General features: G+C 42.1%; 1 protein-coding gene and 1 non-coding gene across 2 annotated transcripts; one reads left to right on the top strand and one right to left on the bottom strand.

Moving 5' to 3' along the window:
• Positions 1–1,410: 1,410 nt before the first annotated feature.
• LOC126194946 (uncharacterized) lies at positions 1,411–61,005 on the bottom strand. The gene is made up of 2 exons (XM_049933334.1): positions 60,898–61,005; positions 1,411–3,202 (listed from the first exon to the last, which is right to left on the bottom strand). The coding sequence occupies exon 2, from the start codon at positions 3,197–3,199 to the stop codon at positions 1,958–1,960; it is 1,242 nt and encodes a 413-aa protein (XP_049789291.1). The 5' UTR covers positions 3,200–3,202; positions 60,898–61,005; the 3' UTR covers positions 1,411–1,957.
• A 47,641-nt stretch (positions 61,006–108,646) lies between these two features.
• Positions 108,647–108,721, top strand: Trnat-ugu (transfer RNA threonine (anticodon UGU)). The gene has a single exon. It is a non-coding gene; the product is annotated as a tRNA-Thr (tRNA).
• Positions 108,722–121,896: the final 13,175 nt, after the last annotated feature.

Genomic DNA, 121,896 nt, shown 5'->3' with positions numbered 1-121,896 from the left:
GCTAGTTCTCCATTTTCTTTGCAGAAAGTAAAAAACTGGTGTTTTTCTCAAATCTGTTTTGGACTAATAGAGAGGTATCTATGAGGCGAGTAACCAGCTTACACAGAGACTTGCTTACCAATAGAGCGCATAGAATCTAAGTTGTACATCAGTACGGAGATGTACATTCATCTTTCACTGCAAGCCAGACGGCAGTAGTTAGATATTCGTATTACACTCCACTCGTGTATCTTGTTTCCTTACAAACTACGGGACAGTTTGCAGTTGCCATCAGCAGCATTCCATTTCCATATTATTTAATTAGATAGTAAGTATGTATATATATAAATGACCTAGTAGTGTCGGAAGTTCCATGCGGCTTTTTGCGGATGATGCTGTAGTATACAGAGAAGTTGCAGCATTAGAAAATTGTAGCGAAATGCAGGAAGATCTGCAGCGGATAGGCACTTGGTGCAGGGAGTGGCAACTGTCCCTTAACATAGACAAATGTAATGTATTGCGAATACATAGAAAGAAGGATCCTTTATTGTATGATTATATGATAGCGGAACAAACACTGGTAGCACTTACTTGTGTAAAATATCTGGGAGTATGTGTGCGGAACGATTTGAAGTGGAATGATCATATAAAATTAATTGTTGGTAAGGCGGGTACCAGGTTGAGATTCATTGGGATAGTGCTTAGAAAATGTAGTCCATCAACAAAGGAGGTGGCTTAAAAAACACTCGTTCGACCTATACTTGAGTATTGCTCATCAGTGTGGGATCCGTACCAGATCGGGTTGACGGAGGAGATAGAGAAGATCCAAAGAAGAGTGGCGCGTTTCATCACAGGGTTATTTGGTATCCGTGATAGCGTTACGGAGATGTTTAATAAACTCAAGTGGCAGATTCTGCAAGAGAGGCGCTCTGCATCGCGGTGTAGCTTGCTCGCCAGGTTTCGAGGGTGCGTTTCTGGATGAGGTATCGAATATATTGCTTCCCCCTACTTATACCTCCCGAGGAGATCACGAATGTAAAATTAGAGAGATTCGAGCGCGCACGGAGGCTTTCAGACAGTCGTTCTTCCCGCGAACCATACGCGACTGGAACAGGAAAGGGAGGTAATGACAGTGGCACGTAAAGTGCCCTCCGCCACACACCGTTGGGTGGCTTGCGGAGTATAAATGTAGATGTAGATGTTCTTCATTTTTTAAAGAATTGAATGGGTAGCTGGAAAGTCAAGTAGAGGACTGGCGAAACACAAGAACAAAGTTACAGAGCATTCCTTCTTTAAAGAAGATGATTAAACAATTATTTATCTGGTCGCTCATGCTTTACTGGTTATTACACTAGCTTACAACTAAGAGGTTAAGGAGACATGGTTTCTAATTCAGAGAAATATATCTGGTATAAGCATTTCAAATCTAAATTTATTGCGTCTCCACCAGACAGATTTATTTTCACGTTGATCAGTTACTGGCACAGAAAACTCAGACAAAAACATGGATGGTCCAGTAGTCGAACACTAGAAAGTACATACTTCCGCAACACTATCCACATCGAGTCTATCAAGTAAGCACACAAGTAGTCTGAAACAACTACACAGTGCATCCGAAATCGACAGGAGTTCAGAGTGTGAAAGTCTGTCATGTAATGGCACCGTGCTGACGCAAACAGTGGAACCCATCGTGGAGTGGGGCCTGACTGCAGTCGTGACGTAACAGGTACACATGTAGATTTCAACGAGCTGTCTGAAGCTGTTCAAGCTGTAAAGCACTCATAATACGCCTTGGGTGTAGAGTGCTACAATCAAGAACATTCTAGAGCGTCTTTCGTATTACATTGGCTAACTTACGTTTCTCCTCTTTCATAAGGAAATGAGTGTAGTGGACACAGTGGAGAAATTGGGAGAGTAAATCAAGATGGAGAAAATTCGTCCATCGTGAGTGAGTTGCTTCTGACACGCAACAGGGCGACTACAGCAGGCCTCTCTTTTCAAATTCTGGCAGCATTTGTTTCATAGCCTGCATATACTGAGCGCTCGCGAAGGTGTTTCTGTTGGCAGCACTGTCACTTCCGTTCAGAGACGCTTCCACATCGAATCTAGTTTCGTCTTGAGTGCGCACGATTGGCAGCACTGCCACTGCCGAAAAAACGGCGTACAGTGCTTGCGCGTCGAAATCCTCCAGTAGCTCCTCAAAGGATATCTGTTTGTCCGTACTGATACCAATATCGTTCATCACCTCGATTAAATGGCTGTGGTACTCCTTCAGAAGGTCTGTTAAATGATTAGCGTACACTTCTTCCGTAAGGCTTGTGTGAGTAAAATATTGCAAGTCAATCGAAGGTGAACTGTACGCAGACAACTGGAAATCGAGTAGGACCACGTCTTGGACGACTCCTGCAGCGTATTTGAACATGATGTTGTTGACCCAGGTATCTGCGTGGATTAGCACACGAAACTTTCCCTTCCGTTCCGTCAAGGCAGCTATCCGTGGAAATATGCTTTCTGCGAGAGTTCGTATTCTCGGCGCATACTCTGAGTAAGATCCGTGTAACGTGTCCAACTGATCCGCAAGTAATTTGCAGCCCTGTTTCAAGAAGGTCTCCACATGCTGCGCCGTAGGTCCGTGGAACGCATTGAAGACCAGGTAGTTGTGCAGAGCCGATGGGTCCTGCTCGAACAGCTTGACGGAGGCCGCGTGGAACTCTGCCAGTTTCCTGACCACGAGTTTGGAGTGCGCCAAATCGAGTCCGCTGCACCTCTTCGCCAGCGCGAACCCTCTGGCCTTCAAGTCCTCGAGAACCAGGTAGCTGACCGGCTGCCTCCCAGAGGCGAAACACTTGGCAGACAGCTGCGTGTATTTACCGGGTGCCGCCTTCTCCAGGATTTGTGACATCGCGGGAATGGTCTCGCAGAACATGCGAATCTCTTTCTCGAAGGCTTGCATATCCTGCGCCATCTTCCGCATCGCCTCTCGCGTCGGGAGGCACTTGATGATCAGCGACAGGGAGCTGCCATGGGGACTGGCGTTGCGCTCCAGCTCGACGGTCATGCGGTAGACGTCGCTGAGGTAGTTGTCGCCCGCAGCCGTCGCCCTCTGCACAGCCACCGAGGCGACCTTCAAGTCTCTGGACGCGTCGCTCTCCTTCAGCGAGGTCTCCGCGAACTGCTTGTCCAGCCAGGCAGGCAGCACGGTGGTGGCTTCCGCGGTCATCACCTGCAGTGCAACAGAAATGAAAGGAACGGTCTAGTAACGGTTGAGACTAATTGTCTTGAATCGTAAGTAAATGCTATTAGTGTAGCTAATAAATTATGCAGAATCATAATACGAGAGAACACTCAGAACCGCGACAATTAATATAAACTTTTGTCTTTTCTTAAATTTCAAGTTCCCACGAGCAGGCAGGGTCTCAGAGACTAAAATCATTCTCCATGTGGGAGCGTGACTTCTCCGTTTGGTCCCCTCCCTCTGACTAACAAACCAACGACTCTTCATGCAAAAGTTTTAGATGTTTAATAAAACTTTTAATCACATAAAACAGATAAAGCAATTCTGTTTCTCAAAGTACGCGATTTTAGATAACTTAAAAAACACAACTAAATTGGATACTATCAAACGGAAGGATGCGATCTACAAGAAATACATTGACCGAAAGAAATTGCAACACTAAAAAATTAATGTAGAGTAATGCAATTTGGGGATGTCTCCTTATAGGGAACATATTTAAGTGATTAACATTGGAAGTTCATAGCATGTAATAAACCATTGAAAATGTAAATTCGTGGTACATTAATAAGCTGAATGTTGAACGGGAACATGCAGACGGTCATGCATTGTGTCGTACAGACGCTGGACGTCAGTTTTTGGGACGGAGTTCCATGCCTGTTGCACTTCGTCTGCTAATACAGGGACTGTTAATGCTGATATGTGAATCACGCTGGTGTTGTCGTCCCATGGTATCCTATGTGCTCGATTGGAGTCAGATCTGATGTTCCAGCAGGCTAAGGGAACAAATGGTTCAAATGGCTCTGAGCACTATGCGACTTAACTTCTGAGGTCATCAGTCGCCTAGAACTTAGAACTAATTAAACCTAACTAAGCTAAGGACATCACACACATCCATGCCCGAGGCAGGATTCGAACCTGCGACCGTAGCGGTCACGCGGTTCCAGACTGAAGCGCCTTTAACCGCACGGCCACACCGGCCGGCCGCTAAGGGAACAGATCGACACTCTGTAGAGTATGTTGGGTTACAACAGCGGTACGTGGGCGAGTGTTATCCTATTGGAAAACACTTCCTGAAATTCCCTTCATGAATGGCAGCACAGCAGGTCGAATCACTGAATGACGTACAAATTTGCAGTCAGGGTGCGTAGGATAAAGACGAGAGTGCTCCTACTGGCATACAAAATCACAGTCCAAACCATAAATCGCGGTGTGGATCCAGTGTATCTTGCACAAAGACAGGTTGGCTGCAGTATCTCATCTGGCCTCTTTTCTAACAAACACGGCCTTCACTGGCACCGAGGGAGAACCAGCTTTTATCAGAGAAAACAACAGACCTCCGCCCTGCCCTCCAATGTGCTCTCGCTTAATACCACTGAAGTTGCAAATGGCAGTGGTTTGGGGTCACTGGAATGCACGGTACAGAGCGTCTGGTTTGGAGCTGCCATTGAAGTAACTGATTTGTAACAAATAGTTTTTGATGTTGCACAGCAACAGTCATACAATAATTTTTAAATGAACTTATCGTCATTAAACTGTATTGTTGTTTATGCAATTTCGACCCATGTTTCGGCCTGTTATGCCATTTTCAAGTGATTATGTTTTTGTCATTAACATATATTGCAGGACATCAGACTCAAAACTGACCATAAATTAAGAAAAATATTCGCTCCCATGGATATGCCAGATGCAAAATCATCATCTTGTAAAAAGATCACTGAATTTGTTAATAACATAATCAGCAAAATGGCATTAAAGGCCGAAACCTGGGTCACAATTAAAGAAACAACAATACAGTCAAATGGCGGTGTGTTGATTTAAAAATGATTTGTAACAGTTCGTTTTGACACTGTGGTGTCAACTGCTGCAGATGCAGTGTGATGTGCCACAGACACACACCCAACACGATAGTCTTCCCTCTCCATTGTGCCACGTGGCCGTCCGGAGCCGGGTTTTGTTGCGACCGTATGTTCTCGTGTCCACCGCTGCCAGCAGTCATGTATGTACAGTGGCTCTATTCCTCTCAAGTCTTTCTTCAATATAGCGGAAGGAACATCCAGCTACTCGTAGCTCTAGTACACGACCTTGATCAAACTAAGTGCGGCGTTGATATTGTCGCCTTAAAGGCATTATTGACTAAAATCAACTCTCCACGTCCAATCTCAAAAGTAACTAACGCTCACGACCTTTATAGCGTGGTATTTAAAGCAAATCTGTTTTGCAACCTCACTGGCACTTCTAGCGCGATTTCTATGCGACTGACGTGAAATATGGACAGACATGCGTATTCAAATATAGACATATGTAAACAGGCAGAATACGTCGCTGCGGTAGGCAACACCTATATAGTTGCTAGATGGGTTACTGCTGCTACAATGGCAGGTTATCCAGATTCAAATGAGTTTGAACATGGGGTTACAGAGGGCGCATGAGCGATGGGACATAGCATCTCCGAGGAAGCGATCAAGTGGGGATTTTCCTGTACGACCTTCTCAGGATGGTACCGTGGATATCAGGAATCCGGTAAAACATCAACATCGCTGCGGTCGAAGAAAGATCCTGCAAGAACGGGACCAACGACGACTGAAGAGAATCGTTCAAGGTGACAGAAGTGCAACCCTTCCGTACATTGCTGCATATTTAAACGCTGGCCCATGAACAAGCGAGAATGTTCAAGCCAGTCAACGATGCATCATCCATATGGGCTTTCAGAGCCGAAGGCCCACTCGTATACCCTTGATGACTTCATGACACAAAGCTTTACTCCTTTCCTGGGCTCGTCAACACCGACATTTGACTGTTGACGACTGGAAACTTGCTCCCTTCTCGGACCAGTCTCGTTTAAAATTATACAGAGCTGATGGACGTGTGGAGGTATGGAGATAATGAATCCATGGACCCTGCATGTCAGCAGGGGACTGTTCAAGCTGGTGGAGGCTCTGTAGTTGTGTGGGGTGTGTTCAGTTGGAGTGATACGGGACCCCTGATACGTCTAGATACTACTCTGACAGTTGTTACGCACGTAGACATCCTGTCTGATCACCTGCGTCCTTTCACGTCCATTGTGCATTTCGACGAACTTGGACAATTGAAGCAGGACAATGCGACATCCCATACGTCCTGGATACCTACAAGAGTTGCTCCAGGAATACTCTTCTGAGTTTAAACGCTCCCACTGGCCACCAAACTCCCCAGTCATGAACATGTTTGAGCACATCTGGAATGCCTTTCAGTGTGGTGTTCAGAAGAGATCTCCACCCCGTCCTAGTCTTACGGGTTTATGGACAGCCCTGCAGGATTCATTGTGTCAGTTCCCTCTAGCAATACGCCAGACATTAGTCGAGTCCATGCCAGGTCTTGTTGTGGCACTTCTGCGACTCGCGGAGCCCCTACTCGATATTAGGCAAGTGTACCAGTTTTTTTGGTTCTTCAGTGTAGAAATACGGCTACCAACTTTCACTTATGTCGCACGACTGCTTCTTGGTGTTATGATTTTTTTCCGTGAGTGTATATTCTTTTATTCAGAAATGTGCCTTAGATTGAGTTTTGACTCTGCAGAACAGAAACTGTGTGCCAGACTCGCAGTCGAACCAAGAACCTCTCTCTGCCTTTCTACCGACTGAGCCATTCGAGGGCGATTGACGACCCACGCAGAGTTCGAGTCCCGGTCTGGCACACAGTTTTCATAAGTTACGGTGTTTCAATCAGCGCCCCACTCCACTAGAAAGTGAAAACTCGTGTTGAAACAATCCCCTACTCTCTGGCTGTATCCTTTCTTCCAAGAGTCCTACTCCCTCAAGGTATGCAGGCGACTTGTGTGGTGCTTTGGAGCTAAGAGATGCGGCACTGCCAGAAGTAGGAGTCAGAGGGTGGGTCGTGATAGCTCAGTCGGCAGAGCATTTGTCCCCCAAAGGGAAAGCTCCCAGGTTCCAGTTTTTTGCCGGCACACTTTTAATCTTCCACAAAAAAGTTACAAATGTTTTGATCGCATATGGTTATTTGACAGTTAACCGGTTTCGACTCTAATGAAACATCATCAAAAACAAAAATTCTGAAAAGATAAAAAAAATGCAAATTTTACTGTTAAACATAAAATAACAACTGGATATGTTGCTTTTGACTTGATTTTCTTAATATTTTACGACTTCAGATTTAATACACACATCAAAAAAAGTTTTGCAACACCTTGGTTTCGAGAGTTCCGGAACCTACACAGAAAATTGGAATAGATATCAACATAAACTTCATTTCCGCCTTTTAATTGCTCATGAAAACCATACATTGCATGTTGTACCACCATACAGCGAGGCCGTCAGAGGTGATGGTCCACATTGCTGTAAATACCGGTACCTATAATACCCAGTAGCACGTCCTCTTGCTCTGATACATGCCTGTATTCATCATGGCATACTGTCAACAAGTTCATCAAGGCACTGTTGGTCCAGATTGTCCCACTCCTCAACGGTGATTCGGCGTAGATCCCTCAGAGTGGTTGGTGGGTCACGTCGTCCATAAACAGCCTTATCAATCTACCTGCATCCCAGGCATGTTCGATCGGGTTCACGTCTGGAGAACATGTCTCCCACTCTAATCGAGCGGTGTCGTTATCCTGAAGGAAGTCATTCATAAGATGTGCACGATGGGGGCGCGAATTGTCGTCCATGAAGATGAATGCCTCGCCAATATGCTGCCGATATGGTTGCACTATAGGTTGGAGGATGGCCTTCACGTATCGTACAGCCATTACGGCACCTTCCATGGCCACCAGCGGCGTAAGTCGGCCCCACATAATGCCACCCCAAAACAGCAGGGAACCTCCACCTTGCTGCACAGTGCGTCTGAGACGTTCAGCCTGACATATTGCCTCCAAAAATGTCTCCGACGATTGTTCGGTTGAACGCATATGCGTCACTCATCAGTGAAGGGAACGTGATGCCGATCCTGAGCGGTCCATTCGGCCTGTTGTTGGACTCATCTGTACCGTGCTGCATGGTGTCGTGGTTGCAAAGATGGGCCTCGCCAAGGACGTCGGGAGTGCAGTTGCGCATCATGCAGCCCATTGCGCACAGTTTGAGTTGTATCACGACGTCCTGTGGCTGCACGAAAAGCGTTATTCAACATGGTGGCGTTGCTGTCAGGGTTCCACCGAGACATAATCCGTAGGTAACGTTCGTCCAGTGCAGTAATAGCCCTTGGGCAGCCTGAGCGAGGCATGTCATCGACAGTTCCTGTCTCTCTGGATCTCCTTCATGTCCAAACAACATCGCTTTGTTTCACTCCGAGACTTCCCTTGTTGAGAGCCCTTCCTGGCACGAAGTAACAATGTGGACCCGATCGAATCGCGGTATTGACCGTCCAGGCATGGTTGAACTATAGACAACACGAGCCGTGTACCTCCTTCCTGGTAGAATGACTGGAACTGATCGGCTGTCGGACCCCCTCCGTCTAATAGGCGCTGCTCATGCATGGTTATTTACATCTTTGGGCGGATTTAGTGACATCTCTGAACAGTCAAAGGGACTGCGTCTGTGATACAATATCCACAGTTAACGTCTATCTTCAGAAGTTCTAGGAACTGGGGTGATGCAAAACTTTTTTTGATGCGTGTAGTAGTGTGGCATTTCTGTCTTTTCTGGATTTTCAGTTCTGATGATCACTCATTAGAGAAGAAACAGGTTAACAGTCAAGTCAACCAACAACTATCTACACATATGCGAAGAAAAGAATGCAGTTAAAATTTAATCAGAGATGATGGTTTGATATCGCTGGTGATGCTTATAAACGATCATGTTCATTGCGGGAATGAAATGCAGGATACTGTGGCCGATGCCGATGCGCAGTGACCAATTTTCAAACAAACTGCATTGCGAAATCGTTCGTTTGTTCGGGAGGGGATGCCGACGTTATTTCTCGACTTTCGTCCAATTAGCGACGCGCTGTACTGACAGAATCGATGCGAATGCCGTGCAATCTTCCTCAAACGATCTTACAGAAACCATCCGGTAAAATAAAAAATGTTTTTGTTTAACTTACAGCTTCACATGTCAGGTTCATGATGACGTGCCCATTATATCGTTAACGATCATAGTTATTGTGATATTTTCATTGAAGTAAGACACTGCGAAATTGGAGAAAGTTTGCAATGAAAAGTAGTGGTCCCTATGATTTTGCGCTGGTGCATGATACATAATATGTTGCTGGGTGAGCTGTGGCGACTGGCGGTAGAGTGTTCTACTTGCATCGCTGGTATCGATATTCGGCTGTCTCGCTATCTTTGACTGCTCTCCCCGGCGGATTTTCCGGGTGAACGTGTGACGAGAGTCTCCGGTCGGCGTTTAACGAGCCAACTTGTGTTGAAAACAAACCGACGTCTCTAACCGTGGTGCATGGGCCTCACCGTGCTCGCCGCCCTTGTCTTTTGTCGCGTCGGATGTACGGTGCCGATCATTGGGTGCCTTCACGTGCAAAATTGTGGTGCGTTCGTCGTCTCACGCTGAATAGCTCCCCAGCTCGTAATTTGCAAGCTCCTAGTTAGTCTGTGTTTAACTAAGAAGATTGTTGAAACTTATTGTGGCATGGGTAGCTGCCGAACATGGTTCTGAACTTGATTCCACAGTGGCTGTTTTAAGAAGGCTGATGTTCCTCATTTCGTTTCTCATCATCTGTGCAGTGTGTGTTTTAAGTGGTTTTCATGCAAATTTTAACTTGTTTTAGGACATATTGACCGCTTTGGGACTGGTTGCGGTTGTGTATGCGCCCGACAGCCGTAGAGTTAATGGTTTAATCATTTGTCACAGCAGGATTTGGTATGTTTATTGAATGCTGAAAGTGCCTTAAGGCAACTGGAAGTGATCTCTAAGTTTCCTGCTAATTTGCTGGGAGACGGGTAATGTTAGTGTATTGCTCCATAAGAATTTGGGGGCATGCTTATCGTATATTCCAGTGTGGCTGTGATTTGACCTTGTTTTCATTGCAATCTATTTGTGCTGCAGGCCATTTGTTAAATGTGCTCGTTTCCTGGCGTCGGTGCGGTTATGGATTCTTGTCAACACCGCGCATTGAGAGACCGGTCAGACTATATATAAATATATACTGCCTGCTTGTGAGCCTGTGCACAAGCCTGCCGGCCATCGCGTTATTGCTTCCAAATCCTGCTATGGGACTTAACGCTGTTCTCTAAAGTTAAGTGAAATTAGGGGAATCATTCTGAGTCATTACATCCGTTAGTTAAGTGAGGCCACTTTGTTAATATTAGCGTTTCTGTAAGTCACTTTAGTGGTTGAGTTATTAGTACCCATTCTTATTTAACACTTATGATAATTATTTGTGTATCTTTAATGAATGTGCAAATTCTTATTTTTCCTGTGTGCCAGTTTTGCGACCTTGGTTGGCCCACTATGCATTTTTAGTATAAGAATGTTTCACTGTGGACCTTAATGTGGGCAGTTCAGTTTTATTAAGCTTTAAGGTTTTTCTTTTTTAATGAAGTTGTGGTATTATGTGGCTGTGTAACTTTGGGTTGGAAGTGTATAGTGCTACTAGTCTTTTGAGATATGGTTAAATAAGAACGATTTTTTATGATTGATTATTTCACCGTGCCTACTATCTATGATTTTGTGTAATTCAATTAAAGTGAAGATTTGTATTTTGCATCAGTAAGAGGGCAAATGTCCGAATTGAAGTTTATAATAAAGTCTGTTTTGAGTCAAATTAAAATTGTAAAACAAACACAAGCTTGTCCATCACTAGTGATACCGGGCTTCCTATTTCCTTTAAATAACTGTGGTGAGATTATAATTTTTGACTTTCTTAAGAATTGAGTAGTACCACGGTTCACCGGGTATCATATTTAGCTAATATATTGAAATTGTCAACGTGTTTGATTAGTGATCGGGTTTGAATCCTGCCATAGCATAAATTTTGAATAAAAATCATCGACAACGTGACCGAAAACTTCTGTGATAAGAAGTCACTTTCATTCTGTCAAAGGCCTTGTCATACAGGGCAGGGTAGCGGATACAGGTTCAGTAAAGTCCATGCGCCTTGGGATTGGAATCTAAGGGCGGAAGAATCAGCAATGATCATCGGCATGAGGATGTAGAAAGCAATGGAAACTACTGCATTAAAGATACAATGTCTATCCACAGCACATGTGACCTGTAATTGAAAAAAGTGTCATCATGATCTTTACATTGACAAAATATTCTGGACCTTTCCACCACTCGGATCTCCAGAAAGGGAGTGCGAAGAGGAGGAGGGGGGGGGGGGATGACCATGAGACAAAGATGGAATAACCAACTAAAGGGTAACGTTCTAGGAGTAGGAGGGTGGAATGTCAGAAGTTTAAACGTGGTAGGGAAGCTAGAAAATTTGAAAAGGGGAACGGAAAGGCTCAAACTAGAAATAGTGGAGGTCAGTGAATTGAAGAGGAAAAGGAGAAAGGCGATTTCTGGTCAGATAAGGTAATATTAATAGCAGCAGAAAAGAGTATAACGAGAGTAGCATTCGTTATGAATATAAAGGTAGGGCAGAGGATGAGTTACTGTCAACAGTTCAGTGGCGTAGCTGTTCTCATCAGAACTGACAGCGAACCAATAGCGTCAACAATAATTACAGGGGTATTACAAATGATTGAAGCGATTTCACAGCTCTACAATAACTTTATTATTTGAAATATATTCACATTGCTTTGCACACACATACAAAAACTCAAAACGTTTTTTTAGGCATTCACAAATGCTCGATATGTGCCCCTTTAGTGATTTGGCAGACATCAAGCTGATAATCGAGTTCCTCCCACACTCAGCGCAGCATGTCCCCATCAATGAGTTCGAAAGCATCGTTGATGCGAGCTCGCAGTTCTGGCACGTTTCTTGGTAGAGGAGATTTAAACACTGAATCTTTCACATAACCCCACAGAAAGAAATCGCATGGGGTTAAGTCGGGAGAGCGTGGAGGCCATGACATGAATTGCTGATCATGATCTCCACCACGACCGATCCATCGGTTTTCCAATCTCCTGTTTAAGAAATGCCGATCATCATGATGGAAGTGCGGTGGAGCACCATCCTGTTGAAAGATGAAGTCGGCGCTGTCGGTCTCCAGTTGTGGCATGAGCCAATTTTCCAGCATGTCCAGATACACGTGTCCTGTAACGTTTTTTTCGCAGAAGAAAAAGGGGCCGTAAACTTTAAACCGTGAGATTGCACAAAACTTTTGGTGAATTGCGAATTTGCTGCACGAATGCGTGAGGATTCTCTACCGCCCAGATTCGCACATTGTGTCTGTTCACTTCACCATTAAGAAAAAATGTTGCTTCATCACTGAAAACAAGTTTCGCACTGAACGCATCCTCTTCCATGAGCTGTTGCAACCGCGCCGAAAATTCAAAGCGTTTGACTTTGTCATCGGGTGTCAGGGCTTGTAGCAATTGTAAACGGTAAGGCTTCTGCTTTAGCCTTTTCCGTAAGATTTTCCAAACCGTCGGCTGTGGTACGTTTAGCTCCCTGCTTGCTTTATTCGTCGACTTCCGCGGGCTACGTGTGAAACTTGCCCACATGCATTCAACCATTTCTTCACTCACTGCAGGCCGACCCGTTGATTTCCCCTTACAGAGGCATCCAGAAGCTTTGAACTGCGCATACCATCGCCGAATGGAGTTATCAGTTGGTGGATCTTTGTTGAACTTCGTCCTGAAGTGTCGTTGCACTGTTATGACTGACTGATGTGAGTGCATTTCAAGCACGACATACGCTTTCTCGGCTCCTGTCGCCATTTTGTCTCACTGCGCTCTCGAGCGCTCTGGCGGCAGAAACCTGAAGTGCGGCTTCAGCCGAACAAAACTTTATGACTTTTTCTACGTATCTGTAGTGTGTCGTGACCATATGTCAGTGAATTTATGAAATCGCTTCAATCATTTGTAATAGCCCTGTAAAGTATACATGCCGACGTCGCAAGTCGTAGATGAAAAGACAGAGAAAGTATATGAGGATACTGAGTGGATAATTCAGTACGTAAAGGGAGATGAAAATCTAATAGTCATGGGAGATTGGAAAGAGGTTGTAGGGTAAGGAGTACAAGAAAGACTTGTGGAAAAATAAAGGCTCTGTACTGGGAATGAGAGATGACAAAGACTAATTGAGTTCTGCAATAAAGTCCAGCTAGCAATAGCAAATACACTGTTCAAGAATCACAAGTGGAGGAGGGATACTTGGAAAAGGCCTCGTAATACGGTAACATTTCAGTGAGTCGGGGTCAGTCAGAGATTCCAACGTCAGATACTAGATTGTAACGTGTACCAAGCATCAGATATAGACTCAAACCACAATTTGGTAATGATGAAGAGAAGGCTGAAGCTCAAGAGTCAGGAAGAATTAATGTGCTGAGAAATGGGATACGGAAGTTCTAAGGAATGAAGAGATAAGCTTGAAGTTCTCCGAGGCTACAGGTATTGCGATAAGGAATAGCTCAGTTGGTAGAAGAGGAATGGACATATATAAAAAGGGCAATCACAGATTTTGGAAAGAAAAACATGGGTATAAATAAGGTAACTGCGAAGAAATCGTGGGTATCAGTAGAAATACCGCAGCTGATGTACGATAGAAGTACAAAAATGTTCAGGGGGACTCAGGAATACAGGAACACGAGTCACTTAGTAATGAAATAAACAGGAAGAGCAGGGAAGCTAAGGCGAAATGGCTGCAGGAAAAATGTGAGGAAATCGAGAAGAAATGTTTGTCGGAAGGACTGTCTCAGCATATGGGAAAGTCAAAACAACCTTCAGTGAAATTAACAGTAAGGGTGGTAGCATTAAGAGTGCAACATGAATTCCACTATTAAATGCAGAGGAGAGAGCGGATAGGTGGAAAGAATACGCTGAAGGCCTCTATGAGGGGGAATTCTTGTCTGATGACGTGACACAAAAAGAAACAAGAATCAATATAAAAGGCATAAGGGATCCAGTATTAAAATCAGAATTCAAAAGAGATCTGAAAGACTTGCGAGCGAATAAGGCAGAAGGGACAGATAAAATTCATCAGAATATCTGCCAACATTGGGGAAAGTGGCAACAAAACGACTATTTGCCTTGACGAGTAGAGTGTGTGAGTCTGGAGATATACCATCACACTTTCGGAAAAACATCATCCACACAATTTCTAAGATTGCTGGCAAGGGCGAGAATTATCGCACAACTGTCTTAGCCGCTAATGCATCCAAATTGCTGACAAGAATAACACACAGAAGAATGGAAAAGAAAACTGAGGATGTTTTAGATGACGATCGGTTTGGCTTTAGGCAAGGTAAAGGCACGAGAGAGGCAATTCTGATGTTGCGATTGGTAATGGAAGCAAGGCTGAAAAAAATCAAATCATTTCATAGGTTTTCTTCGGCCTGAAAAAAGCGTTCGACAATGTAAAATGGTGCAAGATGTTCGAAATTCTGAAAATATACGGATAACCTATGCGGGAAGATGGGTGATATACAGTATGTACAAGAGTCAAGAGGGAATAATAAGAGTGGACGACCAACAACGAAGTGCTCGGGTTAAAAACGGTGTAAGACAGGAACGCAATATTTCGCCTCTACCGTTCAGTCTATGCATCGAAGAAACCAATTACAGAAATATAAGAAAGGTCCAAGAGTGCAATAAATTGATGGTGAAAGGATATCAATAATGAGATTCGCTGATGAGACTGCTATCTTCAGTGTAAGTGAAGAAGAATTACATGATTTGCTGAATAGAATGAACAGTCTAATGCGTACAGAACATGGACTGAGAGTAAACCGAAGAGAGACGAAAGTAATGAGAAGTAGCAGAAATGAGAATAACCAGAAACTTAACGTGATTATTGGGGACACTAAATAGGTGAATTCTGCTACCTAGAGAGCAGGGTAACCTATGACGGACAGAGCAAGTAAGACATAAAGGCAGAGTAGCACTGGTGAAAAGGGCATTCCTGGCTAAGAAAATCCTACTGGTAACATAGGCCTTGAAATTTCTGAGAATATACGTTTGGATACAGCGTTATATGGTAGTGAAACAAGTATTGTGGGAAAACCAGAAAAGAAGAGAATCAAAGCATTTCAGATGTGGTGTTACAGAAGACTGTTGAAGATTACGGGAACTGAAAAGGTAATGAATGAGGATGTTCTCCACATAATCGACGAGGAAAGGAATATAGAGAAAACTCTGAGAAGAAGAAAGGACAGGATGATAGGACATCTGTTAAGACATCACGGAGTAACTTCCATGGTCCTAGCGGGAGCTATAGAGAGTAAAAACTGTAAAGGAAAACCGAGTTTGGAATACATCCAGCAAATAATTGAGAACAAAAGTTGCAAGTGCTGCTCTGCGATGAAGCGGGTGGCACAGAAGAGAAATTGGTGGTGTACTGCATTAAACCAATCAGAAGATTGATGACAAAAAAAAAGTAAAGACTCTACACGTTTATTTTTGTACCTAGGATGTGCTTTTTCATAAGCTATTGGTGGTACTTGTCCTTAGTTCCTCATGTAATAACCTTCATAAACCATTGTTTCAGAATTCTCTCGACAAAGCAACTGCACAATTATGTAATTGGGGTGACATTATGTAAACTCCGCTGTATTTTGACAGAAAAAGCAAATGTTAACATATCAGCAAAAGAAATGTAGGCTTTGCTCAAAATCCACCACTCATTGCTCTTCTCTGAAACTTAAAGATGGTTACCAAGTCAGACGAAAATAAATCACTGCTTTTATTATATTTTCAGCGGAATTATTTTTAGATACTAACCAAAGCGGAGGTGACAGTGGATGTTTTTTGATGGTCGCCACGAAACTGTGACCGTGGAGAGCCTCCACTTAATATTTGCAAAAAACGTGAGTGTAGGCTTTAGCTTAGAAGGACGCTTCCCCTCCAGCACTCGGCATCTTCCCTACGCTGCATGCCCGCAACTGCCACTACTACTGACCTCCCCACACTCGACCTGCCGACTGCGCAGCTGCTGGTCACTTTATTTTGGGCGCGCTCTACTACAATGGGTCTTCGTTGAACTGTATAGAGCAGCTAACAGTTGGGGGCGGGGGGGAGGGTACGGAAAAGGGATCAAACTATGCACTGAGTGGAGTGCAGTGTTGTTGACTAGGAACTCAAATAAGATGTATCTTAGAATGGGTTTCATGGTCATGTAATAAGAAGTGGTTGAAATTCTGGTGGTAGGTAGCTGAATTTCTGGTAGAAGATGACTGACTTTGTGCTGGAGGTGTTGGATAAGGCATGAAGCTGCGTGTAAGTGAGATGTGAGTCTAGTGGCAGAGCAGGGAATCTGGGTTGGCGATTAGTGGACAGTGTATTGGGTGCTGGGGCTCATATTTCCGATTAATATATTGGGTGTGAAGGTGCTCTGAGGAGTGACATAACTATGGAAAAATAATGAGTTGGTATAGAACCTAGACAGAGAAGTTTGGCAGATGTGGAACTGTGCCACTGTACATGTCTTTCAAGGTTTTCAAGCGATTGGTAGAATGAAGCAGATGTGGAGATCCAGGAAATACGAGGGGCGTTTGAAAAGTCTGTGCAAAAATAAAAACTACTTACGTGTTTGGGATACACCTTTTTTTATTTTTCACCATAGTCTCGTTTTAGACTTATACACTTCGTCCAGTGCTGTTGTAATTTTTTGATCCCTTCCGAATAATAGGAATTGTTGAAGTCTGCAAATAGCTATTATTTGCTACAATCACCTCCTCGTTTGAATAAAATCTTTGTCCTGCCAGCCATTTCTTCAAGTTGGGGAACAAACAGTATTCCGAGGGAGCCAAGTCTGGAGAACAGGGGGAATGTGAAACGAGTTGGAATCCTATTTCCATTAATTTTGCGACCACAACTGCTGAGGTGAGTGCTGGTGCATTGTCGTGATGGAAAAGGACATTTCTGCGGTCCAATCGCTGGCGTTTTTCTTGCAGCTCGGTTTTCAATCGGTCCAATAACAATGAATAATATTCACCTGTAATAGTTTTACTCTTGTCCAGATAGTCGTTGAGGATTTTTTATCCCTTGCGAGTCCCAAACGACAGTCGCCATAACCTTTCCAGCAGAAGGAAGGGTCTTCGCCTTTTTTGGTGCAGTTTCTCCCTTGGTAACCCACTGTTTAGATTGTTTGGTCTCAGGAGTACAGTAATGTATCCATGTTTCATCCAGAGTGACGTAACGACGGTTAAAGTCCTGCGGATTCTTCCTGAATAGCTGCAAACCATCCTTGCAACACTACACACCATTCCATTTTTGGTCAAGCATGAGCAGTTCCAGAACCCATCTTGCGGATAGCATTCTCTTGTCCAAACGTTTATGCAAAATATTATATGCCTGTACAATCGAGATGCCCACAGCACTAGCAATCCCACGCACCATAACTCTTCTCTCATCCAACACCATATCATGGATTTTATCAATGATTTCTGGAGTCGTAACCTCCACAGAGCGTCCAGAACGTTCAACATCACTTGTGTCATATGGCCACTCCGAAAATTTTCAAACTACATATAAACTGTTCTAATCGAAGGTGCAAAGCTACCGTAATGTTTATCAAGCTTCTCTTTAGTCTCCTCAGGCGTTTTGCCTTTCATAAAATAATGTTTTTATTTCCTCAGGCGTTTTGCCTTTCATAAAATAATGTTTAATCACCACACGAAACGTCCATTTTTTGACAATCACTCGATTTCCTTGATTCACACGAATGCCAAACAAAAAGAAATAGACCACTGTGGCTGAAACTTGGTGTGCTTTCTTTCCAAAGATGCTACTAACTAAACACGACCTCGATACGCGCCGATAGTGTCATCTCACGGACTTTTCAAACGCCCCTCTTACTAGTATAAGTCTGGGTGAGACTGACGTAGGAGTTATGGGTGAGGACAGTGGTGGAAGGTTGTAGATTACAAGTGTGCCGCCTTAGCACTTATTGTCGCTTCATCTACATCTACATCTACATAGATACTCTGCAAATCACATTTAAGTGCCTGGCAGAGGGTTCATCGAACCACCTTCACAATTTTCTATTACACTAATCTCGTAGAGGGCACGGAAAGACCGAACACCTATATCTAGTCCGTACGAGCTCTGCTTTACCATATTTTATCATGGTGATCGTTTCTCCCTATGTAGGTCGGTGTCAACAAAATCTTTTCGTAATCGGAGGAGAAAGCTGGTGATTAGAATTCCGTGAGAAGATCCCATCGAAACGAGAAACGCCTTTCTTTTAATGATGTCCTGCCCAAATCCTGTATCATTTCAGTGGCAATCTCTCCCATATTTCGCGATAATACAAAACTTGCTACCCTTCTTTGAACTTTTTCGATGTACTCTGTCAGTCCTACCTGGTAATGATCCCACACCGAGCAGCAATATTCTAAAAGAGGACGGACAAGCGTAGTGTAGGCAGTCTCCTTAGTAGATCTGTTACATTTTCAAAGTGTCCTGCCAATAAAACGCAATCGTTGGTTAGCCATCCCCACAACATTTTCTATGTGTTAATTCCAATTTAAGTTGTTCGTATTGTAATTCCTAGGTATTTAGTTGAATTTACGGGCTTTAGTTTAGACTTACGTATCGCGTAACCCAAGTTTAACGAATTCCTTTTAGCATTCATGTGGATGACCTCACATGTTACGTTGTTTAGGGTCAACTGCCAATTTTCTTACCGTTCAGATATCTTTTCTAAATCGTTTTGCAGTTTGTTTTGATCTTCTGATGATAAACGACAGTGTTATCTGCAAACAACCGAAGACGGCTGCTCTTATTGTCTCCAAATCGTTTATATAGATAAGGAACAGCAAAGGGCCTATAACACTACCTTGGGGAATGCCAGAAATCACTTCTGTTTTACTCGATGATTTTCCGTCAGTTACTACGAACTGTGAGCTCTCTACCGGCCGGAGTGGCCGAGCGGTTAAAGGCGCTACAGTCTGGAACCGCACGACCGCTACGGTCGCAGGTTCGAATCCTGCCTCGGGCATGGATGTGTGTGATGTCCTTAGGTTAGTTAGGTTTAAGTAGTTCTAAGTTCTAGGGGACTTATGACCACAGCAGTTGAGTCCCATAGTGCTCAGAGCCATTTGAACCATTTTTTTTTTTTTTTGTGAGCTCTCTGATAGGAAGTCACAAATCCAGTCACGTAACTGAGACGATATTCCATAAGCACGCAATTTCACTGCTAGCCGCTTGTGTGGTTCAGTGTCAGTAGCCTTCCGGAAATCCAGAAATACAGAATCCATCTGAATTTCCTTGTCAATAGCACTCAGCACTTCATGTGATAAATAGCTAGTTGTGTATCACAGGAAGGATGTTTTCGAAACCCATGTTGACTGTGTGTCAATAGACCGTATTCTTTGAGGTAATTCATAATGATTGAACACTATATATGTTCCAAAATCCTTCTGCAAATCGACGTTAGAGATATGGGCCTGTAATTTAGTGGATTACTCCTACTACCTTTCTTGAATATTGGTGTGACCTGTGCAACTTTCCAGTCCTTAGGTACGGCTCTTTCGTCGAGCGAAAGGTTGTATGTGATTGTTATGGAGCTAATGCTTCGATAGTATCTCCATTGCTATCGCGCAGAGAAGGCGTTGGTTGTTTCTTGGCGCTAACATACTTCACGTATGACCAAAATCTCTTTGGATTTTCTGCCAGGTTTCGAGACAAAGTTTCGTTGTGGAAACAGTTATAAGCATCTCGCATTGAAGTCCGTGCTGCATTTCGAGCTTTGTAAAAGATCTACTGACCCGTTTTGTGTACCAAGGAGGATCAGCTCCGTCGTTTGTTAATTTATTTGGTATAAATCTCTCAATTGCTGTTGATACTATTTCTTTGAATTCAAGCCACATCTGGTCTACACTTATATTGTTAATTTGCAAGGAGTGAAGATTGTCTCTCAGGAAGGCGTCAAGTTAATTTTTATCTGCATTTTTGAATGGGTATATTTTTCGTTTATTTTTGGAAGATTTGGGGGTTACAATATTCAATATGGCTACGACAACCCTGTGTTCACTAATCCCTGTATCCGTTTTGATGCTCTTTATTAACTCAGGATTATTTGTTGCTAAGAGGTCAAGTGTGTTTTCACAACCGTTTACTTTTCATGAATTAACTGTTCAAAATAATTTTCATAGAATGCACAAATTCGGATGACATTTTATCCGAACCTCGGGAATTAAACATGTATTTTCGCCAACATATCGACGGTAAATTAAGGTCACCATCAACTATAACCGTTGAGTCGGGTACGTGTTTGGACTCAAACTCAACTTTTCTTTGAAACTTTCAGCAACTGTATCATCTGAAATGGGAGGTCGGTAAAAGGATCCAATTATCATTTTATTCCGGTTGCCAAGAATGACCTCTGCCCACACTAACTCACTGGAAGAATCTACTTTAATTTCGAAACAAGTTAAACTACTTCTAACAGCAACAAACAAGCCACCGACAACCGTGTTTAGCCTAACCTTTAGGAACACCGTTAGGTTCTTCGCAAAAATTTCGTCTGAGCTTACATCCGGCTTTAGCCAGCTCTCAGTGCCGATAATGATTTGAGCATCAGTACTTTCTATTAGAGCTTGGAGCTCTGGTATTTTTCCAACACAGCTACGACAATTTACATCTGTTATACCGATGGTTCCTGATGTACATTCTTCCTGTGTTTGGCCTGCATCCTTTGTGACTGAAGCCTTCTTGTGTTTTCTCGAGACCCACTAACCTAAAAAACGTCCAGTCTACGCCACACAGCCTGTGCTACCCGTGTAGCCGCCTCCTGCGTGCAGTGGACACCTGACCTATTCAGCGGAACCCGAAACCCAACCACCCTTTGGCGCAAGTCGAGGAATCTGCAGCCTACACGGTCGCAGAACCGCCTGAGCCTCTGATTCAGACCCTCCACTCTGCTCTGTACCAGAGGTCCTCAGTAGTCCTGTCGGCTATGCTGCAAATGGTGAGCTCTGCTTTCATCTTGCAACCAAGACTGGCAGCCTTTACCACTGCTGTTAGCCATTCGAAACCAGAGAGAATCTCTTCTGATCCAAAGTGACACACGTCATTGGTATCGACGTGAGCTACCACCTGCAGTTGGCTGCATCCTGTGCTCTTCATGGCATCCGTGAGGACCTGTCCCACGTCTGGAATGAATCCACCCGCTATGCACACGGAGTGCACATTGGTTTTCTTTCCCTTCTTGGCAGCCATGTCCCTAAGAGGCCCCATAACGCGCCTAACGTTGGAGCTCCCAACTATCACTAATCCCACCCTCTGTGATATTGCAGGATAAGAGGTTTCCTCTGAAATAGGACAGGCGACAGCATCTGGCTCAGCGACAGTGTCAGCCACAGACAGCACCTGGAACCTGTTTGTCAGGCAAACCGGGGAGGCCTTACGTGCGGCCGCCTGGGAAGTCTTTCGCCGCCTGCTTCGCCCCAGGGCGACCTCCCACTCGACCACAGGTGAGGGGTCAGCCTCAGTGCGAGCAGTAACTGGGTTGGCCACTGGTGAGGACCGATCGGAGGACTCGGACGTGCTGGACATCCGTTGGATCCCCACGGCCGGCCCACAACAGTGGTGCCCATCCACTGCAGCCTCCAGCTGTGTAACTGAAGCCATCACAGCCTGAAACTGAGAGCGAAGTGTCACCAACTCGGCTCGCATCCGCACACAACAATCGCAGTCCCTGTCCATACTAAAGACCTGCGAATCTCTACTGTAGACCCTAACGAAACCGCAGGAACTGTGTCTAATAAGTTAGATTAATACGCAGAGATTCAAAAACCTAACTACCGAAGCAGTCAAGTGAAACTAAATAACTCGCCACTGATTAGGAACTTGTAATACCTCGCAAAATCGGTTTCCTTTCCGACGCAAACGAAAACGCGAGAACTATGGCTATTAGATATTACATAAACACGCAGAAACTCAATAAATTAAACTATTTATGCACACAGATGATATTATAAAATTCGCTCCTGTTTAGGAACTCGCAAAAGTCAGAAAATCGGTTACTTCCCTGTTGCTGCGTCTGTCTCGGTCGGCTGCTGCTGCCGTACTTAAGTTAGTTTCAAGCTTTGTATTGGACGGTAAGGAGATCTGCATTCCATGTTCGTTTTCTGTCAAGAGCCAATCATAAACACTTTACTGTGTTTTTTGTAGCTGGGGAGGCAGAAATCTGGACGATGGAATTGCCGAGTGGCGCGTACAGAGATGGTGGTTTCGACTGTCTGTGCAGTTACTTGAAACTTCCACGTATTACATCACTCGTCCAGGACATTCATGTGGCTTTCAAGCGAGGCGTGGGACAGCTGGAGGATGGAGTGGTTACCTAGGTACGAGCTGCCACCATAATATTATAGTAGATAAGCGGAAGGTTGGGAATGTGTGTAGCGTAAGTGTACTGTGTTCATCTACATTGAAGAGCCAAAGAAACTGGTACACCTGCCTATCGTGTAGGGCCCCCGCGAACACGCAGAAGTGCCGCAACACGATATGGCATGGACACGGCTAATGTATGAAGTAGTGCTGGAGGGAAATAACACTGTGAATCTTGCAGTGATGTCCATAAGTCCGTAAGAGCACGAGGGGGTTTGTGATCCCTTCTGAACAGCACGTTCCTAGGCATCGCTGAAATGCTCAATAATGTTCATGTCTGGGGAGTTTGCTGGACAGCGGAAGTGTTTAAACGCAGAGGAGAGCTCCTGGAGCCACTCTGTAGCATTTCTGGATGTGTATGGTGTCGCATTGTCGTGCTGGAGTTGCCCAAATCCGTCGGAATGCACAATGGACATGAATGGTTGCAGGTGATCACACAGGATGCTTACTTACGTGTCACCTGTCCACTACTGACATGCAGGGTCCATGGATTCGTGAGGTTGTCTCCATACCTATACACGTCCATCCGCTCGCTACGATTTGAAACGAGACTCATCCGCCCAGACAATATGTTTCCATTCATCAAGGGTCTAATGTCAGTGTTGACGGGCCCTGGCGAGGCATAAAGCTTTGTTCCGTGCAGTCATCCAGGGTATAGGAGTGGGCCTTCGCCTCCGAAAGCCCATATCGATGATGTTTCGTTGAATGGTTCGCACGCTGACACTTGTTGATGGCCCAGCATTGAAATCTGCAGCAATTTACGGAAGGGTTCCACTTCTGTCACGTTGAACGATTCTCTTAAGTCGTCGTTGGTCCCGTTCTTGGAGGCTCTTTTTCCGGCCGCAGCGATCTCGGAGATTTGATGTTTCATAGGATTCCTGACGTTCATCGTACACTCGTGTAATGGTCGTACGGGAAAATCCCCATTTCATTGCTACCTTAGAGATGCTGTGTCCCATCGCTCGTGCGCCGACTATAACACCACGTTCATACTCACTTAAATGTGGATAACCTGCCATTGTAGCAGCAATAACCGATGTAACAACTGCGCCAGACACTTGTCTTATAAAGGCGTTGCCGACCGCTGCGCCATATTCTCCTTGTTTACGTATCTCTGTATCTGAATACGCATCTACATGGATACTACGCAAATGACATTTAAGTGCCTGGCAGAGGGTTCATCGAATCTTCTTTTTACTTACGTATCTTACGAGTATACAACTTCCTCATCACTCACAACTTTGCTCGGCACGTAAATGTATAATGTATAATGAACAACGCTGCTAAATTTTATCCGTTGACAACATGCATTTCGTCCCCAAAGATGAGAATTTGATATCGACTGCTCAAATAATCTTCTGTTAGTTTCCTGTCACATTTGTTAAAAATAATATTGTCCTGTCTTTGTTAACATTCTATTTAACATTAATGCTCATTGACGGTATAATAGGCTTATGGTTACTGCCTCCCTCCTCAGCGGAAACTGAACCGAAAATAAGTGGATATTTATTAATGAACAGAAAACCGAATTGGGACGTTCAGGACGTATTGGAAGTGGTACACCTATCTAAGACACGATGTTTGGGTTGCCGAGCAGGTAAAGTGAAATTATAGGGAGACCAAAACAGTTTCTTGAAACTTAATGATGATTTCAAGCAAGCTACAAATGCTTAAAAAATTTTAAAAACTGCATAATCATGCGTAAACAAATATTAGATCATGCGGCAAACAAGGCAACACTGCAAATTCATCCAGCACTCAAAACACATTTTGCCGACTCTCAATTGTTTCAGGGATGATTTATTTAAACCGTCAAAAGCTGATATACACACGTCAAAAAAAGTTTTGCATTACCCCGGTTCGCAGAACTCCTGAGGACAGACGTTGACTGTGGATATTGTATCACAGACACAGTCCCTTTGACTGTTCAGAGATGTCACTAAACCCGCCCGAAGATGTAAATAACCATGCAAGAGCAGCGTCTATTAGACAGAGGGGTCCGACAGCCGATCAGTTCCAGTCACGGCTAGTGTTGTCTGTAGTTCAACCATGCCTAGACGGTTAATACCGCGATTCGATCGGGTCCACATTGTTACTTTATACCAGGAAGGGCTCTCAACAAGGAAAGTGTCCAGGCGTCTCGGAGTGAACCAAGGCGATGTTGTTCGGACATGGAGGAGATGCAGAGAGACAGGAACTGTCGGTGGCATGCCTCACCCAGGCCGCCCAAGGGCTACTACTGCAGTGGACGACCGATTATGTCTCGGTGGAACCCTGACAGCAACACCACCATGTTGAATAATGCTTTTCGTACAGCCACAGGACGTCGTGTTACGACTCAAATTGTGCGCAATAGGCTGCATGAAGCGCAACTTCACTCCCGACGTCCATGGCGAGATCCACCTTTGCAACCACAGCAACCGTGCAGCGCGGTACAGATGGGCTCAAAAACATGCCGAATGGACCACTCAGGACTGGCATGACGTTCTCTTCACCGATGAGTGTCGCATACGCCTTCAATCAGACAATCGTCGGAGACTTGTTTACAGGCATCCCGGTCAGGCTGAACGCCTTAGGCACACTGTCCAGCGAGTGCAGCAAGGTGGAGGTTCCCTGCTGTTTTGGGGTGGCATTATGTGGGCCTGGCGTATGCCGCTGGTGGTCATGGAATGCGCCGTAACGGCTGTATGATACGTGAATGTCATTCTCCGACCGATAGTGCAACCATATAATTTTTATTTCCGTCTACATTCAATCGTAGGTTTTCGTCAGGCCGATATAGTACTAAAAATTTAACATGGTAATGCGTTTCATTGACATTAGACAATGAGTGACGTATAATAGCCGACTCTACTGAATATCATGTCTGCACGTCAGTTCAGTCTGTTGTCGACTAATATATTTACAACACTATACCAAGGTTTCTATGAGTGCAGGTAATTACAAATATAAAAAATTATAGCACCTTCTTGCTGTGTGAAGATGTCATTCCAGACCAGAGTTTAATGCTGGATCCTAAGTTTAACGTAACATTATTATTGTTATGTTAACAAAAAATATTCCAAATGATATAGATTTATATATTAGATGCCGGAAGTAGAGTAGAACTGTTCTTTTACGGACAATGGAAGTTCACTTTCTCATTACTCCAGTTGCCCCAGCTTCAATATTATCATAATAACAACAATGTCACATGAGGCGGCTACGTGCCCGACGCTCCGCCGTGACGTCACACTAATGACCCAACGGCGCTGAGTCCTGAGATCTATGGATTCCCAGATGTGTTGGTTCGGTTCCCTGCATGTTTAATTACCAAATTATGTAATTATCCTGATGCTGTCCCCTGGATCTTGAGATGTATGTCGTAATATCATCAAATAATACCGTATGATTTGATCAGACAATTTTTCTGTTCCCTGGATGCTGGTACCCGGATCCTGAGATGTATATCTTCATTTTATCAGATAATTACGCTCCCCAATGCATCTGAACCCAGGACTCTGTGCTATGCTTCAACATGCTTTAGATGCATGTCATAATTTCATCAAATAATTATTCTTCAGGTGTATGTACTACAGATTTTCGGTTTGATCTGTTACGCAGTTGTGATTTTACCAGACGATTACGCTTACGAGGGTATGTCTTCACTGCTTTGCACATGTTAAGTTCACCCGTATAGCACGTGTATGAGACGCTTCTATCTCACTTATTAAGATTTCCCCTAGGTGAACACATTATTAATTACGTATGACGTTATCAGACAATTACGCTACTCTTTAGACCTGAAACTCGGATGCCGAGGTGTGTGCAATATGCTTTAGACATATGCCACGCAGTTACGTTATTGCATTAACCCTATAGTGAGGTGTAATTTAATGAGAGAATTAGGATTCAGTAATAAATTCAAAACTAGGTACAGACGCTTTCATTTTCAAACGGAATCGTTGTAGTGTCATGAACTTTGTTCCACATTAGTAGCGACCGTCCTCAGTGAAGAATCGGCTATAACTATTTTTGGCGCCTCACCATGTTTCTTTTGGTATTTTGCATTTGTCTGTCTTCTTTTCATTTTTTTTTTCCATGATACCCGCCACAACAAAATAAAAATAAGGAATTGTAACAACTTCTCTCATATATAGGTATTTTATATTAGGGTATAGATAACCGTCAGACAAAATTGTAACATGGTCCCTTCCTAATCTTTAATATTGTAACAATTTACCCCATGTTATAGCAAGATACAGTTCTGATGAATAACTGAACATTGTTCCGAAAACCGTACTTTCTTAACAGTATGTGAAGTCATGATGAACGCGGTATTGTTTGACGATGGGAGTCGCTCTACCGCATCAGTTTCATGATGTCTTCAGTGCTCTTAATAATATATGAAGCCATGAAGAAGTTAATATTGTTTTAAAACTGTAGCGCAGTACAATCGCCAAGTGTTACAGAAAGATGTGCAGTGAGAATGATTTGCCGGCCGGGGTGGCCGAGCGGTTCTAGGCGCTACAGTCTGGAACCGCGCGACCACTACGGTCGCAGGTTCGAATCCTGCCTCGGACATGGATGTGTGTGATGTCTTTAGGTTAGTTAGATTTAAGTAGTTCTAAGTTCTAGGGGACTGTTGACCTCAGAAGTTAAATCCCATAGTGCTCAGAGCCATTTGAACCATTTCTTTGAGAATGTTTTCCTTATACTGTTGTTATTTACTGCGTCCTGCAAGGTTTCATGATATACGGGAAACCTACCCACTAATATGAAATTAGATAAGACGAACTAGGTCGATGTCTACGACGTGTCCACGATGAACTCAATATTGTTTTAAGACTGCAGCACATCACAATAGCTAAGTGTTAAAAAAATGTGCAACGAGAATATTATTTATAACCTGTCGCTAGCTACCACTTTGTTAAAACATTCATCGTAAATGGAAAAACTACTCACAAATGTGAAGTTCGGCTAAGATGTTCTAACTAAATGTTTACGAAGTATCCTGAAATCCATCGATCGCGGAAGTGGCAATTTAAGGGGGCGTGTGGAATCGCTGAGGTCCTGTTCGCTAGATGTCCCGCAATGATTTCAACTCACCCGCTGGTAGCGGTAACATCCGCAGATCCTTTGAAGGTCTTCTACTGTACACCATTACGTATAATTTGAATAATTATGAATCGTGTAAGTAACACATGTAAAAAAGTTATTGTCAAACGTGACAGCACTTGCACGCTGCGAATTTCAGCCATGTGGAAAATAATTTCTAAATATATTAGAATTCTTTTTGTGCATTCATATGTACCACCAGAAATGTGCAGTACGTACATCTATCCTACCAGATGTCAAAAGACTTCGAAATAAATGGATTTGTGAAGCGTGTTTATATTTCACTAGAAAACCTCGTACCAAATAATATAAACGTCTATTCTGCTAAATGTCAAAGTGAAATAAACACCCTCTCCGAATTTACTTATGACTTAACGCAACCCCGAGCGGTTCTAGGAGCTACAGTCTGGACGCGCGCGGCCGCTACGGTCGCAGGTTCCAATCCTGCCTCGGGCATGGATGTGTGTGATGTCCTTAGGTTAGTTAGGTTTAAGTAGTTCTAAGTTCAAGGGGACTGATGACCTCAGAAGTTAAGTCCCATAGTGCTCAGAGCCATTTGAACCATTTTCGTAAAAATGAAATGCATTTAACCCATCATCAATACACATTATTCTCTATTCTTTACCGGTTTCGATCACAGGGATCATCAACACACAATATAAAATTGGTATCTATGTGGATTTTCAAGTGTTTGTTTGCAATTCTTACGAAGGATAAAGATTTCGCAGAAGAGGAAATCCATGTTACTGAACTAAAGTGTTCCCGATTACACTGTAGTGTTTGCTTCTAGTGCAGCCGTCACTCATCAAAGCGAATGACTTACTGGATGAAGTTTGTTAGAAGAACTTGTAAAGGGACACCCACCTCTAGCGTTACTTTTCCTCAACAGAAGTATTCGATACCAGAACTAATTTTCGAATTTTGGTCAGGTCAATATTATTTCAACTGTTTATCTGAAAAATCTCATATAATTTGATACACGATATATTATATTTCAAGCTAAAAACTATTCAACTGAATTACTTTATTTTCGTTGTTTCAAATAATATGTACTAGCTCTGTATGAACAGCGAAAATTATTTTTTTAAAAACATTTGAAATTACGAAATATTTGGCAGACTTAAAATTTCTATTATTAATTACGCAATATGGTACTGTTTATTACGTTTATTTCTGGATTCATTTACAAATTAGTAGAAATTCATTTGTCAAGAAAATTTGTAAATTCTCTGGAGTATTGTTATTACCGCAGAGTGAGGAAGTAATAGTGGGCACGACTCTGACATGATCGGACGTGATTTTGTATTTTGGAAGAACGATGTAATTGCACCTTTGCTAATGTGAAAATTCAGAAGACAGTGTGGTATAGTAAAATGTGAAGCAAATAAACTAAAAAAAAATCTACACAGAGATTAATCAAATCTATTTACGTCTATTGTGACATGAGAACCTTAAATGTGAAAATGTCAGCTTCAAAAATGAGACTCCTAGACATGAAGAACTGGAGCCAACTGCGAAAAAAGAAGTATTTTTGTGAAAAGGCTTTACCACCGACAATAGTAGTGACAACAACAAAGGAGGGAGGGGTGGATTACAAACTGCGAACCAGTTATAATAAAGCTTAAGGTGAGTATATGGTCAACACACCGAAAGAAAAAAAGTAGAAAGTATCAGGTCAGTTTGAGAGGTTTTTTTTTTTCAGTTACGGTAGATTGACAGAAAGAAGGAATTCACAGAAGAGTAAAAATAGCCTGATATGATGATAGTAAACTAAATAAAGATACTAAACTAAGCTTCCAATGTCATTGAAAAAGAATTGAGTTTTCACTAATCGCTGTGAGTAATAGACTTTGAATATGAAAGCCATAAAAATTGTGAGCTGCTCAGTGCTAAAGACTAAACACTCAATACGGTGCAACTGCGTTGTTGGAGCATGACAATTTTAAAGTGTTCCTACCTCGTCACCTTATAACAATGATCGACGACGATGTAGGTGTCCGACAGCGACAAAGACAATCTGACCGACGTTGGAATTTTCACTGAATGAAGTTTATTATAACTCTGCTCTATTTTTTTAACTGAATACGTGCGTATTAAAATATATCTACTCTTATTTCTCCCACATTCTTTTCCTACGTGTAACTAAAAATAACCGTATTGTACTCATCGAACGCCGGCCAGTGTGGCCACGCGGTTAAAGGCGCTTCAGTCTGGAACCGCGCGACCGCTACGGTCGCAGGTTCGAATCCTGCCTCGAGTATGGATGTGTGTGATGTCCTTAGGTTAGTTAGGTTTAAGTAGTTCTAAGTTCTAGGGGACTGATGACCTCAGATGTTAATTCCCATAGTGCTCAGAGCCATTTGAACCATTTTGAACTCATCGAACGCCCCTCCCCCCGCTGTGCCATTCTGCTACCGACTGAAGGAGAAACGTTAGACGGATGCTGTCACCGTTAACAGCTTTATAAAGACTACGATGCAGGCCCTCAACGGTATTCCTATTATCCCATAGGTGGCAAGCTTTCGTTGAATATCTTGTAAATAGAATTTTGACAATGAAATTAGAAATTTATTTACGGTGAGAGCAGTGAAGCTTCATGGATCCGTCCAGCGAAGTGCAGTTCTATGGTACTACAATCAAATTTTCCCGGAGACATTTAAGTCTCGTCTTTATCTACGATAATGCTCGAAGCTAAAGAAACGAATTAAAATGTGCAATACAGCCAGGAATCGATCCTTGGTCCTTTTAGTTATCCGGCAGAAATGCTGACCATTACGCGACTGCATCACTATGGACAACACTGCTGCACTAGCTACCCAACTTAAAGAGTCCCAGCCGTGGCACAAATTTTAATTCATTTCTCCAGCTTCCAACATTATCTACGTTATTAATACGCTTCTTGAAACTGTTTTTCACTTGTTCGATTTACCGCTATCCTACTATGCTCAGTGCCAGTTAGCAAGGAGTTTTAAATTTGAAAAGTTTACTAACGCTATGGTGAGGACGAGACTGCCTCAGAAGGTCTTTCTTACATTCAGTCCATATCTACCGAACATTGCAACCATTTGCAGTACAGGTAACAAAGTTAGGGCGTAGAATGAGCTGGATTGCTGTTTTAATGTTAAAATCTCGAGTTAGCTGCCCATCGAGGACAATGCTTACTACGTGAATAAGTAAGTCAACATAGTATCGTCAGATATAGGTCCGATTCGTATGTGTGGTAAGTGCTGCAAGTCAGCTGTTGCTGTATCCGCTACGTGCATCCTAACGATTTTTGTCTGAGGAGAGTTCAAATGGTTCAAATGGCTCTGAGCACTATAGGACTCAACTGCTGAGGTCATCAGTCCCCTAGAACTTAGAACTACTTAAACCTAACTAACCTATGGACATCACACACATCAATGCCCGAGACAGCAATCGAACCTGCGACCGTAGCAGTCGCGTAGTTCCAGACTGTAGCGCCTAGAACCGCTCGGTCACTCAGGCCGGCTGCGGAGAGTTCAATTGATGTACATATTCAAAGGAAGTTACCTGAATGCAGGGTGTTAACGCACCTACCGTGTTGGTGAAATTATTGAAACATTGGTATTCTAGTGAGTAAACAACTCTGTTCGGTTGTAAGCGCAGATCTGGAGACAGTGAAGAGCAGAAAGGTGGACAGTAATGCTATGTATTCCGCAGTATACGTATTCTACGGATTTGTGTATGTTCTTGTAACTATACTCGGCAAATGATTTTGGGTTGCAGGATCTAAATATACTAACGAACCAGCGATATGAAACGGATCATGTAATTTTTTAACTCCACCTTTGCAGTTTATCAGATACGAGTTGCAGTAGAAGTTTTTTTTTATTTGTATGTACAAGTAGGCAGATGTTATAAAGTACTCATTTCTTTTCCGTAGCGCGGCTGTGTGTGTGTGTGTGTGTGTGTGTGTGTGTGTGTGTGTGTAAAAACGTTTCTCTCACACGCACACTGATGTTACGTAAGCGAACTCCTCCAGCACGACCGAAGTTGCTTTCCGTCCTTCTATACTGACAAGGAACCCGTTGAGTGCGAGGTCGCAAATTCAATATTTAGTAAGGCTCATTTGAAAATGTTGTATAAACAATTATGAGACGAGAAAAATCAGCTACTAATTGCTCACCATGTGGATCAGGAGGGCGACAGTAAATAAATGTGTAGGAGATGCAGAAATTAGCCTGTGTGATGTATGTATTACACTTCACGCAATGGACAACGTTGACATTCAATAAATTTTAGAAACAAATCATTAACTTCCACCATGAACACCGAACGAAAAATGGCGAGTCACAGTGAACACGAAGGTTCGCACCATCTAGATCGAAAGCGGATTTTTTACGAGTTACAAACAGTGCAGGAAGTTCAGCTAGGTATTCACTCTCTTGAAGAATGCGTTAGAATGATATTGTGGTAACGGAGTGATGAGAACTGATGCAATCTAACGGCGTGCAACTGAATGCGAAACAGTCTGTTGTCGAGCTTATTGTGAAAGTAACTATACTTTAAGACATAGCTGCAGATAAACTGACAAGCCAAAACATTATGACCACTGCCCACCGCAGCGTTGGATGCCACCTGTTGGCTTTGTTGGAACGGGACGAGGTAACAAAAGTACGTAAGCGGATACGTCACGGACGGGGGATCACACCAGTGAAGACATGGGCTGCAAATGGGGAATTCCAATGATGTAAGTGACTTTAACAAAGGGTAGATTATTATTACGGAGAGCCTGTGAACGAGTACCTTGAAAAGGGTGAAACTTTTCGTATGTTAAAGTGTTACTGTCGCGAGCATCTACGGAATGAGGTAGAGGGACAGTACAGCTACATCGTTGAACGTACACGACTCTTCACAGAACGTGGGGTTCGGAGGCGTCGCTGCCCTGTAAAGAAGGACAGATGCGATCAGTGGCATCTCTGCCGAAAGAGCACAATGCTGGTGCACGCACAAGTGTTTCTGAGTACAATGTTCATCGTACGTTGTTGAACATGGGGCTCCGCAGCAGAACACCCACAACTGTTGACCCAACGACATTGTCAGTTACGATTACAGTGCGCATGGGACCTTCAGGATTCGACCGTCAAATAATGGAAAGGTGTCGGCTCCTCGTGTGAATCACATTTTTGCCACACTGGGTCGATGGTCATCTCCATATACGCCGTCAGCGATGTGAACGGCGGCTCGAAACGTGCATTGTATCACGGACAGGGGCTGGTGGGAGCAGCATTATACTATGGGAGACATTCTCCTGTGCTTGCGTGGGTCCTGTGGTAGTAATCGAAGACACCCTGACAGCTGCGAACCACTTGCACCCCTTTATGTTTGATGTCTTCCCCGACGGCCATGTCACCTTTCAGCAGCATAACAGTCCGTGTCTCGGAGACAGAATCGCTATCGGGCGCCATCACCGCGTACGCAACTCAGCGGTCCGTTATTTTACGCTAATTACAAGACCTGCCCGTAGACATCTAATGCCACATACCTCCACAAACCTACCAACAAACTGTTGGAAGCAGGCCGTCATAATGTTTTAGCTCATCTTTGTACTCCGACAATATGTTTTATATACAGGGAAAGAAGAAACATCTGGAGGCCGAATTTGTCCATTGGTTCCTGGTAGTATGAATTGCAGTCACACACTTTCCGGGGGGTAGAGTTTGCTATAAAGGACTATGATTTTGACACACAGACCAGGAACGAAACAAAAGCAGCTATTTTGAACAGCTATTGGTCAAAAGCAGTGCTCAAACCATAGTAATCGTTCTCTTACGTCCATTTCCCACTCTTGCTTGCTATGACACAGATATTCCCTACCGGCCTTCCAAAATCAAGCACACGAGAAAGATTCGTAGGCGTAGATCACCTCCAACCTCCAACAGCACAATAAATAACTTTCCAGCCTATTTGCCACCCAGTTTAACAGTCAGCATAATTGTATACTTATGCGTTAAGGCTTTGACGTTAGTTGTTTTTGATGCCTGTAATTTCCATGGTTCCTTTCATATGCATTTCCTCTTCAAATCCCGATTTCTCAGAGTTTAAAAATATCCTTTTTGAACTATAGGATAAGTTGTTTATCTCATCTACAAATTTTTGGTCCGATTCCGCAGTTTGCTGTGCATCGTCAACTTGACGCTTTGTTTGAAATTTCGTTATCTTATGTCTTCCAATTCTGTAGCTCTGTTTGAAATTATGCAACCACATGAAAAAACTGTAACCTACGTCGTGCGCAATTCGATCCGAGCATCCTCGAAACGCGCAAACACCAGTGTCTTGTAGCAAACGTGCCTTCTCCTTCCTTGAGTATCCGTAGTTTTTCTAAGGCACTACTCTGTCATATTCCTGCTAACGTATTCGAAATGTAGAATGAGATTTTCACTCTGCAGCGGAGTGTGCGCTGATATGAAAATTCCTGGCAGATTAAAACTGTGTGCCGGACCGAGATTCGAGCTTGGGACCTTCGCCTTTCGAGGGCAAGTGCTCTACCGTAGAAGAGCTTCTGTGAAGTTTGGAAGGTAGGAGACGAGGTACTGACAGGATTCAAGCTGTGAAGACGGGTTCTGAGTCGTGCTTGCGTAGCTCAGAGGGTAGAACACTTTCCAGCAAAACGCAACGGTCCAGAGTTCGAGTCTCGGTTCGGCACACACTTTTAACCTACCATGAAGTTTCGTATTCGAAATCTGTTCTTATTTGCTTTTTATTATGCTGCGGTTGTTCTTCCATGCACTTAATTACATTTAGTAACCGCTCCTTGGACAACGATTGTCTTTTACTACCTTTCACTAGAGATAGGGTATTTGGCCCCCTGTCCAACAAAGATGATGACGTACATGGTTCGACACCTACTTAAATATCACTTTCACTTGTTAAGCACGTATCGTCATCATTGTACTCCTCATGTACATTGTCCGCACAGTCGAGTGTAAACGACACCGCACGTTCCTCTGACTCATCTTGCAGAAACGCTAATTTTTCATCTGCTACTTCTTTTTCACTCTACGAAATACCTTGGGTTCCTTTCTGACGAAATTTCAACTTCAACATACGTTGTTATAGATGTAATGCAACGTTTGCTTTGATTATCGTTGTCATTGCTCTGCTTTGTGTCAACACCACGAACACTGTAGCATTTACGTGAATTACTCGTCGTCTAAGCAGTTCAACTACGCTCCGTAGCTTCACGCTGTGCCCACCGCTGGACACGTCCAGTCCCGCCTCCTGTTTCCGTTTACCGTTAGTAGCTAATATTGTGGTTGCACGGTAGACAATGTGAGTTGCGTCGAATGCCCTCAATATCATTGGCTTTTTGCGACCTCACACCCAAAGGGTTCCTAGTGAGTGTATATGAGGCCTATGCAGAGTCAGTGAAGACATGTTCCTCATCATGAAGCGACACAGTACGTACGGATCTCAGAGCAGTAGTGACTCTCACCACCCTTGTACTGGTAAGGCCAGTTTTATTTATTGGCACTCGCAGATGGTAATGACAAGCCCAAAATTGACTAGGTATACGAGTATTCCGCTGTTGTTGATGTATTCGGTACGTATCCACCACATTTTTTTGGTCACTTGTAAATTTTTATAGATGATTACATATTTATTTATTCGAATAAATCTTTTGGAGGGTACGATAAATAAACTTTCTTTGTATTTAATTTCGTTGCTCATACATTTCCTTCATCCTTTGAGATTGTCGTTCCTTTTCTTCTTGGGTCCACTTTCTTCCTTTTGCAGGCTTCTTTCTTTCCCGAAGTTCTGCCTTTTGTGTTGCTTCTCTGAAAATTGTTCTGTTACCTGTTATGCCCATTCATGACTTTGACAATTTCAGTGAACCCTTTGGGTTTGGATTTCTAGCTCTGTAGGAAACTGAAGATATGCTTGGTCAGTCTGTTAGTATCCATTCGGTATATGTAGTCACAAAACTGTAGTTTATTTTTCCTCGTTACCTGAGTTGGGTTTTCCACTTTTAAAAAGAGTTCTCTGATCTTAATTTGTGTTCAACGTTAGAATTAGTTCTAGATCCCAGTATCTTCCTTAGAATTATTCTTTCAACTTTTTCTAGTTTTCAAGCCCTGTAAATCTTGGTTTATGTTTGCCTGCTGCATACAGTATTTCAGGCCTTACCACTGTTTGATGGTGTCTTTAAGTTTTGTGTTCGAGCGAAAACTTTTTTGTTATATATGTTTTTTATCATTTGGAATGTCCTTTCCATTTTATGTTTTCTATTTCCTATGGCTATCTTTTCTTTTGTGTTGCTTTTTATCCATTCTGCTAGTTTTTAAAACACTTTGTTTTAGATATTGTGTTATGAATTTTAAGACCTGCAGGGGCATCACTGATATTCGTCATGAAACGTATTTTTCAAATTATAATTTTGGTCCTATCTTTCTGCTTGTTTCTGTATTTCTGTGATCCGTTCTTTACCACTATCAAACGAGCCACCAATTAATGTCATATTGTCTGCGAAGCTAGACAGTCTAGCTTCATTTTATTTTGGTTTCTTCTTTATTGAACACCGTTACTATTGATGGATTTTCTCGATGCCTCACTATCCTGTCTTATTCCTGATTTTATTTCAAAACATTTTGACAGTTACCCCACCAATTTTACTTTTGATGTTTTGTTTATTAAAGTTCCTTTAATTATTTCTGTTGTTTTATTGTCGAGTCCGAATTCCTTTAACATGTTCATCAGTGTATTGCTATCAATTGAGTCACATGCTTTTTTAAAATCTGCAAAGTTATCACATATTTCATGTTTCTGATTTTTCTTATTTCTATTAATATGCTCTTTAGATTTAGTATTTGTTTTGCACAAGATTTTCCCATCCTCAATCCTGCTTGATGCTAACTAGTTGTGGATCGAGTATTCCTTCAGCTCTCTTTAAAAGTGCCATGGACAAAATGTTATATGTCATTGGTAAGAGCGAGATCCCTCTCTAACTGTTAGGATCAGTTTTCTTTCCTTTTTTATGTGGAGGGTGTGTTAATGCCGTGGTCCATTATGATGGTAGGCTGTTTGTTGTCATAATTTCTGTTATATATGGAATAATGTTGCCACTAGAATGTTTCCACAATTCTGCAACTATATTGTCTCCTGCTGATGCTTTATTTTTAAGTTGTTTTATGATTTCTTTGATTTCCACTGTTGTTGCTGGCTTTGTATTTGGTTGTATCTGGACTGAATTATCAAAATGAAATTCTTCTCTTGGTGGTTCGCGGTTTTGTAATTCTTTGAAGTAGTCCGCAAGTATTCTGCAGCTCTCTGTGTTATTATATCCAGTCTTTTGTGTTTTTGGATCTATAAACTGCAAACTTGGTGGTGTACACTGCTTTAAACTATTCTTGAATATTTTATAAATGTTCCTTATGTTGTTCTGCTGAAAGTGGATCTCAATTGACGTTAGCTGATTTTTATATCGAGTTTGTTTGCGTGGCCATTCTCCGCAGCGAGCACATGCATATTTGTTTTGTAAATAAAAAAAACGCCTTGTCTTGGTACACTGTATTTTATTCTCCCAGACGCGTTTCGCCTTTTGTCACTTTAACGCATCATCAGTGGTATCTATAATGATACAGTAACGTTACACTTTTGCTTTGATGTGTATTATTCGTAGATTATAAAATAATTCACTTCTCGCTTTTTATGTAAATAAGTGATTACTTACAGATAGTCGCGTTTTTAGTTGGCATGGACTTTTCTTCTCATCTGGTCTCTCGGAGGTCACACTACCGCTCTATTTACGAAAGATAAGCATGTTTTTGTATTTCGAACATTTTTCTTCCCAATTTTCATGAAATGAAAAGCGGGAGAATGGGAACTTCACAAAATGAATAATTTTGTCAGATGAGGCGCACTTCCACCTCAGTGGGTACGTTCATAAACAGAACTGCAGAATTTGCGGTAACGAAATTCCGCGAGTGACTGCGTAACATGAGATCCGTTCACAACGCGTGACTGTTTGGTGTGAGTTCTGGGCGGGAGTCGTGGTCGGCCCGCAATTTTTTGAAAATGAAGAGCGAGCTGCCTTCACTGTGAAAGGTGACCGTTACCGAAACATGCTTTCTGATTGATCATACAATGTTGGCTTTCACGGCCGATGTTGTCTTCACTTAAAACTTTCGGGCTGATAGATCGTGCTCGATGTATAAATCTCACCGCTGACGTTTCGTCTCTGACTGCGGGAGACATCCTCCGAGGTAAAGCGGCGAACTGAAAAGAGAACTCGAGGAAGTGCTGATTTTATAGGCAGTGCAGAAGGTGCCACTGTCCATCACGTGGCGTCGGCTGCGAGACTGTCTCTTGTAATGCCAACTTTCTCGATTAAAAGTGTTCGATCGTCACGCTTCCGGTGCAACGCTGACATCTATGCTGGATAAAATTTGGACGTCAGCGTTGCACGAAACGTCAGGGGAGAGATTTATACATCGACCATGGTCGTATCAGCCTGGAGGTTTTTAGTGAAGAATGATTTCTGAATGGTTTCCCCTCTTATTGATGAAAATGATGATTTTTTGTTTCTACAAGGTGGTACGACATGTCACACATCCAGTGAACCGAACTCTGCTGAATGAAAAATTTCCTAAAAATTATCTCTTTGCGTGGCAACCTGGAATGGCCTGCCATAGCAAGCGATCTTACGCCTTGTGACTTTTTTTTGGGAAGGGGAGGGGGCGTGTAGTGACATCAAAAGTGTACGTGAACAAACCACAAACAATACACCAATTGAAGTATAAAATTAAAAGGGTTATTAACGGCCTCCAACCAGACGTTTGTGAACTGTGATCGAGAACTTCAATGAACGCAGTGCTCATTGCCGCGCGGCCTTGGGTGGTCGTATGGAAGTTATAATTTTTCGTACGTAAATCGGAGAAATTACTTCATGTGTTTGAAAAGAGATATTACATGTTCATTAAAGTTTGTATGTTCTATAGCACTTTAACATTCGTCCCGACTTCCCAGACACCCTCTATATTGATTTTTGTGCAGGCGTTTCTGAGATGCGTGGTTGTATACTGGACGACTGTATGTATGTTTTTTACAAAATGAGTTTCTGAAAAACCGGTGGGAAACATAGTGGTGCATAGTAATACCAGTGTTAATGTATTTCTTTCTGTGTAACACGATAGTTACATCTTTTCGCTTTGTTTGTTTCAAAACTTGTTCCTTCTCCTCTTTCTCCTCCTCCTCTTCTTCTTCCCCCTCCAAAGTTGCAAACACCAGCATCTGAACGTGGGTTCATGCGGGCGTTCTCTCAGGGTGAGTAGAAAGCACCTTGTAAAGCTAGCTACGAAATGATGCGGTACAGAACGTTCACAAGACGCTAACGACTCTCACCGTAGCTGTACTGGTAAGTACAATTTTATTTATTTGCTCTCACAGGTGGTAATGACGCACCTAAACTTGTCTGGATACATTCTGCTGTTGACGGTGTATTCGGTATGTATCCACCACAAATTTTATGTACTCTTGTAATTTTTTTTAGGTTTATCATGTCTAGCGAATGTATTGTATCCTGACGAGGCCACAATGGTCAGGGTTCATGTCCAGAAGACAGCGTCATCATCTGATGAAATTATGACATACCACAGAATTCAGGGGACGGCAGCAGGATAATTACATAATTTGATAACTGAACATGTAGGGAGCCGAACGAACACTTCGGGGTCCAGATATCTCAGGACTTAGCACAGTTGGATCATCGTGTGACGTCACGGTGGGCAGTGGGGGATGCAGCTGTCTTAAGGGGTGTTGCAACACGTGACATTGTTATTATGACCATACTGAGGCTAGGGCAATTGGTATAATTAGAAAGCGATCAGGAACTGTTCGTAAGACAACAGTCACACGCTACTGCCGGATTTATGGCAAGGAAATTTCAAGCAACACTGACTGCCCTACTATGCTTTTCGGCCTAACCTCTTTTAAATACATAGCCAGCACCAGGTTCTCGTCTGAACACACCGCCAGACTTTACATCTCGACATTTAGGACAGGGCTGTCTTTCGCCGGGTATCTAAGTCCGCTACTATTCGTGATCTGCACTGTCCCTCGTGCTTAGAAAAGAAGATAACTAAGTGATAACTAAGCGTGAACTAACAAGTATTCTTGAATATTCCTCGTACGCCAGAGATACTTCCTTAGTTAAAACTCAAAGTTATTATCTGCACCACGATAAAGAAATGTGAGTTTCCATTTTTAATTGTAGTATATATAATATTACAGTACCGAAAGTCTGCCGACGACATTTACACCATCAACTATTGCTTCACTTAGCAAATAGTATTAGTGTTAGCTGGTCAGATCAGCTACAAAACGAGCGGCTCTTATGAACCAGAGCCGTTGGGCCGTTTGTATGGAGAAGACAAGCAGAGGTGACTAAATTTAGCGTATAAAAACAGGGTTTCCACACACTGCTCAGCAGCGCCCCCTGTTTTTAGCCCAAAAACTGCAGTTAAGTTATCTGTGGCGTCAGTTCGTGAACTTCGAGGAGTCTGTTATTTAAGGGTGTCGAATCTTTATATCCGCCATCCATGTAGCCTACTGTATATAAGGCCTCTCATGAGACTTACATTTGGTAACGTATTAAGATATTTCTTTGCACATGTTCTCCCAGTTGTAGATTTTTCAAAATGACTTAACATACAGGTTACCTTTCACAGATTTGGACGAAACGAACCATTGCATATGAGCTGCTCGGTTACGAAAAAAATGTGATTTAAAATAAAGGCATTTACACATTTGGAAGATTTCGACGAAAATTCAGACTATCTTCTGAATATAATACGTAGATTAACATGGACAAGATACTTTATGCACTGCAGCATTAATATATGTGTGTTTTTATATCAAGTGCCACTAGCTCTCCAACTTCTTATTTGAAATCGAATTAGGGATTTTTTTCTACGATGTGGGCTTCGTTGTGGCCAGCCACTGCTACAAACTGATTTTTTCATTCATTCATTCATCGAGCTTCCTGGGCCCCAACACTAGGAATTAACAAAAGACAAGCAGTCATAGAAACCTTTTAACAGTTAACTATATACTGCTTGATAATATTCGTACTTATGCCAGCTAATTTTAACCACATAGGTCAGAAAAAAGGTTCTAATATGAAAAAAAAAACTGTTGCTTCCTCAGGTTTGTTAAATATCTGCTGTTTATTTCCAGATGGAATCGTAACATTTACTTCATGACATTGATCTTTTTCAAAGAAAATAGTTACCTATATACCTGTAATTACAGTATACAATACTCTGCTACCTGTCACGCATCACTGCAGTGAAGAGTTCAGCTTTCAGTGAAGCTAACAGAACTTTTCCATCCTTGAGTCCTCATAGTCACATACACTATGTGGTCACAAGTATCTGGACACCCGGAAAAACATACGTTTTTCATATTAGGTGCTTTGTGCTGCCACCTACTGCCGGGTACTCCATATCAGCGACCTCAGTAGTCATTAGACATCGTGAGAGAGCAGAATGGAGCGCTCCCCGGAACGCACGGACTTCGAAGGTGGTCAGGTGACTTGGTGTCACTTGTGTCATACGTCTGTACGCGAGATTTCCACATTCCTAAACATACCTAGGTCCACTGTTTCTGATGTGAAAGTGAAGTGGAAACGTGAAGGGGTACGCACAGGACAAAAGCGTACGGGCCGACCTCGTCGGTTGCCTGACAGAGACCGCTGACAGTTGAAGAGGGTCATAATGTGTAATAGGCAGACTTCTATCCAGACTATCACATAGGAATTCCAAACTGCACCAGCATCCACTGCAAGTACTATGATAGTTAGGCGGGAGATGAGAAAACTTGGATTTCATGGTCGAGCGGCTGCTCATAAGCCACACATCACGCCGGTAAATGCCAAACGATGCCTCGCTTGGTGGAAGGAGCCTAAACATTGGACGACTGAACATTGTGTGGAGTGACGAAGCACGGTACACAATATGGTGATCCAATGGCAGGGTGTTGTGTATGGCGAATGCCCTGTGAACGTCATCTGCCAGTGTGTGTAGTGCCAACAGTAAAGTTCGGAGGCGGCGGTGTTATGGTGTGATCGTGTTTTTCATGGAGGGGCTTGCACCCTTTGTTGTTTTGCGTGGCACTATCACAGCACAGGCCTACATTGATGTTTTAAGCACCTTCTTGCTTCCCACTGTTGAAGAGCAATTCGAGGATGGCGAATGAATTTTTCAACAAGATTGAGCACCTGTTCATAATGCACGGCCTGTGGCGGAATCGACAATAACATCCCTGTAATGGACTGGCCTGCACAGAGTCCTAAACTGAATCCTATAGAACACCTTTGGTATGTTTTGGAACGCCGATTTCGTGCGAGGCCTCACCGACGGACATCGACACCTCTCCTCAGTGTAGCACTCCGTGAAGAATGTGCTGCCATTCCCCAAGAAACCTTCCAGCACCTGATTGAACGTACGCCTGAGAGGGTGGAAGCTGTCATCAAGGCTAAGAGTGGGCCAACACCATATTGAATTCCAGATTTACCGATGGAGGGCGCCACGAACTTGTAAGTCATTTTCACCCAGGTGTCCGGATACTTTTGATCACATAGTGTAATTTATAGAAACAGTGATTAATGAGATGCGTTCATAATTTTCTTTTGAATTGACAGGGATTCCAAACCGCTTGCTTTGTTTTAGGTGGGAGTCTGTTGTATACCTTTGCACCAGAGTTTGTAACTCCACGCGAAGCCTAGCCATGGAGGCAAAGTATAAATGAAAATCATTCGAGTGTCTAGGAGGCAACAGGTTAGTGTGGCCTCCGAACGGAAATTATACGATTGTTTCTCGTACATGTCCCTACTTATATATACCAGCATCGGAATCCCACTGGGTTGTATATACGCTACAGTACCTCTCTCAAACGGAAACTTTTTGACCGCCCCTTGTATTTTGAATGTGCGAATTTCAGTTCAACTGATTAAATGGTCGTGGTACTTTTCAAAAGCTATGTTACGTGTTTGACGTACACTTGTTCCGTAGGACTTGTCTGTGTGTAGCTATGAAATACTGTTAGTAACATTAAGCATTATGGTATGTGAGCACATAAATTTCTAGATCCTTAAAAAGATCTCTGCGGTTATCTATTTTACACAATATTCTTAATGCTTCCTGTGCTGAATAAATGCTTCATTTGCTTTGAATGCACTATCCCCAGAAGATAATTTTGTAAGCAACAGAGAATGAGAGAATGCAAGCTAAGCCAACACTCTTTGTTACAATGATAGACATTCCTAAGGGGATATATTTGATTAGTTTACCTGTATGTTGATACCTGAATACTTTGTCAATACTTCATCTTACATCCTGCTTTCAACGCACTGACCATTTCGTTCAACTGCTCTTCCAAGTCGTTTGCTGTCAAAGTTTTTATTTCTCCTCCCTGAACTTTAATTCCTATTCCAAATTTTTCTTTTGTGTCCTTTACTGTTTGCTGAATATACAGAGTGAATAAGATCGGGGATAGGTTATAGCCCTCCCTCATTTACTTCTCAATCACTGCTTCCTTTTCATGTCCCTCGACCCTTATAACTGTTGTCTGGTTTCTATGCAAGGTGTATATAGCGTTTCGCTCCCTGAATTTCACCCCTGGTACCTACGGAATTTCAAAGAGTATTCTGGTCAAAATCATGAAAATCATTCTCTAAGTCCTCCTCCCAGTAACATTGCACGTTCAGATTAACGTGCCGACCCTGTGAAGATGTGGGATGAAAGCTAGGAAAAAGATGAAGTCAGGAGGACCTTTTTGAAAGGTTTAGGCTGGAGCGTAGCCGTGTCTGGAAATCAAAAGTAAACTATGAACGGTACTCACGAGGGAAAAATAGGTAGTTTTAAGGTATCGTGCTATAGAACGGTAAAGGCTACATCGATAGACAGAAATACTACATCGAATATCAGTACGCTTTCTTTGGCGTCAAAGGATAGTCAGTTGGTAATGGTCAGAAGTGTAGTGGGTAAAATTGTAGAGGAAGGCCAAGATCTGACTACATTAAGCAGGTTGAAGAGATTATAGGTTACAGAGACGAAGAGGCCTGCACTGCGTTGACTAATGCAGATAGCTCGGCCATATCAGTCTGTGGACTGAAGTCTACAACAACGACAACAACAACATTCAGAAATTAGTTTCTTTATTGATTTAAACCACGATTGGACTAAGTATGGAAAAATTGCTTTAGTGGTTTGTAAATTAAATATTACTTATTGTTGCTGTACAACTGGACCGTTTTGATAGTGGGTGGAGCGATTGATTGAACTTGGAGTTACACCTGTAACAAAGCCTTTATTTCACTAATTCCCAAATGTAACATTGATATAAATCTCTGTATCACATTCAGTATCATTGACTCAGTCCCGGTAAGGAAAAACGTGACTTCCAAGTTAAAATAAATTTTTATCTCTTTTTTTCATATTAAGAGTAAATAAATTAACTTGATTGAGAAGACATATTAAGAAAATCATTAGTACGCAAGAGCGTCTGGCTAAACTAGAAAGAAATAAATGCTTATATACCATATCCCACGCAGATATGTTAACCAAGAATACTTCAGTGAGACAGTTAGTTTTACAGATTGTGTCTGATTAGAGTGACCAGTGACCCATTTCTCTACGATTCTGTACGTAATAGAGCAGACAAGGTTATGAAACAGACAAGGTTATGTAAGACTCTGAGCTCAAGATAACAGTCACTGGTCACAATGGCATCAGTCTGGAAGTATTATCTTCCCACTAAGATGGTTTCCCCAAAATGTTCTTTCAATTACATCAACGAACGTGTTACTAACAGAGAACGCAATTACCCTTGTATTCCAAGCAGAGAACTGTCCAGTAGTCTTTAATGACAGCTTACCAAGGAAACTAATTGCTTATAATTATACATCATTGCAACCGTACCCTAAAACACGAAATCAAAAACCAGAAAGACAAAATTTAAACTGCTTCCGATCAATAGATGAAATTTCAACTTCGGAAAATATTATGATCATATGAGCTGTTAGATATACAGTGCTTTTGTAATCAGAGGTCTATACCAAACTTTCAAGTAATGAGCATATGACAGATAGCTTCCCTGTTACTATTTATCGCTACACTGCTTCCCACATGGTACACGGCAATTTCAAATTCGAATGCGTAATCTGGAACAGACTGTTATTAATACGCAGAAATGACAAATGTTATCAAAGCGGTTCAGTTCTTCATCTAGTTGCGATAATAACAAACAGCGTACAGCTTCAGAACCATTACAGAACAGTCAGATAACAAGAGTTCACTTGACTTCCAAAACTAGTCAGCAAATAATGTCGCTTGCAAGCAACGCTGACAAAACTTCAACCCTGGCACACTACATACTGGTTGTCAGGGGTACAAGTGCAGATATTTCTGCTAATGACTGAGGGCAGCGTACTGAACAACGTTACACCAACATTTACTTCATATGCACACTAATAATTATAGCTATTGCAAGTGATATACACTCCTGGAAATGGAAAAAAGAACACATTGACACCGGTGTGTCAGACCCACCATACTTGCTCTGGACACTGCGAGAGGGCTGTACAAGCAATGATCACACGCACGGCACAGCGGACACACCAGGAACCGCGGTGTTGGCCGTCGAATGGCGCTAGCTGCGCAGCATTTGTGCACCGCCGCCGTCAGTGTCAGCCAGTTTGCCGTGGCATACGGAGCTCCATCGCAGTCTTTAACACTGGTAGCATGCCGCGACAGCGTGGACGTGAACCGTATGTGCAGTTGACGGACTTTGAGCGAGGGCGTATAGTGGGCATGCGGGAGGCCGGGTGGACGTACCGCCGAATTGCTCAACACGTGGGGCGTGAGGTCTCCACAGTACATCGATGTTATCGCCAGTGGTCGGCGGAAGGTGCACGTGCCCGTCGACCTGGGACCGGACCGCAGCGACGCACGGATGCACGCCAAGACCGTAGGATCCTACGCAGTGCCGTAGGGGACCGCACCGCCACTTCCCAGCAAATTAGGGACACTGTTGCTCCTGGGGTATCGGCGAGGACCATTCGCAACCGTCTCCATGAAGCTGGGCTACGGTCCCGCACACCGTTAGGCCGTCTTCCGCTCACGCCCCAACATCGTGCAGCCCGCCTCCAGTGGTGTCGAGACAGGCGTGAATGGAGGGACGAATGGAGACGTGTCGTCTTCAGCGATGAGAGTCGCTTCTGCCTTGGTGCCAATGATGGTCGTATGCGTGTTTGGCGCCGTGCAGGTGAGCGCCACAATCAGGACTGCATACGACCGAGGCACACAGGGCCAACACCCGGCATCATGGTGTGGGGAGCGATCTCCTACACTGGCCGTACACCACTGGTGATCGTCGAGGGGACACTGAATAGTGCACGGTACATCCAAACCGTCATCGAACCCATCGTTCTACCATTCCTAGACCGGCAAGGGAACTTGCTGTTCCAACAGGACAATGCACGTCCGCATGTATCCCGTGCCACCCAACGTGCTCTAGAAGGTGTAAGTCAACTACCCTGGCCAGCAAGATCTCCGGATCTGTCCCCCATTGAGCATGTTTGGGACTGGATGAAGCGTCGTCTCACGCGGTCTGCACGTCCAGCACGAACGCTGGTCCAACTGAGGCGCCAGGTGGAAATGGCATGGCAAGCCGTTCCACAGGACTACATCCAGCATCTCTACGATCGTCTCCATGGGAGAATAGCAGCCTGCATTGCTGCGAAAGGTGGATATACACTGTACTAGTGCCGACATTGTGCATGCTCTGTTGCCTGTGTCTATGTGCCTGTGGTTCTGTCAGTGTGATCATGTGATGTATCTGACCCCAGGAATGTGTCAATAAAGTTTCCCCTTCCTGGGACAATGAATTCACGGTGTTCTTATTTCAATTTCCAGGAGTGTATTTTTAGGTTGGTTAGTGCCTCCAAGTACACAAGTCAGAAGCAAGCTCTTAAAGTTTATTTCACACTAGGCAGAAGGTAAGGTAATGAAGTGTGGACGTGTGGACACAAAACGGGCAATCTATACTGACAGGCGTAGCCCATAAAGAGCAGTAGTATATTAAGTGATATTTTTGCAGAAGACTGTTAGACCTAGAGAAAAAAAAAAACAGTTAACGCATTTAAATTGGTACATGTTAAGGTACCAATTATTATAATACCTGTACCTATAACCGTGACGTTCGGTGTATCCAGAACACAAACGAAAGCAAGGAAAAGATGGAGCTAAGAGGAAAGCAACAAGCATAGGAATTGGAGAATTCAGCGTAAGAACAGAAGATTCCACTACGTAGGGAGGAAGCTATGTCGGATCACAGTAGCAAGGAAGGCCAACAGAGCAGACAGGCATCGGCGAAGAAAGATTTCCTCATCAAAGAACTCTGCTGACGAACAGTAGTCGAACAGAACTGAGGAAGATACAGTACTTCTGAAACTGTATGTCTGAAGTACAACATTGTGCGAAAGTTTGGTTGGCGCAAGAGTAAATACGGGGCAAACATCAGTTTCACCTCCATGGAAGAGATTCTGCTAACAGTATGGCTTCCTGTCAAGAAAAGACATCTATCCATGTTTAACGCAAAAAATCCATCAATTGAGCCGGTCACGGTGGCCGAGCGGTTATAGGCGCTTCAGTCCGGAACCGCACGACCGCTACGGTCGCAGGTTCGAATCCTGCCTCGGGCATGGATGTGTGTGATGTCCCTAGTTTAGTTAGGTTTAAGTAGTTCTAAGTTCCAGTGGACTGATGATCTCAGATGTTAAGTCCCATAGTGCTCAGAGCCATTTGAACCATCAATTGATCATGGCTTTCTGTTTTATGCAACTAATACTCTGTACGGAACATTTTATTTCTAACCAATGTTGGAAGCTTTAGATTTGATTTCGTAACGAAACGGTACACCATTGCAGCCCTCCATGCTAGAGAGTCACCTTTCGAACAACTCTGTATGAGTTTGGGTGATAGGGACCTAATTTGACACTTCACATCTTTCCACAAAAGTACAGAATGTGATTTCTTTTTGCGCAAGTTCATAAAAGGTTCTGTGTACGTTTCTCCAGTAATTAACATTTTAGATAACTTGAAGACACAGGTTACAATAGCGGCTACATAGCCATTTTGAAAAGAGTAGCTGTCGGCTTAATGTGTGTGCTGAGGAACTGGAAGACGCTTAAATGTTTGCGAAACTACTATTTAATAACTTTTAATTTATTGGGAATAGTAAAAGGTTGTGAAAACACACTTGACCTCTTAGCAACAAATAATCCTGAGTTAATAACTAGCATCAAAACCAATATAGGAATTATAAAATACAGGGTTGTCGTAGCGAGATTGAATATTGTAAGCCGGGCGCTGGTGGCCGAGCGGTTCTGGGCGCTACAGTCTGGAACCGCGCGACTGCTACGGTCGCAGGTTCGAATCCTGCCTCGGGCATGGATGTGTGTGATGTCCTTAGGTTAGTTAGGTTTAAGTAGTTCTAAGTTCTAGGGGACTGATGACCTCAGATGTTCCGTACCATAGTTCTCAAAGCCATTTGAACCATTTTTTTGAATATTGTAATCCCCAAATCCTCGAAAAATAAGCGTAAATGTCCCTATTGAAAGAAGCAGATAAAAATTCACTTGACACCTTCCTGAGAGACAATCTCCACTCATTCCAAATTAATAATATAAGTGTGGACCAGATGTGGTATAAATTCAAAGAAACAGTATCGGCAGCAATTGAGAGGTTTATTCCAAATAAACTAACGAACGGCGGAGCTGATCCTCCTTAGTACACAAAACGGGTTAGAACACCGTTGCAGAAACAACGAAACAAACATGCCAAATTTAAACAGACGCAAAATCCCCAAGACTGGCGATCCTTTACAGAAGCTCGAAACTTAGAGGGGAGTTCAATGCGAGACGCCTATAACAGTTTCCACAACGAAACTTTGTCTCGAAACCTGGCAGAAAATCCAAAGAGATTCTTGTCGTATGTGAAGTATGTTAGCGGCACAAATTAGGTTTCTTTCGAAGTATGCTGATGCATTAGCTCCATACTTAACAATCATATACAACAGTTCGCTCGACGAAAGATCCGTACCCAAAGACTGGAAAGTTGCACAGGTCACACCAGTATTCAAGAAAGGTAGTAGGAGTAATCCACTAAATTACAGCCCCATATCGTTAGCGTCGATATGCAGCAGGATTTTAGAACATATAATGTGTTCGAACATTATGAATTACCTCGTAGGAAACGGTCTATTGACACACAATCGACATGGGCTTAGAAAACATCGTTCCTGTGAAACACAACTATCTCTTTATTCGCATGAAGTGCTGAGTGCTATTGACAAGGGTTTTCAGATCGATTCCGTATTCCTAGATGTCCGGAAGGCTGACACTGTACCACACAAGCGGCTCATAGTGAAATTGCGTGCTTATGGAATATCGCCTCAGTTACGTGATTTCCTGCCAGAGAGGTCACAGTTCGTAGTAATTGACGGAAAGTCATCGAGTAAAACATAAGTGATTTCTAGCGTTCCCCAAGGTAGTGCTATAGGCCCTCTGCTGTTCCTTATCTATACAAACAATTTGGGAGACAATCTGAGCAGCCGTCTTCGGTTGTTTGCAGGTGACGCTGTCGTTTATCGACTAATAAAGTCATCAGATGATCAAAACAAACTGCAAAATGATTTAGAAAAAATATCTGAATGGTGCGAAAAGTGGCAGTTGACACTAAATAACGAAAAGTGTGAGGTCATCCACATGAGTGCTAAAAGGAACTCGTTAAACTTCGGTTACACGATAAATCAGTCTAATCTAAAAGCCGTAAATTCAACCAAATACCTAGGAATTACAATTACGAACAACTTAAATTGGAAATAACACATTGAAAATATTGTGGGGAAGGCTAACCAAAGGCTGTATTTTATTGGTAGGACACTTAGAAAATGTAACAGACTTACTAAGGAGACTGCCTACACTACGCTTGTCCGTCATGTTTTAGAATACTGCTGCGCGGTGTGGGATCCTTACCAGATAGGACTGACGGAGTACATCGAAAAAGTTCAAAGAAAGGCAGCTCGTTTTGTATTATCGCGAAATATGGGAGAGTCACAGAAATGACACAGGATTTGGACTGGAAATCATTAAAAGAAAGGCGTTTTTCGTTGCGACGGAATCTTCTCAGGAAATTCCAATCACCAACTTTCTCCTCCGAATGCCAAAATATTTTGTTGACACGTACCTACATAGGGCAGAACGACCACCACGATAAAATAAGGTAAATCAGAGCTCGTACGGAAATACATAGGTGTTCGTTCTTTCCGTGCGCTATACGAGATTGGAATAATAGAGAATTGTGTAGGTGGTTCGATGAACCCTCTGCCAGGCACTCAAATGTGATTTGCAGAGTATCCATGTTGATGTAGATGTTGATGTAGATTTATTTTTAATCCTGTTAATTGTTTCCTCGGATTCGATGTGACCAACTGACTTGCACTTTGGGACAAATAAGTCACAGAAGGTCTACAGAAAATGTTGAGAAAAGAAGAAACATAGAAACAAGAGACATTGGACAGCGCATAACATAAATATTTATTCAAACAACAAAAAGTGTAAGATATTATTTATGAAGAAAATAAAAGAAAATAAAACCCCCAGACGGACGAGGTGTCTATTAAAGAGTAAGCGAATGTTTCAAGTAAACAGTTATTGGAATTAGAATACGTTTCGTTAAACAAAATTAGTAAGACATGTCACCAAGAAAGTGTGAGAAAATGCAATGAGAATATAATGCGAGAAACAACTGCAATCGGTAAGAGTGGCCGGCCGAAGTAGCCGTGCGGTTCTAGTCGCTACAGTCTGGAGCCGAGCGACCGCTACGGTCGCAGGTTCGAATCCTGCCTCGGGCATGGATGTGTGTGATGTCCTTAGGTTAGTTAGGTTTAATTTGTTCTAAGTTGTAGGCGACCGATGACCTCAGACGTTAAGTCGCATAGTGCTCAGAGCCATTTGAACCTTTTATTTTTTCCGTAAGAGTATGGAGAATACAAAAGAGAAACTTATGCTAAATAAACAGAACATTTCATCTGTTAAGATGGCAGATAGGGTATGGAAAAGACCCCAACAGCAAGAAATAATTAATGTAGAGTAATGAAATTACAGGAATACATTTGTCTACGTAATATATTTAAGTGGTTAATGTTGAGAGATCACAGGTTAATGTAAGCGCGAGAAAACACATTGTAAATGTCAAATGATGGTAGGTTAATAATCGATGAATGCCAGAATGCAAACGTACACGCACTGTGCTATAGAATTGCCGGACGTCAGTTTGTAGGATGGAGTTCTATGACTGTTGCACTTGGTCGATCAATACACGGACAGTTAAATACTGGTTGTGGATAACGCTGGAGTTATCGACCGATGATATGATATGTATGCTCGACTGGAGACATATCTGGTGATCGACCAGGTCGAGACAGCCGGCCAGTGTGGCCGAGCGGTTCTAGGCGTTTCAGTCTGGAACCGCGCGACCGCTACGGTCGCAGGTTCGAATCCTTCCTCGGACATGGATGTGTGTGATGTCCCTAGGTTAGTTAGGTTTAAGTAGTTCTAAGTTCTAGGGGACTGATGACCTCAGATGTTGAGTCCCATAGTGCTCAGAGCCATTTGAACCATTTGAACCAGGTCGAGACAACATGTCAACGCTCTGTAGACCGTGTTGGGTTACAACAGCGGTATGTGGGCGAGCGTTATCCTGTTGGAAAACACTTCATGGAATTCTGCTCATGAATGGCAGCACAACAGGTCGAATCACCGAACTGACGTACAAACTTGCAGTCAGGGTGCGTGCAATGACGACGAGAGTGCTCCTGCTGTCATACGAAATCACACTCCAGACCATAAACCCGGTTGCAGATCCGGTATTTCTAGCACATGGACAGGTTGCTTGCAGTCCCTCAACTGCCCTCCTTCTAACCAACACTGGCACCGGGGCACAACCAGCTTTCATCGGAAAACACAACAGGTCGCCCCTTGCCCTCCAATGAGGTCTCGCTTGACACCACTGAAGTCGCAAATGGCGTTGGTTTGGGGTCGGTGGAATGTACGCTACAGTGTTGTTGGCTCGGATCTGTCCTTGAAGTAACCGATTTTTAACACTTCGTTGTGTCTCTGTGGTGCCAACCGCTGCTCGAATTGCTGCTGCAGACGCAATATATTGCTCGACAGCCATACACCGAATACGGCCGTCTTCCCTCTCGTTAGTGCCAAGCGGCCAGTCGGAGCCCGCTAAGTCCTTCTACACTACTGGCCATTAAAATTGCTACACCACGAAGATGACATGCTACAGACGCGAAATTTAGCCGACAGGAAGACGATGCTGTGATATGCAAATCTTTTCAGAGCATTCACACAACGTTGGCGCCGGTGGCGACACCTACAACGTGCTTACAAGAGGAAAGTTTCCAACCGATTTCTAATACACAAACAGCAGTTGACCGGCGTTGCCTGGTGAAACGTTGTTGTGATGCCTCGTGTAAGGAGGAGAAATGCGTACCATCACATTTCCGACTTTGATAAGGGCGGACTGAAGCCTATGGCGATTCCGATTTATCGTATCGCCACATTGGCGCTCGCGTTGGTCGAGATCCAATGACTGTTAGCAGAATGAGGAATCGGCGGGTTCAGGAGGCTAATACGGAACTCCGTGCTGGATCCCAACGGCCTCGCATCACTATCAGTCGAGATGACAGGCATCTTATCCGCATGGCTGTAACGGATCGTGCAGCCACATCTCGATCCCTGAGTCAACAGATGGGGACGCTTACAAGACAACAACCATATGCACGAACGTTTCCAGCAGCATGGACTATCAGCTCGGAGACCATGGCTGCGGTTACCCTCGCCGCTGCATCACAGACGGGAGCGCCTGCGATGGTGAACACAACGACGAACCTGGGTGCACGAATGGCAAAACGTAATTTTTTCAGATGAATCCAGGTTCTGTTTACAGCATCCTGATGGTCGCATCCGTGTTTGGCGACATCGCGGTGAATACACATTGGAAGCGTGTATTCGTCATCGCAATACTGACGAATCACCCGGCGTGATGGTATGTGGTGCCATATTACGGCCAGTGGTGGTTGTTCTGGGTACTGATTTCTCAGGATCTATGCACCCAAATTGCGTGAAAATGTAATCACATGTCAGTTCTAGTATAATATATTTGTCCAATGAATACCCGTTTATCATCTGCATTTCTTCTTGGTGTAGCAATTTTAATGGCCAGTAGTGTACAATATGCAATATGCACGAACAGTTCGACGACGTTTCCAGCAGCATGGACTATCAGCTCGGAGACCATGGCTGCGGTTACCCTCGCCGCTGCATCACAGACAGGAGCGCCTGTGATGGTGAACACAACGACGAACCTGGGTGCACGAATGGCAAAACGTAATTTTTTCGGATGAATCCAGGTTCTGTTTACAGCATCCTGATGGTCGCATCCGTGTTTGGTGACATCGCGGTGAACACACATTGGAAGCGTGTATTCGTCATCGCAATACTGACGAATCACCCGGCGTGATGGTATGTGGTGCCATTGGTTACACGTCTCGGTCACCTTTGTTCGCATTGACGGCACTTTGAACAGTGGACGTTACATTTAAGATGTGTTACGACCCGTGGCTCTACCCTTCATTCGATCCCTGCGAAACCCTACATTTCAGCAGGATAATGCACAACTGCATCTTGCAGGTCCTGTACGGGCCTTTCTGGATACAGAAAATGTTCGACTGCTGCCCTGGCCAGCACATTCTCCAGATCTCCCACCAATTGAAAACGTCTGGTCAATGGTGGCCGAGCAACTGGCTCGTCACAATACGCCAGTCACTACTGTTGATGAACTGAGGTATCGTGTTGAAACTGCATGGGCAGCTGTACCTGTACACGCCATCCGAGCTCTGTGTGACTCAATGCAAAGGCGTATCAAGGCCGTTATTACGGCCAGAGGTGGTTGTTCTGGGTACTGATTTCTCAGGATCTATGCACCCAAATTGCGTGAAAATGTAATCACATGTCAGTTCTAGTATAATATATTTGTCCAATGAATACCCGTTTATCATCTGCATTTCTTCTTGGTGTAGCAATTTTAATGGCCAATAGTGTACAATATTGCCGTAGGAACATCCTCGTAGCACTAGTACACGAACTCGTTCAAACTCAGAGACTGTTGATAATGACGTCTTCGTCATCTTAAAATCATTCGAAACTGACATCAACTCACTACGTCCAATCCCCAAGGTAAATAGCGCTAATGATCATTACAGCGCGTATTTAAAGCTAACCTGGCGATACTAGCGCCACTCTTAGTTTGAATAGATATCTTTCAGATGTAGAAAAGCGCCTAACAACTTTCGTTTATCTCGCACAACGCCTTCTTGGTGCTGGGATTTCTTTTCCTTCAGTATATATTACTGTGTCGCCCGAACAAGACACAGCCAGGAGCCGGCCGTGGTGGCCGAGCGGTTCTAGGCGCTACAGTCTGGAACCACGCGACCGCTACGGTCGCAGGTTCGAATTCTGCCCCGGGCATGGGTGTGTGAGATGTCCTTAGGTTAGTTAGGAGGAGATTTGCTCCTCAATTTGGTCCTACGGAACTTGACATTTAAATAAATAAATAGTTCTAAGTTCTAGGAGACTGAGACCTCAGATGTTAAGTCCCATAGTGCTCAGACCCATTTGAACCATTTTTTGAACACAGCCAGGAGAAAATCACCACAGGCGCAAAGATGTGAGCTGGTGCCAGAGCCATAGAGACTCGCCACTTGGGCGAGTTCCACCAGCGCCACAGGCGGCACTAAGGATGAAGACATCGACTTCGCCTCGACCAATTGCCGGCCGAGTACAATCCGCCAAAAACCGGGCGACAACGGATAGAAGCCTACTCAGAAGATCACCTCTCGCCCACTTGGTTATAGATCGTCGTCCGGGGCTGACTTAGACGGGGAACGTCGTTTACTGAACTCTTAGAAGTGAACTGCATTTGCTATATACTGTAAAGTTTACCTACGATTATTTGCACTTAGCCATTGAGGGCCTTTTTTGTGCTATATTACAAGCAGTGTTGTAGACTTAATCATTCAACAAGTCACAAAGATAAGTAAATCTTTTTAGCTCATTTGTTTGACTTTGTTACTAATTTGTTGGAGTGTTGTAGAACCTTCGTTCTCCTTTCCTGTTGCCTGACCCTGGGGCATAGCTGTGTAATAGTGGCAGGGAGAAATTGTTCTAGCGGTGTACTGCACCAGAAGCCGTTCCAAGAACTCACAAGCTCGGCCTACCGTAACAAAAATGGCAACTTAGCCACCACAGCAGTAGCGACGAGGCCTTTACAGAACTGGCGACGAGGGTTTACAAAATATGTACTTCTCCTCGGACCTGTTTGCATCAGAGAGCAGACAGTCAAGTTTTCTCCTTATTTGTTGACACCAGAGTTTTTAGTTACTAGATACGAAGATAAAAATAGAACCATTTATGAGATTTTTCATTGATCCCGTACTGCTCCAAACTCTGTAAAGGTATATCTTGGTCCAGAAAGTCAAAAAATTTTGTTCAGTAAAACAAGGTACTCTCTTCACCTTATCTTTTGGCCCAAATAGTACCACACACCCGAACGAATAACTTGTATTTATTGTTTATCACACTTTATTGGAGGCAAAACGCAAATCCGTCTGTAATTCTATGTACTGAGATGTTACTTTTCTTTCACACACCACCTACAACACATTTTTTTTCTTTTTCCTGTGTGGTAAAGTGCTTCTCATCTACGTCGAAAATTAATTCACTCGAAAGACGTATTCTGAAGATGACAGAATAGTGTGATGATATGCCTTGCAACGATCTTTATTAACCAGACATATATTGTTCCACGCGAGTCATTCTTTACTCTTGTGAGTCATAATAATTGCTCCAATTTCCTACTAGCCTGTTTCCTTTGGATCATCGAACTGTTAAACTTCTGTATACTTGCCGGTACCAGTATAATCATTATTTAAATTGCTAACTACGAGTGTTAACACGAAATGAGTATTAAATTTTTTGTACAGTGTTATGCTCTCACAAAATACACTCCTGGAAATTGAAATAAGAACACCGTGAATTCATTGTCCCAGGAAGGGGAAACTTTATTGACACATTCCTGGGGTCAGATACATCACATTATCACACTGACAGAACCACAGGCACATAGACACAGGCAACAGAGCATGCACAATGTTGGCACTAGTACAGTGTATATCCACCTTTCGCAGCAATGCAGGCTGCTATTCTCCCATGGAGACGATCGTAGAGATGCTGGATGTAGTCCTGTGGAACGGCTTGCCATGCCATTTCCACCTGGCGCCTCAGTTGGACCAGCGTTCGTGCTGGACGTGCAGACCGCGTGAGACGACGCTTCATCCAGTCCCAAACATGCTCAATGGGGGACAGATCCGGAGATCTTGCTGGCCAGGGTAGTTGACTTACACCTTCTAGAGCACGTTGGGTGGCACGGGATACATGCGGACGTGCATTGTCCTGTTGGAACAGCAAGTTCCCTTGCCGGTCTAGGAATGGTAGAACGATGGGTTCGATGACGGTTTGGATGTACCGTGCACTATTCAGTGTCCCCTCGACGATCACCAGTGGTGTACGGCCAGTGTAGGAGATCGCTCCCCACACCATGATGCCGGGTGTTGGCCCTGTGTGCCTCGGTCGTATGCAGTCCTGATTGTGGCGCTCACCTGCACGGCGCCAAACACGCATACGACCATCATTGGCACCAAGGCAGAAGCGACTCTCATCGCTGAAGACGACACGTCTCCATTCGTCCCTCCATTCACGCCTGTCGCGACACCACTGGAGGCGGGCTGCACGATGTTGGGGCGTGAGCGGAAGACGGCCTAACGGTGTGCGGGACCGTAGCCCAGCTTCATGGAGACGGTTGCGAATGGTCCTCGCCGATACCCCAGGAGCAACAGTGTCCCTAATTTGCTGGGAAGTGGCGGTGCGGTCCCCTACGGCACTGCGTAGGATCCTACGGTCTTGGCGTGCATCCGTGCGTCGCTGCGGTCCGGTCCCAGGTCGACGGGCACGTACACCTTCCGCCGACCACTGGCGACAACATCGATGTACTGTGGAGACCTCACGCCCCACGTGTTGAGCAATTCGGCGGTACGTCCACCCGGCCTCCCGCATGCCCACTATACGCCATCGCTCAAAGTCCGTCAACTGCACATACGGTTCACGTCCACGCTGTCGCGGCATGCTACCAGTGTTAAAGACTGCGATGGAGCTCCGTATGCCACGGCAAACTGGCTGACACTGACGGCGGCGGTGCACAAATGCTGCGCAGCTAGCGCCATTCGACGGCCAACACCGCGGTTCCTGGTGTGTCCGCTGTGCCGTGCGTGTGATCATTGCTTGTACAGCCCTCTCGCAGTGTCCGGAGCAAGTATGGTGGGTCTGACACACCGGTGTCAATGTGTTCTTTTTTCCATTTCCAGGAGTGTATGTGTAACATATCGAGCATCCGTCTACAGCACTGACAATAGTTTCACAATTGACCACGTAGTTTTATATTTATTCTTAGAGTTCCAAATTTCCTTCTAAATGGTTCTAATGGCTCTGAGCACTATGGGACTCAACTGCTGAGGTCATTAGTCCCCTAGAACTTAGAACTAGTTAAACCTAACTAACCTAAGGAAATCACAAACATCCATGCCCGAGGCAGGATTCGAACCTGCGACCGTAGCGGTCCTGCGGTTCCAGACTGCAGCGCCTTTAACCGCACGGCCACTTCGGCCGGCCAAATTTCCTTCTTGTGATCGACTACTTTAAATATTAAGTGTACAACCTTTTTAACACGAAACTGTTGTTAATGAAAAATATTACGGCTTGAAATCGGAATAAGGCTTAAGGGATATCCTACGTATTTTAAAACTAAGATACTGTTGTTCCAGTACTTTGTCAGCAGAAGCAATTCGTCCCCTTCATAAAAAACGTGTATTATATTATTTTTGAGATGCAGGCGATTGAATGTTTCATAGAGTCTTAAAAATCAACTACACTGATTTAAGAAATCGATTTGTGTCTGATTTACTGTTACCGTATTTAAAAATTTTGAATTTGAGTTTCATAATCATACATACTGCATCAAACCAGTCTCAGGACTGAAGACCACAACAACAACAACAATCATACATCCCTCTACTTGTAGAGGATGAAGGTAACTGCACTTTCTTGTTTCTGGAATTATAAATACATACTGAATTTCACATACGTACTAGAAGTAAATCAGACAGAGTAGACACTAATTACAATTTTATTGCTTAAAATAGATAAGACAAATTACAAAACAAAGATTGAATCAGCCACTAAACTAGTAAATAAACAACCTAATCCACAGAAACATTTAATGTGCGTCAGATTCCTCTTCAATATCTGTTTCAGACAGTGTGGCAGTTTGATCGTTCAACGAACTGCTGTAATAATCATGATATTCCCGCCTAATCATCTGTTGCTCACACATTATGAGAAGATCTTGCAATTACAGAACTTTTTTTCGTGTATACCTTGGGACGAAACGTATTTGCCGAAGGCTGGCACTTTCAGGTTTACTCCCCTAAAGGTACGTTTCAAATTCTCGCTTATAAAAAAGTGAAAGAGGTTTGTTTCATTGATAACAGGGAAGGCAGACATTGTGTACTGAAAATTTGAGGATGTTTTTAGGGTCATTTTTAAAGTTCAAACATCGTCGCTTAGCGTAGTACGGATGACGAAAGGGCAAGGATTGTTCTTGCAGCTTGGGAGACTTATGCCCATCCTCCAAGGTTCTACATCTACATACTTTTTCTCTCTCGTGATTGAATGAAGTCGCTTTCCATTTTCGTTTGACATGTTTCAAAAACTGCATGATAATTTGACTGTCAGTTTGGATGGTTCTTGAACAGATCAGTACACACAGATACGAGCCAGAGTTGTTCTGCTGGTCGCACATCCATCCATCTTCACTTGGGTAGTATCTGGAATGGCCATAACGTAATCATAAACAATGTGGGAATTTCAATCGCTCCTCTTTTACCGGCTGTCTCATTCCACAAGTACCATGTGCCTTCTTGATTTCCCAGATTGTGTATAGTCAAATTATACTCTGTCGTTTTCTCACGTAGAACATTTGAGCACAAGGTGAATTCGGATTGTTTAACGTGCGTTGTAGATCAAAATTTACGGCCACAGAACATGCATCACTTTGTACTAGCATTGTGTTCTTACTGTGTTTCTTTTGACACAGATCTCTTCTCTTCAAACGATTGTTATGACCACATAACTACTACATCATTTCGTTCTCGGTTTATATGCACATTGTTACGAGCGAAAGGCGTAAATAATGAAATGCGCAATTGTAGTCGCACGTAAGAAAATTTGTAGATGTTGCACATTCATGTTTGCACAACGCACAGGAAGCTCCTAACGTGGTACCAAAATCACGAATGCGGTACATTCACCACTGTGGTGTTGCAAAATACGCAAATTTTACACTTTCGTGATAATGTACCTTGCATTTTCCCTGCACTACCAAGGCAATTTACTCATGGTTTTGCCACAACAAACAACACGGAACATGACACTCTCCGATGCACAATCATACACTCCTGGAAATTGAAATAAGAACACCGTGAATTCATTGTCCCAGGAAGGGGAAACTTTATTGACACATTCCTGGGGTCAGATACATCACATTATCACACTGACAGAACCACAGGCACATAGACACAGGCAACAGAGCATGCACAATGTCGGCACTAGTACAGTGTATATCCACCTTTCGCAGCAATGCAGGCTGCTATTCTCCCATGGAGACGATCGTAGAGATGCTGGATGTAGTCCTGTGGAACGGCTTGCCATGCCATTTCCACCTGGCGCCTCAGTTGGACCAGCGTTCGTGCTGGACGTGCAGACCGCTTGAGACGACGCTTCATCCAGTCCCAAACACGCTCAATCGGGGACAGATCCGGAGATCTTGCTGGCCAGGGTAGTTGACTTACACCTTCTAGAGCACGTTGGGTGGCACGGGATACATGCGGACGTGCATTGTCCTGTTGGAACAGCAAGTTCCCTTGCCGGTCTAGGAATGGTAGAACGATGGGTTCGATGACGGTTTGGATGTACCGTGCACTATTCAGTGTCCCCTCGACGATCACCAGTGGTGTACGGCCAGTGTAGGAGATCGCTCCCCACACCATGATGCCGGGTGTTGGCCCTGTGTGCCTCGGTCGTATGCAGTCCTGATTGTGGCGCTCACCTGCACGGCACCAAACACGCATACGACCATCATTGGCACCAAGGCAGAAGCGACTCTCATCGCTGAAGACGACACGTCTCCATTCGTCCCTCCATTCACGCCTGTCGCGACACCACTGGAGGCGGGCTGCACGATGTTGGGGCGTGAGCGGAAGACGGCCTAACGGTGTGCGGGACCGTAGCCCAGCTTCATGGAGACGGTTGCGAATGGTCCTCGCCGATACCCCAGGAGCAACAGTGTCCCTAATTTGCTGGGAAGTGGCGGTGCGGCCCCCTACGGCACTGCGTAGGATCCTACGGTCTTGGCGTGCATCCGTGCGTCGCTGCGGTCCGGTCCCAGGTCGACGGGCACGTGCACCTTCCGCCGACCACTGCGACAACATCGATGTACTGTGGAGACCTCACGCCCCACGTGTTGAGCAATTCGGCGGTACGTCCACCCGGCCTCCCGCATGCCCACTATACGCCATCGCTCAAAGTCCGTCAACTGCACATACGGTTCACGTCCACGCTGTCGCGGCATGCTACCAGTGTTAAAGACTGCGATGGAGCTCCGTATGCCACGGCAAACTGGCTGACACTGACGGCGGCGGTGCACAAATGCTGCGCAGCTAGCGCCATTCGACGGCCAACACCGCGGTTCCTGGTGTGTCCGCTGTGCCGTGCGTGTGATCATTGCTTGTACAGCCCTCTCGCAGTGTCCGGAGCAAGTATGGTGGGTCTGACACACCGGTGTCAATGTGTTCTTTTTTCCATTTCCAGGAGTGTAGTTTTGGCGCGAGAGATACGATATTATACTCCGCTTAACAACTAAACGTAAATTAAATCTCCACTTACGATTACTAATTGTAGGCGTTTGGTTCCAAAGTCCCCTTCCTCTGTGACCAGAGGGTGCAACTAACGGCAACGTTCGTCTTTCCCTCGTTGCAGCGCTAGGAGCCGCGAGCAAAGATGGACACAATAGAAGCGGTTACAAGCCGAGGATTTCCTTATATAAGGAAACTTTGCTACTGCTACCATCGTGACGTCGGGTAATTACATCACTCCTGGCCTCTCTTCAAGGTTCCTTTACTTCTAGTCATCGTGCGTGTGCACATGTGCTAATTATATGTTTCTCTTCTGTCAGATAAGACACAGGCAACACCACATCATTGTTCTCCGACACATCACATGGTCTGGGATAAACAACCTGTTTTTAGTTGCTCCTGATCTTGAACACAAGATTATACAACTGTAAACAGACAGTCACATGGCATCTGACGTTGCTTGCCACTGTGAAGTATCATTGACCTGCTGGTATTTTGACTGTCTAAGTTGCGTGTTGAGCTAACTCGTTGTACCACCTGCGTGTTCCGACTCGCTTCTTGCAGCCGGTTTGGTGTTTTTGTTTCTGTTTCCAAAATGCGTACATTTATATTATTTAGAATATGCAACCAAGTGACATTCCACACACCGATATGTGTGTCACTTACTACAGGAACGAGAAAAAGGAGCTGAATTGAAGACCACAGAAGTGGAGTGACGACACAAAAGGTGTGTGTGCCAGATTGTACATAAGTACGATTAACACTCTTAATACTCATATGAAACTGTATTCCAGTCCAAAAATCAGTTGTAAGGCTAGTATGACATTTTGTAGCAAGGGTCATATGCAACAGGATGTCGTTGTTGTTTTGGCCTTCAGTCCGAAGGCAGGTGCGACGCAGCTCTGCATACCAGTCCATTCTGAGAAAGCCGTTTCATCTCTGAGTAATCCACTGCAACGTACATCCATTTCAACCTGCTCACTGCTTTTATGCCTAAGACTCCGTTTACAGTTTTAAGCCTCTGTGATTATCTGCATTACCAAATTGACGATTCTTTAATACCTCAGGGTGTGTACTATCTAATGGTCCCTTCATTTAATCAAGTTCCGCCGTATATTCACTTAAATGAAATGTATTCGCAGTTGCAAATACGCACAACCACCACCATAAGCTGCATAAGGGAATGACGACAATGAATATTTGTACAGGAGTCGAAACCGGCTTTTTCGCATTTCGTGAGTGGTCGTCTTAACGGCTTTGGCTATCCGTGCGCGGTTCACGGCCCGACCCAAACTTCCACATGTCGTCGTTCCTGCGTCACAACCTGTCCTCTCGCACACGTGTTGTGTAATTCTCTTGCAGGGAAAGACATTTTAATTGAAAGTCGCTGCCTGGTATTCTCGGATAAATATGATGTTGCAATGCCAGTATTGCTAAAAGTACGATGTAATGTTCCTTCGGACATGCATACATACAGGTTGTAACGCAAGAATGACGACATGTGGGGAAATTCGGGTCTGGCAGTGAGTCGTGCACGGATATCCGAACCAGTTAAGACGACCGCTCGCGTAAAGCAGGGCATTCGGGTTCGAGGCTCGGTCCGACACAAATTTTCATTTTCGCCGTTCCCTTTGTCAGCTGATGGTTTTTCATGTTCGCAACTGAATAAATTTAATTTATTTCATAACGCTTGTTGTCGCAGCAGTGCCTGTCCGAAGGCACAATACAAGCAATGCAATGTCGTATATATTTACTTCCCATTGTGATTTAATACCTTCTAGTTGTTCTGTTCAATACACGTATCCCACTGCGAGACAAGATGGCCAGTGCCTTCATGGCAAAATGTTCTCAGTTGCCTACGGAACCCAGATAGTATCCAGGCGTGCAGCTCTTCGTCCCAAGCGGATCTAAGACCACGAAGGTCTTTCCTCAGGGTCGCAAAAATATATAAGTCTCATTGGGAGAGGTCGGAGCTGTGCGGTTGATGTGTGAAAACAAGCTGCGAACCATGACGACTTGGACATCGTTGTGTGGTCCGAGTACTACATCGTCGGACGAATCGTTTAAGTCACACGACCGTCAATGCTCATCTCGTCGAAGCTTAGGACACCAACAGCCTCTAATGATGTGAACATTTCTGACCTACCTTTAATTAACTCCAAAACTGGTTTCAAAATACCTGGTTGGCACTTGAATTGTTTCGTCCATGTCTGGAGTGTTGACCTGCAGGGACAAAGATAATTCTTCCTCCTCAGGTAGGCATATGCTTTAGGAGACAAAGCTTTCAATGTGAGAGCATTTGCAATGTCCTCTGAGCACCACTTTACTTGCTTCCTCTTCTTTAACAGACAACGAATTTGTCCTGGTGTGAAACACTGAGAAAGTGCACTATCCACGTCCGAGCATACACATTTGTGCTTCTTAGTGTGAGACACATTACGTTTTATAGATGTTCGCATCTGCATTCATGCTCGTGTTTTAGGCATCTGACTATGGTAAATGTTTTCCAGTTGGGTACTGCCTATTTTACACATGTTTTTGTAAATAAAAAGATAGTAATCTTCGAACTTACCTTACAAAGCTGATGCAGAAGCTATGTCGAAGATGCTGAAGGTGACGCTGACCAGAGCCGATTCTTCCTTGCCGAATTTCGCTTCATTGCATCAATTTGCGCTCTTTTGTTTAAATGTCTAATCCGTATAAAAGTTCTTGTTCTGACATATAACTGAACTATTTTGCTATTAAGTTCGGGAAATTTCGCACTTATATGATCTGCTATCTGCAATGAGAAATATTTGATCCATGAAAAGCAGCAAATATAATTTCTAACTCATGTATTTTAGCAAACCAGTCAGTAGAGGGGAAATGAGGCCCCCTTTTGAAATAATGGTAATCCACTCTTGCTTCAGACTTAATTCTGTATCAACAACACACTGTCCTGCTGTATTTCCCAAAGAACTGTCAACGTTTTTGCACTTGAATGCTATATATCCTGCTAGATATTTTAAAGCATCATCATTCACGTCTTCACTGGTACACACTGAATCACTGAGCTCGAAATCTAAGAGCAAGTTTTCGTCATCTGTAGCGATGTCAAATGATTTATCAGTTACTCTTATACATAATTCACTCGAGAGAAAACGTGCAAAATCTTCCTCAGTTTCATCAGCTAGTGTCGGGTAGTTTTCAGAAGCAGAATTCTCATTTCTGTCCACTGAAGTCGAAGCACCAAAAGACAAAGGTATTTCACTTGCACTTCCAGTCAGTATCAATAAACGAATTCTGTTTTTCACCTCGAAAGGAGTGGGATTGTTGTAGAAGACACCAAGGCCACGGATTCTGGAAAAGAAATTTTCCAGACAATCTTGATTAAGTCTGGCTGTCAATATATAAGTAGCTCCGGAATTTTCCATATCATTGTAAAGTCCAAAAAGTGAATTTACTGATACAATGAATCCCTTCTGAAAGGGGAGAAGACTGTTTCTTTTTCCTACTCGCATATTAGAACACATTTCAAGAAATCTTTTTAGAGAGTTTTCCTGACTTCTGATATTAAACCCGTAACCACTTCTAAGGAGAGCTTTCTCATCTTGACGGTATCTCGAATTCAACACATCGAAAACATCGTTCACGAGCTCAATGAAGCTTCCTTCGCGATCTTTATGCAGAACATATCTCACAGCTTGGGCAGTGCGACGTGAAAATATCTGTGCAGCCCTTCGGACATTCTGACGATCACGTCCACTAACGTTAAGATGAACCTCCGATATGTGGTGATTGATCGAAAGATCGCCTTTCTGATGTCGAAGAAGATCTTCTATAACCATTTTTGTAATCACAGTACCATCAGGCAAAGTGATTCCGTCATCAAGAAAATGATTTCTTAATAACTTAAGCAAATGTGGAACATCAAAAATAACCCAGACTTTTCTGCTATGACGAACAGGGTTTGAAAAGAATGTCTTGGATGTAGACACACCAAGTTGCTTCCACACATTCATATTTTTTGGTCCCATGTCACACGTAACAGCTACGATACGGATTCCTGCTGTTTCAACTTCTTTTATGACATTCTGCAACAAATCACTAGACATTGGAACATCAAAGTCACAATACACTGGCTGCTTCCATTTTGAAAACAAGCTGAGAACCATGACGACTTGGACATTGTTGTGTGGTGCGAGTACTACATCGTCGGACGAATCGTAAGTCACACGACCGTCGATGCTCATCTCGTCGAAGCTTAGGACACCAATAGCCTCTAATGATGTGAACATTTCTGACCTACCTTTAATTAACTCCAAAACTGGTTTCAAAATACCTGGTTGGCACTTGAACTGTTTCGTCCATGTCTGGAGTGTTGACCTGCAGGGAAAAGGATAATTCTTCCTCTTCAGGTAGACATATGCTTTAGGAGACAAAGCTCTCAATGTGAGAGCATTTGCAATGTCCTCTGAGCACCACTTTACTTGCTTCCTCTTCTTTAACAGACAACGAATTTGCCCTGGTGTGAAACACTGAGAAAGTGCACTTCTCACATCCGAGCATACACATTTGTGCTTCTTAGTGTGAGACACATTACGTTTTATAGATGTAGCTTGCTTTATAACTTCTTTGTTCCAGTCGAACATTTTTAATCTTCAAACTAACCAATTCTTTCTTCAGTGCTTGAATTTCCTGGTCTTTAAGTGAAATCAGTGGATCAGTAAAAACGTCTGTGTTGCTGGATTTGTCCAGCTTACTTTTCTTGGGAGATAAAGTTTTCAATTTTGAGAGAGCTCTCCTTTTTACTGTTCTAGTGTCACAGCGACGTTCTCTCTATGTTAGAACACTACCGGTAACATTCGCGGTGCTGGGACCTGGAACACCGAATACATTTCTGTGCCAGTTTGGTATTTTTAGGTACGGAACAGCATTATCCTGTAGCAGTTTCCGTGTAGGTAGACCTAACAATTCATTCTGCAAGTCTCGTTTGTAATCGCTTTCACAAAAATGTTCAGAACAAACTCTTGCATTATTAACATTAATTTTGTCCTCTCGTTTCCAACGAGCAATCCCCTTACGCTGTAGTTCAACATTTTTTTGGAAAACGATGATAAATTACGCCTTCAGTCTTACGTCCACTATTACTACATTCAGCGCCGGCCGCGGTTCTAGGCGCTCAGTCCGGAACCGCGGGACTGCTACAGTCGCAGGTTCGAATCCTGCCTCGGGCATGGATGTGTGTGATGTCCTTAGGTTAGTTAGGTTTAAGTAGTTCTACGTTCTAGGGGACTGATGACCACAGATGTTAAGTCCCATAGTGCTCAGAGCCATTTGAACCATTTTGAACTACATTCAGCAACTGCACAATACGACGTATTTGTAGACATAATTCCAAGAACGAAGCTACAAGACTCACGGAACAATTCCTTTCCAATTGAACACTCGGCAGGACAAGAATTACACACAAACTAACGTGTAACACGAACTCACTTGCATGCCTTCGATAGAAACACTGAGCGACACCGTTGTAAACAAACTGCAGTAGCTGCCAGGTGACGTCACAGCTCGAGATTCGTCATGGCGGATAAAAGAGTGGGAGGTCGCGTTTGCACTCCCGTGCAATGCAGTGTCGTATATATTTACTTCCCATTGTGATTTAATACCTTCTAATTGTTCTGTCTGTGAAGCAATAGATAAATCAAAGAGAGACATATGGAAAAACTAAGGATATAATTTCATATTTCAAACGTTTTAATACTGTTCAATACACTTATCCCACTGCGAGACAAGATGGCCAGTGCCTTCATGGCAAAATGTTTTCAGTTGCCTACGGAACCCAGATAGTATCCGGGCGTGCCGCTCTTCGTCCCAAGCGGATCTAAGACCACGAAGGTCTTTTCTCAGGGCCGCAAAAATATATAAATCTCATTGGGAGAGGTCGGAGCTGTGCGGTTGATGTGTAAAGGCTCCCCAGCGACTCATCCCCAACGTAGTCAAAACAACCTTGTCAAAACGTGGGTAGGCATTATACTACTACAGAATGGTGCTGTTTTCACTATTCCACACAGTTCCTATCTCTCGGCATGCATTTTCCATGTTTTTGGGGTGGATCCACGTAAAAAGACATTCGTGGCCCTAGATTTGCTTCGGACGAAGAGCCGGACGCCTGAGTACAATCACTGTTTCTTAGGTAATGTTAAACATTTTTCCGTACCAAGGCATGGACCGCCTTGTCTCACAGTAGGATAAATGCGTTAAAACTGTATTAAAGTGTTCGAAATAATAAGCAGTTTGCTTAGTTTTTCAATTTGTCTCATTCTCATGTGATTGCCGTTACAGACAGAATAACTAGGGTGGGTTAAAACAAATTTGGAAGTAAATACATACGGCAGAACTTGCCTAAATGACGAGATCAGTTGACTGGACACACCCTGAGGCATCAAGGATTCGTCAGTTTGGTAACGCAGGGAACCACGAACGGCAAGAACAGTAGGGGGAGTATTAGGCACGAACGCAGAGAGCGGGTTCAAATGGTTGTAGGTCGCAATAATTATTCAGAGATGAATAAGCTTGTCTCACAGAGGGATTGAAGTATTAACACTTACGGCGATTACTTTTGAAATAATAAACAGTTTGCTTACTTTTTCCCATCTGTATCGTTTTCATTTGTGTGCCTGTTATACCCATATTATCTTCAGCTTTCTTTTTTAGTACCACATATCAACAACTCTTCTTGTCTGAATTATTTATCGTCCACGTTTCACTTCCGTAGGCTACAATCCAAACAAATACCTTCCCGTTAAAAAATTCCTCTTTTACAGGAGTATTTTCCCTCTAATGCTAGTCTACATTTCATATCCTCTCTACTTCAGCCATCATCAGTTATTTTGTTGTCCCAACAGCAAAACTCATCCAGGTCGTTCCATCTCATTTCCTGATCTAATTTCCTCATCATCGCCTGAGTCAATTACTTTTTTTCTTTAGGTGATGTTTACCTTATATCCTCTTTCAAAGTCCTATCCATTCCGTTCGATTGCTCTTCCAAATCGTATGTCGTGTCTGACACAATTAGAGTCTCGTCACCAAACTACAAAATTTTTATTTCTTGTGTCTTTGTCTCTGAACTTTAATTTCCATTCCAAATGTCCCCTGCGTCATCATCTGGGTCACTTCTCAGCTTGTTCAGTGTACAGAATCAAGAGCGTCGGGGTAGACTACAATCCTGTCTCACTCGCTTCTGAATCACTGCTTCCCTTTCCTTCCTTCACTCTGGATTCTTACGAGTTATAAATAACTTGTTGTTCCCTGTATTTCTCTCTCCTGTCTTCAGAATTCCAAAAAATGTATTCTAGTCAATATTGTCAAAACCTCTGGCTAAATCTTCGAATGATATAAAAGTGGATTTTCCTTTCTTAAAAAATAGTATAGTTGCATGATTAGGACTAACAAAATAACGCGTACATTATTGTTAACATCAATCATGTATACATATTCTGTAAACTGACTCGTTCCACATCATTTTAGTACAAGAACCGTTGAAATGATTTATGGGAGACGAAAGTAACTAACATATCTTCTAGGATTAGTCATAGTTCAGTTTAGACTCCCGTGTTCGTACATTTCTCCAGAATCCAAAGCGATCTTCCGTGTGATCGGCTTCTACCAGTTCTTCCATTCTTCTGTAAATAATTCGTGTCAATGTTTTGCAACCGTGACTTGTCACACTGGTGGTTTGATAGTTTTCATACTTGATCAGCACCTGGCTTCTTTGGAATTGGATTTGTTACATTCTTCTTAAGCCTGAGTATATTTCGCCTGTCTCGTATGCGTTGCACTTAAAAAACGTGAAATACGTGGACGGAAAAAAAGTCGCAACACCAAAAAATAATTAATATACAATAGAGAAATTTCGGGAATACATTTGTCTAAGTAACATATTTAAGTGATCAACATTGCAAGATCACAGGTTAACGAAGGCGCGAGATAAGACATTGCAAATGTCAAATGCTGTTACATTACTAACCGGTGTAACTGCCAGAATGTTGAAAGAAAGCATGCGAACGTGCATGCATTATGTCAGTTTGTGCGACGGCGTTCCAAGCCTGTTCCGCGTGATCGGTCCATACAGAGACGTTTAACACTGTTTGTGAATTACGCTGGAGTTGACGTCCGATGATATCCCATTTGTGCTCGGTTGGAGACAGATTTGGTGATCGAGCAAGGAAAGGGAACATGTCGATACTCTGTAGAGCATGTTGGGTTACAAAAGCGGTATGTAGGCGCGCGTTATCCTGTTGGAAAAGACCACCTGGAACGCAGTTCATGAATGGTAGCGAAACAGATCGAATCACCGGATTGACCTATAAATTTGCAATCAGAATGCGTAGGATAACCACGAGAGTGATCCTGTTGTTATACGAAATCGTATCCCAGACCATAACTCCTGGTGTAGATCCAGGGAGCTAGCACACCGACAGGTTGACTGCAGGTCCCCAGCTAACCTCCTTCTAACCAACACACAGCCATCGCTGGCACCACGGCATAGGCAGCTTTCATCAGAAAATACAACAGACCTCCACCCTGCCCTTCAATGAGCTCTCGCTTGACGCCACTGAAGTGGGTTTGCGTCACTCGAATGTACGCTGCAGGGTACCTGGCTCGGAGCTGTCCAAGAAGTAACCGATTTGTAACAGTTGGTTGTGTCACTGTGGTGCTAAATGCAGTTCAAATTACTGCTGTAGATGTCACAACCATAAGCCGAATACGATGGTCTTCCCTCTCGGCAGGGCCATCCAGATCCCGGTCTTCTTGCAACCGTGCATTCTCGTGAACGCTGCTGCCATCATTGAAGTACAGTGGCAACATTCCTGCCAAGACTTTCTGCAATATCGCAGGAGGAAAAACCAGCTTCTCGTAGGCCTATTACACTTCCTCGTTCAAACTCAGCGAGGTGCTCATGATGGCGTCTTCGGCACAATGAAGGCATTCTTGACTAACATCAACTCACCACGTCCTGCCTCAAGGGTAACTAATGCTCGGAATCGATACAACATTTATTTAAAGCCCACCTGATTTGCATCTTCATAGTGGCGTTACTAGCGCCACTCTTAAACGACTGACGCGAAATTTGAACAGACATCGACTTTAAGATGTAGAAATACGAAACTCCCTGGCAGATTAAAACTGTGTGCCCGACCGAGACTCGAACTCGGGACCTTTGCCTTTCGCGAGCAAGTGCTCTACCATCTGAGCTACCAAAGCACGACCCACGCCCGGTCCTCACAGCTTTACTTCTGCCAGTATCTCGTCTCCTACCTTCCAAACTTTACAGAAGCTCTCCTGCGAACCTTGCAGAACTAGCACTCCTGAAAGAAAGGATACTGCGGATACGTGGCTTAGCCACAGCCTGGGGATGCTTCCAGAATGAGATTTTCACTCTGCAGCGGAGTGTGCGCTGATATGAAACTTCTCATTCTGGATGTAGAAATAGGCCTGCCAACTTTCGTCTATGTGCCACAACTCCTTCTTGGTGTTGCGATGTCTCTTCCCTACGTGTAATTTTGTCTTGGCTGACTATCTCAATGATCTCAAAGTCGGCCGCTGTGGCCGAGCGGTTCCAGGCGCTTCAGTCCGGAACCGCGGGACTGCTACGGTCGCAGGTTCGAATCCTGCCTCGGGCATGGATGTATGTGCTGTCCTTAGGTTAGCTAGATTTAAGTAGTTCTAAGTTCTAGGGGACTGATGACTGATTCAAATGGCTCTGAGCAATATGGGACTTAACTTCTGAGGTCATCAGTCCCCTAGAACTTAGAACTACTTAAACCTAAGTAACCTAAGGACAACACATACATCCATGCCCGAGGTATGATTCGAACCTGCGACCGTAGCGGTCGCGCGGTTCCAGACTGAAGCGCCTGGAACCGCACGGCCACAGCGGCCGGCTTGCAGGACTGATGACCTCAGATGTTAAGTCCCATAGTGCTCAGAGCCATTTGAACCATTTGAATGATCTCAACAATTCTGTGAGAGTAACGTTAGTCCAGGAGTGTTACATCGACTTAGGTCCTCCAGTGGTCATGACAATAAACTATATACTGTATTTGTGATCAGCGGTGGCATGGGAAAAGCAACCGTAAAATCCTGGTATCATATCGCAGTAACGGAATTTGTGTGGATGTCTGTTTAACTCAGTAAAGGAGGCTCTGACAAGTGAGAACTATCTGGTAATCATAAGACATCGATCAGAAAGCAGTCTGTTCTACAATGTGCTGCGTTGCACAGCTCTGGCTGAAAAATTTCGAGCAGGCATTTATGCCTAGCTGTTTAGGTGCAGCAGCAAAACTGTCACATAAATTTCGAAACTAACCGATGATTCCAGAAACTGCCTTAGCTGTATCGATATTGGTCAATTGAGAATAAATCGTACAGAAATTGTATCAAGGCTGTTGCTGCAGTTCATGTGTTCCTCAAAGATCGGTGCTTCGCCTACTGTAATCGTTTCCTACCTATCTGCAGTCATATCAGTTGAAGTCCTCTGTCTGTATGGCTGCGTTACTATCACGAATTACTGTAGGGATTTTGATACGGTTTTTATTAATAGATAGACGGATGTACGAGGAATGTTTGTTTATACAATTAACAAATGCACTCATGTTCAGAAATAACAGAACATCTTGAATGAGAGATAGGACGTGTACATTAGTATGTTCTGCAGAAACGATTAGCATTTCAGTCACCTCGGTTCAGCATTTGTCGTATTGCCTAGTAGGCACAGGGCCCATCATCGGCCCAGATGACTTGCTCCATGCGTGATGGCATCGGCATGTATAAAGCGCGCATAGCATCCTTTTGTATAGCCAGTCACGCTGCACTCATCTGGTTCCAAAGTTCATCTGTGATGCCTGGCACTGGGTCACAGTGCTGCGCCTGCCGTGTCACCATACTCCACGCATGTTCGATTGGCGACAAGTCTGGTGATCTGCCGGGGCAGGGGAAAACGCTGACATTTTGGGACACCAAGAGGGCACATGTTCTTGCAGCAGCATGTGATTGTGCATTGTCTTGATGAAAAATGGCGTCTGGGGTGTTGTGCAGAAAGGGTATGGCTGTGGGTCGCAGGATGTCATTCACGTAGGTCACACTGGTCACCACCTGTGATGCGTGGTTGTACCCCATAGCACCACACACAGTAAGATCTTGAATTGGTGCTGTGTGTCTTGTGCGGGTGCAGTCATTGCGATACCGCTACCCCTGTCTGCGGCGAACTAAAATGCGGCCACTATTTTCAAACAAACAGAACCTGTATTCGTCCGAAAACATTATTTGACGCCGTTCCCGTCCCCAGTGACGTAATTCCACGCACCATTGCCGTCAAGCATGTTTCAGCACATTCGTCAAAGGTAGGCGGAAAAGTGGACGGCGCGCACGGAAGCCAAGTCGTAATAAACGGCGACGGACTGTCGCCCATGATAGTGTACGATGTGTTACACTGTTCCACTGTTGCGCCAAAGCTGTTAAGAACGCAGATATGTCCGGAAATGTCATTCGGGAGAGGTATCGATCTTTTCGGGGCGTGGTCTGGGTGGTGCGACTGACCTATCTCGTCGTGTTCTACAGCCTTCCGTGGACTATTCTGCACAAGCCCATTGCACTGCAGAAACACTTCGAAACACGAGCAGCAATTTCCGGGACAGATGTTTCACATTCTCTCATGCCAATAATGCGCCCTCTTTCCAACTCACTGTTTTGACGAAACGGTTCTCGCATATGTCTGCGAGGCGTCCTGCAAGTCTGCTCAAGTCACACTGATCCATTACACTCGCTTTATAGTCACAACGAGAGTCGCAGGCACATTTTACAGGCAAGTGGTGTTACGCAGCGGTATCTATGTTGACTGTGAATCCGCGGGCCGACATGGTTCAAATGGTAATCATTTCTGCGGAGCATACTAATGTACATATGCTGTGATCATGGACGTCCTATCTCTAGTCGTTCAAGGTGTTCTGTTTTCTCTGAATATGAGTGTACTGCGTGCAGATTAGCCGGAACTATGGTGACTTAGCACTGCTGAATGGCTAGGAGCGACAAGCCCCGAACAGGCTGAGCATGCATGAATGATCCGCTTGCTTGTTGCAAAGAAAAATAATAATAATAATAATAATTTAGTATATCCACCATGCGTCACAAACTGGAACTGTGGCTTAAATTTGGCGATTTATCTTCGTATAAACATGCAACCAGTCGCTTTTATGGATTCTAGGTACGATTTATTGTAGCATTAACTAGTTTTCTGGTCACAGCAGGCTCGTCATGAGAGGTAAGTGTTACAGGAACATAATGTATCTGGATCAAGCGTAACTTAGTGTTAGACGCTATGGTGATGGGGCTCGCGCAAATGACCAAAATTTAGTAATCAGTGACGAAACGTTTACGAAACGGAAATGTTGTTACTTTTAGGTGCTTACAGTGCACTGCATCGTGACATCCATAGCAAATTCACTCCCATAATGTGCATTGTCAGCTTAAGACGCAAAAACAAATATACAAAGTATTTAGCTGCACTTGTTTTCACTTTTATTCACAGAATGTAAACACTGGATATAAATAGAAAGAATATGTGTACAATACGTATAAGCCTTCGTTACAATATTATCTTTGGCCTGAGATGCATTTTTTTTTTACAAAATTAATATATACAAGTAAAGGTAATATATTTAAGTGTATTTTGCTAGTTGCAGGTGTGTTCTTATATTGGAAATATACATGTACTATAGGTTAAGAAGGGACACAGAGGATGAACAAAAAGAGTGAACTGCTTACTATGTAAATAAAGAGTGAATGAGTTACAGCATTTCATACTCGTTGCATGATTACATGATTAAGAGAGTGAAATGTTTACTGTATAATTAAAGAATGAATGAGCTACAGAATGCCATAGTTGTTACAAGACTGAGAGAATATTACGTATGCGGGACGATGTATATGTCTTCTTATTGTCTCTCTTTGTGTTTTGGTGCCACCATGCCCTGGAAATTATGGAAGAAAAGCTCCGTTTTGATTCAGTTTTTTCGTTAACGACATTTTGAAGCGCTTTTAGCTTGTGAATGTAAATCTCTAATTGTTCAAGGAGACCCATCTGTAACCGTTTTCCAACAATCTGTAGAGCAGAAAGACTGTCGTTGATGTTACCAACAGAGTTTTCATGATGAGCAGTATGTGACGCAAAGCTGGATTCATTTAAGTTTTGAGTCGAAGGGAATACATATGTTCTTTGTAACAGGTTGCAAAATTTCTGTCTGTTTGTACTATATAGAAGCAAGAACATGTGACTTTGTATTTGCCAGACTTTTGATGCTCCTCTTCAGTGGATTTATGGTTGTGAACAGTTTTGTTCTGTACTTTATTGTCTCTGTAGAAGAATATTTTTATGTTACGTGATCTGAAAAGATTTGCAAGTCTGTACGACATTTTGTCAAAGAATGGAAGACTGACAAATTTTACCATTTCTTTCTTATGTTGTAATGATGATGGTGGTTGATGAAGTTTACTTTGGATGCCTTCAACAAAGGTGTTTATGAGGCAGACGTTATACCCATTATTTTGTGCCATGAATTTAAATACGTCAATTTCGATACCTCTATCTGTTTCACAGATGGGGACGTGGGGCATATGGTTTACAGATGACCTGAAGAAAGCAGTTTCGCATTAGTTTGGGTGGCATGAGGTGTTGTTAATGACAATATCGGTGGTAGTGTATTTGGTACATATTTGGACAGAAGGCTTGTTATTGTGACTGGAAATAGCCCTATCAAGGAATATAATTCTTGAAGTTGTCTGATGTTCAGTTGTTAATTTAACATTTGGGTGCATGTTACTCATTTCATCTGCTAGGTCATTTAGGTCTTCTTTTGGACTGTTGAAATTATTATTGTCTCATCGACATATATTTTATAACGTGTAATTCTGTCTCTAAATTGTAGACCAGTTAAGAAGAAATCTTGTTCAAGGCTCTGTATAAATATGTCAGTACCCGCCAGGTTAGCCGAGAGCGCTAATGTGCTGCTTCCTGGACTTGGGTAGGCTCTTCGGCCCCAGATCAAATCTGTCCGGTAGATCAACGACGACGGCCGGTGTGCCGGTCAGCGTGGATGTGGTTTTTATGCGGCGGTTTTCCACATTACACCAGGTGAATACTGGGCTGATGCCCACGTCCTGCCTCAGTTACACGGTTCGCAGACATCTGATTCGCACTTTTCCGTGGATTACACTAGTTGCAGACAGTTGGGGTACGCTTATTCAGTCCCGGGGCATACAGAGTGGCGGCAGGAAGGGCATCTGGCCACCCCTTAAACTAACCTTACCAACTCCGATTAATCATTCCGAGCCTGCGTAACCGAGGGAAAAGGCGCAAGCGATAGATACATAACTATGTATAAATATGTCAGCAAGCAAACCTGCAAGACTGCTACTTATTGGTATACCGTTGTTTCATATGTAAATCTTGCAGTTGATTGAAAAATAGTTATGTGAGAGGATAATTCAAGCAAAAATCATGAGTTGATTAATTTCTACGTTGGTTAGCTTTTTGTATTTGATTTAAATACTTTTGTCTTACTGAGAAAGCGTCTATCCAGGGAATATTTGTGTAGAGGTTTACTGTGTCAAAGAAGGCAACTGTTTCTCTATCTGGTACTGGTAAATCCTTCATGTCAATTATTAACTCAAAGCTGTTGTTAAATGAAAAGCTATTTACAAAGGTGTAACTCATTTGTTTACTCATCTTCAACGGTAAGGGGCGATCTATAATGAATACTTCTGAGAAGTTTTTAGCGAGATCGCCATGCTACTCTATCCTGTGCAAGCTTTCTTCATCTCCCAGTACCTACTGCAACCTACATCCTTCTGAATCTGCTTAGTGTATTCATCTCTTGGTCTCCCTCTACGATTTTTACCCTCCAGGCTTCCCTCCAATACTAAATTGGTGATCCCTTAATGTCTCACAATATGCCCTACCAACCGATCCCTTCTTCTAGTCACGTTGTGCCACAAAGTCCTCTTCTCTCTAATTCTATTCAATACCTCCTCATTAACTATGTGATCTACCCATCTAATCTTCAGCATTCTTCTGTAACACCACATTTCGAAAGCTTCTATTCTTTTCTTGTCTAAACTATTTATCGTCAACGTTTCACTTCCATACAAGGCTACACTCCATACAAATACTTTCAGAAACGACTTCCTGACATTTAAATCTATACTCGATTGTAACAAATTTCTCTTCTTCAGAAACGATTTCCTTGCCATTGCCAGTCTACATTTTATATCCTCTCTACTTCGACCATCATCAGTTATTTTGCTCCCCAAATAGCAAAACTCATTTACTACTTTCAGCGTCTCATTTCCTAATCTAATTGCCTGCCGTAGCATCACCCGATTTAATTCGACTACATTCCATTATCCTCGTTTTGCTTTTGTTGATGTTCATCTTATATCCTCCTTTCAAGACACTGTCCATTCCGTTCAGCTGCTCTCTCAGGTCCTTTGCTGTCTCTGACAGAATTACAATGCCAGTGGCGAACCTCAAAGCTTTTATTTCTTCTCCATGGATTTTAATTCCTGCTCCGAATTTTTCTTTTGTTTCCTTCACTGCTTGCTCAATATACAGACTGAATAACATCACGGATATGCTACAACCCTGTCTCACTCCCTTCCCAACCACTGCTTCCCTTTCATGCCCCTCTACTCTTATAACTGCCATCTGGTTTCTGTACAAATTGTAAATGACCTTTCGTTCAGAATTTGAAAGAGAGTATTCCAGTCAACGTTGTCAAAAGCTTTCTCTAAGTCTACAAATGCTAGAAACGTAGGTTTGTCTTTCCTTAATCTATTTTCTAAGATAAGTCGTAGGGTCAGTATTGCCTCACATGTTCCAACATTTCTACGGAATCCAAAGTGACCTTTCCCGAGATCGGCTTCTACCAGTTTTTCCATTCATCTGTAAAGAATTCGTGTTAGTATTTTGCAGCCGTAGCTTATTAAACTGATAGTTAGGTAATTTTCACATCTGTCAACACCTGCTTTCTTTGGGATTGGAATTATTATATTCTTCTTGAAGTCTGAGGGTATTTCGCCTGTCTAATACATCTTGCTAACTAGATGGTGGAGTTTTGTGAGACCTGCCTCTCCCAAGGCTGTCAGTATTTCTAATGGAATGTTGTCTATTCCTGGGGCCTTGTTTTGACTTAGGTCTTTCAGGGCTCTGTCAAACTCTTCACGCAGTATCATATGTCCTATTTCAGCTTCATCTACATTCTCTTCCATTTCCATAATATTGTCCTCAAGAGCATCGCCCTTGTATAGACACTCTATATACTCCTTCCGCCTTTCTGCTTTCCCTTCTTTGCTTAGAACTGGGTTTCCATCTTAGCTCTTGATATTCATGCAAGTGCTTCTCTTTTCTCCAAAGGTCTCTAATTTTCCTGTAGGAAGTATGTATCTTACCCCTAGTGATATGCGCCTCTACATCCTTACATTGGTCCTCTAGCCATCCCTCCTAAGCCATTTTGCACTTCCTGTCGATCTCATTTTTGAGACGTTTGTGTTCCTTTTTGTCTGCTTCAGTTATTTCGTTTCTATATTTTCTCCTTCCACCAATTAAATTCAGTATCTTCTCTGTACCCAAGGATTTCTATTATCCCTCGTCTTTTTACCTCCTTGATCCTCTGCTACCTTCACTATTTTATCTCTCAAAGCTACCCATTCTTATTCTTCTGTATTTCTGTCCCCCATTCTTGTCAATCGTTCCCTAATCCTTTCCCTGAAGCTCTCTACAACCTCTGGATCTTTCAGTTTATCCAGGTCCCATCTCCTCAAATTCCTACCTTTTTGCAGTGGTTTCAGTTTTAATCTACAGTTCACAACCAGTAGATTGTGATCAGAGTCCACATCTGCCTCTGGAAATGTCTTACAATTTAAAACCTGGTTCCTGAATCTCTGTCTTACCATTATATAATCTATCTGAGACCTTCCAGTATCTCCAGGCTTCTTCCAGGTATACATCCTTCTTTTATGATTCTTGAACCAAGTGTTAGCTATGATTAAGTTATGCTCTGTGCAAAATTCTATCAGGCAGTTTCCTCTTTCATTCCTTAATCCCATTTCATATTCACCTACTACATTTCCTTCTCTTCCTTTTCCTACTATCGAGTTCCAGTCACCCATGACAATTAAATTTTCGTCCCCCTTCACTATCTGAATAATTTCTTTTATCTCATCATACATTTCATCAATCTCTTCGTCATGTGCGGAGCTATTTGGCATATAAACTTGTACTACTGTGGTAGGCATGGGCTTCGTATGTATCTTGGCCACAATAATGCATTCACTATGCTGTTTGTAGTAGATTACCCACATTCCTATTTTCCTATTCATTATTAAACCTACTGCATTTATAACCCTGTATTCACCTGACCAAAAGTCTTGTTCCTCCTGCCAGCGAACTTCACTAATTCCTACTATATCTAACTTTAACCTATCCATTTCCCTTTTTAAATTTTCTAACATACCTGTTCGATTAAGGGATCTGACATTCCACGCTCCCATCTGTAGAACGCTAGTTTTCTTTCCCCTGATAACAGCGTCCTCCTGAGTAGTCCCCGCCCGGAGATCCGAATGGGGGACTATTTTATCTCTGGAATATTTTACCCAAGAGGACGCCATTATCATTTAACCATACAGTAAAGCTGCATGCCCTCAGGAAAAATTATGGCAGTAGTTTCCCCTTGCATTCAGCCATTTGCAGTACCAGCACAGCAATGCCGTTTTGGTTAGTATTACAAGGCCAGATCAGTCAATCATCCAGACTGTTGCTCCTGCAACTACTGAAAAGGCCGCTGCCCCTCTTCAGGAACCACACGTTTGTCTGGCCTCTGAACAGATACTCCTCCATTGTGGTTGCACCTAAGGTACGGCTATCTGTATCGCTGAGGCACGCAAGCCCCCCCACCAACGGCAAGGTCCATGGTTCATGGGGGGGAAAGGTTATTATGTGTCTCCTATACCAGCTATACAAATAGCCTTTCTAAAATATTGACAGCTATGTGGGGGACGATATGAATGATACATCAGCCAAGGATAAAAAACACTACTATGTACTTCATTGAGCCAGGGTACTGCCTGAATCAAGATACACTTGCCGCATCGGATGTTGATGCGTGTGTCTTTTGATCAGCTTAGTTTGTTGGATAAAGATCCGTCGAATAATTCGAGTTGCACTGACGGTATGGGCTGTAGCGGCACCACCGTTTAGGATAGGGAAAGTTAGTTTTGGGCGATATTCGGAGCATGAGTTACAGCCAGGTGCAGGCCGGATTGCAGTAAGTTATGTACACCAGCAGCAGGGGCGTAGAACTGCCAGAGAGGGTGCACACAGCAGTTTCCATGGAGCAAGTCGCAGGCAGAAGAGTACCACTGGCCAGCATAAGTGCTACACATACATGACACGTACTGGTCCGCTTGGCAAAACAGAGACGCACAGCCGAGTATAAATAGGTGCCATTTTCTAACAATATTGATTCAAGTGTGACAGCTCTCCTGGAGAGCGGGGCGTGTCACACTGCTGGGCTACACGCACCAACAGATGGGGCGACAGCTTCCCAGTCCATGGTGGGTCTTTAGTTCGACCCTCTGAGTCCGATGCGGGGTCCGCAGCCAGCCAGCGGCTGGCCACTCTTCGGCTCGCTACCGCGCGCAGTCGTCTCGGCTCCCGACACACTCCGGAGACTTCTGAGATGAGGGCTGCAGACTCGGACACCAGATCGCAGGCAGATGTTGCTGCCGCATTCTCAACTATGCCAGCAAGGAAGAAGTGGCAGTGGGACCGGCCTATGGCTCCCAGCAGAGCAGCGAGACTCACACCAAGCAGTGCTGAGTCAGCTGCTGGTGCAGCCATCCTGACGTAATCCGAACTCTGCCGCTGGTGTACAAAGCTGGCATGACACAGCTTTGCGTTATACAGGCTGCTGGAGTGCTTCCTCAGCATTGTGGGGCCAGTGACACAGACCAAGGTGAATGAAGCACTGTAGTGGAAGCAAATAAATCATTTGGAAAGTTCTCACTGAATTTTAATACGGCACCTCCTGGCACCCTCCCATTACATTTGGTGTCAATATGCCACATTTGGCGTCTGGTACCACAACAGGGCTCTTGATGTAACTGATGACTTTTTTTTCATAACACCAACACTGATGGTTCTCTGAGTTCACACAACCTGATAAGTGTCTGACAAAAGGGCATTTCGGTACGTAGCAGCCACTCTCGCAGAGACCGCTGTAGCCTCTCGGAATACTGACCTTGAACAACAGTACCTCAACTGGTCAGTGAATGCTCTGCGCTTACTCCGTGCGGTTTGAGTCTGTGTTGGTGCACAGTGTGTGTGCAGATGAGGCTGAGGCCTCACTGAGAAGTATTAAATGAGGCAACTGACACCTCACTTCACAGAGTCCGACGTACGGGCCATGGTGCTTGCAGTGAGCGGAGCCTGTGTGGCCAGTATTGGTTCCAGTGCATTGTCTGATAAAGTGCCTGCCTCATGCTTGAAGCACACCACACTTGCCAGGCAGAATGTACCACCTGTCTTTGATGTAGATCATGTTAAAAGTTTGCAAGAGATTCAGTAATTCATTCTTTTCTTTGGTGTCCTTTGCAAAGTCAATATTAAAATCACCACATAGAATAACTCTTCTGTTTCTTTGTGTTAGTCTGTTAAGTGAATATTCCAAACTTTTTAGGAGAGTATTTATGTCACCAGTTGGAGCTCTGTATAAACAAATAACAGCTACTTTAATGTCTACTATCTCAACTCCTGATAGCTCTACATCTTTTTCCTTCACTATTTCAACAGGAAATTTTATATTTACAATTTTTATATTATTTCTTATGAATATACAACTGCCACCATGTTTAAGAATTTTTCTACAGCAATAACCACCTAACACAAAGTTAGGTAGGGACACAATATGTAACTTGTCCTCATCAAGGCAATGTTGTGAGAGACACAATAATGAGGTACTTTTTCATTAGTTTTCTTATTGGATTTAGATTTCACTTGTTTTTCTAGTTAGTGATTGCACATTTTGGTGAAAAAGAACCAAGCTCAAATTTTTGTGTTTTACCTGTGAGTTTTTATTTCGTGTCCCCACAGAAAATCCTGGCTGTGAGGCGAAGGTCTGGATTTCATCTGATACATCATTTCTGGTATTTTTTGAATTTTCTTTCCAGATAGATGTTTTACAATGGGAATTTAACATTTCTCTGGAATATATTTGCATGCATGTATTTTCACCCCTATTACTGCTAATAAGTTTCCCCTTTTCATTATAATCTGACAAACATCTATGAACATATTCTAGAGCCTAATCTGTTAAGATGCAATCCATCTTTACCAAGACTCTTGTCATTAAGAAATTTGTTTGGATCAATGATTATTACACCCAGTTACTGACTTTCTGTACACAATGCCACTGATTATAATTATCGAGGTGTTGTAGACATTTCTGGCAGTTCTTATTAGGTTTCTTGTGTTGTTGATGATTTCTTCTTCCCACAACTGTAGAAATTGTGTGGTTTCAAGGCAAATATCTCATCGAGCCAAATTCAGAGTGCATTTTCATCCAGAATGGAAGTTCCTCGAAGCTTGCTTGATAGAGAATGGAAAAGGTGAAAATCTGAAGGAGGAAGATCAGGTGAATATGGTGGGTGTGGAATGACTTTCCAACCCAGTTCCTGTATATTGTTCTTTGGCAGTCTAGTAGAATGAAGGCAGGTGTTATCGTGGAGTAGCATCACTTTACGTAGTTTTCCTGGCTGTTGTTCCTTTAGTGCATCTGCAAGACATCTCAGCTGTTGACAAATGTCAGCAGTAATAGTGAAACATTGAAAAAGAAATTCATAGTACATTACACCATTGCTGTTCCACCAGGTGCATATCATTATCCTTGGTAGATGCGCACAGGTCTTTGTATGGGGAGAGCTGCTTCTTTGTTTGGGCTCAGCCATTCCTTTCTTTCCCTTATGTTAGCATAAAGACACTATTTCTCATCACCAGTAACAACACAGGATAGGAATGGTTGGTGTTGTCCACCAGCCCGTTGATGACAAGCAAGAGATGTACATATTGCCACCTGCTGACTTTTGTGATTTTGTCTTGGAGCATACACCACCAGTACAACTGATTCTTGAAGATACCCCATTGCATGCAAACATCATATGATGGTAGAATGATCACAGTTCATCACATTTGCCAGTTCTTGAGTACACTGATATGGATCATTGTGGTTAATGTGTTTAAATGATCATCGAATGCCAAAAGTCTTCCTGAACATTGAGAGCCACTAATGTCAAAACCACCCTTCTCAAAATGAGAAAATCATTCTCTTTCTGTGCTCTGCCCAATGCCACTGTCCCCCACACTCACAGTGAAAATGTTTCTGGATGTCTCTGTTGCTGTCACCCCATTATCAATCTGAGACAGAAGAATGTCAGAAATGTTCAGATTTTTCCACTTGCCATTCCATTTCCTAACATGTACATCTCCACTCAGTATCTCCAAATGACAGTATGTGAACTCAAATAGTAACTGTGAACTACAAATAAAAAATGGCCATTCATAAATAAACCCATAGCAGCCACTGTACCAATGTGCGGATAAAAAATGCTATGAACTTATGCACCAAGCTAATACTACAGCAAAGTACATTGGTTAAGTCTAGAGGCATACTTAGAATGGTTTTTCCATTATTTCTGAATTTATGAAGGAAAAATGAAAGCAGGAATCATACTCACAAGACTTGAAACGGACTGCATATATCACGTTTTTAACAGATTTTACTACGCACATGAACACCCTCAGTAAGGCACTGGAGGATAAGAAGCAACTTATTTCTGATTTGATGGGGACACTGAAGCTTGTGGAAGGGATAGCTTCTGACAATGAATAACACCCATTCCCGTAACATCTCTGGTGGTAGAGAAAATGCGAATTTTGAACAATTCATTGGGGGCTTGAAAGAAACATATGAGAAGTTTGCCAAATATTTTTGGGTCACAACAAATCCCACAACTGTTTCTTAGGTGTTTCCAAAGTAATGTGTCATTTCATTTGAAAGAAGCACCTGTGCGTTTGTTGAAGGAACTGATCAATGTTGCAATATAAATTTGTTAAGACAAATTCTTTCATGTATACTCTGTCAATGAATTACAAAGTTTTCCTTTGGAAGTTTTTTTTTGTGTTTCCATAATGTAGCTACAAAAGTGATGTCAATGTTTCAATAAATATATTGTGTGTCAAAGACACTGCCCTTTTCTTATTTCTCTCTTTCTGTGCATAATTTTAGTGGTTGTAAGAATTTTACAGGCAACAAGTAATCATGCATAATATTGCTGCCAAAATGCAGTTGAAAATATGCTTAATTTTTTTTATTTCTGTTGGTGTAGTCATACCAACAGTCAGTAACAATACAATATTTCTGTACATGATGGATTGTACACAGGTTCAAATTTCCTAATTTCTTAAATATGAAACCAAGTTGCCTGCAAACAGTCCAGGGTTCCTTGTGTGAGTGTTCTGCCATCCAATGCAGCATGTGCACAGTTTCCCCATTTTTCTGCTCAGACAGATTGGCGTTGTAGTGGCAGATGTATGCAATCAAATGAGAGTTCTTGGCCATCCCTGGTATATATGAAAATTATGTTTGTGGCTTATATTGTGGCTGTGTATATCGCAGTTCAGTAAAAATTAATTTTATTATCAGCAACAAAAAATCATTAAGGAGTAGACACATTGCAAAATAAATAAGTTACAGATGGGCACAGTTAAAAAAAACATACACATAAGATTTTGCCCGCCTTCATCAGAAAAAGAAAGAGAAACATGCACCATTCATTCACACAAGCAATCACACTTCATGCAAACATGACCACCACTTTGGCAGCTTGGACCAGAATTCCAGTCCTAGCTGCTGGACTTTGCAGTCATGTTTGTGCGAGGTGTGCTTGCTGGTGTGAATAAATGGTGTGTATTTCTCTTTCTTTTTCTGATGAATGCTGTGGCTGTAAGCTTACATGTAAGTGTCTTAATTGTGCCTGTATGCAATTTAACATGTCATCTTTATGGTAAGTGAAATGCTATCTTTTCTTACATTGTTGATATTCAAACCTGGATGACAATGATATTTGGTTTTTGGGTTGCTAAACTGCATGGTTATCAGTGCCTATACAAATTCCCAATCTTTACATAGTCCAATCTCATCACTTTCACATATGGTTATGAAACAATTAGGGCAACACAAACACCCAGTCCCTGGGTGGAGAAAATCCCTGACCTGGCTGGAAATTGAACCTGGGACCCCATGATGTTGGAGCAACGATGCTAGCCACTAGATCACAAGCTGCAGACATCCAACCTGGAGTTTCCATTGTTTAATTTCAGATTTTTGCAAGATGTATAGTTATCAACTTTACAGAATATTCTTACTGTTTGCATCTTATGATTGAACCCCTAATTTACTTCTTGTGCACTACCACAGAAGATATATTCATAAAACAGCAACAGTGGAAATATGGGCTAAAGTACCTACACAGTGCCCGTGTTTCTTGCACTGCATGGTTGATGTTGGCAGTTTCTTTATGCTGGTCATGGCCAATAACCTGGTAGGATACAGTCGATCAGGAAACATTTTACCTGTTAAGGTATCTTTATACCACTTACCAGTTTTGTTCCAGAGGGCTGCTGTTCCACCTGCTTGCACTATTTTGTACTAAAGGTGACAGTTTTATTACCTCTGTGACTTCAATGTTGTATTTCAGTAGCCTTTCTAGCTTCCTACAAGTTCTTAAAGTTTGTAATAAGCCCCCTTCACACAACTACCAAAGCCAGTATCCCAGTCTTCAGTTGACATACACTCAACTCTAGAGTAAAAATGAACTTACAGTGTCAGCAGCTTTTCTGTTGCATGATGCATTTGGTAACTGTATGCACTATGAATTATGGGAAGTGTACATAACAAATAACAACCTGGATAGGATAAGACAGTGAAACCCATGAGAAAAATAGTCATAAGTGGATCAATGTTTTAATGAAATCATGGGAGAAGGTAGGTGGATCAATGTTTTCAATTAAATCACGGGAGAAGGTATTATGTGGACAGTATATCATGGTAGGCAGCCACGACCATAAACAAATGAAAAATTAGATTGCCCAAAGGGAGAAGAGCAGCATGGGAAAATAAGCCCCACCTCCCTCTCAAAGGCCTGCCATCCTATGCCCACATTCTGTGCTTCCACACAAGCAGAACTGACATAACAGTCATATGAATCGCCACTTGCTTTCATTGTGGTGAGAGTCTCATTTGAATCCCTTTAAGGACAAGGGCAGTCTTTCTTCACTCATTTTGAAATAAGAAAAAAAAATCTGCAACATAAGGCAAAATGGGGTAACAAAGCATTTGGTAGTGGCTACAGAACAGTTGTTCATTGTAGTTGGCAGTGGTAGTTCAGGGCTGACCTCTACTGGTAGTTCAAAATACTTTCCGCCTAAAACTGTCATGATATAGTGTTTGTATAATAGTTGGATTAATGTTTATGTACAACAGAGTCATATGTTTGATATATTAATGAACACTGATCCTCCTATCTTCTCCCTTGATTTAATTAAAACCACTGATCCACATACTCAATGGTTACATGGAGTAGAGTTTAAATTTTTTGACATATTCTGTTTTATGTGACAACATTCTTCACAATAAATTCCAGTGTGCCACCACATTATTTTGTACACTCCATATCATGACAACTGTAGCACACTAAATGACACAATAACATACCTCAGCCGCGCGGGATTAGCCGAGCAGTCTAATACGCTGCAGTCATGGACTGTGTGGCTGATCGCGGCAGAGGTTCGAGTCCTCCCTCGGGCATGGGTGTGTGTGTTTGTCCTTAGCATAATTTAGGTTAAGTAGCGTGTAAGCTTAGGGACTGATGACCTTAGCAGTTAAGTACCATAAGATTTCACATGAAACATACCTTTCCATCACATTGCCATCACATAATTAAACCACTAGAGTATGCTCCTTATTCATACACCATACCCTCTACAACAACATCCCATTTCCACTCCAAAACAAGTACTCCACAGCTCGGTGACATCACACATCATATTGCGGCATAGCACAACTACATTATGGGCCAAAGCAAATGGGCATTGTCCTAAACTTAGTATACCCAAGAAATTTTACATAGAATGTTTCATTTAGTGTATGAGCATTAATGTCCACTTTTGGTGTCACAGGTCATTATTGCTTGTCTGAAACTGCATAATATGAGTCTCTGTGAGATTAAGGGGTGTGTGGGAATAGCACCAATGGGGGAACAGAGTAATTAGAGGACCATGACAGACCATATCACAAGTGTTATAAGTGAATGGAACAAGATTTGCTGAAATTTCTCAATGTCTAATGTGTAATCTCTGCTTTGCTACATCTGTGCTACCAACATAGGAATTTGTTCTTGACATCTTGCTGATGGCATGCATAAATACTGTGAACTATTGTTTAACACCAGCTAATGACCTTTGGCTGGAATCAAAATGTTCTGCTGTTGGCTCTACTGAGGCCTTGTTTACATATTCAAAAGCAACAGCTGATGTAATGATTATTATAAAACATATTCTACAGACCAGTGATCACAATAAATCCGATTCAAGAAAGAAATGCCATTCCTTTTCCATACAATGCATATAATGTAATAAACCACTAATTGTATCCATTTTCCTTCTGTCTTTAAATATACTGCTGATTCTTTGCTTTCCAGGGATTTATAACCACACTGATAGACAGCAAACAAACTCTTTGAGTTAAAAAAGAGGAAACAAATGAGGTACTTAGTGTGCATACTCAATGGTAAGTTTTGTCATTGTGTTTCTTACCATTATTTCTTTTATGGAAAGATATCATCTAGTAGTGCCTTAATATTTCTCTAAAATTTAATGTTGATAAACTTAACCTCAGCTGTAAAAATGCACTTAGTGTCCTTGGCTTTTCTGTTGCTTGCTGCAATTGGTAATGTTTCCTGTGATGGTGATGGGAAGAAGACGTGAAAAATCATTTGTCTGAGGTGGGTAGCCAATCACATTGCTTTTTAAAAAATTCCCCTACACACAAAAATAACAAAATAATGGTAATATACACGAAGTCAAAACTTACCATCGAGTCTACACACTAAGTACCTCATTCGTTTCCTCTTTTTTAACCCAAGGAGTTTGTTTGCTGTCTATCAATCCAGTTATAAACCCACAGAGATCAAAGACTCAGATAAAGACAGTCATACTGAATTTCCAATGTCACTGGGGAATACAACTTGATGGAGGTATTTTCAGTTTACCACTGACCTAAACAAATGAGCCCTTGCACATGAAGTTCATTTAACACTGGCTGAAAAATACTAAGAACCCAATGACAAGAACTTATTTACAACTCTCTAGTCATGAAGAGTGTGAACACACAATCTCAAAATGGCCAAAAATGAAAATCATTTAATACAGTGAGTCTCAATTTTACATCTGAAGGAAAACAGGTTGAATGGAGTCTGTAGTCTTCCACAAGCACATTGCCTGGAGTTTTATTTTGGGAATACCTAACAGTAAAGGTTATTAATCCTGTTCCTAGTTATGTAGAGCAGAACAGAAAATAATATGAAACTCATAATCATGCATGCAGCATTTGAAATAATAAACCCCACATCTACATGTCATTCTGTACTTTATTTATACTTTGTTCATGGCAATAATTAGTTTCACTCTGACAAGATCCAAATAAAGGCACGATTTCAAAAACATATACTTCCCCCATGAACCATTGACCTTGCCGTTGGTGGGGAGGCTTGCGTGCTTCAGCGATACAGATGGCCGTACCGTAGGTGCAACCACAACGGAGGGGTATCTGTTGAGAGGCCAGACAGACATGTGGTTCCTGAAGAGGGGCAGCAGCCTTTTCAATAGTTGCAGGGGCAACAGTCTGGATGATTGACTGATTTGGCCTTGTAACATTAACCAAAACGGCCTTGCTGTGCTGGTACTGCGAACGGCTGAAAGCAAGGGGAAACTACAGCCGTAATTTTTCCCGAGGACATGCAGCTTTACTGTATGATTAAATGATGATGGCGTCCTCTTGGGTAAAATATTCCGGAGGTAAAATAGTCCCCCATTCGGATCTCCGGGCGGGGACTACTCAAGAGGACGTCGTTATCAGGAGGAAGAAAACTGGCATTCTACGGATCGGAGCGTGGAATGTCAGATCCCTTAATCGGGCAGGTAGGTTAGAAAATTTAAAAAGGGAAATGGATAGGTTAAAGTTAGATATAGTGGGAATTAGTGAAGTTCGGTGGCAGGAGGAACAAGACTTTTGGTCAGGTGATTACAGGGTTATAAATACAAAATCAAATAGGGGTAATGCAGGAGTAGGTTTAATAATGAATAAAAAATAGGAGTGCGGGTTAGCTACTACAAACAGCATAGTGAACGCATTATTGTGGCCAAGATAGACACAAAGCCCATGCCTACTACAGTAGTACAAGTTTATATGCCAACTAGCTCTGCAGATGATGAAGAAATTGATGAAATGTATGAAGAGATAAAAGAAATTATTCAGGTAGTGAAGGGAGACGAAAATTTAATAGTCATGGGTGACTGGAATTCGTCAGTAGGAAAAGGGAGAGAAGGAAACATAGTAGGTGAATATGGATTGGGAGGAAGAAATGAAAGAGGAAGCCGCCTTGTAGAATTTTGCACAGAGCATAACTTAATCATAGCTAACACTTGGTTCAAGAATCATAAAAGAAGGTTGTATACCTGGAAGAATCCTGGAGATACTAATAGGTATCAGATAGATTATATAATGGTAAGACAGAGATTTAGGAACCAGGTTTTAAATTGTAAGACATTTCCAGGGGCAGATGTGGATTCTGACCACAATCTATTGGTTATGAACTGCAGATTGAAACTGAAGAAACTGCAAAAAGGTGGGAATTTAAGGAGATGGGACCTGGATAAACTGAAAGAACCAGAGGTTGTAGAGAGTTTCAGGGAGAGCATAAGGGAACAATTGACAGGAATGGGGGAAAGAAATACAGTAGAAGAAGAATGGGTAGCTCTGAGGGATGAAGTAGTGAAGGCAGCAGAGGATCAAGTAGGTAAGACGACGAGGGCTAATAGAAATCCTTGGGTAACAGAAGAAATATTGAATTTAATTGATGAAAGGAGAAAACATAAAAATGCAGTAAATGAAGCAGGCAAAAGGGAATACAAATGTCTCAAAAATGAGATCGACAGAAAGTGCAAAATGGCTAAGCAGGGATGGCTAGAGGACAAATGTAAGGATGTAGAGGCTTGTCTCACTAGGGGTAAGATAGATACTACCTACAGGAAAATTAAAGAGACCTTTGGAGAGAAGAGAACCACTTGTATGAATATCAAGAGCTCAGATGGCAACCCAGTTCTAAGCAAAGAAGGGAAGGCAGGAAGGTGGAAGGAGTATATAGTGGGTTTATACAAGGGCGATGTACTTGAGGACAATATTATGGAAATGGAAGAGGATGTAGATGAAAATGAAATGGGAGATAAGATACTGCGTGAAGAGTTTGACAGAGCACTGAAAGACCTGAGTCGAAACAAGGCCCCGGGAGTAGACAACATTCCATTAGAACTACTGATGGCCTTGGGAGAGCCAGTCATGACAAAACTGTACCATCTGGTGAGCAAGATGTATGAGACAGGCGAAATACCCACAGACTTCAAGAAGAATATAATAATTCCAATACCAAAGAAAGCAGGTGTTGACAGATGTGAAAATTACCGAACTATCAGTTTAATAAGTCACAGCTGCAAAATACTAACGCGAATTATTTACAGACGAATGGAAAAACTGGTAGAAGCGGACCTCGGGGAAGATCAGTTTGGATTCTGTAGAAATGTTGGAACACATGAGGCAATACTAACCTTACGACTTATCTTAGAAGAAAGATTAAGAAAAGGCAAACCTACGTTTCTAGCATTTGTAGACTTAGAGAAAGCTTTTGACAACGTTAACTGGAATACTCTCTTTCAAATTCTGAAGGTGGCAGGGGTAAAATACAGGGAGCGAAAGGCTATTTACAATTTGTACAGAAACCAGATGGTAGTTATGAGAGTCGAGGGGCATGAAAGGGAAGCAGTGGTTGGGAAAGGAGTGAGACAGGGTTGTAGCCTCTCCCCGATGTTATTCAATCTGTATATTGAGCAAGCAGTAAAGGAAACAAAAGAAAAATTCGGAGTAGGTATTAAAATTCATGGAGAAGAAGTAAAAACTTTGAGGTTCGCCGATGACATTGTAATTCTGTCAGAGACAGCAAAGGACTTGGAAGAGCAGTTGAACGGAATGGACAGTGTCTTGAAAGGAGGATATAAGATGAACATCAACAAAAGCAAAACGAGGATAATGGAATGTAGTCAAATTAAATCGGGTGATGCTGAGGGGATTAGATTAGGAAATGAGACACTGAAAGTAGTAAAGGAGTTTTGCTATTTAGGGAGTAAAATAACTGATGACGGTCGAAGTAGAGAGGATATAAAATGTAGACTGGCAATGGCAAGGAATGCGTTTCTGAAGAAGAGAAATTTGTTAACATCTAGTATAGATTTAAGTGTCAGGAAGTCGTTTCTGAAAGTATTTGTATGGAGTGTAGCCATGTATGGAAGTGAAACATGGACGATAACCAGTTTGGACAAGAAGAGAATAGAAGCTTTCGAAATGTGGTGCTACAGAAGAATGCTGAAGATAAGGTGGGTAGATCACGTAACTAATGAGGAGGTATTGAATAGGATTGGGGAGAAGAGAAGTTTGTGGCACAACTTGACTAGAAGAAGGGATCAGTTGGTAGGACATGTTTTGAGGCATCAAGGGATCACAAATTTAGCATTGGAGGGCAGTGTGGAGGGTAAAAATCGTAGAGGGAGACCAAGAGATCAATAAACTAAGCAGATTCAGAAGGATGTAGGTTGCAGTAGGTACTGGGAGATGAAGAAGCTTGCTCAGGATAGAGTAGCATGGAGAGCTGCATCAAACCAGTCTCAGGACTGAGGACCACAACAACAACAACATACAAATACAAACTCTTAAGCAGACTGTAAATCACATGATCTAAGTAAACAATGCAATAAGAATTTTTAGCAAAGCTCTTTCTTTGGGACCTTCCTCACACGCATCAGCTGCTCAATGCGCTAAACCTCACAATACCGGATTTTGGCTTTAACCGATAATGTAATATTGCTGTGTGTAACATAAAAAATTTACACAAGTTATAAGAGAGCACCGATAATGCTTATTTTCATTTTAGTTCTGTTTTTAAATTTGCTTATGATGACATACTGTTCAATAGCACAGCCCAAGTTCCATGTTATGGTGAGAAGGGACAACTGTGGTATAAGCTGGTGCACTCAACACATGTTATGTCAACACACAAGTGATGTGTATTTTATATCTACTGGCATTGGATTTCAATGAGTGGATTGTATCTGCCATTTTGATGACAGGTAGTACTGACAGGTCATGTAAATAATTTTTCCTTTTCTTTTATTTCGTCCCTTTTTCACTGAATCAAAAGATAATGCATAACAAGCAGATATATCACTGTGCAGGGCAAGATCAAAGCTCACAGACAACAAGCTCGATTGATTACTCAATGAGGATCCAGAGTTCTTGAGTACATCCAAACAGTCTAATGTTGGTCATCTTGAGCTCCATAGGTGCTCTGTATCAATATTAACATGGAACAACCACAGATATATTGAAACACTTTAGTTTATACATCATTCCGTGTTGCTTGCACTCAGTATTTGCTGTGCTTCTGCCAGACAGTTGACACAGTGACACAGTGTTTATATGAGCCTCATGTTCCACAATCTGTCTTTACTGTCACGTACAGTAACCATATAATATAGACTTCTTAAGTCATGATATTAGCACTGTTCTTATGGGGATTCCTTACAAAGAATGTTGACAACATATATGATGCTCTTTTTAACCCTCGGGTGGGTACGCCTTTGTATAAAATGCGTCAACCACAAATAACATTGTCGTGTACAGTTCCATTACTATTTTACAATAGCAAGCCCCTAGAAATTCCTGCATTATTGTCTCAGCTAGCACAGTGAGAAGTTGTGTTGTCATAGGTTCACGAGAGCTACAGTAATTTAAAATAAACTGCAAGTGTGTCACCTTAGTGTACAAAAGTAGGCCACACACCCAGTCATGTAAATAATTTTTCCTTTTCCTTTATTTCGTCCCTTTTTCATTGAATCAAGAGATAATGCATAACAAGCAGATATATCACTGTGCAGGGCAAGATCAAAGTTCACAGACAACAAGCTTGATTGATTACTCAATGAGGATCCAGAGTTCATCTCTATACCAGACAACAAAAATGATGATGACTCTGAAGAAGAGGACTTTATCACACAAAATGACCACGATTCAGATTCTGATCAAGTCCATGATTCAGATGATGACTGCAAAGAGCCATTCTCCACTGGTGGTATTTTTATTAAGAGGGAAAAAACGTGGAAGTGGAATAAAATATGTCCTAAAATAAAGAAAATAAAGAACGAATATTGTGAAAATATTCCATGGGTCTAGATGTGTTGCCAGAGGGGTCACAAGTGAAACATAGACTTTATGGACAATACCTAGCCTGGAAATTCTGATGAAATTGTAAAATACAGGAACATATACATTCAATATAAGACAGAATGTGTACAATATTCCAGAGAAAGGGACACTAAGGAAACTACAAGGCGTGAAATGATTGCATTGTTGGGATTGCTGTATCTCATCGGGACTAAGAAAGCAAACCACACAAATGTCATTGATGGTACTGGTGTGGATATTACCAGAGCTGTGATAAGCTACATAAGATTTCTGTTCCTTTTATGATGTATGCATTTTGACGACAAGTGTACAAGGCAAGAAAGAAGAGCAACTGACAAACTTGCTGCAATAAGGCAAATTTTGGTTGCCTATTTGGTGAACTGCAAGAACGCTTATAGTGTGGGACCATTTGTGACAGTAGACGAAAAGTTGCAATCTTTCTGGGGTTGCTGTTCTTTTGTTCAGTATATCCTGAACAAACCAGCAAACTATGGGATAAAGATTTTCATTTTATTAGATACTAAAACATTCTTCATTAGTAATATCAAAGTATATTGTGGAAAAAAACCTAAAGGACCATATGATGTCCTAACTCTCCCTGTGATATTGTAGGAAGGCTAGTCACTCACAATGAAGGCTCAGGAGAAAACATTACAATTGATAATTGGTACACTAGCTATTCCTTAGACAACTCCCTGCATGCATCAGCACCTCGAGAAAAAATGAACACGAGATCTCACAAGAATTTTTACTTAGAAAATGTGGGGCTGTCCATTCTTCTATATTTGGTTTTCAGAATGATATGATGCTATGTGCCAAAACAAAACAAGGCAGTTATATTACTATCAACTATACACGATTTTGGAACCATTGATGAAGTTACAGGTAAATCAGAGATGGTTTTGGATTACAATATAAGAAAGGGAGGAGTCGACACAGTCGATCAATTGGGAGATGGGTGACAAGAAGATGGCCATTGGTTGTTTTCTATGCTCTAATGGATATAGCAGGAATTAATGCTCAAATAATTTTTCATGCAAATAAGGCAAATCCAAAATAGAAGAGAAGAATTTTCTTGAAAGATTTAGCACTGTCTCTTATGAAGTATCAACTAGTGGAAAGGGCTGATATTCCTTTACTTCCTGTCAACATTGCAACTTTCCTTGTGAAATACAAAAGATCAACGTGCTGAAAAAACTGAGTAGCCTACCACCAAGAAAAGAGGTTGGTGTGTGACATGTGGATGAGCAAGAAACACATCTACTACCATGAGGTGTAACTCATGACATAGCTTTGTTTGCAAAGGACATGTAAAAACAGTGCATACATGTCATAAGTGTACTGCATTTCCCAAAAATGTGCAAGAAAATTAACTGCGTGGATGGAGGAAACTTTGAAATAACTGATACTTCTTCAATATATAATGCCTTTGTCCTTTTATATTGCAGTGAAAGAGTGTTTTTGTTCAGTATGTGCTTAAAAAAGTGTTGGAATAGATTGATATGTCAGCTGTGGCAGCAGAATTATATGAAAGTTTCTTATTTGTTTAATCAAATAGTAAATTAGTGATGTAATATAAGTTTCTTGTATTCTTGGTTAAATAAACTAAAATTAAACTGTGATTTAGTTCCTACATGTTTTCCTTGGTAGAATAATGACAGCTTTTGACTACATGTCTACAAAGTGTGCCATGTGCCTGCTCTTGTTAAAAAAATTGGTGCGCCTGCTCGAGGGTTAATGAAACCAGTTGTGACACAATATTATGCTAGCAATACACCTATGATTTCTTATTGATATTAGTCTGACCAGTTTGTTACAAACTCAATGACATTGTGGCTAAGACAAAATGCAGTATGGGTATCTTCACTACGCCCCAGGTAGTCTACATTACAAAAGTGGACTCTACACATGACATGATACGCCTCGCAGGCCCCGAGGAATCATGATGTCATATCTCACACCAGTCTAAATTGCTGCCAAGTTTTGGACCATGGCTATTCTTTGAACCAAGCCATTCTTTGCTGATGCCTTGTACATTGTGGGTGGATGTATAATGACGATTTTGTTTTGTGCGTGTACAGAGCCAAATGCGGAAGGTACAGTGAAGTGCCTGCAAGACAAGTGCAGTTTTTTGGTCAACGTCTTGTCTAATTTGAGAAAACATGTGCAGCAAATGCACATCTTTGCAACAGAGAAAGGAAGGTTTATGATCGAGACAGTAGACAGTAAGTAAGTTTGTATAATAATTTTATGATGCACAAGAAAAGTAAAGTGTCTGGTAAATTTATAGAATTTCGTTCTTCGTGCCTATAGTGTTCTGATGCAATGTTACACTGCAAATTTCCTTTCAGTGCATCTATGTGAATTATTTGTGGCAATGACATATTCCCATAAGAGCTGGCTTTGGTGTTTAAGTTGCAAGCATCGTAACTTTTTGTTGATCAAAAATTGTATGATTTGCTTTCTGTAACATGTACCTGCACACATGAAAACTTTTGACTGTTCAAAATTACATCAATGACCATAGTCAGTATTTTTTCAGCAAAATAGCTGTGAATTGCAGTGACAGGAACCAGATTTGTGTGAGTAGTATAATCTGTTTTTGTAATGGATATTTCAGAGATTCTGAAGTGGAAGTTCACACATCAAGCTTGTTACTTCTATGGCAATGAGGAAATCTGAGCATGTTAATAAATTGATTCAGTGTTTTTGTTTCTTTCGGTTGCTTTATGCTGTTACCTATAGTTGACAAAATTTGATTGAAATACCCAGCTGATAATTTCAATATAAATCAGGCTCTGTGCATAGCTGTCTCTAATGACTTTGCTGCTTTTCACAGGTAAAGTATGAAAGTATGCATGTTTACTAGTCAGTTGTGGCAAAAGAAATCACTGAATCAAAGCATAATTTGCTTAATGGACATAACTGGAAATTGCCTTTTTAGTTGTAATTTTATGCTTTTACATTATAATGTTCCATGACAGTTTATCTTTCTGGCTGCCTTTGCCTTAGTTTTCTGTATTTAACAAGTTTACTGACAAGGTTAGTGCTGGATGTTTCACTGGCAGGTCAGCACACAGTATTAAACATGCTGCACTGCTGTGGCTGCCAGTGACCACATCAAGTCAGGCATGTGTTTCTACAGGGTGGCGCAGATGGATCGGGTGGTTTTGAAGTGGACTGTACGTCTGGAGGGGGGGAGCCAGGTGTTCGGCGACTTCGTCCTGTGGTGGGGGGGGACGGGAAGTTTCAGTTGCAGGCTGGCAGTCAGTCGCGATGGCTACGTGGTCCGTTGAGCATCGTGTTTTCGCAGTGGAAGAGTTCATACGCAATAACGAGTCAATTGTTGCTGTGACGCGTGCCTTTCGCCGGCGTTTCAACATCCCACCTCGCGGTAGTGTTCCTAAGCGAGATACGATATTGAGTTGGGTGCATAATTTCCGCACTACTGGTTCATGTGCTCCAAAATGGACGCCTAGACCGCCAACAATAACAACGCCTGAGAACGTGGAGCGTGTGAGACGCGATGTCACTGCGAGCCCACGTCGATCAACGAGACGTCATGCTCAAGCTCTTGGAATGTCACGTCGGAGCCTTCAAAGGATTCTTAACGAAGAACTGAAATTCCACCCCTATAAAATCCTGTTGGTACAGAAGATTCTCCCAACAGACCATCTTCAAAGGCTTCAGTTTAGCCAACAGATGTTGGAGTTATTGGAAGATGTAAACCTGATTATCATGATGTCTGACGAGGCTCACTTTCACATTAACGGATAGGTAAACAAGCAAAATTGCCGTTACTGGGCCGACACTAACCCAAGAGATCTACACCAACGGCCTCTCCATAGTGACAAAGTGACGGTTTGGTGTGGGGTTTCTAAGGTAGGGATAATTGGTCCTTACTTTTTTGAAAATGAAAGGGAGCAGGCGGTTACTGTTAATTCGCAGCGTTATGTGAACATGATTGAAGATTTTCTTCTCCCACAACTTGAAGAGAACAATTACGACATGGGCAATATGTGGTTCCATCAAGACGGGGCAACTGCACATACCGCTAGGATATCAATGCAAGCTGTACGCGCTCTGTTCCCTGGCCGTTTGATTTCCCGTAATGGAGATGTCCATTGGCCCCCTCGCTCGCCGGACCTCACGGTATGTGACTTTTTCTTATGGGGCTATTTAAAAGCAAGGGTCTACATGAACAAACCCCGGACCATTCAGGAGTTGAAGGCAGCAATTCACACCGAAATCACATCAATTCCTGGTGATGTGCTTGAGCGGGCAATGCGGAACGTTAAGGACCGACTCCAAGAATGCGTCGCTCGAGAAGGAGGGCATTTGATGGATGTAATTTTTAAAAACTAACATTACTATTTTTTTGTTAATAAACTTCCATTGTAACTACACGTTTTGCACTTTATTTCAATCCAATACCTTTACAATTGACAGTTTGACAAGTATTTTAAAACCACCCGATCCATCTGCGCCACCCTGTACTATCACCGATGGCAGCAGTACAGCAGTCAGTGTGGCTCTTAGGAACATTCAGCATGAAGTATATGCATCTATAATAGCCTTGGCTAAAATAATACAGCTAGAATGCTATTAACTGTACAGAGGGTAATCCCTCAAACAGTACAGTATCCTGTGTTAAATATGTATCTAAAACTGAATTCATGAACAACTTTCTAGTTATTTAATCATTTAGTTTTGCAAGACACTAAAATAAAAATACTGCAGACCCAAAAATCTTATAGAAATGTTAAGGATTATCTGATATAAACAAATGTTTATGCTCAGCAAGATTAAATTGTAAAAACGCTGGCATCCGGTTTTTACTATGATGACTACCATGAGACCACTGCCAGCCACAGTAGAGCTACCAGATGTGGCCACCACCGCCTTCATGCCAGCCAGTGGGTTAATACACAAGAGGGCAGTGCAAGACTTGGTCCCTAGTCCTCTTTGGTTGAAGTGACTAAAATCATATTTCTGAGGTAAGCTGGAACCATGTTATGGGTATGTTCCCCAGCATAATTTAAAATGTTTACTTTGAAATGGCACTGACAGTGAATAATATATTTTGCCCATCCCCAGAATGTCTGTCAGAAAACATCACAGCTGCCATACAAGCACAAATTATATATGACACACTAAAAGCAAATACATGGGTTCATCACCAACAAGTTTACATACTGCAGAAAAAGCTTACTTCAGAATATCATGTCAAGTATTATCTATTGCCACACTGGTACTCAATTGACAGTGCTATGCCATTACAAAATTAACTGTCATAACATACCACTAGGTAGCATGATTGCATGGGTGCTGGGATCTTGTGTCAAATTCTGATGGACAGTTGTTAACAAAATCAACTATAAAACTAAAAAATAACAGTAAACTATTGTAAAAGGTTTTTACCCTTATGAAAACCAAGAATCATAAAAGTGCAAAGGATCTCATTCAAACAAAAGTTCATCATTAATACATATGATATGAAATAATCTCAGGTTGTATAAATGACAGCCAGCAATCTCTAGCACTGGAACTTAAAATATGGAAGAGAGATCTACTGTAAGTATATTAGGTGTTACAAAAGCACATAATAAGGTGAAATTTCTTCAAAGTTCGTAAACAAGTTATTAAATTATTGCATATACATGAGCATGTAATGTAAACCATATAATGTTATCTACAGCTAGCGAGTAAGTCGGGATAGGAAAAAGCTTGGGTGAATATGCACCAGAATGGGAAGGAGGATTGTGGAGGAGCATAGGGCACTCGGAAAAATTTATCTTTATTGACTTATAATGCCACTGCACTAACGAAGTCACAGTACAATAAAATATCCTAAAATTTACAAAGACAAAAAGGCAGATGAAGAGGAGCAATAGTGTTCACCAGGCCTTAGAAGGGATCTTTTACTCCTACATTAAACATATGAAAATGACATGCATTTGAATACACCATGAAAAGCATGAAAATTATACTACTGTCTTTCATATATAACAAAAAGTCATCTATTTTATCAGTTAAACACAAATCACTCATCCTGGTTTAAAAAAAACACATCACTTTATTTTTGCAATAATTACTTGCAGGACGCACAAGTAAAGGGAGGGGAGCAAGAAAAAAAAGGTGGAGTCAATTGTGCATGCACAGTCAAAAGAAGATATAAACAGAAAATAGACCAAAGCTGTGGGTGGAAGGGGGTGGGGAGGGGGGGGATAGGCTTTGCAGCAGGAGGCATATGAAACAAGGGCAGAAGGGAATGGTTCCATCATTTGATTGTGGAACCACAGGCCAGAGTGACACCATTTTACTGTTCCTGGCACTGGTGACTGCAAATGCCAACACTAACAGGTATATGTAGCTGTCATCTTATAATGAGTGGCATTGGCTGTCATTACATGTTGGGTGCAGTAATATGGTCTTTGGAAATTGGGTGGCCTGTTGTTTTGCAATCAGGTAAAGGCTTTCTTTCTTCTCCCCATGTTTGGATATTGTTTACTGTTTTGTATAATTAATTACTTGTTTTTCATCTTCATTCTAAAATGTTGTATGTGTTTGCATATTCATCCAAGCATAAGATTCTTTATAGTGTTTGCATTCTTTGCAATATTATGCAATACATGTATTGGCTATCTATACAAATTACCAGATGAAAGTGGGGTTGTTGTTAATTCATATAGTACAGTGCTATAAAAAATTGCAATTGTGCATTAGGACTTGTGATCCACAGTCTTATCTTAATATTGTGATATAATCTCCTATGGTTTTTAACACCTCATCACTCCAAGCCCTCACCCCATTATTTCCTATTTAACTTAGTTCTTCCCTTGCCCATGCCTACTCACCTTCCCATTACTCATGCAAAATCTAACCCACATCCTCCCCCCACCCCAAAGTAAAGTCTGCCTGTGTAATTAGGTTACATCTGTCAAGCTAACCAAGACATGATACCTTTCAACCTAGCCACGTAGTCCAACATGTAGAATGACTTCAAGACTCGCTGGAAATGTGCCACCAATGCACTTTCAGCTGCCAGTATTTAGGATCACCGCTGCAGACCGGAGGGCCAATGTAGCCAGTTAGTTTGGGCCTGTTACACCAGTCAGTTTGAGTCTGTATGCCATGGAATTCCAGCTTGTCACTGAGACTTAGCCCCTAGCACAGAGACAGGAAGAATATAGCAACCTCATAGTGAACATAGCGGACCTCTACTTCAACAGCGTTGAGGCTATGTGGGTTATACAGAAGAGAGCTTGTACCACAGTAAGTGGAAACTTGAAGTTCAGTAGCTCTTTCTTTATGAATAAAGAACCCAGTTATTAACTGCACAGTTTGTGTTTTAGAACAAGAATAGCGGTTACCAACCAACATCCTCTCCTTGCTTTCCATGGTACAACTCTACAGAGGCAACAAGATGACATAAAAGTGGCTAAAGAGAATACGAAACAAGGAATCAGACAGGCCTTCTAGCCACCCAGGGAAATTAAGGAAACTTGATATGTCAAAGATACTCTCATCCCTTGAGTGCCAGGATTTATAATATTCCTTCCAAGCATGGCATCAGTTATATAGGGCAGTCTACACAGAGTGTTGCTAATTGCTATGTTAAACATTGCCACCTCAGGTACAGAAACATTAAAAACAATGTTTTCTGAGAGCACTAAAATGAATAAACACAAGATTGTACAGATGAGGATACAGGCCCATGATCCCAACTGCTGTGTGTCTGTGATTAGGGAAGCAGTAGAAATTAGTCTGTATGGTCACAACTTCAAGAGACATTGGTGCAATTAGCAATTTATTTATTTATTTGCTATTGTTTTTAATGGTAGCTAGACACAAGGACAGATCAAATCTCACACATAAGTTAGTATATATGAATATAAAACATAATATTTGTGCACAAATTCAAATGAGGTAGTATAACCAAACATGCATTTGAGAAAGAAAATTTGCAGAGGAAAACTTCCCATAGTTTTACATATATACACATATTCTGAAAGCCACCACATGGTTTGTGGCAGAGAGTGTCTTGTACCACTACAAGTCATTTTCTTTCCTCAGAGTTTTCAAATTGATGTGGCTTGAAAACTGAGAAGATTTTATTCATTTCTTTCCCTGTTCCACTAACAAACAGAGTGAGGAGAAAACACCTGTCTATGAGCCCAAATTTCTTTCATCTTATATTTGTTGACCTTACATGAAATGGACATTGGTGGCAGTAAAATGGTTCTGCAATCAGCTTTAAATGCTAGTTTTCTAAATGTTCTCAAAACTATTCCCTGATAAGAACGTTGCCTTCCCTCCAGGGATTCCCATTTGGGTCCCCAAAGCATCTCCATAATACTTGCATGCTGTTTGAACCTATGAGTAACAAATCTAGCAGTCCACCTCTGAATTGTTCCAACTTTTTCCCTTAGTCCAACCTGGTTGGGATCACAAACACTCTAGCAGTACTCAAGTATGTGTGCCCTATGGACAGAGTCCTTTACAGATGAACCACACTTTTCCAAAACTCCTCGAATAAACCAAGGTCAACCATTAATGCCTTATGTACTACAACCCTTAAATGCTTGTTCCATTGCACATTACTTTGCTACATTAGACCTGGATATTTAAATAACGTAACTGTAATGCTGTATTTCAAACATTACACAAACGTTTTTCCTACATTACATACATTAGAGCTAGCTGCAAGTCAAGCTGCAAGCTAGAAACTTTATCTAAGTCATCTCGTATCCTCCTAAGGTCACTCAATAAAGACACCTCCCCATACACCACAGCACTGTCAGCAAACAGATGCAGATTCCTGATCACCCTGTCTGCCAGACCATTGATACATACAGAGAATAGTAGCAGTACTACCGTACTTTCCTGTGTCACTCCTGATGATACCCCTGTCTCTGATGAATACTCAGTATTGTGAACAATGTATTGTGTTCTATCACTTAAGAAGTCTTCGAACCACTCACATATCTGGGTACCTGTTCTGTATGATACTCATCATCGAATATGAGTGATGGTGCTGCAAGCTGTGCTGGACAGCAACACAAATGTGCCCTATGGATTGATGGAATGTCACCTTGGCATATAGCATCTCCATAGTGCCAACATGATGTAATTTTGCCAATCAGGTGCCATCCACATGGCATAAATGTGTGAGCCTCACAAGTTTTATGACAGTCAGACTTGATTTAGTCCCTGCTGCTGATGGTGGAGGCAGTTATGAAAAGCTTGGGGTTTAACAGAAATTTGATGTGGTAAGTTAACAGAACTTTTTATCCATGTCAGTAAAATTATTGTGTAAAACTGATAGCTGTGTATCTCACAGAAATCTCTTCAGGGTCCTTGGGAGTCTTACACTTACATATCAATATATTTCCTCCCTAATAGTACTTATTGTGAATAATATGTGTAATTTTACTATGTTCAGTTTTTGTTTTGTTTTAGGGCATAAAAAACAACTAGGGTAATTTGTGCCCATGTCAAAACTGTGAAACACGAAGACAAACAGATGAATTAAAAATTACTATATCTCAATCCCAATCGACAGAAGATAAGGCAGCTAACCAGAGGTCTATAGAATATGCTATAGAGAAACAGAGATCCAGAACTAAAGATTAAATGGCCTTTTCCATATTACTATGATGGATAAAGAGTAAAACATAGCCAGCAACCCATGCACCTTTCACTAAACTGGAAGATAACTCAGATTGCAAGCTCAAATGGGAATGTAAACAGTTAAATAAAGGACATTCCATCAGGAAATGGTGGACAGTTAAAAGGTAGGTGCAATGTGAACAAAATAGTGGGGGAGCACCACTTAACAAATGACAATGGCTAAAAAGGCAGTGCCCAATACGCAACCTAGTTAAAATGATCTCACAATGGGAGGGCCGAGAGGAGGTTGTCCAAGCCACTGGGAGAGGCTTAATAACCCAGAGTTTATTTTCATGAAGGGAGGACCAGTGGTGATGCCAAAGTGACAGCACTTCCTGACAGACAGCAACAGAGAGATCATCAGGGGGAATATAAAACCTGTGGGCTGAGGTATGAGGACTGCAACCTTGGCAGCAGTGTCAGCAGCCTCATTTCCTGTCAAACCAAATGAAGAGGAATCCACATAAACATTACAGTAGCTCCATCAAGAGTGAGCAAGTGACAGTTTTCCTGGACCCTTTGCATTAAGGAAAGGATGGTGTACAGTGCACTGAGGCTTTGATGGGTGCTGAGGGAATCTGAGTGGATGACACAATTGAAAAACCTCTGTTGCTGGATGTACTCCATGGGCTGATACAGGGCAAAGAGCTCTGCTGTAAATACTGAGCAGTGTGCTGGAAGCCATTACTCAAAAACTTTGGCACCAGTCATGAAGGCACACCTGACACCACGGTCAGTCAGAGAGCAATCAATGTACAAAAAGCTACTACCACAAAATTCCGTGCGAGGGTCATAAGACTGAAGGTAGTACAGCGAGGCTGGAGTACATCTACATCTACATCTACATCTACATCTACATCTACATCTACATTTATACTCCGCAAGCCACCCAACGGTGTGTGGCAGTGGGCACTTTACGTGCCACTGTCATTACCTCCCTTTCCTGTTCCTTAGCAAGTGAATGAAGGCCAAGTTGAACACAAGCCGCCACACGAAGCTCACCGGAAAAGTTGCAGGGAGTGTGAAGTTAACCTGCCACAGCAAGAGCTGAAAGTGAACTCCAGGAGGTAACAAAGAAGAGGGATGTGTCCCATACTGGCAATCAAAGGAGTCATCAAAGAAGGAGGCATAGCATGGCTGGCCACGTATGGCAGACAAAAAGCATCCACATCTATGGAGGAGAAAGTCACAGCGGTAGGGCAGAGGTAGTTCGGCAGCTTCTGCATACAGACTCTCAACTGGGCGAGGGTACAAGACACCAGTGGCCAAATGGATGCCACGATGCTGGATGGTATTGAGATGGCGTAAGAATGACAGACTTGCCAATGCATAAACAAAGCACCCATAGTCTAGTTTTGAACGTACAAGGGACTGGTGCAAAAGGAGCGGGGGGTTTGATCTGCACCCCAGGGAGTACCATTAAGTACGTTTAAGACACTGAAGAACCATGCTGGCAGGTAAGACACATGGGAGTACCAAGAGAGTTTCCTATCATTGCAGGAGCCCCAGGAATTTCTTAGTTTCAACAAGCAGATGAGCAACAGGCCCAAGATGTAAAGAGGATAGGATAAACCAATTGTGCCATCAAAAATTCATACAAACAGTTTTGTCTGTGGAAAAACAAAAGCCACTGTCGATGCTCCATGAATAAAGACAATTGAGACATCAGTAAGACGCCGCTCAATGAGACAGGTCTGTGGAGAACTGCAACAGATAGTAAAATCATCAGCAAAAAGGAGTCGGATATGGCAGGCGGGAGCCAGGCCATTATAGGGTTAATGACAACAGCAAAGAGGATGATGCTCATGACAGAACCCTGAGGCACACTATTTCCTGGATTAAGGTGTCTGACAGGACAGAACCCACATGTATTTCAAAAACTTGGTCTTTTAAAAATTCCTCAAGAAAACAGGGCAGGTGCCCACAGTAACCTCATGTGTAGAGAGCACAAGGGATACCAGTCCTCCATCAGGTGTCATAGGCTTTCTCAAAATCGAAAAACAAGGCCACAGTCTGTGATTACTGCAGAAAACCATTTATGACAGGGGTGGGCAAAGTGACGAGATGGTCAACTGCAGAAGAGCACATTCGAAGTCCACATGTGCAGTGGTTCCAGTCTTGCAAGACTTGAGCTACCGAACCAGCCGGGCATGAATCATATCTTCTATTACCTTGCAAACAAAGCTGGTGAGAGAGATAGGGTGGTAGCTAGAAGGGCTTACAGTAGGTATGGGTATTACAGTGGCTTAACGCCAGCATCTGCGAAATGTGCCATCTGCCCAGATGCTGTTGTATGTATTAAGCAGAAGATGCTTGCCCGCCAGAGAAAGGACAGGTATACAAACGCGCGCACACACACACATATCCATCCACACATACACAGACACAAGCAGACATGTCTTATGTCTGTGTATGTGCAGATGAATATGTGTGTGTGTGTGCGGGTGTATACCTGTCCTTTTTTCCCCCTAAGGTAAGTCGTTCTGCTCCCGGGATTGGAATGACTCGTTACCCTCTCCCTTAAAACCCACATCCTTTTTGGTCTTTCCCTCTCCTTCCCTCTTTCCTGATGAAGCAACCGTTAGTTGCAAAAGCTTGAATTTTGTGTGTATGTTTGTGTTTGTTTGTGTGTCTATCAACATGCCAGTGCTTTCATTTGGTAAGTCACATCATCTTTGTTTTTAGATATATTTTTCCCACGTGGAATGTTTCCCTCTATTATATTCACTTATGAAATTAGTTATTAATAACTCATCCCAATTAAAAATCAATATCAATGTGTGTAAGTACAGCACTAGGAGCAATGCTGGTTTTCCCTATTTTGGGTTGAATACAACTTTAGCACGGAAATGGTTGAATCGTGCTGCCACAAAAATCTTTGTTCACTTTCCAAAAAGCATCAAAAGTCTGACAAATAGCCAATCAACATTTAAAAGTAATTGTATTGGTTCAAATGGCTCTGAGCACTATGGGACTTAACTTCTGAGGTCATCAGTCCCCTAGAACTAAGAACTACTTAAACCTAACTAACCTAAGGACATCACACACAGCCATGCCCGAGGCAGGATTCAAACCTGCAACCGTTGCAGTCGCGCAGTTCCAGACTTAGCACCTAGAACTGCTCGGCCACCCCAGCCGGCAGTAATTGTATTCATGATCTATGGAAAAAGTATTAATCTAATTAATCTAATCATCATAATACTAAAGGCACAATGGATGGCTAGAGCCTATTCTCAGGTACAAACAGACAAAGTTTGGAAAGTCAAACCACAAATCATGTTTAAATTTTTTTTCATAAAATTCCAAACTATGTTTGGTCCTTGTCCTATAATTCTTTTGAGGTTATGATTTGGAATTGCTTATTAAAACATCAATTATGCTAGGTAACAAAACTTTTTGAAATAAACAGTGCTGATATTAGTTTTTAAAAAAAGATAATGATGTGGAATTAAAGTGCCAGAACTCTTCTCTAAATATACCCTTGTTGTCAACTGTATATGTAATGACTAAACCTTCTACAGCAGAGCAACTCGATACTTAAGATTAACAAAGTAGATGATGCAGTGTCTGGTACACAGTAATGTTATGTAGCTCTTTTTAATCTAAATGGCACATGGATTTGTAAATTATATGAACACATCATATATGTTCTTTCAGACACATCCTAAAGAACAGACGTCATGCAAAATATGCAGCTGTGAAACATAAATGTTTATAAATGTTGTTATACTTTAAAAGCATATTACTATTTGTCATAACTTTACTAACTGTTATGTAAAACTGTTATTGAGAATGTACTGGAAGGTGACAAGATAGCATTTAACTACATGAAACGTAAATGTTTATAAATGTTGCTATACTTGAAAAGCATATTATTATATGCCATAACTTCAGTAACTGTTATGTGAAACTGTTATTGAGAATGCACTGGAAGGTGACATGATAGCATGTAACTATACAATAGATTTATAATATGTCTGTCAACTATGGATTTTATTGCAAAATGATAGTTTCAGGCAGCATTCAGATCGTATCCTGTAGTTACTCTCTAACTATGATATATTGTCTGAAGATGGGTGACATTGCCCACAACCAGTGATACTAAAAACAGTGATCAACAGACAGAAAATATGCCTATGTTGCATACATATGGGTTGTTGATAACTCCCTGTGGCAAGTATGTCCAGTTCTGATAAACATATAGCTACCTTAAAGATATTTATGATCTACTAATGAAATAACTGACTACAGAAATTTGTTCAGCCATTATTCACTATTCTGTGAGAATCTTAGCATTAAAAGGAACTATGAAATTAGAAAGTAGTGAAATGTCTTTAGGAATTAATTATTTAGGAAGGATGGGATGGGATACCAACAAAAATGTTAAAAACAGTCTCTAAAATAATTGTGCAGCCACTAACTACAATAGTTAACTAGTCCCTTCAAGAAGGCCAGCCTCTCTTCTTTCATAACTGTCTAAAATATTTGAGAAGGTAGTTACCATACAAATTCAAAATTTCATAGAAAAATTTAAAATAATATCAAAAAATCAGTATGGATTTCAAAAAGGCAAAACCACAATATCTGATATAAATAATTTTGTTGATAAAATTAGCTCATCTCTGGACAACTCACTGCATGCCACAGGAACTTTTTGTGACTTATCAACGGCCTTTGATATTGTGAATCATTCTTTGCTATTCTGTAAAATGGAAAAGTATGGAATTAGGGGCTCGGTATTAGAATGGTTTAAGTCCTGTCTAACCAACTGAAGACAAAGAGTGGTTATAACATCAGAAAGAGGAACTTATACTTCACACTGGGAAACCATTTCACTAGGAGTACCCCAAGGTTCTGTCTTAGGTCCCATTTGGTTTTTGTTGTACATAAATGATCTGCCACTTAATATTGAGAGTCGCTCAGTTTTATTTGCAGATGACACATCTTTAATCATTGAAAGTACCATTACAGATCAAATACCACAAACTGTATTAAATACTCTAGGAAGCTTAGATACCTGGTTTGATTTAAACGGGTTAAAATTAAACATGGAAAAGACTCAGTTAATGCAATTTAAAACAAAACAAACAAAATTAAATGATATTCAGGTCAGTCACAGAAACCAGGATTTGCAGGAAGCTAGCTGTGTGAAATTCCTACGAATGCAACTGGATAAAAAACTATCATGGGGGTCACACATAAAGTGCCTTGCAAATAAATTAAATAGCCTAGCATATACAATGAAAATATTGTACAATGCTACCAGTATGGGCATAAGAAAGTAGTATATCACAGCTACTTTGAGTCAGTAATAAGGTATGGAATTGTATTTTGGGGTACCTCAAATCATATGTGTCGAATACTAAAACTTATCATTAGAAATATGCATAATGTAGAATGAAGATAATCATGTTACCCACTCCTAAAAAATCTGAGTATACTAAGTGTTCCAATTATCTTTGTACACAGTAACCCCAATTTATTTTTTAACTATATATGACGGTAGTATCTGTTCCCGAAAGAACAGTTACCGTCGATGACCATGCAGCTTTGCTAGAACTGAAATGATAATTAAATAGACACCCTAGCTACAAGCAGGTGTTGATACACTTCATTGGGGACATGTTGAAAATGTGTGCCCCGACCGGGACTCGAACCTGGGATCTCCTGCTTACATGGCAGATGCTCTATCCATCTGTTCTTTCGGGAACAGATACTACCATCATATATAGTTAAAAATATGGGTTCCCGTCCTTTGACCTTCTTGTGCGAACGCACATGCTATGCCCGAACTCGTACGGGAGTTGGTAGATTAATCTGCCACGAGTAATGAGTATGATGGGCAAACATCTATTAGGCACACTACAAATGTAGTGTTGTGGACATGTTGGGAATGTGGATCTCACGGGGAGCGTGCACGGGATAAGTCCCTGCAGATGCACTATCCTCTGTGCCCGTGGTTGCTCAGATGGATAGAGCGTCTGCCATGTAAGCAGGAGATCCCAGGTTCGAGTCCCGGTCGGGGCACACATTTTCAACATGTCCCCAATGAAGTGTATCAACGCCTGCTTGCAGCTAGGGTGTCTATTTAATTATCATTTCAGTTCTAACAAAGCTGCATGGTCATCGACAGTAACTGTTCTTTCGGGAACAGATACTACCGTCATATATAGTTAAAAATATGGGTTCCTGGCCTTTGACCTTCTTGTGCGAACGCACACGCTATGCCCGAACTCGTACGGGACTTGGTAGATTAATCTGCCACGAGTAATGAGTATGATGGGCAAACATCTATTAGACACACTACGAATGTAGTGTTGTGGACATGTTGGGAATGTGGATCTCACGGGGAGCGTGCACGGGATAAGTCCCTGCAGACGCACTATCCTCTGTGCCCGCGGTGGCTCAGATGGATAGAGCGTCTGCCATGTAAGCAGGAGATCCCGGGTTCGAGTCCCGGTCGGGGCACACATTTTCAACATGTCCCCAATGAAGTGTATCAACGACTGCTTGCAGCTAGGGTGTCTATTTAATTATCATTCCCAATTTATTTGAATCATTTGAAATAATTTTCAGCATGATTAGAACACCAGAAATCAAAATAATTTTATGCTGCCCACCACTGTTTAAAACTTTATGCTCAAACTCCACATTGTGTGGGTATGAAAATTTATAACAAAGTGAAAGGAAGAGAATTGCTCAGCATAAATTCAGAAACACTGAAAAAAAAACTTATATGAGAAACTAGTGCAGAAATGTTACTATTCAGTAGAAGAAATGACAACCTGAAAATTTGAGCAGGAGACTGCAAGTACTTAGGACTGTTAATCTTAAAAGTTTGTTACTTTTGAAGAAACATTATTAACTGCTTAATTAAGTAATTATTCAGTACTGTATATTATATTACTGGTATTATAAGGAAAATTGTAAACCAGTTTTTGTGTTTTGACAAGTCTCCTGTGCTTTTAAGTCAATGGCATGAAATTGAATGTTATGAGACAATAAACTTTTCCATTGTTTAATGAAGATTATTATTATTATTGAAGAGAACCAATTATCCACTGACCCATTTCTAAATGATGAAACCATTTTTAAAAACCACTGTAAGTTGTCAGTTTTATTGTGCAAGACATCTTTATTGCATTGCTAGCCAGTTTTGGGCTTTTGCCAGTTTCAAATGTGTAATGTTGGTGATGTGTGTCCTAATCTGTAACCAGTTTCATGCTATGTGGATACACAAATGCAGCAGCTCATGTATGTAAAAACATTACTAACAGCTAGCTTTGTGTCCTCATAAATTCATGTAACAGTTCACTGCGTGCTTTTGTATCCTCATACCTTAACATATCTGTTCACTTACTTTCATTTCTTTATGAGAATGTAACACCACTTCAGTCTAGAAGAGGAATCCCTTAAGTGGTAGTATTGTGTCAGTCTCATCCTGACTAACAATTGGTGTAGTCAAAAACTTCCCTGCTGTAAACATGACCAATCTGTTCTACAATTCAGAGCAGATGGACTGCCAGGTACTGAGGTTGCAGTGCCACAGTGGTACAAACATTTAAACTAACCAGAAAACAAAATTCCTTGCACTTCACACGACTCCACTGAACTAGTTACATATTAAATAGGTTAGGCCCGATGACTTGGCAGGCATTTGGTAAAACAATACAATATAAGGAAGTTAATTGGGGCAGTGAAATAAAAGTACCAAGTGAAAGAAAAGAGTAGCATAACTGAAGTAAAGATGCACTGGAAAACCAAATACAGGAAATAAATTGTGTGTAATAATTGGAGTATATTTTCAAATCTTATGTATTATAGAAACCACTGAACTTTCATGTTAAGTCAATAATATATTTGCCTAAATAAACACTGGCATAATATTGTACATACATTTTCAATAACAATGTTATGGATGCCAGAATCTTATATGTGATTAGGGACGCAGTAGAAATTAGTCTGTATGGTCACAACTATAAGAGACACTGGTGCACTTAGCAATTTATTTATTTATTTGCTATTGTTTTTAATGGTAGCTAGACACAAGGACAGATCAAATCTCACACATAAGTTAGTATATATGAATATAAAACAATATTTGTGCACAATTTCAAATGAGGTAGTATAACCAAACATGCATTTGAGAAAGAAAATTTGCAGAGGAAAACTTCCCATAGTTTTACATATATACACATATTCTGAAAGCCACCACATGGTTTGTGGCAGAGAGTGTCTTTTACCACTACAAGTCATTTTCTTTCCTCAGAGTTTTCAAATTGACGTGGCTTGAAAACCGAGAAAATTTTATTCATTTCCTTCCCTGTCCCACTAACAAATAGAGTGAGGGGAAAACACCTGTCTACATGCCATGATATGAGCCCTAATTTCTCTCATCTTGTATTTGTTGTCCTTACATGAAATGGACATTGGTGGCAGTAAAATTGTTTTGCAGTCAGCTTCAGATGCTAGTTTTCTAAATGTTCTCAAAACTATTCCCTGATAAGAACATTGCCTTCCCTCCAGGGATTCCCATTTGTGTCCCCAAAGCATCTCCATAATACTAGCGTGCTGTTTGAACCTATGAGTAACAAATCTATCTGTCCACATCTGAATTGTTCCAACTTTTTCCCTTAATCCAACCTGGTTGGGATCACAAACACTCTAGCAGTACTCAAGTATGTGTGCCCTATGGACAGAGTCCTTTACAGATGAATCACACTTTTCCAAAACTCCTCCAATAAACCAAGGTCAACCATTAATGCCTTATGTACTACAACCTTTACATGTCTGTTCCATTACACATCGCTTTGCTACATTAGACCTGGATATTTAAACAACATAACTGTAATGCTGTATTTCGAATATCACCCAACTGTTTTTCCTACATTACATACACTTGAGCTAGCTGCCATTCATCACACCAGCTAGAAACTTTATTCAAGTCATCTCATATCCTCCTAAGGTCACTCAATAAAGACACCTCCCAATACACCAGAGCATTGTCAGCAAGCAGATGCAGATTCCTGATCACCCTGTCTGTGAGACCATTGATGTAAACAGAGAATAATAGCACTCTTACCATACTTTGCTGTGCCACTCCTGATGATACCCCTGTCTCTGATGAATACTCAGTATTGTGAACAATGTATTATGTTCTATCACTTAAGAAGTCTTCGAACCACTCACATATATATTAAGTGGGTGGACAAAGTGGCGAGATGGTCAATGGCAGAACAGCACATTCAAAGTCCACATGTGCAGTGGTTCCAGTCTTCCAAGACCTGAGTCACCATACCAGCCGGGCATGAATCATATGTTCCATTACCTTGCAAACACAGCTGGTGAGGGAAATAGGGTAGGAGCTAGAAGGAAAGTGCTTGTCCTTACCAGGCATACAGTAGGTATGGGTATGGCAGTGGCTTCATGCCAGCATCTGTGAAACATGCCATCTGCCCAGATGCGGTTGTATGTATATCTCAATATGAACAGCATCTGGCCCTGGGTTGGAGGATTGGGATGAAGTGGGAGCATGATCTAGCTGCCTCATACTAAATGTGGCATTGTAACACTCATGATTCTGAGAAGTGAAGGGTATTGCCTGAGCCTCCTCCACCCATTTCCAATGGAAGAAGGCAGGGTTGTAGTAGGTGGAGCTCGAAATTTCCGTAAAATGGCGGCCCAAGGTATTGGAGATTGCAATAGTGTTCATGATGATGTCATCAGCTACTGTCAGGCTGGGAACCGTAGAACAGATCTTGGTTCCAGAGAGCTGTTGGAGGTTGGCCCACACAATGGAAGAGCTATTGGAACTGTTAAAAGAACTAGTGGGTGAAATGCAGCTAGCTTTTTTGCTATTCCAAAGAATGCGATGGCACTGTGCACACATCTGTTTATAATGTATGTAGTTTGCCATCGTGGAATGATGGTTCAAAATGCAGAGAGCATGTCTCTGTGCACAAATTGCATTACAGCATGCCTCAGTACACCAAAGGACCAGGACATGGCGTGGCAAAGAGGAAGTACAAGGAATGGAACATTCTGCAGTGATAAGGATAACATTTGTAAGATATTCTACTTGGTCATCGCAACTGGGGAAATATTGTTCATCAAAAGTCACCAGGGAGGCATAAAGTCTCCAGTCAGCCTCAGTAAGCTGCCATTTGGGTGTCCATGCAGGTGGAGTAGGTGTCAGCTAATGGATAGCTCACAGGAAACTGTCTTTCGCGTCAGTGTCTGAAAGATAGGACCACTTGAGGCAATGGGCAAGCTGGACAGTGCAGAAGGTTAGCTCCAAATGGGAATAGGTGTGCGAGGAGTTTGTAAGGAATGTGGGTGCCCCTGTGTTAAGGCAGAAGACGTTAAATTGATTAAGAAGGTCAGCCAAGAGGGCACCTCTCAGACAGGTTCTCAGAGAACCCCAAAGTGGATGGTGAACATTAAAGTCACCGAGCAGCAGAAATGGGTGAAGTAGCTGCCCAGTAAGCTGGAGGAAGTCTGTCCTGGTGCCACTGAATGATGGAGGGATGTATACAGTGAAAAGAGAAAAGGTCAAGTGAGGAAGGCAAAGCGATACTGCAACAGCTTGAGGATGGGTAGTCAGGGAGATGAGTCGATTATGAATGTCATCCTCTATGAGCAGCATTACTCCCTCATGTGATGAAATGCTGACCTCAGGGTGAAGGTAAAAATGGCCTGGGAAGAAATGCAAAAGCTCAAAGTGGTCATGAGGATGCAATTATGTTTCCCGAAGACAGAGTACAACTGGATGCTGTGATTCTACAAGCAGGTGTAAATCCTTTTTGTTGGACCGAAGCCCATGAGTGTTCCATTGGAGGAGAGTCATCATGAAGAAAAAATAAAGGAGGGTCACTTTGGCAGCTGCTGAATGCCATCGTGCAAAGACTCACTGCTGCAGGGCATAGAGGCAGGAGTATCCTGCTACAAGAGGTCTACAGAAGCATCCACTTTCTTCTGCTGTTGGCCTGCAGAGTCCAACTTAGAAACATGGTTGGTGGTGTGCACCAGTGACATAGAGACTGGCTGAGTGAGGGCAACATGTGGTGACACTGTCGAAGAGGATCATCGAGTTGGTGAAGGAGAAGACCGTTTGCCTTTGTTGGATTTCTTTGAGCCTTTCCAGTTAGCACCAGAAGACTCAGGTGTTAGTTGGCTGGAGGAACATAGGAAGACTTCACAGGAATATTCCACCTGTCCTTTCCGGCCTGCTGGTTGTGTAGCTGGTGACTTTGCCCAATGAGGTGAGAGTTTGATGGCTTGTTGCACAGCTGGATGAGGGGTCGGCGATGCTATCATGACACTGGGCAATTTCACAATCTCAGAGTTGAATTTGAGGTCACATGTCTGTGTGGTCATGACCTTTATGGAGCAAGATATAGCAAGAACAGTACTGTAAGTGCCAGATGGTAGATGGCAGGGTTTGCGACTAGCCAGTAACTTTTGAGTGACTGGGTAAGGTACATCATGACACTGGGCGATTTCACAATCTCATAGCTGAATTTGAGGTCACATGTCTGTGTGGTCATGACCTTTATGGAGAAAGATATAGCAAGAACAGTACTGTAAGTGCTGGATGGTGACTGCAACATTTGTGACTAGCCAGTAACTTGCGAGTGACTGGGTAAGGTAAATTTTCCTTTACCCAGATCTCCTGAACATCCCGCTCATCAAGATACATGGGACAGTCTTGAGAGGAGGTGGCATGGTCGCCATTGCAGTTGATACAGCAAGAAGGAGGAGGTGGTGGACAATAACCCTCATTCAAATCCGTACCACAAGTTACACATTTGACTGGGTGAAGACAAGGCATTTGAATGTCATTGAAATGATGACACTGGTAGCACCACATCTGGTTCAGAATGTACGGTCAGACTGTGATAATTTCGTAGCCTGCTTTGATCTTGGACAGAAGCACCACTCTATCAAAGGTGAGAAAAAGAGTGTGTGTGGACACTAAGGAGGCATCTACCTGTTACATCACCCGATGGACCGCAATGACACCCTGATCGGAGAGGTATGTTTGGATTTTGGTCTCAGACTGACCGTCAAGCAGCCTAGCATAAATAACACCACAGGAAAAATTCAGAGTTATATTGGCCTCAGTATGAACAGGATAGCCATTGAGAAGTGAAACAAGAAACCATTGTTGTGCCTGAGAATCAGAAGTAGTCTACAAAAGCAAAGTGCATTTCTGTAAACAAGAACAGGATTTCACAGGGGTGGCTATTGCATCAACACCTTTATGAATAATAAAGAGATTTACCATTGTGAAGGACTGGCCATCTTCAGTACATGAAACCTTGGAAGGGTCTTTGAATGGGAGCTTCATTCTGTTTACATTTGGTAGATGTGGACTGCAAATATGATTGGCTCATTCCAAGGAAATCCCCCTTGATTGCCAGTGTCTTCAATGGTGTGCTCCTTCCAACTGGGAGCCCCCTTCACAAAGGGTGATCGTTCACACCTCAGGTCACACCTCCCAAACAACTGACAGAGGAAGCAATCAGCAATTTGGGAAGGTAGCAGCTCAGGCAATTATGCCTCCCTGAGCCTGGCCTGTACCAGGGGGTATGTGAAAACCCTACCTGTCAGCCAGCAGCTGGGAATTACACATTATACAGTCATATTTACATGTCAGATGCATGGGCTGCCCTTCAGGAACGCACAAGGAGGAAGAAGAAAAGAAGAGGAGCCTCAAATGCTGAAGCAGAGGAAGGATAGGAGAAGGTGAACGAAGAAAGGGAAAAGGAACCAAAAGAGTAGTGAGACAGTATGTCAGCTACAAAATTGAGCTTGTAAAGATAAGTTGTTAATTTTGTAGTAGCCATTAATTAAGTTAATATTACATCGTTTCACTTTTTCCAGACATAGGTTTACACCAGGGCTTCACAACATACGTGCTCGCGGAGCAAGCTCTGAGCAGCAAGGCGCGAGCACGGAGCAGCGCGAGCACGCTACCCCCACTGCCGGACCAGAGCGGAGAGTGGGGAAAGTCACGTGGGGCACACAACAGCTGCCGCCAGTCAATGTAAACCCGCTGCCACCTGCAGGGATATCACTCACGAATTATTACTGCGACAAATGAAAGTAATAAAGGAGAATGTACACGTGCCACATAATTTTATTAGCTTAGTGTATGCCTCTACATTCGTATTAATTTGTGAACGGTTACACAATAAAAGGTGTCACTGAAGTGTGGGATTCTCGGTTATCTTGTACTTTTTGCCCTTTACAATTGCATCTATGTTCGGAGTAATTGTTCTTGTGCATTGTAGGCGCAGTGTGCAGTTTAAATTTCGATCAGGCGCGTCCTGTTACATTTCATTGCAGAGAACAGTTGTTCACAAACATACGTGGAACCGAACATTGATATTATTGTAGCCGCCAGTTTGTGCAAACCAGGAAATCTATCCTGAGGGAAGTGTCTTTAGCATTCCAAAATGTTTTTCTTGTTCTGAAATTTGTCTCTGTATTCTGTCACACTGCTGGTCAATAATTTCTAGTTGCAGCTCAGGACGAATCTCTTCAATATTCGCTGAATATGGAGAGGAGAACAGATCAAAATCACTGTCTAGCGCTGTCAGATCTTGAAAGCGTTGGTCAAATTCTTCCTTAAGGGCAACTAAACTATGTGAATAACGTTCACAGTCTTTGTGAACATCTTGCATGGATGATAATTTAGGAAAATGAGCTAGATTTCCTGTTTCCAGCTGACTCACCCAAAGTGTCAATTTCATTTTAAAAGCTCGTATTCGATCTATGAAATGAGTAATTAGCAGATCTTTACCTTGTAGTGAAATGTTCAAAGCATTCAGATGGCTAGTTAAATCTGCTAAGAACACGAGATCACATTTCCATGAAGGCTATTTCAATTCAGGAACACACATGTTATTTATTTCCATGAACATATTTATCTCATCTAATAGGCAAAAAAATCTATTTAATAATTCGCCACGACTAAGCCAGCGGACCACGCTGTAATAAGGCAGGCTACCATACTGGCTTTCTACATCCTCAAGACAGCTTTTAAATTACCTGTGTTGTAGCCCATGCTTCCTTATATAATTGGTTGTACGATCAATAACACTCATCACATTTTTAGAGTGATACTCTTTGCACATAAGTTTTCCTGGTGGATCACACAGTGAACGCCCCTTATTTCATTCGGCACGGTCAGTTTTTGCATTTACTCTTTCAACAGAGCAACGAAACCTGATTTTTTCCCTGTCATCGCTGGTGCACCGTCTGTAAACACTGAAACTAAAGAATTCCACGACAATGCTATATTTTCAACACTTTCTTCAACACTACTTAAAATATCACCTCCGGTTGTAGTGTTCTTCATGGCTACTACATCGAGGAGCTTCTCCCTCACCTGAAGATCTCTATTAACACCTCTAATAATTATGGCAAGCTGCGCTATTCCAGTGATATCAGCACTTTCGTCCAGAGCTAGAGAATACGCCATAAAATCTTTACAGATAGTTGCAAGCTGGCTCTGGCCGTCGTCTGCCATGTCCTGTATGCGACGCATAATGGTCATGTTAGGTAATGGCTCAATCCGAAACTGTTCAACTTGAGATGGACACACATGTTCCACTGCAACTACCAAACATTCTTTTATTAAATCGCCATCAGTGAAGGGACGCAGGGATTTTGCTAAAAGCAAAGCAATTTTGTAACTCACTCTGAGAGCTACCTCAGTTGATTTTACTTCGTCGTCCAGATCTTCTTCGGATAGCTTCCTTTTAAGTTTAATAACTTCCTGTGCACGATCTGGTCCATCACATTTTCCACTTCCATAGTCTTTCACGTGGTATGACATATAATGTCACTGCAAATTAAATTTCCTAAAAGAATTCACCGTTTTGTTACATACTAAACATTTTGCAACACCATCTTTTTCTGTAAACAGATACAATTCCTCCCAATGGGGGTTGAACTGCGAAATCATGGTTGGGGTTACACAACGGCGACTTGACATGATTCTTAAGCAGTGAAGTGACTGTTAGAGCTGATCGTAGTACTTTAAACGTTACACAGTCGCCGCAAATTCAATAGGCACGCTGCGGTCCTATTCAAAGGTGCGCGCACATTTCCCCTCCCTCCCCTCCCTCCCCTCCCTCCCCTCCCTCCCTACTCAACGACCTTGCACATACTTGCGAGCACATGCCTGAGCACACGCGAGTACTCGCGCTCGAATCCGGCCAGTTGTTAAGCCCTGATTTACACAGACTCGAGACATTTCTACAAGTATTACACAAAGAATTTGTTTTTGATCCACTCATATAAAGTAGAGCCTTATCTGTTCAGAGAATTAAAGGTTTAAAGTTCTACCTTTTATTTCTTTGTAAACCCAAGAACTCCATAGCATGCTTAAGCGATTTTTGACCTAATTTTTAAAATGTACAAGATTGGCATTTTAACAAAATTTTAAGTGCATAATTTTTGTGTATTAGTAGCACATACATATATGTGTCCTAAATAACTTTACTGCCTCCTGGGATCTGTAGATAATAGAATATTATAGTTATTTTCTAGCTATACTTCGTAAATAAATTTGTAAGCAACCATGAGTGTGAAGCATTTGAGCTGCCAGATGGAAGTTAGTTCTGGGCCTCTATGCAGCTGTTGTGATAGATGGTTTCATTGGGTGGAATGTAATGAGACTCCCCCATGATATTGCAATGTATGTCCAAGAGACAGGAAAATAGCTGAACAGAAAGGGAAGATTAGAGCCCTTAACTCTGTAACGGATAGTACTAGGGAGGAACTGATGAGGTCAAGGGATGAGAAGTGTGAAGACAAGTGGAAAGTGGTAGCAGGGAACAGGGACCACAGGAAGGGAACAGTATCTGATACTTTCCACATTGGCACAAAAAATAAATTTGCCTTGGTACTAGAGTTAAGTAAGGAAGAGGCTCAAATAAACGTAGGTGTAGTGAATATCCAAAAGACTTTTGTTAGGATCCAACTGTTTCAAAGAAAGTAGAAAAGGGGAGGAAAGTTTTGTTGCTAGGAAACAGCCTTGGAAGAGGTGTGGACCAAATTTTCCGGGAAAAATTAAATGACAAGCATCAGGTTATGAACTTTTTCAAGCCCAGTGTACATGTTAACCAAGAGGTGGAGGATGTAGGATCCTTGGGCAAGGGCTTTACAAAGCAGGATCATGTTGTGATAGCAGGTGGAGCAGGAAATAGTATTGATATGGATCAGGACTGCAATATTGAGAGTGTGACATGGTAAAAATAGCTTCTGCAACTATACGTTGTGTTGGTCTGGTGCCTTCTTCCGTGTTAGATAATTGGCTCCAGTTGAACAGCTCTGTAAGGAGGGTCAATGTGGAGTTGCAATGCTTGCTTCTGGTGGTTACTGGTTCAGGCATGGGTTTGGTTCCCTTCAATGTAACTGGTAGGTGGGATGTCATTAGGCATGGGGTGCACCTCAGTAGGAAAGGGAAGGATAAATTGGTTGGGCCGGTAGCAAAATCCTTAAGAGTTGGGGGCACTAAAACTCATGGGAGCACCTCTTTTTTAGGTTGAGATCAGTGTCCAGTGATACACCACTGAAAGGAATCAGTCATAATGAGAAGTTAAGACAGGCAAGTATGAAATATGTCAAAATATCACTAGATTTTTATAAAAGAACAGTGAATAATAATACTAGTATACTGCATCAGAATATCAGGGGATTGAAAAACAAAGTAGATGAACTTATTGTTTGTTCAGAAGATTCAGAAACAGAGGAAGCAATAGATATAGAAGGACTGTCTGAACATCATATAGTCAAAGATCCAGAAAAAGTAAATGTAATTGGATACAAGCTCTCAGCATATTTAAGTGGAAACAGTATAGAAGAAGGAAGAATTGTCATATATCAGCATGTTAAAAGTTATCACAGTGTGAAAAATTTAGGAACTAAAAAAATTGTATAGAGTGACATATAAAAGCAGGTGCCTGTGAGCTTAAACTAAATAATGGTGATTTTGTAATTGTAACTGTGTATAAGTCCTCGCTGGGAAATTGTTTCTGAAAAACTTTGATTCCTTGTGCTATTTGTCAGACAGAGGGAAGCAAATTATTATTTGTGGGAATTTCAGTGCAGATTTTCTGAAGGAGTCTGATACGAAAATTGAATTTGAAATATTACTCCATTCTTGGAATTTGACATCAGTTATTGATTTTTCTACTTGGGTTGTACAGGAGAGCAGTACACTGATAGATAATATTTTATTAGACCAAGATTAATTTAATCAACTAAACATATATGACACGGCTCCATACAGTAATGTCATACAGTTCTCCAAATTGGTCCATTAAATTAATGCTTTAATGATGCAAGTTTTAGGGAAAGCTTGTGGCAGTTAGATGGAGGTGAGGTGTACCATGAATCTGATGCTAATTTAAAATTTAACTTAATTCATAATATTTTTGTGAGTGTTTTTAAAACTATTTTCCCTAAGAAAACAGTGAAATATAATTGTAACAAACCATGTAATAAACCATGGTGTACTAAAGGGATGGAAATATCTTGCAACCATAAAAGGGAAATGTATCTAACAGCAAGAGAGAATAATGACCCAGAAACAGTGAAACTTTATAAAGAGTACTGTACTGTATTTCGGAAAGATATTAAAAATTCCAGAGGCATTTGTATTATTAGCAAAGTTAGCAACACTGCTAATAAGCAACCAAGAGCACTGGAAGACTGTATTACCATCAAACTGAATGAAAAGTTTATTAATGAAACATCAGAGATTGAAAATGTTTTTAATAATCATTTTTAAATTTTGTGGAGAAAATAGTATCCAGCTGTTCATTAGAAAAGGCAAAGCTATATATGGAAGAGGTAACACACATTCAACTTAATTAAATTGAAATTATGCCCATCTCTACTTCTGAATTTGGGAAAATAATAATCTCACTTAAAAGTAAAAGCTCACATGAAACTGATGCCTCTCCTACAAAGTACTAAAACCTTGTTTCCAACACATAAGCATAATTTTCAGCCACATTTGCAGTAGGTCACTGAAACATGGCATTTTTCCTGGTCGATTGAAATATGTCATTGCATAGAAAGGGGGAGAGATCTGACGCCACTTATTACCACCCAATCTCAGTTCTGACAGTTTTGTCAAAAATTCTTGAAAAAGTAATGTATTCAAGATTAGCTTCACATATTTGTAAAAATAAAGTACTAACACAAAGCCAGTTTGGTTTTCTGAAATGTTGTTCGACAGGAAGTGCTACATATGCTTTCACTGATCAAACATTAAATGCAGTGAGTTACCAAACACCATAAATTGGGTTTTTTTTATCTTTCAAAGGCATTTGATTGTGTAAATCATGGAATTCTTCTAGATAAGCTTAAGTATTGTGGTATGACTGGGAAAGTGCACAAATGGTTTAAATCATATTTAACTGGAAGAGAACGGAAGGTTGAAACAAACAGTTCATATAATGTGCAAAAATCAAAAGAATGCTCTCTGTGGGGAGGTATCAAGAATGGGGTCCCAGAAGGTTCAATGTTGGGTCCCTTATTGTTCTTAAAATGTAATTATGGCTTTTTAGAAAATTGTAAATAATACCTTTCAGATAATTATTAAGTGGTCCACTCAAATGGACACTAATTAAAAGTTTGATAATACATAGTATATAAAGTTCTGTACAGCAAATGACACAACACCATTAATAAATATAGAGCTTCAACAGAAGCTAAGGCAGAATATTCCAGATTTTTGAGTGTGTGCATGAAAGACACACATTGATGATCTGCTGAAATGTTTGTGTCCAACTACTTATGCTATTTTTGTGATAAACATATAAGTAAATTAGCTCACTGTGCCTGTTTTCATTTGTTGCTTTCATATGGCATATATTTTTGAGTAATTCATCATTAAGAAGAAAGCTATTCATTTAACAAAAGCATGTAATTAGAGTACTAACAGGAGCCCAGCCAAGAACATCTTGCAGACAATTATTTAAGGAACTAGGAATATTCAGAGTAACTTTGCAGTATATATATTCACTTATGAAATTTGTTATTAATAACTCATCCTATTTCAAAATCAATATTAATGTGCATAACTACAGCACTAGGAGAAAGGCTGGTTTTCCCTATTTTGGGTTAAATCTAACTTTAGTATAGAAACGGGTGAATCATGCTGCCACAAAAATCTTTGGTCACTTTCCAAAAAGCATCAAAAGTCTGGCATATAACCAATCAACATTTAAGAGTAATTGTATTCATGATCTATGGAACAAGTATTAATCTAATCTAATTTAATCATCATAATACTAGAGGCACAATGGATAGCTAGAGCCTATTCTCAGGTACAAACAGACAAAGTTTGGAAATTCATACCAAAAATTGTGTTTAAATTTCTTTCACAAAAATTCCAATCTGTGTTTGGTCTTTGTCTTATAATACTTTTGACATTAAGATTTAGAATTGCTTATTAAAACATCAATGCTGCAAGGTAACAAAACTTTTTGAAATAAACAGTGCTGATATTAGTTTTTAAGAAAAATGATAATGAAGTGGAATTAAAGTGCCAGAACTCTTCTCAAAATATACCCTTGTTGTCAGCTGTATATGTAATGACTAAACCTTCTACAGCAGAG

This window comes from Schistocerca nitens, chromosome 7 (assembly GCF_023898315.1).
Source record: "Schistocerca nitens isolate TAMUIC-IGC-003100 chromosome 7, iqSchNite1.1, whole genome shotgun sequence".
Taxonomy (NCBI): domain Eukaryota; kingdom Metazoa; phylum Arthropoda; class Insecta; order Orthoptera; family Acrididae; genus Schistocerca; species Schistocerca nitens.
Note: the sequence above shows the minus strand (reverse complement) of the source record. Positions and strands in the feature narration are given on the sequence as shown.

Bases quoted from the DNA above. Each gene is read 5' to 3' on its own strand.
- LOC126194946 (XM_049933334.1), bottom strand. From the start codon at position 3,199: ATGACCGCGGAAGCCACCACCGTGCTGCCTGCCTGGCTGGACAAGCAG.